The following is a 143,798-nucleotide window of genomic DNA, read 5'->3' as shown; positions in this document are numbered from 1 at the left end:
ACATTGATGAGAGAGAGTCATCGATCAGCTGCCTCTTGCACACCCCCTACAGGGGATGTGCCCGCAACCAAGGTACATGCCCTTGACTGGAATGGAACCAGGGACCCCTTAGTCCACAGGCCGACGCTCTGTCCACTGAGCCAAACCTTTTGGGCTCCAATGTAGTTTTAACAACAAACATTCTTTCCTAAATAAATGGGCAAGAAGGCAAGTATTTAGTAGAGGTGAAGCCTGGTAGACACGGTGCATTATCTGTATAACTACATCTAATTCTCCCAACAATGTCATAAAATAGGAACTGTTTTTTCCTATTCTTTTTAAAAAAGCTTCATTGTTGAAATTATTACATATGTCTTTTTTTTTTTTCTTTCTTCCATTGACTGCTTAGAGCCTGCCTCCACCCCCGGCCTCCACCACCCTATTGTCTGTGCCCATGGGTTATACATATATGTAAACAAGTTCTTTGATTGATCTCTTTCCACCCAGCCATCTACCCACCCACCGACTTTTGTCTTCCTTCTGAGATTCAACAGTCTGTTCTATGCTTTTATGTCTCTAGATCTATTTTGTTCAATAGCTTACTTGATTCCACATATAAGTGAGATCAAGCAATACTTGTCATTCTCTGACTGGCTTATTTCTCTTAGCATAATGCTCTCCAGGTTCCTCTAGGCTGTCTCAAAGGCTAAGAGATCCTTCCTTTTTTTCCCCCAGCTGCATAGTATTCCACGGTGTAAATGTATCCTAACTTTTTTATCCACTATCTACTGATGGTACTGTTTTATAAAGATAGAAACCAAGGCTAAGAAGTCACATGCTTAGAGTAATAGCAATAAAGCTACACACGTGAAACTCTGTTCTGATTCTAATAACACCTCTGTTTTCTTTGGTGCTTGGTGAAGAAGCTTGGTGGTCAGGCCCTTTCCATGATTTCCTAAACATAGCTCCATTGGAACCTAGAGGAGCTTTGGTCAAGAGAGATACTCACAAAACTATAGTGGAGATTGACAAACAGCTTCATGAAGAACAACATGAATCCAACCATAGAACAGATTATACTGGTGATGTTCAAGCCCAAGCTGCCATTCAGCTGAAGAAGACACAGACGGTCAGGGTGTGAGAGAAAAATGATTGTAGTTGAGCTGACAATAGATTAAACATGTGATCCTTAATGTGAATCCCCAGAATCCTAGTTCTGGAGCAAGAGATATACTATGCAAAAAAATTGAAATTGTGGTAAATTAGCTTTGAAAACAGCTGGGATGAAAAAATGTTCAACAGGTATTTTGTGCAGGACTTCTCAGAGCCTATAACTTAGATTCTGGATCTTCCAGAAGTGGACTACTAAATAGAGATTTCCACCCCCACCCCCCAAGTTTATCTAATCATCTTCATAAAGTGTCTCAGGGGACAAATGTCCCCAAGAATAAACTTTGGGGAACACTTGACCCATTTATCCTTCAAGAGATGGGCAGAAAACTTAACCCAAGTGTCTTGGGATACGACAGGCTCTGATGCTCCAAAATTCTGGTAAATGTGCAGAAAGGCATTTAAAAATAGATCTCAGCTGGTTTGGGGCTTGTTCATTCTGGGGCCCAGATAACCTGCTTGTGAGAGAAGCCAAGGTACTTTCTTGGTCTAACGCTTGAGGACCACCAAGCCTTGCTCACGTTGATTCACGTTGATTATTTGGCAGGATTCCTCAGAGAAGCTGCCGTGTGACCCTCCTCTGGCCTCCCTGTAGAAATGTTGGAACTGGGCTTTGTGTGCTGCATGCAGTCAGTGCCTGCTCTGCTGGAGGGGAGCCCTGCACCCCAGGTAGCTTTCTGCTTCCTCTTGTAAGATCTTAGGAAAGTTATTGTCTCCGTCTCTCCACACCCTGATGCCTAAACAAGTTGGTTGTTGTCTTTCTTTTTCCCGAGTCTCCTGAATTCTTTCCCAACTGTGACTCTGTCCAGGTCCATGAGGTCCTGTAAGTGAGCCTGCGTGTCAACGCCCTATGTCTGGCTATAAGTAGGTGCAAGGATGAGGGAGGCATTGTTTGTGGGTTTCTTTCCCCCGTTATATGTCTCTCCTAAAGGTCCACAGTTCAGAGAGCCTGTCTCAGGATTGGACTTACCAGGCTAGAAGATCTCGGTTTCCTGTATGATGCCTCTGAGAGGGATCCTGCAATGATGAACTGGCACAGAAGAGAGGGCGTTTAGAAAGAGATTGGTTCAGGACCGCACCTTCAGGCTTCTTTGTTTCTGGTCACACATATATTCTCTCATACATGCTAGGACACTCGAATAGGATCTCCCACTCAACTGAGGAGAGAGAGGGGAAGAGAAGAGAAAAGAAGTAGGGAAGGAAGAAAGAAAAAAAGGAAGGGAAGAAAGGAGGGAGGGAGGGAGGAAGGGAGAAAGGAAGGAAGGATAGACTATTTTGCACCCCTCATAGGGCAGTGAGATAAACATGTATTTTAGAATCCAGTACACCTGGTTTTAAACTTTAACTTGAAACTCAAGTGATCTTGAGTAAGTTTTTAATTTCTCTAAGTGTATAGCTCTTCTTTAAAAAAAATGGAAAAACTATTTGTCTTCCTAATTGTTATTGAGATAATCAGTCCCTTACATCTAGCATTTGGTATATCTTGCCCATGGTAGATCCTGTACATGGTAGATACTCAACAAAATTACTCCTTTTCTTGCCTTTTATCTTCCCACATGCACATCTTGTTGGCCTCCTTAAAGGGTTCACTCAGGCATGGGAGCTCTTGAGGGAAGAAGGAAAGGGTTCTGTATTTTCACTGCTTTTAGATAGAAGCCCAACATCAGTCCTTACCTGTCTACAATTTGGTGAGTACCTTTTAGTTAATCAGAAAAATGTTGCATCTTTATGATGCCCAAGATCAACTATGAGGGCTACAGGGTAGATTGTGTGCATTTATTTCAACACTGATGATGTGCAGGCATAGTGGTAATGGGATTTCCTGCTGTCAGCGAGAGTCTGAGAGGACATCAGCTATGGTTTAATGGAAGCTTTTCTGAGCCCTACATGAAGTGCTCTTTTAACTTTGCCTTCCTTAACTGCACAATGGTCCATCAAGCATCATCATTATTCCCATTTTATAGAGGGGTGGACTAAGGCTTAGATATTTTGAATAACTCATCTCAGATCATTCGGCAAATAGCTTATCTTGGAATCAAATCCAGGTAGTTGACTCCAGATGTCATGTTCTTAATCCTCATTCGGTACTTACTCCAGCTCAGGGTAGATGCATGTGCCTTGGGATGGAAATGGATGGTCACAATAAAAACTAACTCTATTGTTCCAAATGAACTTTTAAAGAGTTCTTTCTAGGTCAGTGAAAGACCCCGAATAGCCACAGCAATCCTGAGAAAGAAGAGTAAAGTAGGAGGGATCTCAATACCAGACTTCAAGCTGTATTACAAAGCCACTGTTCTCAAGACAGCCTGGTACTGGCACAAGAACAGACATATAGATCAATGGAATAGAATTGAGAACCCAGATATCAACCCAAATCACTATGCTCAATTAATATTTGACAAAGGAGGCACGAATATACAATGGAGTCAAGAAAGTCTCTTCAATAAATGGTGTTGGGAAAATTGGACAAATACATGCAAAAGAATGAAACTAGATCACCAACTTACACCATACACAAAAATAAACTCAAAATGGATACAGGACTTAAACATAAGATGGGAAACCATAAAAATACTAGAGGCATCCACAGGCAGCAAAATCTCAGACATATGCCAAAAGAACTTCTTCACTGATACTTCCCCTAGGGCAATGGAAGCTAAAGAGAAAATAAACAAATGGGACTACATCAAAATAAAAAGCTTTGGCCTGGACCGGTTTGGCTCAATGGATAGAGCGTCGGCTTGGGGACTGAAAGGTCCCAGGTTCGATTCCGGTCAAGGGCATGTACCTTGGTTGCGGGCATATCCCCAGTAGGGGGTGTGCAAGAGGCAGCTGATCGATGACTCTCTCTCATCGATGTTTCTAACTATCTCTCTCCCTTCCTCTCTGTACAAAATCAATAAAATATATTTTTTAAAAAATAAATCCTTTAAAAAAATAAAATAAAAAATAAAAAAAAAATAAAAAGCTTTTTTACAGCAAAAGAAACCATCAACAAAACAACAAGAAAGCCCACTATATGGGAGAACATATTTGCAAATGTTATCACTGATAAAGGTTTAATCTCCAACATCTACAGACAGCTTATACAACTAAATAAAAGGAAGATGAATGATCCAATTTAAAAATGGGCAATGGACCTAAATAGAATATTTTCAAAAGAAGACAGAAGAAAGACTAAAAGGCACATGAAAACATGCTCAAAGTCACTAATTATCCTAGAGATGCAAATCAAAACAACAATGCGGTACCATCTCACACCTGTCAGAATAGCCAACATCAACAAATCAACAAATGACAAGTGTTGGCGAGGTTGCAGAGAAAAAGGAACCCTTGTGCACTGCTGGTGGGAATGCAGACTGGTGCAACCACTGTGGAGAACAGTATGGAGTTTCCTCAAAAACCTGAAAATGGAACTCCCATTTGACCCAGTAATCCCACTCCTAGGAATATATCCCAAGAAACTAGAAACACCAATCAGAAAGGATATATGTACCCCTATGTTCATAGCAGCACAATCTATATTATACAATAGCTAGAATCTGGAAACAGCCTAGGTGCCCGTCAGCAGATGATTGGATCCAAAAACTTTGGTACATCTACACAATGGAATACTATGCTGCCAGAAAAAAGAAGGAATTCTCATCATTTGCAGCAACCTAGATAAAACTAGAGAACATCATGCTGAGTGAAAAAGCAAGTCAATGAAAGAGAAATACCACATCATTTATGGATATTAAAGAACATTATAAACTGATGAACCAAAAGACAGATATAAAGACAGTAAAGCAACAAGCAGACTGTCAAATTACAGCCGAGAAAGTAGGGAGATCTGGGGGAGATAAGAGATCAACCGAAGGACTTGTATACATGCATATAAGTACAACCAATGGACACAAAACGATGGGGAGGGAGGGTATATATGGGAGGGGGGGTAATGTTAAAATATGTACACAGATAATAATTTAATAATAAAAAAAAAAGTACCTAGAAAAAAAGAAAAGAAAACTAACTCTAACCACCTGTGCCTTGTAAAAGGAGTGCCATGTTCCCATAAGTGGAAAATACATATCAATATTACATCCTTATTTTTATACAGACATGATGCAGAAGAACGGAAACAGAAAGCTGGACTTCTAATATCCCTTCTGATCCTTTTGAGGAGACAAGCCTTTGGTTTTAAGGAGGACGTTAATGATCTTTAGGAAATAGATAGTCATGGAGTCAAGAAGGCAACAAAGGCCTTGGCCAGTGTGGCTCAGTTGGTTGAGCATTGTCCCCTACACCAAAATGTTGCTGGGTAGATTCCTCCTCAGAGCCCATGCCCAGGTTAAAGGCTCAATCCCCAATAGGGGTGTGCGGGAGGCAGCCGACTGATGTTTCTCTCACATTAATGTTTCTCTTCCTCTCTCTCTACAATAAAAAATAAATAAATTTTTTAAAAAGAAGGCAACAAAAGGAAAAAGTGCCTTGCAGAACAAAGGGAGAGTGGTGTCATGAGGGCTGATGGGACCTGAGCAGCCTGGTGAAGGGGAGATGGCCAGGAAGGCATTTGAGGTGCCTGAAGGGAATTGAACACTGAAGTGGTATGCGGTAAGAAACTGTTTTGTGGCTGTGGTGTTAGTCTTCTCCATTGACCCCAAACTCCACTGAAATATGTTCTATACACAAGTATCTGTGGTTGGCTGAGCTGCAAATCTGGGTCTATGCAGGACACAGAGAAGAACTCAGCCTCAGAAGATGAGACAAGAGAGGAGGTACGCAGACAACAGTGCCCCCAAAACATGAGCCCTGCCATTTTGCAGATGCTATGTAAGCGTGAAGGTGGCAGATAGTTGTAGGCAATTTTGTTTAATTCTCATGGTGTACCGTGACTTGGGTTCGTGTGCAGGTTACTTTGGAGTTTTAATACTTGTCTTTTTGTTGTTGTTGCTAATCCTTATCCTAGGATATTTTTTCCATTGATTTCTACAAAGAGGAAGCCCGGGGGAGAGACAGAAAGAGAGAGAAACATGGGTTGGTTGCCTCCCGCACGGGCCCCACTTGCAGGTGGGGATGTGTCCTTGACCGGAAATGGACCTGAAACCCTTCAGTTCCAGAGCATCGCTCTAACCATTGAACCACCCAGCTCGGGCTGGAGTTTTACTATTGTTGAGAAAAGTTGTTTTGAATCACAGAAAAGTGTTCAAGTTGAGAAACAGACTACATTATAGCAGGGAGAAAAGGAGATGGGTGGTGAGAGGAGAGGAGAAATTGAGTGTGTGTGTGTGTGTGTGTGTGTGTGTGTGTGTGTGTGCATGTGTGTATGTGTGTGGAAAGGAGGGCGCTAGGAAGAATGTAAAAGAGAAAGGACCTGTGGTTCTTAACCTTTTAAAAAATATATATATATTTTATTGATTTTTTACAGAGAGGAAGGGAGAAGGATAGAGAGTTAGAAACATCAATGAGAGAGAAACATCAATCAGCTGCCTCCTGAACATCCCAACCAAGGTACATGCCCTTGACCGGAATTGAACCTGGGACCCTTCAGTCCACAGGCCAATGCTCTAGCCACTGAACCAAACCAGTTAGGGAGGTCCTTAACCTTTTAAGGAGTTCCAGGTAATCCTGAGAATGTGATAAAAACTATGGGCTTTTCCAGAAAAAAAATATTAATCTGTAGATTCCAGGTTGAGTCCTAGTGTTTAATTTTAATGACTGTTTTGTTGCTGGGCAGCTACTCTTAACTCCTGATGGAAACATTTTTCTTCTGGAGCTCCAGCCCTGAGCTTGCGAAGAGCATGTGAGCGCTTGGCTGATGGAGTAGGAAAAGGTTTCCTGACCTCCGAGTTGGGCTCATTAGGAAAGGTGCCCACTGTGGGATAATGGCGCCTTACAGGGCCGTCACTTGGTGGATGAGCTGAATTTTGTCTCCTGGTAATCCATATTTTGAGGTCCTAACACCCAGGATCTCCAAATGTGAATGTATCTATAGTTGTTTCCAGACACACTATAGTTGGACTTTTTTTCCCCCTTTACAATGGTGTGAAAATAATATGCATTCAGTAGGAACTGTTCTTTGGATCTTGAATTTTGATCTTTTCCTGGGTGAGTTATATGCTGGTGATGCTACACAGAAGTAGCCAGCCTCAGCTCCCTGTCAGCCACACAATCATGAGGGTAAACAATCCATTCTCTACACTGTAGAATTTAATGCACTTTTGATGCAGGATATTTTCAATTTATGATGAGGTTTTGGGAATGTAACACCATCATAAGTTGAGGAGCATTGAATTTGAAGATAGGGCCTTTAAAGAGGTGATTAAGGTTAAATGAGGTCATACAGGTTGGTTCTAACCCAATATAACCGATGTTCTTATAAGAAGAGCTATGAGGACACAGACAGACACAGAGGGAAGGCCATGTGAAGACACAGGGAGGAAGACAGTCATTTACAAGCCAAGGAAAGAGGCCTCAGGAGAAACAACCCTTCCCACACCTTGATCTTGGACTTCCAGCATCCAGAACTACCTATGTATATAAAAAGCTAGTGTCCATGATGACTGTGACGACCAAAGGACTGGTCACCTCTTGGTCCCTACTGCCCGAGCGGGGCAGCGTGAGACTGGAGACTGGCAAGCGGGCTGAAAGGCTGACCTCTTAGTCCCTGCTCCGAGCCCCCAGGCTCTGATGGATCATTAATGGTGAACAGGGGAATTGAGGTGGGTGGCAGGAGGACCGGGCTGGCTGTCAGGCCATTGGAATCACCAGTTCATCCTCAGCTGCTCGGGAGCTCAGGCCTGTGAGAAAGCAGGCACCGGTGACTTCACCTCCATGTGCGTGTGGCAGGCTGGTCACTGATCGAACAAGCTGCCTGCTCAGGGCCACTCACCTGGGTGCCATCACCGCCACTGCTGCTGCTGCTGCTGCTGGGGCTTGAGGCACTGACTGAAGCTGCAGATCACACCAGCGACCTACCCACCCCTGTGTGAGCGGCCCAGAAGGGGCAGCGTTTTCCATCAATGGCCGGCAGCTTATGGAGGTGAAGTCACCAACACCTGCTTTCCTCCAGGCCTGAGCCCCCGAGCAGCTGGGGATGAGCTGCTGACCCCAACGGTCAGACAGCCTGGCAATGGAGGTGGCATTCGGCCTAGGGACTGGCAAACAGTCAGAAGATGACCCTGACCGCAGCAGGCTAGGCCCTAGGGACCCTACCCGCACAACTTTGTGCGCTGGGCGTCTAGTGAGATAGTGAGATAGTAAAAATATGTTGCTTAGCCACCCAGTCTGTGGTATTTGTTCTGGCTGTCCAAGTGGACTAACGTTCTTGGTGAATAAAGCGGGAGCTGGGTTCACAGCCACGTGCTCTATTGCTGGAAAACTTCTGCAGCAAAGTACACAACTTGCCAAGGTGGGCCTCTGAGTGTTGGCACTTTCTGGAACTCACTTGCAGGGCAACTCACATTACTTACCAAGATACCTCCCAAGAAGGGATAGCATCCTAAGAATGACAAACTGATGATGGTCCCCAGAATGCTGCCCAGGACAATGTGTATCAGTCCGATCAGTATCTGCATGGCCTGTCAGGAAAGCCAGAGGTTGAGAACTTTGTTTCTGAGACTGGATTGCACACAGTTCCCACCCTTTGCACTGTTTTGCTTCATTTTTATTTTAAAAATATTTCCTTTTCTTGGTCTAAAAAGTTATATGAATAATATATAAATAAAACTTGCCATAATTTCCCCTGACTCAAAGAACTACAAATGGTAGCAAATTACACACTATGTTTGCTCTTAGCCCACCCACCATTAATTATATAGCTTGTGGATATGTCCATATCATTGTACAAGGAGGTTTCTTTTTAACCTCCACATTTCATTCTTTTTATGTACAATACATTCTTTGTATGTACAATACATTGATTTAACCAGTATTACATTGATGGGTATTTCAGTTATTTCTGTTCTTTTTCTATCATAAGACATGCTTCGATTAAAAAAACAAACAAAAAACAAAAATCAAAAACGCATACATGTCATATTTCTTGTGTGTACAGTCATGGCTGCAAGACAAAGTCTCACAAATGGAATTATTGGCTATTTTCATATGACTTGACATTACTATGAGCAGTATATGGGGGTGGAGTTAGGATTTCAACCTGAGCATCCTGGATCAGAACCCATGGTCATCATTCAACCATGCAAATAAATGGGCATCCCCTTTCCCACACAGGACAGCCATTTTGGGGAACATCAGCGAGAGCTCTTATCTTGTTCCCATTGGAGAAAGATTCCATTCAAACAAACTGGGCTTAGAATCCACCTTCTGTCTAGCTGGACACACTTCTTCCAGAGGCCGCATGGGTCAACATAGATTCTGGCAATAGGACCAATATTCCAATTTATTGATTCTTTGTTGCTTTTCTTTCTCTTTCCTAAAATGCCCAAGATAGATAATACAAGGTCCCACCCAGAAGCCCTTGTGATGCTCTAGAGCTGAGCTTCTTAACAAACCTGAGTTTGGCAAGGGTGTGCCAGCTCTGGGGCCACCTGCAGAATTTGGAGGTTTTGTGTTTCCAAACCACCTCCCACCTCTTGACTCCAGCCACATGGCCAGTGGATGCAGTGTGAAATCTCACTTACCCCTAATACTTTTCCCGCTTTAAAGGATCTCTGGTCAAATTGCGTATATACAGGCGGCTCCAAACCAGGTGGGTTCCCAGAAATTATGTAGACTTGGGGCTGGTTAAGTGGATATTGGGGCACCTGAGACATGTTTCCAGGGATCACAGGATGTCCATTGTGGGGTGCTGCCACAAACACAGTATTGGCCTTAGAGTCTGTTGAAGTCATTGAATTCATGCTGATAAAAAAATAAAAGCAATAAGAGTCATCTCTCACATGTGCACTAAGATTTATATTGAAACGATGAGCATCTCATCCCCCTATGAGTTTATTAGTTCTTTTTTAGAGATATTAGATAGTAGTTAGAGAGCACTTTCAAAGAGCAATCACAAAAAAACAACTGGAAAATACATAAAGATATGGAGGCTAAATAATGTGTTACTAAACAATGAATGGGTTAACAATGAGATCAAGAAAGGAATAAAAAGATACATTGAAAAAAATAATGAAAATGAGAACACAACAACCAAAAATCTATGGGACACAAGGAAAGCAGTCCTAGGAGCAAAATCCATAACATTACAGGCCTACCTCCAGAAACAATGAAAATCTCAAGTAAACAAGCTAACTTTACACTTAAGAAACTGAAAAAGGAACAAGCAAAGCCCAAAGTGAGTAGAAGGACAGAATGGAAATAATAAAAACAAAAGGTGAAATAAATGGACTCATAAAAATAAAAAAAGAGATCAATGAAACCAAGAGCAGGTTCTGTGAAAATATAAAGATCAACAAAACTTTAAGTAGACTCCTCAAGAAAAAAAGAGCAAGGCCCTAGATGGTTTGTCTCAGTGGCAGTGGTTAGAGAATCCACCTGTGGACTGAAAGATCCCGGTTCAATTCCAGTCAAGGGCACATGCCCGGGTTGCAGGCTCAATCCCCAGTAGGGGCCATGCAAGAGGCAGCCGATAAATGATTCTCTCTCATCATTGATGTTTCTATCTTTTTCCCCCTCTTCATTCCTCTCTGAAATTAATAAAAACATACTGAGAGATAGATAGATAGATAGATAGAGAACCCAAATAAATAAAATCAGACATGAAAGAGGAGAACCAACTGACACAAAAGAAATACAAAGAATTGTAAGAACATATTATGAACAACTATATGCCAACAAATTAGACACTCTCCCAGACATGTACACTATTCCAAAATAGAATCAGGAAGAATCAGATAATCTTAGTAGACAGATCACAACCAGTGAAATTGAGGCAGTAATAAAATAAAATAAAAAATTCCAACAAACCAAAGTCCTGAACCTGCTGGGCTTCACAGGTAAATTTTCTCAAACATTCAAAGAAGTTACACCTAGTTTTCTGAAATTATGCCAAAAAATTCAAGAGGAGGTAAGACTCCTAAGCTCATTTTAAGAGCCAGCATTACCTTAATTCCAAGTTCATATAAAGACACTACAAAGCAAGAAAATAATAGGTAAATATCCCTGATGAGCATAGACGTTAAAATCCTCAGTAAAGCATTGGAAAACAGATCCAGCAATACATTAAAAAGATCATACACCATGTTCAAGTGGGATTTATTCCAGGGGTGCAAAGTAAGTACAATATCCACAAAACAGTATGTGTGATATACCACATAAACAACATGATCATATTAGTAAACGCACAAAAAGCATTTGATAAAATCCAGTACCCATTTATGATAAAAACTCTCAGCAAAGTGAGAATAGAGAAAATATATCACAACATAATACAGGCCATCTATGACAAACCCATAGCCAACATCATACTCAGTGGGCAAAAACTAAAAGCGTTTTTCCTCAGATCAGAAACACAGGGATGTCTGCTTTCACCATGTTTATTCAATATAGCACTGGAAGTGCTAGCCATAGTGATCCGAAAAGAAGAAGTAATAAAAGGGCATCCAAATTGGAAAGAAATAAAACTCTCATGATTCCCAGGTGACATGATACTGTACATAGAAAAACCTAATGACTCCACCAAAAAGCTACTAGACTTGAATGAATTTGGAACGTAGCAGGATACAAAATTAACACCCCCAAATCCATGGCATTTTTATATACCAATTAGAGGCCCAGTGGTGCACCAGTGGGGGACCTTGGCCTGGTCTGGGGGATCGGGCCAAAACCAGCTCTCCAACATCCCCTGAGTGGTCCTAGATTGTGCGAGGGTGCAGGCCAGGCCGAGGGTGCACAATTGGGTCCAGGGAAGGACACAGGAGGTTGGTCAGCTGGGGAGGGACCACAGAAGGGTGTCTGGCTTGTCTCACTCCATCCCAATGGACTGGACCCCAGCAGCAAGCTCATCTACTGGTTGGAGTGTTTTCCCCCTGGTGGTCAGTGCATTAATACCGAGTGGTTGAGTGGCCTTGGCTTATCATTAACATATTATGCTTTGATTGGTTAAACAGCCAACCATTTGACTGAACACTGAGCACATTAGGTTTTTATTATATAGGATAATGAACTTTCAGAAAGAGAAACTAAAAAAACAACAAAAACAAACCCAGTTTACCATTGCAACAAAAAATATATTTAGGAATAAACTTAACCAAGGAGATAAAAGATCTGTACACAAAAAACTATAGGATTTTAATAAAAGAGATAGAGGAAGATATAAACAAGTGGAAAAATATACCACTTCACAGGTTGGTAAAATCAACATCATTAAAATGTTCATACTACCCAAAGCAATCTCCAGATTCAATGCAATTCTTATTAAAACACCAACAGCATATTTCACAGACCTAGAATAAACACTGCAAAAATTTAAATGGAACCACAAAAACCCCAAATGAACCACATTAATCTTGAGAAAGAAGAACAAAGTTAGAGGAATTATGATATCAAACCACACTACAAGGCTGAATGAGATTGGTGAAGGGGTTAAGCAAAGAGGAGAAAGAAAGACTCCTGGGCATAGACGCAGTATGGAGACTGCCAGAGGGAAGTCGGGAGGGAGGGAGGTAGTAGAGGGTAAAATGGAGATAAATGATGATGGAAGGAAAGTTGAAGTGCTAACCATACAATATACAGAAGATGTAAAAATGTATCCCTGAAAGTACATAATTTTATTAACCAATGTCACCCCAATTGTATAAAATTTTTAATTAACAAATAAACAAAACAAATATATCCTGAATCCTCACACCAACCCAGTTTAACGTGAGAAAACTAAAGCCTAACGTGATGAGCACTACAGAGGGCGTTTTTGTATCTCTCATCAAGCTTAGCAGGGTATTTAAACATTGCAGAGCTAGAGTCTCCTGGAGAACAGTGAGTCAGATTTTCTCAATTTCTGCGAAAGTACCCTGAGGCTGGGAGTGTGGACATAAAAGTTCCCAGTCACGTAAATATTCATTAAGTGGAGAGATCCTTATCCTCCAAGGAAGCCCATTGCCTGGGCTGAGTATATTTACTGAGGGGCTCATGCTGCTCAATGTTCTAGGTCACTTGTGAATTCTGGTATGGTTTTTAAAATGTCTTTTCTTCTTCTTCTTCTTCTTCTTCTTCTTCTTCTTCTTCCTTTTTTTTTTTTTTTTTTTGATAAAAAGTAAGTTAATTTTACTTTTCTCATTCCACTGTGCATTTCATTTGAATTCAGAACACTTGTTTCATGCAGGGAATTTAGAGAAAAAGAAAGTGAATTGTAGTAATACACCCAGAAGCAGCTTTTAAATAAACTTTAGATAGAGGTAATGACTCATGGAATCCCAGTGAGTCATTTATGCAGTATATCAGAAATAGATTTGATGGTAGAGTACATCCTCAGAAATACTCAAGAAGTTCTCTGCTGATTAGCCATGTTGGTAGGGCTCTCAGTAGTAGAACATTCTTACATGACTTATCACACAGAATTGAGTCTCCCACCTGAGAGAGGGCATTCTTTATATCAGGAGATATTTATAATCTACTAGAGGCCCAAAGCACAAATTTGTGCACCAGTGGGGTCCCTCGGCCTGGCCTGTGGGATCAGGCCAAAACTGGCTTTCCAACATCCCCCTGAGTGGTCCTGAAATGCGAGAGGGCCCAGGCCAGGCCCAGGGACTCCATCTGTGCATGATTGGGACTGAGGAGGGATGAGGGAGGTTGGCCAGCCAGGGAGGGCTCCAGGGCATGTTCTACCTGTGTTGCTCAGTCCTGATCAGCTGGACCCCAGCAGCAAGCTAATGTACCAGTTAGAGCATCTTACCCTGGTGGTCAGTGCATATCATAGTGAATGGTTGAGTGACCTTAGCATATCATTAGCACATTACACTTTGATTGGTTGAATAGATGGCCAGACACTTAGCATATTAAGCTTTTATTATATAGGATTTTCGTTTTCTTCAGACATTACTTGCATTTTCTCCTCAATACCATAAACTGATATACATATATTTACTAAAATACTTTACCCCCTCTATAAGAGTCTAAGATCCTAAACAACAGTGACAATATTCAGTAGTTACTAGAGGCCCAATGTGAGAAATTCGTGCAAGGACCTTGGCCCCGGCCTCCCACCTGCCACAGCCAGGGGCCTCTGCCTCCGCCTCTGCCCACTGCAGCTTCATCTGGACGGAAAGATATCCAGAAGGATGTCTGGTCTAATTAGCATATTACTCTTTTATTAGGTAGAATAACAGCTATCCGATAAGTAACTGAGTATCTAATAAGTAACTTCATATCACATCACTTTCACTGTAGTTTGTTTCTAAGCTGCTCTCACAGGTCTTTATACACATAACCCCTAATTTTCATAACTCTGTGGGGGATTTGATATAGTACTACTCTTGTGTTATAGAAAAGGTAACTGAAGACAAAGAACTCTTGTTTCATGCAGGAACTTTATAGAGAAAATGTTAAAGCGAATTGTAGTAACATACCCGGGAGCAACTAAATTTCCAATTTAGGGTCCTTATGAAGCAGAGAATTTGAACAATTTCTCTGGTCGAAAATCTTCCTGATTTTTCTTAAAGGATAGCACTTTGTACTAGAAATTAGAAACTTAATAGCTTCAAAAAGAATTCATTTATTAGCTCACCTCTGTGTAGGTCAGAAGTCTGACATGTCATGGCCGGGGTCCCTGATCAGGGTCTGACAAGGCAGAGAGCAAAGTGACTAATCAGACTGAATTTTTCTTTCTCTTTTTTTTGGAACAGACTCCCAAAAGCTAGTACAATGAACCCTCCCATGGGCTCTTATCCACATCCAGAGTTACCATAAGTGTAATGTGGCAAGAAAACCTTATCAGCATCCCTGAGCTACAGATAGAAACCCTTAAGTACACTCACTTTGTTCTGCCAGTGGCTGCCTCTCTCGCCTCTCTTCCCCCTGGCTTGTTGTAGGCAACTTGTCTTTCCCTGGAAAGAACAAACACACTGGTTTCAGGTGGTTGGTATGTTTAGAAATATCCAAAGTCCTTCTCCTATGTGCAGCTGCCTAGAACTCAATTTCCCCACCCACATTTACTGCCTGTAATTGACAAGGAACCAATCGACCACAGTTCACTTGGGTCAGTGTTAGCTGTGGAGAAGAAAAGGTTCTGCTTGGTGCCTTGGGAGAAACACACAGGAATTGATCAGGTCTGTTTTGGGGGGAACCAAAATAAGACACCCCCTGTCTTGGTTTTAGAAAGGACTGCCAAGAGTAAGAGAATATGAAACGAAAGACAAATAGATATGGAGGCTGCGTATCTAGTTTAACCCTTCTCACCCATCAAATGCTGTTCATGTCCCTTCTGTGGCATCCCTGTCAGTTCTGAACACTTCCAGGAGTGGGGAACTTGGCGGTACTCAGAGTTCTCTTGCTAGAGAAAGGTAGTACTGAGAATGGATTATCTCTCTTCACCTAGAGAGAACCCAGTATCCCTATAAGATTCAGTCTCTTTACGCTGATCCCACTCATTCTGGGCAAGCATACTTTTGTGCATTCTTGTATTACTTAAGATCCTGGAAGAAAATAGAAGGCAGTGTTAAGCTGTTTAATGGAAGGAAGATTAGTGAAGGACCAATTATAGAAATCTGGGCAGGTTCATGGGGACCAAAAAGTCTGTTGACAAACTTGGGGACCCATAGAAGGAAGTTGTTTTCCTCAGATTTAAGGGACAAGCATGAACCATGTTACTATAGCAGCAAGAGCTGTAGCCAAGGATGTGAGCTGCCTAATAGTGTTACAAGATTCCAGGGTAAGAGGAATAGGGAAACAGAGGAAAGAAAGTTAAAAAAATAAGGCCAAACTGTGTGGGCAATTGGCAGCCAGCTTGTAACTAGCAAGCCATTATCCTCCCCACCCAAGGACACAGAGCAAATGGTATAACATACACACACACACACACACACACTCTCCCTAATGAGAGTGCAGAAAGGGAGGGAGAACGGGAAAAGGAAAAAAAGACCATTTTACTTCCTAAGCAGAGAATCCAGCAGTCTCAAGGCTTGGAAAGATAAAGTTGTCAGTTGTTTTTCGTGAATTCTGGGACGGCCACAAGGTAAAAAGGGGGACCTTGAGATTTAATCTGTACCAAAATAGTCAACAGAGAAATTTTGAAGCCTACAGACAGGAGGGTATAGAACACCTCAGACCCAACTTGCTCTTCAGATTAGCTGAGAGCCCGTCTATACTTCACAAGCCAGGTTGTAGGTTTGCTTGCTTTGCGGTCACTTTTTTTTTTTTTTTCCAATAAAGATGCATGCTTTAATTGCTTTAGTACGTTGGCTTGTCACCGCACAGTCAAGGTCTCTCATATACATTCATTTATATGAGAAGACAAGGATCCAGGTTGGGGACAGTCCTCTCCCACAGACTCAGGGGGCTGTCCCATCTGGTAACTCCTCTCTGGTATGGGTGAGAGGTGCCTATCACAATAGGAGCTGAGGTCTTATCCAGGGGAACTCAGCTACTGCCCAAACTATGGCCAGAAAATGAAAAATGAATCCTGACTTCTTTCTCCTCCTGAAGTCCAATTTCATTGGCTAAATCACCAGAAGAATCAAACAAAGATGTGTAGGTAAGGCTGATGACACAGGGTACAGAGTACAGGGTACACAGCAGGATAGGGAAGGGCAGTGCTGGCTATCTTTTGCCTGCTCTACCTGATCTCCCCTCCATCCTTCTCCATTCTTGTAGTGTTGTCAAAGTCCTTTGACCAAAGGTCACCGCTCATGTTAGCGATCCTCTCCATGTGACTTCCTCCTTCTGAGGTGTGGGGACCCAGCCTTTTCTTTCACCTGCCTGTTCAGGCTGAGAGGATTATGATTTGCTTCTGCTCTTAACAACTTGGGATTTCTCTACACCCTGCCCACATTTCGGAAAAAGTCCTGTATAAAATGCCCCTCCCAATACCCCATTTAAATGTTCCATTGCAGTCTGATCAGTTACTTGACTGCTCTAACAGAAGAAAATGGATCTGGATGGGCAAATGAGGAATTGTTTGCCTCCTTGATTCCCCCATCCTGCCCCAAATGGAGGCAAATATGACATTTATGGCTATTTTTTATTTAAAGGAAAAACTTAGAGGCCTCTTCTTGCAAATTAATACAGGGCTCCTAATAAATACCTGATGACTTGTCCTCCCCTGGAGAAGGCTGGCTCATAGAAAGCTCAGGGCAATGGTGTGAGTATGACTTTTTTCCTGGCTTATGGATACACTTTTCTACTTTGGGGATAAAAAGTGGTGCATATAATCTCCAACTCACCTTATAATTAAATTTTTGTCATTGTTAGAGCAAGTTTCCCCCCCCCCCCCCTTCTGAAAATCCTTGTGAATTGAGAGCTGGCTGTTGGGACTCCATGAAGATGTTAGAATATCAGTAGGGATGACAATCTTTTTTATTTAGAGAACTAGAGGCCTGATGCATGAAATTGATGTAAGAGTAGGCCTTCCTTCCCCAGCTGCCAGCTCTGGCTTCTCTCTGGCACTCAGGACCTGAACTTCATCTGGAAGGATGTCTGGTCTAATTAGCATATTATACTTTTATTATTATTATAGATTATATCTGTAGAACCTGCAAATCAGTACATCTGTCTTATGAAGTGCAGATCGGCTCTTAGCTAATATTAAGAGCCAGTTGGGTGGGGGTTTGAGACATTATATACCCTCCTGTCTATAGGTCACAAAATTCTTCTGATGAATATTTTGGTACAGATTAATTCTCAAGGTCCCTTTTTATTTTGTTGTGGCCTTCCCATAATTCATGAGAAGCACCTGGCAATTTTTTCTTGCCAAGCCTTGAGATTGCTGGCTTTTCTGTCTAGGCAGGGAATTAAAACAAACAAACAGCTGAGACCGGTTTGGCTCAGTGGATAGAGCGTCGGCCTGCGGATTGAAAGGTCCTGGGTTTGATTCCGGTCAAGGGCATGTCTTGGGGGCAAAGGTGTCTATCTCTGTCTGTTGTCTTAACAAACAAAGCATCCCAGTGCTGTAGGCAGGGATATATAAATAAACAGTTACCCCACATATTAGAAACTTACCAGCTGGCTGCTTAGTATGTCCATTACTATAAGGGAGAACAAAATAATCAGAACAGTTTATACTGTAACTAGAGACCCAGTGCATGAAATTCCTGCATGGGTAGGGTCCCTGGCCTGGCCAGTGATCAGGGTTGATTGGGGCCGTCCTTCATTCTGTGCTTCCCGCTGTGGTCAGCACATGTCACAGGGAGCGATCAAACTCCCAGTCTCCCAGTCAAACTCCTGAAGGGATACTTTGCATAACAGCCTTTTATAAATAGTATATAGATTACTAGATACTAAAAAAATAACCAGAACTTCTAGTAAAAGTCAGACACTCACCACAGGAAGCTACTGCAGCAGCCTTTAGAGAAAACATCCCTGCATCTTCTCCTGGTCAGTTGCTCCCAACACATAAAGGTCCCCAGATGTGACTTTCCCCAAAAAACGAATAGACTGAGTATAAATCTGTATATCAGTAGTAGGTGTTCCAACTCCTACTAGGCAAGATGTAAAGGTCTGTTCTACATAGGTTCATCCTGAAAGGCAAAAGTATACCCAAAGTTGAGGAAACCTGTTGTGTGATTAGGTAGGTAAACGTTGGTCCTGACCCAGCCATGGCATCAACTTGTCTCATTTTGCTGCTTTTCTGGGCCTGGAGCTGAAATACAGCTGAGGCCTCGATGTTGCCTTTAGGGAGGAAAGGGTCAAGGTGTTTAAACTGCCTGACCAGCGACAGGAAAGATCCAGAGTCCAGACCACATGACAAGTGATATGCTAAGGCAGGATAGGTTACCTGGGGGTAAGGTTCTTGTTTTCCCAGTTTTGTTACTTGCGAGGCATCTGGAGCTTTCTGTGCTGGTGAGTTTCTGTACCTGGCCCATCTTCATCGTTCTGGGGGTCTCAGGGTTTACATCCCACTCTCCCTCCCCCAAGGACTTTTGGCATTGAATTTTTTTTCAGGGAAGAAACGGTGTCATATATCTTCTATAATTGCTTTCTGCTGAAAAGGAATGTTTACCTTCAGAGCTAAAAATCATTGCTCTCTGTCAGAGGGACCATGAGACCTGGGCACAGAAAGAGGTTGTGATGATGTCAGAATAAGTGAAAGGAGTTAATGGAGAATTCGGTAGTTAGGGTAAGGCAGTGGTTCTCCACCTTTCTAATGCTGCAACCCTTTAATACACTTCCTCATGTTGTGGTGACAACCATAAAATTATTTTTGTTGCTACTTCAAAACTGTAATTTTGCTACTGTTATGAATTGTAATGTAAATATCTGTGTTTTCTGATGATCTTAGGCCCTACAGTAGTAGTTCTCAACTCGTGGGTTAAATTACAATTATGAAGTAGCAACGAAAATAATTTTATGGTTCGCAGTTACCACAACAGAAGAAACTGTATTAAAGGGTCTCAGCGTTAGAAAAGTTGAGAACCACTGGGGTAAGGGATTGAAGAAGGAGAAATGGTGGAGTTAGCTGAAACAAACAAAGGATGTGTTTTGCAGGAAATAGAATGTTTTTTCTTAGAAGTGAAAGAGAATAAGGTTGCAGAAAGGCCAGGAACCAATCAGAGAGCAGCACACATAGACAAAGAGCAGGCTTTTAGCAGCTATAAGGGGAAGAGCAGAATGCTTCCATGGCAACCCATTTGAATCTCCCTCCCAAGGAGCCACCCTATGTTTGCAATAAATTCCTGTCTTGTTTGAACATCTCTGGTCTGCTGCTTCATTCTTTGATTCCTTGAGACAGCACCCAAGGAGAAATTTCTGCTCTCCAGTTCCAGTATCACAAGTAGGACTTATAACCTGGTGGAGACGAACTGTGGAGCAAAAGCTGGAATGACAAAAATAATAATAAATAGTATGGTGGAAGGAAAAAGTTCCTGTTGCTAATTCCAAGTCAAAGGATGAGAGGAAAATGAAACATTAGTTTGGAGGGTTATAGCCAAATATTTAAGGAAACAAATAAACAAAACAAAACAATGACGACAACAACAACAAAACACTTCAAGGATTTAGTTCAGTTTAGCTCCTGTGAAAAATAAACTGAAGAAAATGAACTGAAGTCTAACATTTACAACCGTATATGAAATACAATTGAAATATAATTTTCCCCCTAAAGTCACCCTCATTTTTATTGAAGAGCCAAAATAAGAGCAATTCATTTACTATATTGTCTAGTTACAAGTTGGCCTGATTATTTGCATGAATACAATAAGATTACATGGGTTTTTAAAAACCTGCTTTGCTGGAACATCATGATTAAGTTTTAATTAGCTCTTCAGGGCAAAGTACTGAGCCACCTGGCTGACATGAGGTTTTTCTGCAATTACTGTAGATGTGGGTGAGTTTCTTAAGTTCTTAAGGTCCCCAATGATGTCTTGAGGTTCTCTCCTTGCCAGCTTCCAAGAAAGCAACCTTTGTGCCTTTCCTGTAAAGACTGCCATAAATCATGTGATCAAGCAAAGCATCAGGCTTTTTCTTGCAAGTGGCTTTTGATTGGCTTTGAACAGTTTTGAGAATGGTTTGTGGTAGTGCCCAGAGTTCAGGCACATCCTATTCAGACATGACATTCCACAATTGGAAATTGGTCTCATTGAACTCATGCAAAGAAACGTATTGCCATGACTCATTCATTAAGAACTGTCAGATTCAGAAGGGATCAAGTAAGGAGAAAAATATAAAAGCTTTCATTTTGTTGATGAAGGCATAATTTACCAGATTGTTCTAGGGAAATACAAATAAGCTTCTTTATATCTGGAAGACAGAAAGATTTCCAAATAACTAATCTTTTGTCCTGATTAGTTGCCAGAATTTTATGTTTTTAGTCATTTGTCAAGAGTTCTATAATTTTTCATTTGGCCATCAAAATGAAAGGTGAACATGGCTGTTTAGCATGGTGGTGCACAGGCAGGCTACCAAATAGCCATCTCAGACACTGATTTAAAAAATTAAATTTCTGTAAGGGACGGGGATATCCAAAGGAAGGACTGCACAGTGCCATGCCAAGGGGATGTTGTGTCGATGATGGCAGCACCCAGGCCCTGGAGTTTCATCCTTATATGCAGTCACTGGCAGGAAACTTGTCTTTAGTGGGTTTCAGTGCTAAGGTGAACTTGGAATGCGGACGGAATGTACGTGTGTGGTCAGGTATCTTCAGGACAGTTTCCATTCCTTATATGGTCTGACTCCTGGTGTCCAGCAAGTTTTTCCTGGTCTTTAGTTCTCCTATCTCAGGAAGCTTAAGAATGACCTTTAAGGATTGCATTGCCCTGCATTCCTTACAGAAGCTACTGGTAGGTGATGGAGGGTTCATTTTTTTTTTTTCTCCCCTGGGGGCTTTGTTTTTCTCTCTTATATGCAGCCATATACAGTGCCCCTTAGTGCACATTTCGTGTCTGTGTCTCCTTGTCCACCAAGCACAACCCTTTAGTCTCCACACCAGCACCATTAAACCCTTATCCAATTGATCTGCATTTCATCGGTCACTTGGTATCCATAGCAAGTAAATGTGGGTGGGGAAACTGAGCTGTAGGCAGCTAGTGACAGGCCCTGCCCCTCAGGCTTTGTCTTAGATCTTCATAAAGGTATTGCTCAACTGCACCCAGTGAGATTGCTCTTTTGGGAGCATTGAACTCAGTGTGTTTTTTCTCTCTGGAATAACAGGTCGCCTACAGCAAGCGCTGGAAAAGAGGAGCAAGGGAGACTTAGCCGCTGGAAGAACTAAGTGAATATACCTTATTTTTCGGACTATAAGACGCACTTTTTCCCCCCCAGAAGTGGGGGGGGAAAAGTCCCTGCGTCTTATGGTCCAAATATAGCCTACACATATACTTAAAAAAAAAAGTTTTTTTACTTGCCCGACTCTGTGTGGTCTCTGTGTGCTTGCACAGCTCTAAAATGGTTCTAAATGCTGCTGTTTACTTTACATGGTTGATTACATGTGTTTATGACTGTGATGTTGGGTTTTAATGCACATAAAATATTTTAGAACACTATTTGTTTCAGAATCTTTTTTTCTTCATTTCCCTTCTCTAAAAACTGGTGTGTCTTATGGTCCGGTGCGTCTTATGGTCGGAAAAATACGGTACTTAATCTAATGGTTTCTATGGGTAGCTCAGGGATGCTGGTAAGGTTTTTCTGCCAAATGAGACTTATGATAACTGTGGGATGAGACCATGGCAGGGTTTATTGTACTAGCTTTTGAGGGTCTGCTAAAGTGTACAGGGGAGGAAAGGGGAGGGGAGGGTAGAGGAAGGGAGGGGAGGGGAGGGGAGGGGATGGGAGGGGAGTGGAGGGGAGAGGGGAGGGAAGGGAGGAAGAAAGAAAAATTCAATCTATTTAGAAACTTTTTGGCAGTTTAGGTCCTAGTCGTTATATGGTGGAGCGAGAGAGGAGATGGATAGGAGAGGAGAGGGGAGGGAGAGAGTACGGAAGAGAGGAGAGAGAGGAGAGGTAGGAGGGGTAGGAGGGAGAGTAGATTCGAGGAGAGAGGAGATGGGGCGGGGGGAGGGGAGGGGCGGGGGGAGGAGAGGGGGGAGGGGGAGGGGATAGGGGGAGGGGATGGGAGGGGATGGGAGGGGAGGGGCGTGGGAGGGGCTGGGATTGGAGTGGGATGGAGGGGAGAGGGAGGGGAGGGGGAGATAGGGATTGAGTCATTATCAAACTTTGGTTTTAGCTTGTCGAGTTGAGAGAGAGGAGCGAGAGAGAGAGAGGAGATAGAGAGAGAGTGAGCGAGAGGAGAGAGAGGAGAGAAACGAAAGGAGGATCGAGAGGGAGAAGGAGAGAGAGGAGAGAGGAGAGAGAGATAGAGAGAGGGGGTGTTGGGGGAGAAGCAGAGAGAGAAGGAGGAGAGGAAGAGAGGAGGGAGAGGAGATGAGAGAGAGAGGAGAGGATGAGAAGGAAGAGAGAGAGAGGAGAGGAGAGAGAGGAGGAGAGCGGAGAGAGAGAGAGAGGGAGAGAGGGAAGGAGGAGGGAAGGAGGAAAGGAAAGAAAGAAAGAACGAAAGAAGGAAAGGAAGAAGAAGAACGAAAAGAAAGAGAAGAGAAAAAGAAAGAGAAAGAAAGAAAGAAAGAAAAAGAAAAGAAGAAAGAAGAGAAAGAAAGAGAAAGAAAGAAAAGAAGAAAAGAAAGAAAAAAGAAGAAAAGAAAGAAAGAAAAGAAAGAAGAAGAAAGAAGAAAGAAAGAAAGAAAGAAAGAGAAAAGAAGAAAGAAAGAAAGAAAAGAAAAGAAAAGAAAGAAAAGAACAGAAAGAAAAGAAAAGAAAGAAAGAAAGGAAATTAAATCTTTTTAGAAACTTTGCTTTCAGCCTTCACAGATCCTGATCAGGGACCCCAGCCATTGCAGACTTCTGACCTACACAGACAGGAGCTAATAAATGAATTCTGTTTGAAGCTGTTAAATTTATAACTTCTAATACAATGTGCTTTCCTTTAAGGAAAATCTATGTAAAGACTTTGCAGCCAGAGTGACTGTTCAAAATCTCTGCTTCATAGGACCCTTAATTAGACATAATGAAGCTTCTTTATCTTTAGTTACCTTCTCTATAAAACAAGAGTAGTACTATATTTATTATCTTCCCCCACAGAGTTATTAAAAAAAAAATTAGAGATCATGTGTATAAAGATCTGTGAGAGCAGCTTAGAAACAAATTACAGTGAAAGAGACATGATACCAAGTTACTTACCAAGTTACTCAGGGGTAGCTGTTGTAATTATAACTACTAAATGCTGTCACTGTTGTTTAGGAACTTAGAATAAGGTGACCAGATCGTCCAGATCTTGGCAGGACAGTTCTGATTTCTAACAATTTTTCCCGCGTCCCGCGGTGTTTTAAAAAGTCCCAATTTTTGGAAAGATTGGAAAGATTGGAAAGATTCTTTCCAAAAATCAGGACTTTTTTAAAACGCCACGGGATGCGGGAAAAATGGTTAGAAATCAGGACTGTCCCGCCAACACCTGGACGATCTGGTCACCTTAACTTAGAACCTTATAGAGACATCCATGGGGGTAATGTATTTTAATAAATATATGTATATAGGTTTATGGCCTTGAGGAGAAAGGACAAGTGGTGTCTGAAGAATAGGAAAATAGATTAAAAATCCAACCTGATAAAATGCCTCAAAGAATGGACTCTCTTACATTGGAGATTCACGTCTGCATGGTAAGTCATTTTAGAATATTCTAGAGCTGAGAGCCCTACCAACATGGCCAATCCCCAGAGGTGCTGACTTCTTGAGTATTTCTGAGGATGTCTTCAAATGTATTTGTTACGCTACCTTTATGGAATTCTGTGAGTCATCACCTTTACCTCAGGTTTATTTAGAAGTTGCTTTCCAATATGTTACTCACCTCACTTTAACTTTTCCTCTAAATTTCCTGCATGAAACATAAGAGTGCTAAATCCAGGTGAAATGTAATGTGGAATAAGCAAAATAAATTTAACTTACTTTGTTTCTCTAAAAATATAAAAGAAAGAAAATTTAAAAACAAAACCAGAATTCACAAGTGACCTAGAACACTGAGCAGCAAGAGTTCCCCAGTGGATATACTTAGCCCTGGCAATGGGCTTCCTTGGAGGATAGGATCCCCATTTAACAAATATTTAATGACTGGGAACTAGGGGAATTCGTGCCCACCCTCCCAGCCTCAGTTCCCTTTTATCAGAAATGGAGAGAATTAGTCACTGTTCCTCTGGAGACTCTCCAGCTCTACAATGTTTAGGCACTACTTTGTACAAAGCACCCCGCTAGATATAATAAGAGATACAGCCGAGACCGGTTTGGCTCAGTGGATAAAGCGTCGGCTTGGGGACTGAAGGGTCCCGGGTTCAATTCCGGTCAAGGGCATGTACCTTGGTTGTGGGCACATCCCCAGTAGGGGGTGTACAAGAGGCAGCTGATCGATGACTCTCTCTCATCGATGTTTCTAACTTGCTATCTCTCTCCCTTTCTCTCTGTACAAAATCAATAAAATATATTAAAAAAAAAAAAGAGAGAGAGAGAGATACAAAAGTGAAAAACACAGCCCTGCCCTCCGTAGTTCTTGTCCACTTTGGGCCTCAGTTTTCTCACCTGGAAAACTGGCCACGTGAAAGGATTCAAGATGTATTTGTAAAGCAGTGACTGTGTATGTGCCCTCTAATTGCTATCTAATATCTCTAAAACAATAAACCCATAGGGGATTTAGATGCTCAAATGAATTAATGGAAGCAAAAGTCTTATTTCAATGTAAACATTAAAAATGCATATGTGAGGGGTGATTCTACTGCATTTATATCTTTAATATCATGACTTTAGCAGGCCCCACGGCCAATTCTGTGTTTGTGATGGCACCTCACAACAGGTATCCTGTGATCCTGGGAAGCATGTCTCAGATTCCTGTGACTCCACTTAACCAACCCCAAGTCCAACAAATTCCTGGGAACCCACCTGGTTTGGAGACACGGCCGTCTCTGCAACCTGGCAGGAGATCCTTAAAAGAGGGAAAAAGTTTTGGGGGTAAGTGAGACTTCACACTGTATGCACTGGCCACGTGGCTGGAGTCAGGGGTGGGAGGAGGTTTGGAAACACAGAATCTCCAAATCCAGCAGGTGGGGCTGGAGCTGACCCAGCCTTGCCAAACTCAGCTCTATTAACTCAGCATCACCAGGGCCTCTGGGTGGGACCTTGTATTATCTATCTTGGACATTTTAGGAAAGAGAGAGAAAAGCAACAAAGAAGCAGTAAATTGGAATGTTGGTTCTGTTGTCAGAATTCACGTTGACACATGTGGCCTCTGGAAGAAAGTGAGTTCAGAAGGTGGCTTCCAAACCCAATGTGCTTGAATGGAATCTCTCTCCAATGGGAACAAAATAAGAGCCCATGATGATCCCCCCCCACCCCCCCCCAAAGGCTGTCCTGGATGGGACAGGGGAAAGCCCACTTCATTACATGGGTAAATGAATATATGCATGGATTCTGATTCAGGCTGTCCAGGTTCAAATCCTAGCTTCACCCCAATTTACTGCTCCTAACTAGTGCTCTAAGCTTTCTACAATTTTACCTATATGTTCCCAAAAAGTCTAGTTTAGCACTTCTTAGTTGGGATTCAGGAATCTGTATTTTAACAACTCCCCCAGGTGATTCTCACCATGAGAGAAGTTTGGGAAGCACTGAAGTAAGGTCACCCGACGTCCCGCTTTTGGCGGGACAGTCCCGATTTTTCGGGACTGGTCACCTTGTTACAAATGGAAGGCCAGACCCTCCCCTTGCGAAAGGTGACCGCTCGCCGTGCTGCGGTATCTCCACCCAAGCCCCGCATCTCCCGGTGGCCTGCGGAGTGGGGACCTCTGGTCCCGTGAGGCCTGCGCAGCCACTGGGCCTGCCCCTGCTCCTGCCCCTGGGGGCGACCTAAATGTCTGACAAACACAGCGGGCGCATTTCTAAGGCGATCACTTTGTAGGGCCGCAAAGGAAGCTACAAATGTCCGAGTGGCCCGGACAGAAAAATATCGGGTCTAGTAATAATTAATGTCGTTTTTAAACATTTGTTTAAAATCTTGCTTGGCGTTGACTTGTATTGACCTAACCTTCAAACACGTTGTATCTACAGAACGTGTGAAGTGCAATTAACAAGTTTTGCTTGAAAAAGTTTGTGTTTGGTTTGGTTTTTATTGCAAAACTAGGGCTAAGAAGATGGCGGATGAAGAGCATATTCGGCACTGCATGCTTTACGAGTTCCAATTAGGAAGAAAAGCAAGTGAGGCTGCAAAAAACATCTGTAGTGCTCTTGGTCAAGATGCAGTTAGCGCCAGAAAATGCCAGCATTGGTTTGAGAAATTTCGCGAGGGAAATTTTTCGTTAGATGACAAGAGTGGTCGAGGCCGTGTGTCCAATTTTGATCAAGAAGCTCTTCAAGCTCTTTTGGTGCAAAATCCTCAAATTACCCAACAAGAGCTTGCGGCAACTTTAAATTGTTCACAAAAAACAATTTCCAATCAATTGCGTGCACTTGGCAAAGTCCAAAAGTTTGGAAAATGGGTTCCTCATGAGTTGACCAACAACAACCGTAATCAAAGAGTCACAATTTGCAGTTCGCTCCTCTTTCGTCAAAACCGTTTGCCGTTTTTAGAGCAAATTGTTACCGGAGATGAAAAATGGGTGCTGTATGTTCATTTGAAAAGGCGGCCTCAATGGTTGGACAAAAATGAGGCTCCGCAGCCCACGCCAAAACCTGACATGCATGCGAAAAAAGTGATGTTGTGTGTTTGGTGGAATTTTAAAGGAATTCTTCATTATGAACTTTTACCATCTAACCAAACCATTACAAGTGCAGTGTATAGTGCCCAATTGGAAAGGTTAGCCCAAGCTTTAAGAGAAAAAGAACCCGCGCTGATTAATCGGGAGGGCGTAATTCTTCACCAGGATAACGCACGACCGCATACTGCAAGAATCACTGCTAAAAAACTACGCCAGTTGGAATGGGAAGTTCTCCCTCAACCTGCATATTCTCCTGATATTGCCCCTTCCGATTACCATTTGTTTCGTTCTTTGCAAAACTTTCTTCTTGGAAAAAAATTTAATAATGAAGAATGCCTCAAAAATGCATTGACCGAATTTTTTGCATCAAAATCACAAGAATTTTACAACAGAGGGATTAAAATGCTTCCTGAGCGTTGGGCACAAGTAGTAGAAAACAACGGCAACTATATTGTTGATTAAATTTTGTTGTATTGTTTAAATAAATTCGATTTAAAAAGTATTAGAAAACAACATTAATTATTACTAGACCTAATAGCTTCCCTGCCCCTGAAGGGCTCCCCTAAAGGCCTGGAGAGTTCTGACTGTTCCCAAAAGCTAAGGGGAGATAAAAAACAAACAATGACGGAATCATTTCAACCTCCAGCTCAGCGCTGTCCCCAGTGAGCTGTGTCCCCGCCCGCCGGTCACAGTGCTGCCGTCCAGGGGCGCAGGCTTGTCTGAAATTTCCCCCAAAATGGCCAACACCGGGGCCTTGTATTCTCAACAAAAACGTGAGGTTTCCAAATGAAACACACAAAACCTGAAAAGCACACACCAAGTCCATCACAGCAACGTCACACGCCTGTCCACAGGCACAGGCAGGACCCACCTCACTCACCAGCAGCCCCGAGAGCCCGGGAGTGAGGTTTGGGGGTGAGGGCTTCTCTCCTTCAGGCTCAGGCCCAGGCGGTGGAAGGTTCTGGAAACCCGCGGCCGATGCCATGGTCAGGTCAGGCCAGGCAGCTCCGGCCACGGAGGCCCTCAGCAGCCGGAGCGGGGAGGGGAGCTCGGCAGCCGCCACAGAGGCAGGCTGACCCCTTCCCTGAACCTGGACAAAGTGATCAGGACCCTTTCTAACCAGCCAGCCCTCAGGTACCTCCCCGGAGCGCCTCTATCGCTCCCCAGGGAGGACTTCCGGTTCACCTTTACCCTCCACAGGGCGCTTCCGGTTTCCAGGCCTTCAGATCCCCGTGGGCAGGGAATCCTGGGCAGCTGGGGCAAAATGTAATTGACTATTTTAAAGATACAGGCGCCTGGAAAGCTGTCTCTGGATGTTGGATATTGTTTAAGTAAGCAGTTTACTAGTTTCCATATCCATGCTTGTTTGGTTTTAAATGTTTGGGGCCCTGGATGGGTAGTTCTATTGGTCAGAGCATCCTCCCTGGAGACCAGGGTTGCAAGGTTCCATCCTGGTCAAGGCACACAGAAGATTCAACCAAGGAATCTATAAATAAGTAGAACAGCAAATTGATGTTTTTCTCTCCCTCTCCCTCTCACTTTTATTATATTATACAAAAATAATAAAAATTGTACAATCTGTCGAAAGATTTTTAAAAATCTAATGTGTTACCTGTTTGTTGGGAGCAACACAAACTGTATAGGACAGACTTGTCTACCTAGTTATACTTTTTTTAAAAATGTTGAATCATGTAAATGTGTTATTCATGCAAAAAGGAAATGCTGATTTTTAAGTGAAATAATAAAGAGAAAACTGTAGCTATAATCATACTGATGACCATACTATTCCAACACCTAATATATTTAAGGTCTCCTATAGAAGATAGTTTTGGCTAGGCTACCAAATCTGAAAGTTCCTGTACTCAGAAGTGTAACCAGCCTGGCCTGTTTTGCTCAGTGATTAGAATATCAGCCTGGGACTGAAGAATCTTGGGTTCAATTCTGATCAAAGGGACAATTCTGATTGGTTGCAGGCTCAATCCTCAGTGCCCGTTAAGGAGCATGCAGGATGCAACCAATTGATGCTTCTCTCTCTATCTCTCCCCTTCCCTTCCACTCTCTGGAATTCAATGGGAAGAAAACACCGTTGGTGAGGATTAACAACAAAAGTCTGGCCATATTTCTCAGTAAAAGTCTGTTTGGAACTCTCTTTTGACTCCCTGTCGTTTTCCAGGTCTTTACCCAAATATCACTAAATCCCGGAGACCTTCCCTGACTACCAACATACATACTCTACTTTTCAGATTTCGGTTTATTTTCCATAACACAAGCACCATCTAACATGCTATATTTGTTTGCTGTCTGCATCATAGAACATAAGCTCCATGAAGGCAGAGAAAATTTTTTTTTCACTTTTTCATACCAAATTCTAGCCAATGCCTGGTATTTAAATGCCAAATAAATGAATGGATGGAATGTGACTTTTCAATTTGGTGTATGCTAACTATAACAGTTATACTGTAATAATGACTAATATTAACTGATATCTTATTTGTATCAGACAATGAGCTAAGTGTTTTACATATATTTCTTATTTTAGTCTCAAAACAACTCTATTATTATATACTTTTTGCACACTAGGAAACTAAGATGTAGAGAGGTTGAGTTGAACTTAATAACCTCTGATCCCCTTCTAATTCTAGGCAAATTTCCCAATGATTGGTAAATAAAAAAATATATCTTATTCCTAGAAAACTTATTTGAAATAATTTCTAGACTTTTTTTTTCTAATATGTTCAATACAGATATTTGCAGTTCAATGGAAAGCACCTCAGTTTCAATTGAAAATAAAATAAGAGTTTAGTTCATCATAATAACTTCATCATTAACAAGAACAATAAAATTAAATGGGTCTTTTGACCTCATAAATACACTTTTGAGATAGCATTCCAAGGGGAAAAATCAAAAGGAGACAGAAGGGAAAACAACAATTTGTACAGAGGTCTTTAGAGTAGTGCTATTTATGGTAAAGAAAATTTTTGAAAAATCATCCTGAAGTAGTTGGATATGTGGAAAATGACAAAATATATGAGTCTGAAAAGAAAACCCTATTGAGAAATCTAGAGGGCTCTCCCACTGCAGGGCACTGCAATAGTGCCCTCCTGTGGACATTCCTGGAACAGCACCCTAGTAAGGAATTCTGCCAGTTTGAAAAGAAAACCCAATTGATAGAACTAGAGGGCTCTTCCACTGCAGGGAGATGTTTCAATAGTGCCCTTTTGTGGACATTTGGAGAACAGCACTCTATTTAAAAAAATATTTGTATTATTTTAGAGATAGGGAGAGGGAGAGATAGAAACATCGTTGGGAGTCATTGATCAGCCGCTTCCTGCATGTCTAAGGTGACCAGACATCCCGCTATTTTTTTATTTTTTGTAGAATAACACTATAAGCATGTGCATATTATTTACATTTTTATTTAAGTTTTAAAACAATTCCCAAAATTTGAGATAACCCAGCACAGTGGTCGGCAAACTGCGGGCTCTCGAGCCACATGCGGCTCTTTGGCCCCTTGAGTGTGGCTCTTCCACAAAATGCCATGGCCTGGACGAGTCTTTTTTGACCAAATGGCATTAGAAGAAATTTAAGTTTAAAAATTTGGCTCTCAAAAGAAATTTCAATCGTTGTACTGTTGATATTTGGCTCTGTTGACTAATGTGTTTGCCAACCACTGACCCAGCAAATCCACTATTGCTTTATTGGCTACCACACATCAGAGGCTATTCACAGAACTCATGGGCAGTGGCACGCTCCAGTGAAATACCACTGTGCAGGCAATTCCTGTGTGCTATTTTGTTGGGAGCCATCAGAGTTGGAACAAGCAACTCTGTCTTAAGGAAATAGAATTAAGTTCCTTCTAGCAGAAGTTATGCGGTACACTGAGGGCTTGGCCAGAAGATAAGATTAACCTGCCACTTAGCAACTTCCCCTTCCTGATCCTCCCCCCCCCCCCCCTAGATAGCCCAGCCTTGGAATGTTGCACCTTGGAATGTTACGCAAAGACCCCTCTGCATAGGCAACCCTGCCCCCCTTTGTTTCTGCTGTATAAATACAGCCATTTCAAAGAATAAAGTTGAGGCTTGATCAGAACCTTGTCTTGCCTCCATTCTTCCGCGTTCCTTGTTTGTTTCATTCTCTTAGGTGGTTCCTGCGTGCCCCCGTTGATGCCCCGCGGATTGGGACACTATTTACATCCCTTAGTGCAAAAGGTATGAATGGCTCTTACACACATAGATTCCAGTTGGCTTCCTGGAAGTGTACAGCCCACAAGCGTTAGTAACGTGACAACACGGAGCAGTTCGCTGTAGGATTCACCACCCAGCCCACAACAAACTCAATTGATCACAATAAAGCCAAACCAAACTAATTAAAAACAACAGCAGCCATCGGAAACTGATCTCTCAAGGCCGCTGATGAGGTTCTGGAAGCAGAGCTGTGTGCTTCCCCGACTGCAGCCTTCCCTCTGCCCGAGGCACATGCCGGGAGCCCCATGCCAGGAGGCCCCCCCCCCCCCCCCCCCCCCCCCCCCCTGCGCAGCGTGGGCGCCAGATGTCCTAGCGGCCCCGCACCGCAGTGCTGCAACGCCTAATGCTGGGCCACCTTCAGATGCAGACACCAAACAGCTGGAACCAAATACTCACCCTGCCAACACACCGCCCCCGGCTGACCGAAGACGGTGAGGGCAGTGTGAATGTGCTGTCCTCCATGGGATGGAAAAGTGACTTTGATGCGATCAGCCGTGCGGGGCCCCGGGGTGCTCTGGGCCAGCGAGTACGGCCAATGACAGCCCATTATTAGGTCTTTCAGTGACTTTTCTTTTGCAAGCCAGTTGTTTAATATAGTCATTATCAAAATTAAAGTTATAGACACTTTTAATTAAATAAAATACATGAAACACAAAAGTCTAAATACGTACAACTCATCAATCCCTAATTATTTCACTACATAGTGTGATACACTGGCAGCTTGTAAGAGGGCTTAGCGAGAGAATGGACCTGGGTAATTGGCAAAGGCTAAAATCTAGGCTGCACATACCCCCCACCCTCGACCCTGCCCCCTGCAGGTTGTGAAACATTCAACATTGTTCTGAACCACTGGGCTCCTACAGGCAGTTACTAGAGCTCACAGTTCAGGTTGCAAAGACCTGCCCTTTAGACAACTCCCCAATAACTACTTCCCAGAAGTCTCCACAATACAGGCCATGCCCTAATCCTTCTGAAAAAGCTCTTAGGGGACCCTCTCACGAACATGTGGGCGACAATTTAGGACAGGCTTTCTCACCATCACTTTGCAATCCCACAGCAACCTAGACATATGGACAGGGGAGTATTCTTTCCCTCTTTTTTTTTTTTTTTAAATTAAATTATTATCTTTGTACATATATCACTGCCCCCCCCTACCATACATGTCCTCCTTCCCCAGAGTTTTGTGTCCATTGGATGTACTTATATGCATGTATATAAGTCCTTCGGTGGACCTTTTATCTCCCCCAGATCTCCCTCCTCTCCCCACTGTAATTTGACAGTCTGCTTGTTGCTTTACTGTCTCTGTATCTATCTTTTGGTTCATCAGTTTATAATGTTCTTTAATATCCATAAATGAGTGAGGTCATGTGGTGTTTCTCTTTCATTGATTGGCTTATTTCACTCAGCATGATGTTCTCCAATTCCATCCAGGTTGCTGCAAACGATGAGAATTTCTTCTTTTTTATGGCAGCATAATATTCCATTGTGTAGATGTACCAAAGTTTTTGGATCCAATCATCTGCTGACGGGCACCTAGGCTGTTTCCAGATTCTAGCTATTGTAAATTGTGCTGCTATGAACATAGGGGTACATATATCCTTTCTGATTGGTGTTTCTAGTTTCTTGGGATATATTCCTAGGAGTGGGATTACTGGGTCAAATGGGAGTTCCATTTTCAGGTTTTTGAGGAAGCTCCATACTGTTTTCCACAGTGGTTGCACCAGTCTGCATTCCCACCAGCAGTGCACGAGGGTGCCTTTTTCTCCGCAACCTTGCCAATACTCAGACATCCCACTTTTGGTAGGACAGTCCCGATTTTTAACAATTTGTCCCGCATCCTGCAGCATTTTAAAAAAATCCAAAAGATTTAAAAGAATCTTTCCAAAAATCGGGACTTTTTAAAAACGCTGTGGGACACGGGACAAATTGTTAAAAATCGGGACTGTCCCGCCAAAAGCGAGACATCTTGTCACCTGGTGCATGTCCCCTACTGGGGATTGAGCCCATAACCCAGGCATATGCCCTTGACCGGAATCAAACCCAAGACCCTTCAGTCCACAGGCCAACACTCTATTCTTTGGGCCAAACTGGCTAGGGTGAACAGCATTATACTGATAGACCTTGAGGGCTCTCTCCCTGTAGGGAGATGTTGCAATGGTGTCCTCTGGTGGACATTCTGAGAACAGCATCCTAGTAAGGAATTCTGCCAGTTTGAAAAGAAAACCCAGTTGATAGATCTAGAGAACTCTCCCACTGCAGGGAAGGGTTGCAATAGTGCCCTCTTATGGACATTCTGAGAACAGCACCCTAGAGCAGTGGTTGCCAATGTTTCAAACCTCATGGACCACCAGTGGTCCATGAACCCCGGTTGGCACCACTGACCTAGAGGCTCTTGTCCTGCAGGGAGATGTTACAATGGTGCTCTCTTGTTGACATTCTGAGAACAGCACCCTATTGATAAAGGACTCTCACCTGCAAGGAAGTGTTGCAATATTGCCCTCTGCCAGAGCACAAGTTGAATGGCTAAGACATGAAATTCTGTGTGTTGGCCCTTTAAGAGGGTGCCTGCATTTCCAGCCATCTCTCCCTGACAGAAACCCTGCTGGTTTTCAAAGCCAGATGTTATGTGGGCACCTTTCCCACTTCTGGTGCTCTTTGCTGGGGGGCCAGCTTGGGGATTAGAGCCTAAAGTCGCATGGTAACATCCCACCACTGAGATATCTCTCTGGAAGTCAGCTGCTGTCTGCGGGAGCCTGGCCAGACCTTTTGCACTTCCACCCTTCCTACCAGTCTCTGTGCGGTCTCCACTTTCCATCCTTGGTTATCAGGGTTATCTCCAGCTAGTCTTCAGTTGATTATTCAGGATGGTGGTGTGTGTGTGTGTGTGTGTGTGTGTGTGTGTGTGTGTGTGTGTATTTTAGTTGTAATTCCAGTTTGGTCCTAGGAGCATGTCTGAATAGTATCCATTTATTCTGCCACAATTTTTAATCTCCCCTCTTGTGGACATTCTGAGAATAGCCCCCTAGTAATAGATTAGTCCCAATACTGGCCTCTTGTGATCATTCTGAAACAGCACACTAATAAAAGATTGGGCCCAATAGCACCCCCTTGTGTGAATTCTGAGAACAGCACCCTAGTAATGAATTCAAGGGGTCTGAAAAGAAAACCCAATTGACAGTCCTGGAGGGCTCTCACCCCTGCAGGCAGGTGTTGCAATAGTACCCCGTGGATAATCTGAGTACAGCAGTCTAGTAATGAATTCTGTGAGTCTGAATGGGACAACTCAACTGCCATTCCTTCAAGTAATATATCAAAAATCATGTACTGGGGCCAACTATGACCCAGCACTGGGAAGACGTCAGTGAACAAAACAGACAGAAGTCCCATTTCTCTAGAAACTAAAGATTTTCCTCTCTGGTTGGTCCTGCATTGGCTCAGGTCTTCCATACATAGAACTAGCCTTTCTGTGGCTTGTCAGCCTGCACCCCTCCGTCACTCTCTGCCCTTTATAACCCCTGAATTGGACAACACTCTTGAATGATTTCCCTGGGCCCTGCTCTACTCACCCTCCCCTTTGGGCATATCTGTCTATCCTCAGAGACTTTTAACAGTCTCCCCTCCCATGCTCTACATTTTCTTGCCGAAAGCAGCCTTTTCTCGAACTGGTTCTCCACCCATGAATGCTCTCCTCTAGTCCTTTCCTGGCTTCATGGCGTGCCAGTGTTTGGGAACTTACGTTCCTTTTCCAGTGAGCCATGCTGTCCTTTCTAATGCCCCCTATCTCCCTCATGGCCCAGTGCACGTCTGAGGGGGTCCTACTCATTTCCGTGTTGCACTCCAATTCACACCCTGCACCCAGGTCTTTTCACTGCTCTCCAAGGCTCACCGTGCAGCAGGCTCATTGGTCCTGGTGCCCCCTGTGGCCATGAAGAAAATAGATATGACAAGAGGAGGTGGTCAATAGCATGGAATATGGAAGTAGAGAACATGGATTCAAATCCAGCTTCCACAATTCCTAGTTGTATGGACTTGGGGAAGTTACCTAGCCTTTCTGAGTCCCAGATTTTTCATATTCCTTGTTCTTAAGACACAGACAATGCCACTCTGTGATGTTTGGCTATGAAATGAGATAATGCAAGTCAAAGGGCATTGAGCAGAATAACTTGGTAAATATTGAGGCAGGGTAGTAGGAAGCTAGAATAGAGAAATTCCTTGACAGGTGGGATAAGGGAAACTGAGACTAAATAATTAAAGCCAAACGGTTTCAGTAATTTACAGCCAGCTAATGAGTCACAAGGTTTCATCTTCCTTAGACAAGGACACTTAGGAGCAAACGGTTTACACATTCCAGGACTTTGTGTGTTCACTCACGTTCACCCCACCCCCCTCCTGCCATGAAGAGAGAGGCTGGAACATATCAAATGCGCAGGGCACTTTTATTCAGTGCGTGAATGATTGGGAGGGTGAAGCTGGGGCTGTCTAAGACATTGGATCCACTAATTCATAACCTCACACAGGTAAGTAAATAGATATGCGCACTGGACGTCCCACAAGTTGGTGTCCTAGGGAGGACCTCTTTGCTCAAATCCACCTCAAAGTCCCATCTCCTTTTTAAACAGAGGAACAGCATGATTTACAGGCTGAAGAGAATGAAGTCAAGGGTGCCAACAGTTGGGGGAAACACATTCCTTAGTTTGTCAGGGAAGGAAGGAGCTGAATTTCAGAAGCCTAGAAAGGGGAGGTTCTTCTGTTGGTCCCAGTGAAAGATGCTTCTAGAACTTTTGGCTTATCTGGAGGCCTGGACCACATTGACATGATATGGTGGCGAGTTCACCAGTCCTGGATTGGCGTAGGCGGTTTGGAAGACCACCGGTCCCTGGAAAAGACAGGCACAGGAGGTGCATTAGTGAGAACCGTGTATGTAAAAAGGCCTTTAGACCTTCTGGGCAGGAAGGGGAACCTGCAGGCCCCTTGGGTCCCCACGCTCTTTGGGGGCATGTTTACACCCTGTGAAGAGCCCACAGACTCACTCTGTTCTGTGCCTGGCGGAGTAGTTGGCAGCCAAAATGGGCAGCCGTGCAGGCAATGGAGAACTCCAGGAGGCTAAAGATGAGCAGCACAGCAGTAGTACCTCTTCCAGGGACCTAGAATCAGACGGAACACGGAGGTCACAAGGGCTGTCCTGGGAGTGCGAGGTCTGGCCCAGAACATGGCTCTGCAATGGACCGGGGCTAGGGCTTTGAGGAAGACCTCTCATCTCGTCTCAGCATCATGGAGAAATGATCTCCCCAGGTTTTGTGATGGTCAAGTGTCCTTGCATAAGAATTATTTTAACACTTATGACCCGTGTTCTTCTAAGGGAAACATTGTTTATGGAAACACCGTGGTGACTTGTTTTAGGTACAGGGCACGAGACCTAAGGATGGGGTTTGGAGTGAGAGAGTGAACCAGTGAAACTGTTCTGTGTAGGAAGTGAAGAGAAATTTGGGAGTAAGAACAAGCCACGGAGAGGGAAGGCAAAGATCGGTGGGTGGGTGGGTGGTTGAGTGGGAAGAGATCAATCAAAGAACTTGTTTGCATATATGTATAACATATGTATAACCCATGGGCACAGGGTGGTGGAGTCCAAGGGTGGGGGCAGGCTCTAAGCAGTCAACGGAAAAAAAAGGCATATGTAATACTTTCAACAACGAAGCTTAAAAAAAAGGAAAATACAGTTCCTATGTTATGACATTGTTGGGAGAATTAGATGCTGTTCTCCAGCAATGCTCAGGAAAATAGGGTCTCTCACAGTATCTGGGGAGAGAGTTTGGGTAGAACCCACTTTAATCATAAAAGGACAAGAGATGAGTGACCCCAATAACCATTTGGATTCCAATTACATGAGAAAATAAATGTGAAAGTGAAAGTGCATGGCACATGGTAGGTCCCAAACAAATATTTGTCAATTATGATTTTTAACATGGCCTTGGTGATAGCTGGCTGCTCAGAGAATTCTCTTATGGAAAGACCCCTTTTGTTCACTTTCTGTTTCTTCCCTCCCTATTTAGTAAGCATTTATTAAACATCTGTTTGCTACGAATGGCTAAGAAAGCATCCTGAGAGGCACAATGTAGTGAGAATGGCAGAAATGATGTAGATAATTATAATTCAAATCAGACATGGTTAGACACAAAAATAGTGTCTCAAGGCACTAAGGAGAGAGAGTTCCTCAATGGAAGATGTGGGTTTGGACATATATGTCCAGGCAAGGCCATAGCAGGACGATGATGTCTTAATCAAGGAATCACAGAAGCTTAGGGAGAAGGGCCCTTTGCAAATGAAACTGGTCCTTTTCCAATGTATTTTTAACAACAAACATTCGTTCCTAAATAAATGGGCAAGAAGGCAAGTATTTAGTAGAGGTGAAGCCTGGTGGGTACGGTGCATTATCTGTATAACTGCTTCTAATTCTCCCAACAATGTCATAAAGTAGGAACTGTATTTTCCTTTTCTTTTTTTAAAAAAGCTTCATTGTTGAAAGTATTACATATGCCTTTTTTTTTTTTTTAATTGACTGCTTAGAGCCTGCCCCTAACCCCGGCCTCCACCACCCTTTGTCTGTACCCATGGGTTATACATAGAACTTGTCTATGCAAACAAGTTCTTTGATTGATCTCTTCCCACCCACCAATCCACCAACCTTTGCTTCCTTCTGAGATTCGACAGTCTGTTCTATGCTTCTATGTCTCTAGATCTATTTTGTTCAATAGCTTACTTAGTGCATTAAATTCCACATATGAGTGAGATCAAGCAATACTTGTCTTTCTCTGACTGTATTATTTCGCTTAGCATAGGGGTGTCGAACTCAATCAGAGAAGGGGCCAAAATCTAAAATCCAGCCTAAATCGCGGGCCGAATGGTTTACTGAACAGTCATAAACTGTCATTGTGATGGAAACGCAGCGGTGTGCAGTGATGACAGCGCGGTGCGGGCCACATTGCAAGGCCTGGCGGGACGGATTTGGCCCGCGGGCCTTGTGTTTGACACATGTGGTAGCATAATGCTCTCCAGGTTCCTCCAGGCTGTCTCAAAGGCTAAGAGATCCTTCCTTTTTTTTTTTTTTTTCCAGCTGCATAGTATTCCACGGTGTAAATGTATCCCAACTTTTTTATCCACTATCTACTGATGGTACTGTTTTATAAAGATAGAAACCAAGGCTAAGAAGTCACATGCTTAGAGTAATAGCAATAAAGCTACACACGTGAAACTCTGTTCTGATTCTAATAACACCTCTGTTTTCTTTGGTGCTTGGTGAAGAAGCTTGGTGGTCAGGCCCTTTCCATGATTTCCTAAACATAGCTACGTTGGAACCCAAAGGAGCTTTGGTCAAGAGGGATACTCACCAAACCCCAGGAAATGTAGATGGGATAGTAGTAATCCAGGGGGTTGACAATCAGCTCTGCGATGAACAGCATGATTCCAACCAAAGAACTGATTGCACTGATGATGTTCAAGCCCAAGCTGCCATTCAGCTGAAGAAGATACAGACGGTCAGGGTGTGAGAGAAAAGTGGTTGTAGTTGAGCTGACAATAGATTAAACGTGTGATCCTTAATGTGAATCCCCAGAATCCTAGTTCTGGAGCAAGAGGTGTACTATGCAAAAAAAATTGAAATGGTGGTAAATTAGCTTTGAAAACAGCTGGGATGAAAAAATGTTCAACAGGTATTTTGTGCAGGACTTCTCAGAGCCTATAACTTGGATTCTGGATCTTCCAGAAGTGGACTACTAAATAGAGATTTCCACCCCCACCCCCCAAGTTTATCTAACCATCTTCATATCTTCATAAAGTGTCTCAGGGGACAAATGTCCCCAAGAATAAACTTTGGGGAACACTTGACCCATTTATCCCTCAAGAGATGGGCAGAAAACTTAACCCAAGTGTCTTGGGATATGACAGGCTCTGATGCTCCAAAATTCTGGTAAATGTGCAGAAAGGCATTTAAAAATAGATCTCAGCTGGTTTGGGGCTTGTTCATTCTGGGGCCCAGATAACCTGCTTGTGAGAGAAGCCAAGGTACTTTCTTGGTCTAAAGCTTAAGGACCACCAAGCCTTGCTCACGTTGATTCACGTTGATTATTTGGCAGGATTCCTCAGGGAAGCTGCCATGTGACCCTCCCCTGGCCTCCCTGTAGAAATGCTGGAACTGGGCTCTGTGTGCTGCATGCAGCCAGTGCCTGCTCTGCTGGAGGGGAGGCCTGCACCCCAGGTAGCTTTCTGCCTCCTCTTGTAAGATCTTAGGAAGGTTATTGTCTCTGTCTTTCCGCACCCTGATGCCTAAACAAGTTGGTTGTTGTCCTTCCTTTCCCCGAGTCTCTTGAATTCTTTCTCAATTGTGACTCTGGCCAGGTCCATGAGGTCCTGTAAGTGAGCCTGTGTGTCAACACCCTATGTCTGGCTATAAGTAGGTGCAAGGATGAGGGAGGCATTGTTTGTGGGTTTCTTTCCCCCATTATATGTCTCTCCTAAAGGTCCACAGTTCAGAGAGCCTGTCTCAGGATGGGACTTACCAGGCAAGAATTTCTCGGTTCGTTGTCTGATGCTACTGTGAGGGATCCTGCAATGATGAACTGGCACAGAAGAGAGGGCGTTTAGAAAGAGATTGGTTTAGGACCCCACCTTCAGGCTTCTTTGTTTCTGGTCACACATATATTCTCTCATACATGCTAGGATCCTCGAATAGGATCTCCCACTCAACTGAGGGGAGAGAGAGAGAGAGAGAAGAGAAGTAGGGAAGGAAGGAAAAAAAGAAGAAAGGGAGGAAGGGAGGGAGGGAGGGAGGGAGAAAAGACTGTTTTGCACCCCTCATAGGGCAGTGAGATAAATATGTATTTTAGAATCCAGTGCACCTGGTTTTAAACTTTAACTTGAAACTCAAGTGATCTTGAGTAAGTTATTAATTTCTCTAAGTGTATAGCTCATCTTTAAAAAAATTGGAAAAACTATTTGTCTTCCTAATTGTTATTGAGATAATCAGTCCCTTACATCTAGCATTTGGTATATCTTGCCCATGGTAGATCCTGTACATGGTAGATACTCAATAAAATTGCTCCTTTTCTTGCCTTTTATCTTCCCACATGCACATCTTGTTGGCCTCCTGAAAGGGTTCACTCAGGCATGGGAGCTCTTGAGGGAAGAAGGAAAGGGTTCCGTATTTTCACTGCTTTTAGATAGAAGCCCAACATCAGTCCTTACCTGTCTACAATTTGGTGAGTACCTTTTAGTTAATCAGAAAAATGTTGCATCTTTATGATGCCCAAGATCAACTATGAGGGCTACAGGGTAGATTGTGTGCATTTATTTCAACACTGATGATGTGCAGGCATAGTGGTAATGGGATTCCCTGCTGTCAGCGAGAGTCTGAGAGGACATCAGCTATGGTTTAATGCACATGTGTCAAACACAAGGCCCGCGGGCCAAATCCATCCCGCCAGGCAATGTGGCCCGCACCGCGCTGTCATCACTGCACTCCGCTGCGTTTCCATCACAATGACAGTTTATGACTGTTCAGTAAACCATTCGGCCCGTGATTTAGGCTGGATTTTAGATTTTGGCCCCTTCACTGATTGAGTTCGACACCCCTAGTAATGGAAGCTTTTCTGAGCCCTACATGAAGTGCTCTTTTAACTTTGCCTTCCTTAACTGCACAATGGTCCATCAAGCATCATCATTATTCCCATTTTATAGAAGGGTGGACTGAAGCTTAGAGATTTTGAATAACTCATCTAAGATCATTCAGCAAATAGCTTATCTTGGAATCAAATCCAGGTGGTTGACTCCAGATCTCATGTTCTTAATCCTCATTCTGTACTTACTCCAGCTCAGGGTAGATGCATGTGCCTTGGGATGGAAATGGATGGTCACAATGATAACTAACTCTAGCCACCTGTGCCTTGTAAGAGGAATGCCATGTTCTCATAAGTGGAAAAATACATATCAATATTACGTCCTTATTTTTATACAGACATGATGCAGAAGAACGGAAACAGAAAGCTGGACTTCTAATATCCCTTCTGATCCTTTTGAGGAGACGAGCCTTTGGTTTTGAGGAGGACCTTTATGATCTTTAGGAAATAGATAGTCATGGAGTCAAGAAGGCAACAAAGGCCTTGGCCAGTGTGGCTCAGTTGGTTGAGCATTGTCCCCTACACCAAAATGTTGCTGGGTAGATTCCTCCTCAGAGCCCATGCCCAGATTAAATGCTCAATCCCCAATAGGGGTGTGCGGGAGGCAGCCGACTGATGTTTCTCTCACATTAATGTTTCTCTTCCTCTCTCTCTGCAATAAAAAATAAATAAATTTTTTAAAAAGAAGGCAACAAAAGGGAAAAGTGCCTTGCAGAACAAAGGGAGAGTGGTGTCATGAGGGCTGATGGGACCTGAGCAGCCTGGTGAAGGGGAGATGGCCAGGAAGGCATTTGAGGTGCCTGAAGGGAATTGAACACTGAAGTGGTATGCAGTAAGAAACTGTTTTGTGGCTGTGGTGTTAGTCTTCTCCATTGACCCCAAACTCCACTGAAATATGTTATATACACAAGTATCTGTGGTTGGCTGAGCTGCAAATCTGGGTCTATGCAGGACACAGAGAAGAACTCAGCCTCAGAAGATGAGACAAGAGAGGAGGTATGTGGACAACAGTGCCCCCAAGAACATGAGCCCTGCCATTTTGCAGATGCTATGTGAGCGTGAAGGTGGCAGATAGTTATAGGCACTTTTATTTAATTCTCATGGTGTACCGTGACTTGGGTTCGTGTGCAGGTTACTTTGGAGTTTTAATACTTGTCTTTTTGTTGTTATTGCTAATCCTTATCCTAGGATATTTTTTCCATTGATTTCTACAAAGTGGAAGCCAGGGGGAGAGACAGAAAGAGAGAGAAACATGGATTGGTTGCCTCCCGCACGGGCCCCACTTGCAGGTGGAGGTGTGTCCTTGACCGGAAATGGACCTGAAACCTTTCAGTTCCAGAGTACTGCTCTAACCATTGAATAACCCAGCTCAGGCTGGAGTTTTACTATTGTTGAGAAAAGTTGTTTTGAATCACAGATAAGTGTTCAAGTTGAGAAACAGACTACATTATAGCAGGGAGAAAAGGAGATGGGTGGTGAGAGGGGAGGAGGAGAGATTGAGTGTTTGTGTGTGTGTGTGTGTGTGTGTGTAAAGGAGGGCGCTAGGAAGAATGTAAAAGGACCATAAAGTCAATACATTGGAGAAGAGAAAGGACCTGTGGTTCTTAACCTTTAAAAAAAAAAAAAAAAAAAATATATATATATATATATATATATATATATATATATATATATATAAAATTGATTTTTTACAGAGAGGAAGGGAGAAGGATAGAAGGTTAGAAACATCAATGAGAGAGAAACATCAATCAGCTGCCTCCTGAACATCCCAACCAAGGTACATGCCCTTGACCGGAATTGAACCTGGGACTCTTCAGTCCACAGGCCAATGCTCTAGCCACTGAACCAAACTGGTTAGGGAGGTTCTTAACCTTTTAAGGGGTTCCAGGTAATCCTGAGAATGTGATAAAAAACTATGGGCTTTTCCAGAAGAAAAAAATCTAATGCTACTGCAAAATATTAATCTGTAGATTCCAGGTTGAGTCCTAGTGTTTAATTTTAATGACTGTTTTGTTGCTGGGCAGCCACTCTAAACTCCTGATGGAAACATTTATCTTCTGGAGGTCTAGCCCTGGGCTTGCGTTGAAGAGCGTGTGAGCGCTTGGCTGATGGAGTAGGAAAAGGTTTCCTGACCTCCGAGTTGGGCTCATTAGGAAAAGTGCCCACTGTGGGACAATGACGCCTTACAGGGCCGTCACTTGGTGGATGAGCTGAATTTTGTCTCCTGGTAATCCATCTTTTGAGGTCCTAACACCCAGGACGTCCAAATGTGAATGTATCTATAGTTGTTTCCAGACTCACTATAGTTGGACTTTTTTTCCCCTTTACAATGGTGTGAAAATGATATGCATTCAGTAGAAGCTGTTCTTTGGATCTTGAATTTTGATTTTTTCCTGGGTGAGTTATATGCGCTAAGGTACTCTCTGGTGATGCTACACAGAAGTAGCCAGCCTCAGCTCCCTGTCAGCCACACAATCATGAGGGTAAACAATCCATTCTCTACAGTGTAGAATTTAAGGCACTTTTGATGCAGGATATTTTCAATTTATGATGAGGTTTTGGGAATGTAACCCCATCATAAGTTGAGGAGCATTGAAGATAGGGCCTTTAAAGAGGTGATTATGGTTAAATGAGGTCATACAGGTTGGTTCTAACCCAATATAACCGATGTTCTTATAAGAAGAGCTATGAGGACACAGACAGACACAGAGGGAAGGCCATGTGAAAACACAGGGAGGAAGACAGTCATTTACAAGCCAAGGAAAGAGGCCTCAGGAGAAACAACCCTTCCCACACCTTGATCTTGGACTTCCAGCATCCAGAACGGCCTATGTATATAAAAAGCTAGTGTCCATGATGACTGTCACCACCAAAGGACTGGTCACCTCTTGGTCCCTACTGCCCGAGCGGGGCAGCGTGAGACTGGAGACTGGCAAGCGGGCTGAAAGGCTGACCTCTTAGTCCCTGCTCCGAGCCCCCAGGCTCTGATGGATCATTAATGGTGAACAGGGGAATTGAGGTGGGTGGCAGGATGACCGGGCTGGCTGCCAGGCCATTGGAATCACCAGTTCATCCTCAGCTGCTCGGGAGCTCAGGCCTGTGAGAAAGCAGGCACCGGTGACTTCACCTCCATGTGCGTGTGGCAGGCTGGTCACTGATCGAACAAGCTGCCTGCTCAGGGCCACTCACCTGGGTGCCATCACCGCCACTGCTGCTGCTGCTGCTGCTGGGGCTTGAGGCACTGACTGAAGCTGCAGATCACACCAGCGACCTACCCACCCCGGTGTGAGCGGCCCAGAAGGGGCAGCGTTTTCCATCAATGGCCGGCAGCTTATGGAGGTGAAGTCACCAACACCTGCTTTCCTCCAGGCCTGAGCCCCAGAGCAGCTGGGGATGAGCTGCTGACCCCAACGGTCAGACAGCCTGGCAATGGAGGTGGCATTCGGCCTAGGGACTGGCAAACGATCAGAAGATGACCCTGACCGCAGCAGGCTAGGCCCCAGGGACCCTACCCGCACAACTTTGTGCGCTGGGCATCTAGTGAGATAGTGAGATATTTAAAATATGTTGCTTAGTCACCCAGTCTGTGGTATTTGTTCTGGCTGTCCAAGTGGACTAACGTTCTTGGTGAATAAAGCGGGAGCTGGGTTCACAGCCACGTGCTCTATTGCTGGAAAACTTCTGCAGCAAAGTACACAACTTGCCAAGGTGGGCCTCTGAGTATTGACACTTTCTGGAACTCACTTGCAGGGCAACTCACATTACTTACCCAGATACCTCCCCAGAAGGGATAGCCTCCTATGAATGAGATAGAAGTGTAGCGCCCAGCGATGAGGGTCCCCAGGATGCCGCCCAGGCCAATGTGTATCAGGCCGATCAGTATCTGCAAGGCCTGTCAGGAAAGCCAGAGGTTGAGAAATTTGTTTCTGAAACTGGATCCTGCCCACAGTTCACACCCCTTGCACTGCTTTTGCTTCATTTTTAGTTTTAAAAATATTTTCTTTTCTTGGTCTAAAAAGTTATATGAATAATATATAAATAAAACTTGCCATAATTTCCCCCGACTCAAAGAATTACAAATGGTAGCAAATTACACACTATGTCTGCTCTTAGCCCACCCGCCATTAATTATATAGCTTGTGGGTATGTCCATATCATTGTTAACCTCCACATTTCATTCTTTGTATGTACAATACATTCTTTGTATGTACAATACATTGATTTAACCAGTATTACATTGATGGGTATTTCAGTTATTTTTGTTCTTTTTCTATCACAAGACATGCTTTGATAAAAAAGAAAAAACAAAACAAAACAAATGCATACATGTCATATTTCTTGTGTGTATAGTCATGGCTGCAAGACAAAGTCTCACAAATGGAATTATTGGCTATTTTCATATCACTTGACATTACTATGAGCAGTATATGGGGGTGGAGTTAGGATTTCAACCTGAGCATCCTAGATCAGAACCCATGGTCATCATTCAACCATGCAATGAAATGGGCATCCCCTTTCCTACATAGGACAGCCATTTTGGGGAACATCAGCGAGAGCTCTTATCTTGCTCCCATTGGAAAAAGATTCCATTCAAACAAACTGGGCTTAGGATCCACATTCTGTATAGCTGGACACACTTCTTCCAGAGGCCGCATGGGTCAACATGAATTCTGGCAATAGGACCAATATTCCAATTTATTGATTCTTTGTTGCTTTTCTTTCTCTTTCCTAAAATGCCCAAGATAGATAAAACAAAGTCCCACCCAGAAGCCCTGGTGATGCTCTAGAGCTGAGCTTCTTAATAGACCTGAGTTTGGCAAGGCTGGGCCAGCTCCAGGCCCACCTGCAGAATTTGGAGGTTTTGTGTTTCCAAACCACCTCCCACCCCTTGACTCCAGCCACATGGCCAGTGCATGCAGTGTGAAATCTCACTTACCCCTAATACTTTGCCCTCTTTAAAGGATCTCTGGTCAAATTGCGTATATACAGGCGGCTCCAAACCAGGTGGATTCCCAGAAATTATGTGGACTTGGGGCTGATTGAGTGGATATTGGGGCACCTGAGACATGTTTCCAGGGATCACAGGATGTCTGTTGTGGGGTGCTGCCACAAACACAGTATTGGCCCTGGGGTCTGCTGAAGTCATTGAATTCATGCTGCTAAAAAAATAAAAGCAATAAGAGTCATCTCTCACATGTGCACTAATATTTATATTGAAAAGATGAGCATCTCATTTCCCTATGAGTTTATTAGTTCTTTTTTAGAGATATTAGATAGCAGTTAGAGAGCACTTTCAAAAATCAATCACAAGAAAACAACTGGAAAATACACAAAGATATGAAGGCTAAATAATGTGTTACTAAACAATGAATGGGTTAACAATGAGATCAAGAAAGGAATAAAAAGATACATTGAAAAAAAATGAAAATGAGAACACAAAAATCAAAAATCTATGGGACACAAGGAAAACAGTCCTAGGAGCAAAATCTATAACATTACAGGCCTACTTCAAGAAACAATGAAAATCTCAAGTAAACAAGCTAATTTTACACTTAAGAAACTGAAAAAGGAACAAGCAAAGCCCAAAGTGAGTAGAAGGACAGGATGGAAATAATAAAAACAAGAGGTGAAATAAATGGACTCAGGAAAAAAAATACAAAAGATCAATGAAACCAAGAGCAGGTTCTGTGAAAATATAAAGATCAACAAATCTTTAAGTAGACTCCTCAAGAAAAAAAAGAGCGAGGCCGTAGCTGGTTTGTCTCAGTGGCAGTGGCTAGAGAATCCACCTGTGGACTGAAAGGTTCCGGGTTCAATTCCAGTTAAGGGCACATGCCCGGGTTGCAGGCTCAATCCCCAGTAGGGGCCATGCAAGAGGCAGCCGATAAATGATTCTCTCTCATCATTGATGTTTCTATCTTTTTTTCCCTCTTCCTTCCTCTCTGAAATCAATAAGAACATATTGAGAGAGAGAGAGAGAGAGAGAGAGAGAGAGAGAGAGAGAGAGAGAGAGAGAGAGAGAACCCAAATAAATAAAATCAGACATGAAAGAGGAGAACCAACTAACACAAAAGAAATACAAAGAATTATAAGAACATATTATGAACAACTATATGCCAACAAATTAGACACTCTCCCAGACATGTATAATTTTCAAAAATGGAATCAGGAAGAATCAGATAATCTTAGTAGACAGATCACAACCAGTGAAATTGAGGCAGTAATAAAATAAAATAAAAAATCCCAACAAACCGAAGTCCTGAACCTGCTGGGCTTCGCAGGTGAATTTTCTCAAACATTCAAAGAAGTTACACCTAGTTTTCTTAAATTATGCCAAAAAATTCAAGAGGAAGTAAGACCCCCTAAGCTCATTTTAAGAGCCAGCATTACCTTAATTCCAAGTTCATATAAAGACACTACAAAGCAAGAAAACAATAGGTAAATATCACTGATGAGCATAGATGTTAAAATCTCAGTAAAGCATTGTAAAACAGATCCAGCAATACATTAAAAAGATCATACACCATGTTCAAGTGGGATTTATTCCAGGGGTCAAAGTAAGTACAATATCCACAAATCAATAAATGTGGTATACCACATAAACAACATGATCATATCAGTAAACACACAAAAAGCATTTGATAAAATCCAGTACCCATTTATGATAAAAACTCTCAGCAAAGTGAGAATAGAGAGAACATATCTCAACATAATACAGGCCATCTATGACAAACCCATAGCCAACATCATACTCAGTGAGCAAAAACTAAAAGCGTTTTCCCTCAGATCAGAAACACAGGGATGTCTGCTTTCACCATGTTTATTCAATATAGCACTGGAAGTGCTAGCCACAGTGATCAGAAAAGAAGAAGTAATAAAAGGGCATCCAAATTGGAAAGAAAGAAAACTCTCATGATTCCTAGGTGACATGATACTGTACATAGAAAAACCTAATGACTCCACCAAAAAGCTACTAGACTTAAATGAATTTGGAACGTAGCAGATTACAAAATTAACACCCCCAAATCCATGGCATTTTTATATACCAATTAGAGGCCCAGTGGTGCACCAGTGGGGGACCTTGGCCTGGTCTGCGAGATCGGGCCAAAACCAGCTCTCCAATATCCCCTGAGTGGTCCTAGATTGTGCGAGGGTGCAAGCCAGGCCGAGGGTGCACAATTGGGTCCAGGGAAGGACACAGGAGGTTGGTCAGCTGGGGAGGGACCACAGAAGGGTGTCTGGCTTGTCTCACTCCATCCCAATGGACTGGACCCCAGCAGCTAGCACATCTACTGGTTGGAGTGTTTTCCCCCTGGTGGTCAGTGCATGTAATATCGAGTGGTTGAGTGGCCTTGGCTTATCATTAACATATTATGCTTTGATTGGTTAAACAGCCAACCATTTGACTGAACACTGAGCACATTAGGTTTTTATTATATAGGATAATGAACTTTCAGAAAGAGAAACTAAAAAAACAACAAAAACAAACCCAGTTTACCATTGCAACAAAAAATATATTTAGGAATAAACTTAACCAAGGAGATAAAAGATCTGTACACAAAAAACTATAGGATTTTAATAAATGAGATAGAGGAAGATATAAACAAGTGGAAAAATATACCACTTCACAGATTGGTAGAATCAACATCATTAAAATGTTCATACTACCCAAAGCAATCTCCAGATTCAATGCAATTCTTATTAAAACACCAACAGCATATTTCACAGACCTAGAATAAACACTGCAAAAATTTAAATGGAACCACAAAAACCCCAAATGAACCACATTAATCTTGAGAAAGAAGAACAAAATTAGAGGAATTATGATATCAAACCGCACTACAAGGCTGAATGAGATTGGTGAAGGGGTTAAGCAAAGAGGAGAAAGAAAGACTTCTTGGCATAGACGCAGTATGGAGACTGCCAGAGGGAAGTCGGGAGGGAGGGAGGTAGTAGAGGGTAAAATGGAGATAAATGATGATGGAAGGAAAGTTGAGGTGCTAACCATACAATATACAGAAGATGTAAAAATGTATCCCTGAAACTACATAATGTTATTAACCAATGTCACCCCGATTAATTGTATAAAATTTTTAATTAACAAATAAACAAAACAAATATATCCTGAATCCTCACACCAACCCAGTTTAACGTGAGAAAACTAAAGGCTAACGTGATGAGCACTACAGAGGGCGTTTTTGTATCTCTCATCAAGCTTAGCAGGGTATTTAAACATTGCAGAGCTAGAGTCTCCTGGAGAACAGTGAGTCAGATTTTCTCAATTTCTGCAAAAGTACCCTGAGGCTGGGAGTGTGGACATAAAAGTTCCCAGTCACGTAAATATTCATTAAGTGGAGAGATCCTTATCCTCCAAGGAAGCCCATTGCCTGGGCTGAGTATATTTACTGAGGGGCTCATGCTGCTCAATGTTCTAGGTCACTTGTGAATTCTGGTATGGTTTTTAAAATGTCTTTTCTCCTTCTTCTTCTTCTTCTTCTTCTTCTTCTTCTTCCTTTTTTTTTTTTTTTAGATACAAAGTAAGTTAATTTTACTTTTCTCATTCCACTGTGCATTTCATTTGAATTCAGAACTCTTGTTTCATGCAGGCAATTTAGAGAAAAAGAAAGTGAATTGTACTAATACACCCAGAAGCAGCTTTTAAATAAACTTTAGATAGAGGTAATGACTCATGGAATCCCAGTGAGTCATTTATGCAGCAGATCAGAAATAGATTTGATGGTACAGTACATCCTCAGAAATACTCAAGAAGTTGGAATTTCTGCTGATAAGCCATGTTGGTAGGGCTCTCAGTTGTAGAACATTCTAACATGACTTATCACACAGAATTGAGTATCCGACCTGAGAGAGTGCATTCTTTATATCAGGAGATATTTATAATCTACTAGAGGCCCAAAGCACAAATTTGTGCACCAGTGGGGTCCCTTGGCCTGGCCTGTGGGATCAGGCCAAAACTGGTTTTCCAACATCCCCCTGAGTGGTCCTGGAATGCGAGAGGGCGCAGGCCAGGCTGAGGGACTCCACCTGTGCATGATCCGGACCAAGGAGGGATGAGGGAGGTTGGCCAGCCAGGGAGGGCTCCAGGGCATGTTCTACCTGTGTTGCTCAGTCCTGATCAGCTAGACCCCAGCAGCAAGCTAATGTACCAGTTAGAGCATCTTACCCTGGTGGTCAGTGCATATCATAGTGAATGGTTGAGTGACCTTAGCATATTATTAGCACATTACACTTTGATTGGTTGAATAGATGGCCAGACACTTAGCATATTAAGCTTTTATTATATAGGATTTTCGTTTTCTTCAGACACTACTTGCATTTTCTCCTCAATACCATAAACTGATATACATATATTTACTAAAATACTTTACCCCCTCTATAAGAGTCTAAGATCCTAAACAACAGTGACAATATTCAGTAGTTACTAGAGGCCCAATGTGAGAAATTCGTGCAAGGACCTTGGCCCCGGCCTCCCACCTGCCACAGCCAGGGGCCTCTGCCTCTGCCTCTGTCCACCGCAGCTTCATCTGGACGGAAAGATATTCAGAAGGATGTCTGGTCTAATTAGCATATTACTCTTTTATTAGGTAGAATAAAAGCTATCTGATAAGTAACTGAGTATCTAATAAGTAACTTCATATCACATCACTTTCACTATAGTTTGTTTCTAAGCTGCTCTCACAGGTCTTTATACACATAACCCCTAATTTTCATAACTCTGTGGGGGATTTGATATAGTACTACTCTTTTCTTATATTATAGAAAAGGTAACTAAAGACAAAGAACTCTTGTTTCATGCAGGAACTTTATAGAGAAAAGGTTAAAGCAAATTGTAGTAACATACCTGGAAGCAACTAAATTTCCAATTCTAATGAAGCAGAGAATCTGAACAATTTCTCTGGTCGAAAAGTCTTCCTGATTTTTCCTAAAGAATAACACTTTGTACTAGAAATTAGAAACTAAGTATTGATAGCTTCAAAAAGAATTCATTTATTAGCTCACCTCTTTGTAGGTCAGAAGTCTGACATGTCATGGCTGGGGTCCCTGATCAGGGACAAGACTGAATGCAAAGTAACTAATCAGACTGAATTTCTCTCTCTCTCTCTCTCTCTCTCTCTCTCTCTCTCTCTCTCTCTCTCTCTCTCTCTCTCTCTCTCTCTCTCTCTTTTTTGGAACAGACCCCCCAAAGGTAGTACAAGCTTGAGAGCAAAGTGACTAATCAGACTGAATTTTTCTTTCTCTTTGTTTTGGAACAGACCCCCAAAAGCTAGTACAATGAAACCTGCCATGGGCTCTTATCCACATCCAGAGTTACTGAAAGTGTAATGTGGCAAGAAAACCTTATCAGCATCCCTGAGCTACAGATAGAAACCCTTAAGTTAAGTATACTCACTTTGTTCTGCCAGTGGCTGCCTCTCTCGCCTCTCTTCCCCCTGGCTTGTTGTAGGCAACTTGTCTTTCCCTAGAAAGAACAAACACACTGGTTTCAGGTGGTTGGTATATTTGAAAGATCCAAAGTCCTTCTCCTATGTGCAGCTGACTAGAACTCAATTTCCCCACGCACATTTACTGCCTGTAATTGACAAGGACCCAATCAATCGCAGTTCACTTGGGTCAGTGTTAGCTGTGGAGAAGAAAAGGTTCTGCTTGGTGCCTTGGGAGAAACACACAGGAATTGATCAGGTCTGTTTTGGGGGGAACCAAAATAAGACACCCCCTGTCTTGGTTTTAGAAAGGACTGCCAAGAGTAAGAGAATATGAAACTAAAGACAAATAGATATGGAGGCTGCGTATCTAGTTTAACCCTTCTCACCCATCAAATGCTGTTCACGTCCCTTCTGTGGCATCCCTGTCAGTTCTGAACACTTCCAGGAGTGGGGAACTTGGCGGTGCTCAGAGTTCTCTTGCTAGAGAAAGGTAGTACTGAGAATGGATTATCTCTCTTCACCTAGAGAGAACCCAGTATCCCTATAAGATTTAGTCTCTTTACGCTGATCCCACTCATTCTGGGCAAGCATACTTTTGTGCATTCTTGTATTACTTAAGATCCTGGAAGAAAATAGAAGGCAGTGTTAAGCTGTTTAATCGAAGGAAGATTAGTGAAGGACCAATTATAGAAATCTGGGCAGGTTCATGGGGACCAAAAAGTCTGTTGACAAACTTGGGGACCCATAGAAGGAAGCTGTTCTCCTAAGATTTAAGGGACAAACATGAACCATGTTACTATAGCAGCAAGAGCTGTAGCCAAGGATGTGAGCTGCCTAATAGTGTTACAAGATTCCAGGGTAGGAGGAATAGGGAAACAGAGGCAGGAAAGTTAAAAAAATAAGGCCAAACAGTGAGGGCAATTGGCAGCCAGCTTGTAACTAGCAAGCCATTATCTTCCCCACCCAAAGACACAGAGCAAATGGTATAACACACACAGACACACACACACACACACACACACACACACACACACACACACATAAAACAAACAAAAAAAACCCTCCCTGAGAGAATGCAGAAAGGGAGGGAGAAAGGGGAAAGGAAAAAGAAGCAATTTTACTCCCTAAGCAGAGAATCCTTCATTCTCAAGGCTTGGCAAAATAAAGCTGTCGGGTGCTTCTCGTGAATTCTGGAATGGCCACAACAAGGTAAAAAAGGGGACTTTGAGATTTAATCTGTACCAAAATAGTCAACAGAGAAATTTTGAAGCCTACAGACAGGAGGGTATAGAACACCTCAGACCCAACTTGCTCTTCAGATTAGCTGAGAGCCCGTCTATACTTCACAAGCCAGGTTGTAGGTTTGCTTGCCTTGCGGTCACTTTCTTTTCAATAAAGATGCATGCTTTAATTGCTTTAGTAAGTTTGCTTGTTACCACATAGTCAAGGTCTCTCGTATACATTCATTTATATGAGAAGACAAGAATCCAGGTTGGGGACAGTCCTCTCCCACAGGCTCAGGGGGCTGTCCCATCTGGTTAACACCTCTCTGGTGTAGGTGAGAAGTGCCTATCACAATAGGAGCTGAGGTCTTATACAGGGGAACTCAGCTACTGCCCAAACTATGGCCAGAAAATGAAAAATGAATCCTGACTTCTTTCTCCTCCTGAAGTCCAATTTCATTGGCTAAATCACCAGAAGGATCAAACAAAGATGTGTAGGTAAGGCTGATGACACAGGGTACAGAGTACAGGGTACAGAGCAGGATAGGGAAGGGCAGTGCTGGCTATCTTTTAGATGGTTGGAGGAGATAAAGAGCCTATAATTTATTTTCTTAGTTTCCTCCTTGTAGTGTTGTTAAGGTCCTTTGACCAAAGGTCACTGCTCATGTTAGTGATCCTCTCCATGTGACTTCCTCCTTCTGAGGTGTGGGGACCCAGTCTTTTCACCTGCCTGTTCAAGCTGAGAGGATTATGATTTGCTTCTGCTCTTAACAACTTCGGGATATTATTCCATCACTTGGGATTTCTCTACACCCACATTTCGGAAAAAGTCCTGTATAAAATGCCCCTCCCAATATCCCATTTAAATGTTCCATTGCAGTCTGATCAGTTACTTTACTGCTCTAACAGAAGAAAATGGATCTGGATGGGCAAATGGGGAATTGTTTGCCTCCTTGATTCCCCCATCCTGCCTCAAATGGAGGCAAATATGCCATTTATGGTTATTTTTTATTTAAAGGAAAAACTTAGAGGCCTCTTCTTGCAAATTAACACAGGGCTCCTAATAAATACCTGATGACTTGTCCTCTCCTGGAGAAGGCTGGCTCATAGAAAGCTCAGGGCAATGGTGTGAGTATGACTTTTTTCCTGGTTAATGGATACACTTTTCTACTTTGGGGATAAAAAGTGGTGCATATAATCTCCAACTCACCTTATAATTAAATTTTTATCATTGTTAGAGCAAGTTTTTCCCCTCTTCTGAAAATCCTTGTGAATTGAGAGCTGGTTGTTGGGACTCCATGAAGATGTTAGGATATTAGTAGGGACTGCAATTTTTTTTATTTAGAGAACTAGAGGCATGATGCATGAAGTTCATGCAAGTGTAGGCCTTCCTTCCCTCAGCTGCCAGCACTGGCTTCCCTCTGGCATCCAGGACCCAGGCTTCCCTCCAGCACCTAGGACCTGGGCTTCCCTTACAGCCCCAGCTTCATCTGGAAGGATGTCTGGTCTAATTAGCATATTATTATTATTATTATTATTATTATTATTATAGATTATATCTGTAGAACCTACATATTTTACAGTAAAAGATCATTGAAGGGAACCAAGATGTATAGAGGTAAATCTGTTAATATTCTGGAATTCTCAAATTTGAAAGCCTAGTTTCTTCTGGCCCCCAGATAAATGCAGCCATTACTAATTCTAATTTCTATTTCTAAGCCAGACTTGGGAAGGATGAAGAAGGAAACATTTTCTTCAGAAGGCTTCCTTTGAATTGGATATTTAAACATTGGGTTGATATTCCATCCTTGGAGGGTATCCTACATAATAAACGCCTAATATGCAAATCAACCAAATGGCGGAATGATTGGTTGCTATGACATACACTGACCACCAGGGGGCAGATGCTCAACACAGGAGCTTCCCCCAGCCTACAGGTCCCAGGCCAGCCAAAGCAGGTGCTAGCAGTCCCCTTTCCACCCATCTCCACCCAGTCACCCTGCTGTGCCCTGCAGAGAGAGGTTACTGGTGGGGAGGGGGGGGGGGGGGGGGGGGCAGGTGAGTGGGTGGCGCCAGGCCAGCCAAGGCAGGAGTCAGCAAGGGCCTCCCAATTGCCCCTCCGGTCACCCCACAGATCGGCCCTGATCACCAGCCATGCCTAGGGACCCTACCCGTGCACAAATTTCTTGCACCAGGCCTCTAGTGAAAGAATAAAGTTTGTGAAGTCTCTCAGAGCAGTGAAGCTCCATTTTGATGGGTTTCAAGAAACTCTTTAGCCCTTGTATGCAAATATAATGACAAGGCTTTTCAAAACTCTTAAGAAGATAAAACTCCTTATAATGGTCTGAGCCCAGAGTTTAATGAATAATTTTCATGGCCTTAGCCTATATCAAAGTTTCTAGCAATGTAGCTGCCACCTATTTGGCTTTACTGGAGTCTTCAAGTCCAAAGAGTGAGTCACCATCTATCTATACAATATAAAGAGGTAATGTGCTAATTGGTCCTAATGGTTTTACAGTCCCTACCACTAAGGAGGAGGCTACCTGCCTGTGCTCAGCAGGGCGTTGCTCTGGAGATGGGGTGGAAACAGGGAGGCACCCGGAAAAGACAGGACCAGCCTGAGGAGACTTGAGGGACTAAGGGAGGGGCTTGAAGCAGCCAGAGAAGGCCAGAGGGGCCAGGGGGCTGGGCCAGGCACACTGGAGCTGTGTAGAGAGGTCAGGGAGTCAAAGCAGGGCGGTGGGTGGGGGGGTGGGTGGGGGGGGGCTGCACAATTTTTCACATTGGACTTCTAGTGTAAAATAATAGGAGAAGAGGTAATGACACTTGTAGCACAGACCTATCAGTCTCCATTTGTAACTATCTCATGCAAACAGGTAACAGAAGAGAACTCAGGCACTTTTGACATAAAATCAATTATGAAATTGGAATGAATGTGTGAAATACAAGGAGTTCCTTTACTTTTATTGAATTTTAAAAAACAATAACGAAGGATGCTTTAAAAAATACTTCATATTATTGCCATCTGTGATGCTTAATCTTATGTGTCAATTGAGTGGGCCACAGGGTGCCCAGAAAGCTGGTTAAACATGATAGCTGGGTATTTCCCTGAGGATGTTTTCAGGAATTGGGGAACTGAGTAACGCAGATGGCCCTCCATAATGTGGACGAACCTCATCCAAGCCACTGAAAGCTTTAATAAAACAAAAAGGCAAAGGAAGATTGCATTTGCTCTCTGCCTGACTGCTTGAGCTGGAACGTTGTCCTTCTACCCTCCGCACTATCTGCACGATCAATTCTGTGGCTTTCATGTTTTAAATTATACCAGCAGCTCTCCTATTTCGTAAGTCTCCAGCATGCAGAGACCAGATTGTGAGACTTAACCTCAACAGTCAGGGGAACCAACACCTTATAATAAATCTATCTCTCTCTTTCATATATATATGAAATTTCTATTTCCTTCTGTGTATAAGAGACCACGGTGGTCTCTCTTTTGAATACAAGGGAGGCCTGTGGCTTTCAGGTAGCTGACTATTAAGATATCAGGCCCTCCTGCTTGGGAGCCTGGCTGTTCAGATCAGGACCTGCCCTGCCTTGAACCCTGCCTCATTTCTCCCTGAGGACAGTGCCTTTGCATGATTGTGAACAGATTATCTTACAAACTTAGGCGCCAGGAGAAACCTCTAAATCAGCAGTTCTCAACCTGTGGGTCGTGACCCCTTTGGGAGTTGAACAACCCGTTCATAGGGGTCACTTAAGACCATCGAAAAACAGATATTTACATTAGGATTCATAACAGTAGCAAAATTACAGTTATAAAGTAGCAATGAAAATAATTTTATGTTTGGGGGATCACCACAACATGAGGAACTGTATTTTTTTTTAAAATACATATTTTTTTTATTGATTTTTTTACAGAGAGGAAGGGAGAGAGATAGCCAGAAACATCGATGAGAAACATCTATCAGCTGCCTCCTGCACACCACCTACCGGAGATGTGCCCACAACCAAGGTACATGCCCTTGAACAGAATCAAACCTGGCACCTTTCAGTTGGCAGGCTGATGCTCTATCCATTGAGCCAAACCGGCTTCGGCAAGGAACTGTATTAAAGGTCACAGTTTTAGGAAGGTTGAGAACCACTGCTCTAAATGATCCTGGCCTTGTTCTGTGCACTGATGGCAGCTCTTATGTTGAGCAAGAGTCAGAAAAGCAGAATATACAGTTGTTTCTTTAAATGACACCATTGAGAGCCGGCCACTTCCCCCCGGGGAACTAGTGCACAAAAGGGCAGAATTAACTGCTCTCACCAGAGCTTTGGACGTAAGCCAGGAAAAACAAGTTAACATCTATACTGATTCCAAATATGCCTTCCCAGTTTTGTTTTTTTTTCCACCCAAATTTAAGATTTATTAGATAACTCTATTTTAAAAAAACAACCCATTTTTAATAAAGTAGACACATTGGATAACAAGTACTTCTTGACCTTGGAATCACTTTAAGACATTCTAAATATTCATTTGCAAATAAGAATAAGACAAAAAGATAATAATGAAGAAATTGGAGATCAGTAAGTTAAATTATTAGAAAATAGGTTACACAATCATACAAAGACCTCATCAAAAGGCAGAGAAATCACTCAAGGATTACATTAAGTAATAGGGTTAAAAGAATATGGTCTGAAAAAATTGAGTATCTTCTAATAACCGTAAGTACGTGAGTTTCTAAAATGCCATACATAATATCCATGAAATTATGTTGCATAATGTAATAACACGTTATGCTACCATTAATGCATTATAACTATGTCATTTGTAAGGCTAATTTTTTTGTGTAAAACCACTTAACTACATAAAATTGAAAATAATGATTATTGTAACTACTTTCACTTTTTATCTTTAGAAGTTCAGGATTAAATACTCCATATGCAGTTATTTTATGGTGATGTGTATTTTTATGGAGTGGTCATATAGTGTTCTAATAATTATCTTAAAATTCCCAAATACCTAAATCATAAGATCTTTTCACATATTATCATTATAAGAAGTCAAGGTAAATCACTTAACACATACTTAACATTGCATATAGAGTTGAACATAAAATTTGGATAAAATCTTAAAAGAAAACTACAAATTTTAAGAAAAAGCTAAGTTTTTAAAAAATATAGTGCCATTATAGCTGTCTAACATAGGTAAGCCTACTTCTCTTAGCAGCATCTATTCCTTTAAAATACTGATATTCATAGATAGTTTACATTTTATTTTATAAAAATATTTTACGTTTAGGGGAATGATCTTTACCCAGATAGGTTTTGTTGTGAGTCTTTAAAAATGGTAGTGGTGTCAAAAATTATAAACTTTTAGTTATAACTTTCAGTTATAAAGTACATAAGTATCAGGATATAATATATAGCATGGTGACTATCCTTAACACTGCTATTTGGTATATTTACAAGTTGTTAAGAGAGCATATACTAAGCTATCATCACAAGAAAAAAAAACTATTTTTTGTATGCATATTTAGATAATGGATGTTAACTAACTTATTGTGTTAATCTTTTCACAATATACATATATTACTCAAGTAGTTATGCTGTGTACCTTAAACAGCACTTTATGTCAATTACCGTATTTTTCGGACCATAAGACGCACTTTTTTTCCCTCAGAAGTGGGGGGAAAAAGTCCCTGAGTCTTATGGTCCAAATATAGCCTACACATATACTTTAAAAAAAAAAGTTTTTTTACTTGCCCGGCTCAGTGTGGTCTCTGTGTGCTTGCCCGGCTCTAAAATGGTTCTAAATGCTGCTGTTTACTTTACAGGGTTGATTACATGTGTTTATGACTGTGATGTTGGGTTTTAATGCACATAAAATATTTTAGGACACTTTGTTTCAGAATCTTTTTTTCTTCATTTCCCTTCTCTAAAAACTGGTGCGTCTTATGGTCCGGAGTGTTTTATGGTCCGAATAATACGGTATATCTCAACTAGAGGCCCGATGCATGAAATTCATGCAAGAGTAGGATTTCCTTCCCTCTGGCACCTGGGACCCGGGCCTCCCTCCATATGCCTTCCCAGTTTTACATGCCCATACAGCCATCTGGAAGGAGAGGAGTTACTTAATTGCTAATGGGTCCCCAATGAAGTATCATAAGGAAATTGACTGCCTCCTATTGACCACTTTTCAGTCTGCAGAGGTCGTAGTCATACATTGCACGGGGCATCAAAAAGGAACAGGTGCCGAAACCAGTTTGGCTCAGTGGTAGAGCGTTGGCCTGCGGACTGAAAGGTCCCAGGTTCGATTCTGATCAAGGGCATGTACATTGATTGGGGGCACATCCATGGTAGGGGGTGTGCAAGAGGCAGCTGGTTGATGTTTCTTTCTCATCGATGTTTCTAGCTCTCTATCCCTCTCTCCTCCTCTCTGTAGAAAATCAATAAAATATATTTAAAAAAAGAAAAAAGAAAAAAAGGAACAGGAGAAATAACAGAGGGAAGTCATGAAGCAGCTATTGCAGCCAAGGGTGCCACCTGAGAGCCTTGGAAAACTATAGAAGCCCCTCTAGTTTGGGAGACTCCCTGTGGGATATTAAGCCCTATTACACACAGAAGGAAAAGGAATGGGCTGACTCCTGAGCACATACTGTACTCCCCTTCCCATTGGATGGATATGGATAGAGGGGGATAAGCTCCTCCTTCCGAAAGCCAATCAGTGGAAAGTTACACCAAGCATTTCTTCTAGGGGATGAAAAGACTTACCAAATAATTCATCAATTATTTACAGGAAAGGGTCCCCCGAAGACTGCCCAACAAGCAGTCAAATCTTCTGAGGTCTGCCAAAGGAACAATCCTAGCAACCAGGAATTAGTATTACTTGGTCTTCAAGGAACCGGAGGTTACCCAGGGGAAAGCTGGCAGATAAGCTTTATCCACACGCCTAAAGATAAAGGGTTTCTATGACTCTTCCTGTGGGTAGTCACCTTCACTAACTGGGTAGAGGGCCTTCCCTTGTAAGACTGAGAAGGCACAAGAGGTAGTCAGAACTGTAACTTCATAAATTATTCCTTGCTGTGGATTACTGCATTCTCTCCATAGGGATAAAGGCCCTTCATGTGGGGCCCAGGTTACTCAAGTGGTCTCAAAGGCCAGAAGAAAGTAGGCTTTCAAATTTGAGAACATTGATAGATTTACCTCTATACATCTTGGTTCCCTTAAATGTTCTTTTCTTAGAAAATAATGCAGGTCCTGAAGAAATAGTGCTTTGAATAAAAAAGATTGCATCCTAGCATCTTCTTGAATTCCCCACACCCAGCTCACAATTTACAAGGACTTTCACACGCGGGAAAAGAACTTGATCTAATGGAATACATTAATGATAAGGTGAGTTGGAGAGTACATGCACTGCTTTTTATCCATAGAGAAAGTAGAAAATATATAACCATTCAATGGGGGGGAAAAGTCATATTCACACCATTGCCCTGAGCTTTCTATGAGCCGTGCCTTCTCCAGGGGAGACAAGTTGTCATGTATTTATTGGGAGCCCTGTGTTTATATGCATAAGTATGTTACAGGCATCTCTCACAGACACCAGAGAAGTGTTATCAGACAGGCCCTAGAGGGAGTGAGCTACACCCACTTCTATTCTTGTCATGCCAAAATGGATGGAGGAATTTGCCAAATCAAGTACTCATTTGGTTTGTTTCAATTTTCTGCCCCTGAGCACTGGTCTAATGTGTCTTTCTAATTTTTGTTATACTGCCACCCCCTAAACCCTGGTGGCAAAACAGAAAAAGAAATCCCCGAAGGAACTGAATTCACTGTGACCAGTTGGAAGGAATCAAGGACAACCACGCAGGCAAGAGTTAACGGTTAGCAATCCAATTCAGTCATGGCACCAAATGTCACAGGTAGTCCAGAGACCCCAGAAAAGGTGTCATCAGCACCTTTTCCCCTAAATCAGAGGAAGAGGGCTGTTCCCACCTTCTTTGCTTCTTCTTTAAATGAATGCAAATGAGAGACCCTGATTGTGTTGTGACAAAACCAAGCTGGAGTGGCTCAGTGGTTGAGCATTGACTCATTAATCAGGAAGTCACAGTTCAATTCCTAGTGAGGGCACATATCGAGGTTTCAGGCTCAATCCCCAAGGGGTTGTGCAGGACGCAGATGATCAATGATTCTCTCTCATCATTGATGTTGCTCTCTCTCTCTCGCTCTCGCTCTCTCTCTCTCTCTCTCCCTCTCCCTTCCTCTCAGAAACCAATAAAAATATGTATTTAAAAAACAATAATAAATTCTTATTTGAAAAATTAAAGCATGCACATTTATTAAAGAAGCAAGGCAAGCAAATCAGTACATCTGGTTTATGAAGTGCAGATCGGCTCTTAGCTAATATTAAGAGCCAGTTGGATGGGGGTTTGAGACATTATATACCCTCCGGTCTATAGGTCACAAAATTCTTCTGATGAATATTTTGGTATAGATTAATTCTCAAGGTCCCTTTTTACTTTGTTGTGGCCTTTCCATAATTCACGAGAAGCACCTGGCAATTTTATCTTGCCAAGCCTTGAAGTTGCTGGCTTTTCTGCCTAGGGAATTAAAACAAACAAACAACCGAGACAGGTTTGGCTCAGTGGATAGAGCGTCGGCCTGCGGACTGAAAGGTCCTGGGTTCGATTCCGGTCAAGGGCACGTACCTTGGTTGCGGGTACATCCCCAGTTGGGGCTGTGCAAGAGGTAGCGGATCGATGATTCTCTCTCATCAATGTTTTTAATTCTCTATCCCTCTCTTTTCCTCTCTGTAAAAAGCCAATAAAATATATTTAAAAACAAACAAAGAAACAAACAAAAACTTTCCTTTTTTCCTTTCCCATTCCCCAAAACGGCTGATTAGTGGCTGAGGAAAGTTTCTGTCTTTTCTCCCCCTTTTCCTCTGTTCTCCAGTTGGAAAGTCATTTAACCATTTGTTCTCAAGCATGCCTGGTTTGGGGAGATAATGGTTTATTATTTACAAGCTGGCTGCAAATTGCTCACACCTTTTGAATTTTTTTTAACTTTCTTGGAATTTTCCTAGCTTTCCTTTGCCCTTCACTGGCCCCCAAGCTCTTCCTTTAAATAAAAAAATAGCCATAGATGTCATGTTTGTCTCTATCTGAGGCGGGGGAGAGGGGGTGTGGGGAAGACCAAGGAGGAAAAAATAAGTCTCCGCTTGCCCATCCAGATCTATTTTCTGCTGTTAAACAGTTAGATAACAGGTAAGACTACGATGGAACATTCAAATAGGATAATTGGAGCAGCTTTCATACAGGAGTTTCCTCTAAAATGTGGGCAGGGTGTAGAGAAATCCCAAGTGATAGAACAATACTGTAGCAGGGAATAAAAACTTAGTACTACTCTGATGAACCATGAAACTGAATTAGAATGAAATGTACTAAAAAGCAAACAAAGGAACTCACATACTGACAGTTTCTTATAAGCAGATTGCAGTTGCAGTCAGTTCATAGTCTGACCAAGGAACAACCCTGACCGCAAGAATTTGGGCAAGTGACCAGCAAAATCGCTGTCAGAAATGTTGCCTGAATGTCCTGTTACCAGACACAAGCAGTAATGGACATACTAAGCAGCCAGCTAGTAAGTTTCTAATATGTGGGGTAACGGTTTATTTATATATCCCTGCCAACAGGGATATATATAGTATGTCACAGGGAGCGATCAAACTTCCAGTCTCCCATCTTTCATTGCTGCAGAGGGAGCAATGAAACGGAAAGGTGAACATGGCTGATTAGCATGGTGGTGTGCAGGCAGGCCAAATAGCCATTTCAGACAGTGATTAAAAATATTACATTTATTTGAGGGAATGGGATGGGGGATGAGATATCCAGGGGGAAGGGCTGCACGGCACTGTGCAAGGGGGCATCGGGTCAATGAGGACAGCATGCAGGAGCTGGAATTTCATCCTGATATGCAGTCACTGGCAGGAAACTCTTCAGTGGTTTTTGGGGCTGAGGTAGCTCGGAATGTGGATGGAATGTAAGTGTGTGATCAGATATCTTCAGGACAGTTTCAATTCTGGTGTCCAGCAAGGTTTCCCTGATTTTTTGTTCTGTGGTGAGAAACTTACAAATAGCCATTAAGGATTGTATTGCAGTACAGTCCTACATTACCCTCCTCTTTCTGTTTGTTAATAATTATTCTTAACTAGTGGCCTGGTGTACAGATTCGTGCACATTGAAAGGGATTTAATTAGAAGGTGGGTGGGGGGAGGGGAAGCTGGGCAAGAGACAGACCAGACAAGCCTTGAAGTCAACCTCTCGTGGTCTCTCCCCAGCCAGCTGCATTTGGGGCAGTGCTGCAGCTTGAAGGGCACCTGGGAAGTGAGCGGGGTCCTTCTGGCAGGTGGGGCCCCTTGGCTTGACCTGTTGGGATTGGAGTGAAACTTGGCTCTCTGACATCCCCCCAAGGGGTCCCAGAGTGTAAGAGTTGTCACTGGGCAGCTCTTGAGTTGAGCATCTACCCCTCGTGGTTAGTGCACTTTATACCTACTGGCTGGTCCCTTAGCCTTTTATATATATATATAGATGGTGGCAAAGGTGTCTATCTCTGTCTGTTGTCTTAATGAACAAAGCATCCCAGTGCTGTTGGCAGGGATTATAAATAAACAGTTACCCCACATATTAGAAACTTACTAGCTGGCTGCTTAGTATGTCCATTACTATAAGGGAGAACAAAATAATCAGAACAGTTTATATTGTAACTAGAGACCCAGTGCAGGAAATTCCTGCATGGGTAGGGTCCCTGGCCTGGCCAGTGATCAGGGTTGATTGGGGCCGTCCTTCATTCTGTGCTTCCCGCTGTGGTCAGCACATGTCACAGGGAGCAATCAAACTCCCAGTCTCCCAGTCAAACTCCTGAAGGGATACTTTGCATAACAGCCTTTTATAAATAGTATATAGATTACTAGATATTAAAAAAATAACCAGAACATCTAGTAAAAGTCAGACATTCACCACAGGAAGCTACTGCAGCAGCCTTTAGAGAAAACATCCCGGCATCTTCTCCTGGTCAGTGGGTCCCAACACATAAAGGTCCCCAGATGTGACTTTCCCCCAAAAACGAATAGACTGAGTATAAATCTGTATATCAGTAGTAGGTGTTCCAACTCCTACTAGGCAAGATGTAAAGGTCTGTTCTACATAGGTTCATCCTGAAAGGCAAAAGTATACCCAAAGTTGAGGAAACCTGTTGTGTGATTAGGTAGGTAAACGTTGGTCCTGACCCAGCCATGGCATCAACTTGTCTCATTTTGCTGCTTTTCTGGGCCTGGAGCTGAAATACAGCTGAGGCCTAGATGTTGCCTTTAGGGAGGAAAGGGTCAAGGTGTTTAAACTGCCTGACCAGCGACAGGAAAGATCCAGAGTCCAGACCACATGACAAGTGATATGCTAAGACAGGAAAGGTTACTTGGGGGTGAGGTTCTTGTTTTCCCAGTTTTGTTACTTGCGAGGCATCTAGAGCTTTCTGTGCTGGTGAGTTTCTGTACCTGGCCCATCTTCATCGTTCTGGGGGTCTCAGGGTTTACATCCCACTCTCCATCCCCCAAGGAATTTTGGCAATGAATTTTTTTTTCAGGGAAGAAGTGGTGCCATATCTCTTCTATAACTGCTTTCTGCTGAAAAGGAATGTTTCCCTTCAGAGCTACATATCGTTGCTCTCTGTCAGAGGGACCATGAGACCTGGGCACAGAAAGAGGTTGTGATGATGTCAGAATAAGTGAAAGGAGTTAATGGAGAATTCGGTAGTTAGGGTAAGGCAGTGGTTCTCAACCTTTCTAACGCCGCAACCCTTTAATACAGTTCCTCATGTTGTGGTGACAACCATAAAATTATTTTTGTTGCTACTTCAAAACTGTAATTTTGCTACTGTTATGAATTGTAATATAAATATCTGTGTTTTCTGATGGTCTTAGGCCCTACAGTAGTGGTTCTCAGCTTGTGGGTTAAATTAGAGTTATGAAGTAGCAACGAAAATAATTTTATGGTTGGCGGTCACCACAACATAAGGAACTGTATTAAAGGGTCTCAGCATTAGAAAGGTTGAGAACACTGGGGTAAGGGATTGAAGGAGAAATGGTGGAGTTAGCTGAAACAAACAAAGGATGTGTTTTGCAGGAAATCGGATGTTTTTTTCTTAGAGTGAAAGAGAACAAGGTTGCAGAAAGGCCAGGAACCAATCAGAGAGCAGCACAGATAGACAAAGAGCAGGCTTTTGCAGCTATAAGGGGAAGAGCAGAATGCTTTTATGGCAACCCCTTTGAATCTCCCTCCCAAGGAGCCACCCTATGTTTGCAATAAATTCCTGTCTTGTTTGAACATCTCTGGTCTGCTGCTTCATTCTTTGATTCCTTGAGACAGTACCCAAGGAGAAATTTCTGCTCTCCAATTCCAGTATCACAAGTAGGACTTATAACCTGGTGGAGATGAACTGTGGAGCAAAAGCTGGAATGACAATAATAATAATAAATAGTATGGTGGAAGGAAAAAGTTCCTGTTGCTAATTCCAAGTCAAAGGATGAGAGGAAAATGAAACATTAGTTTGGAGGGTTATAGCCAAATATTTAAGGAAACAAATAAAGTAAACAAAACAATGACAACAACAACAACAACAAAACACTTCGAGGATTTAGTTCAGTTTAGCTCCTGTGAAAAATAAACTGAAGAAAATGAACTGGAGTCTAACATTTATAACCATATATATGGAGCCTATTGAAATATAATTTTCCCCCTAATGTCACCCTCATTTTTATTGAAGAGCCAAAATAAGAGCAATTAATTTACTATATTGTCTAGTTACAAGTTGGCCTGATTATTTGCATGAATACAATAAGATTACATGGGCTTTTAAAAACCTGCTTTGCTGCAACATCATGATTAAGTTTTAATTAGCTCTTCAGGGCAAAGTACTGAGCCACCTGGCTGACATGAGGTTTTTCTGCAATTACTGTAGATGTGGGAGAGTTTCTTAAGTTCTTGAGGTCCTCAATGATGTCTTGAGGTTCTCTCCTTGCCAGCTTCCAAGAAAGCAACCTTTGTGCCTTTCCTGTAAAGACTGCCATGAACCATGTGATCAAGCAAAGCATCAGGCTTTTTCTTGCAAGTGGCTTTTGATTGGCTTTGAACAGTTTTGAGAATGGTTTGTGGTAGTGCCCAGAGTTCAGGCACATCCTATTCAGACATGACATTCCACAATTGGAAACTGGTCTCATTGAACTCATGCAAAGAAACATATTGCCATGACTCATTCATTAAGAACTGCCAGATTCAGGAAGGATCAAGTAAGGAGAAAAATATAAAAGCTTTCATTTTGTTGATGAAGGCATAATTTACCAGATTGTTCTAGGGAAATACAAATAAGCTTCTTTATATCTGGAAGACAGAAAGATTTCCAAATAACTAATCTTTTGTCCTGATTAGTTGCCAGAATTTTATGTTTTTAGTCATTTGTCAAGAGTTCTATAATTTTTCATTTGGCCATCAAAATGAAAGGTGAACATGGCTGTTTAGCATGGTGGTGCACAGGCAGGCTACCAAATAGCCATCTCAGACACTGATTTAAAAAATTAAATTTCTGTAAGGGACGGGGATATCCAAAGGAAGGACTGCACAGTGCCATGCCAAGGGGATGTTGTGTCGATAATGGCAGCACCCAGGCCCTGGAGTTTCATCCTTATATGCAGTCACTGGCAGGAAACTTGTCTTCAGTGGGTTTCGGTGCTAAGGTGAACTTGGAATGCGGATGGAATGTACGTGTTTGGTCAGGTATCTTCAGGACAGTTTCCATTCCTTATATGGTCTGACTCCTGGTGTCCAGCAAGTTTTTCCTGGTCTTTAGTTCTCCTATCTCAGGAAGCTTAAGAATGACCTTTAAGGATTGCATTGCCCTGCATTCCTTACAGAAGCTACTGGTACGTGATGGAGGGTTCATTTTTTTCTCCCCTGGGGGCTTTGTTTTTCTCTCTTACATGCAGCCATATACAGTGCCCAAGAGTGCCCATTTCGTGTCTGTGTCTCCCTGTCCACCACGCACAACCCTTTAGTCTCCACACCAACACCATTAAACACTTATCCAATTGATCTGCATTTCATCGGTCACTTGCTATCCATAGCAAGTAAATGTGGGTGGGGAAACTGAGCTGTAGGCAGCTAGTGACACGCCCTGCCCCTCGGGCTTTGTCTTAGATCTTCATAAAGGTATTGCTCAACTGCACCCAGTGAGATTGCTCTTTTGGGAGCATTGAACTCAGTGTGTTTTTTCTCTGGTCGCCTACAGCAAGCGCTGGGAAAGAGGAGCAAGGGAGACTTAGCCGCTGGAAGAACTAGGTGAGTATACTTAATCTAATGGTTTCTACGGGTAGCTCAGGGATGCTGGTAAGGTTTTTTTGCCAAATGAGACTTATGATAACTGTGGGATGAGACCATGGTAGGGTTTATTGTACTAGCTTTTGAGGGTCTGCTAAAAAAAAAAAAAAAAAAAAAAAAAAAAAAAAAAAATCAATCTATTTAGAAACTTTGCTTTCAGTCTTGACAAACCCTGAAAAAAAGAAAGAAAAAAAGGAAGGAAGGAAGGAAGGAAGGAAGGAAGGAAGGAAGGAAGGAAGGAAGGAAGGAAGGAAGGAAGGAAGAAAGAAAGAAAGAAAGAAAGAAAGAAAGAAAGAAAGAAAGGAAATTCAATCTTTTTAGAAACTTTGCTTTCAGCCTTGACAGACCCTGATTAGGGACTCCAGACATTCCAGACTTCTGACCTACACAGACAGGAGCTAATAAATGAATTCTGTTTGAAGCTGTTAAATTTATAACTTCTAATACAATGTGTTTTCCTTTAAGGAAAATCTATGTAAAGACTTTGCAGCCAGAGAGACTGTTCAAAATCTCTGCTTCACAGGACCCTTAATTAGAAATAATGAAGCTTCTTTATTTTTAGTTACCTTCTCTATAAAACAAGAGTAGTACTATATTTATTATCTCCCCCCACAGAGTTATAAAAAAAAAATAGAGATCATGTGTATAAAGATTTTTGAGAGCAGCTTAGAAACAAATTACAGTGAAAGAGACATGATACCAAGTTACTTACTAAGTTACTCAGGGGTAGCTGTTGTAATTATAACTAATAAATGCTGTCACTGTTGTTTAGGAACTTAGAATAAGGTGACCAGATAGTCCAGGTGTTGGCGGGACAGTCCTGATTTCTAACAATTTTTCCCGTTTCCCGCGGCGTTTTAAAAAAGTCCCAATTTTTGGAAAGTTTGGAAATATTGGAAAGATTCTTTCCAAAAATCGGGACTTTTTTAAAACCCCGCGGGACGCTGGAAAATTTGTTAGAAATCAGGACTGTCCTGCCAACACCTGGACGATCTGGTCACCTTAACTTAGAACCTTATAGAGAGACATCCATGGGGGTAATGTATTTTAATAAATATATGTTTATCGGTTTATGGCCTTGAGGAGAAAGGACAAGTAGTGTCTGAAGAATAGGAAAATAGATTAAAAATCCAACCTGATAAAATGCCTCAAATAATGGACTTTCTCAGATGGGAGATTCACATCTGCATGATAAGTCATTTTAGAATATTCTAGAGCTGAGAGCGCTACCAACATGGCCAATCCCCAGAAGTGCTGAGTTCTTGAGTATTTCTGAGGATGTCTTCAAATGTATTTGTTACGCTACCTTTATGGAATTCTGTGAGTCATCACCTTTACCTCAGGTTTATTTAGAAGTTACTTCCCAATATGTTACTCACCTCACTTTAACTTTTCCCCTAAATTTCCTGCATGAAACATAAGAGTGCTAAATCCAGGTGAAATGTAATGTGGAATAAGCAAAATAAATTTAACTTACTTTGTGTCTCTAAAAATGTAAAAGAAAGAAAATTTAAAAACAAAACCAGAATTCACAAGTGACCTAGAACACTGAGCAGCAAGAGTTCCCCAGTGGATATACTTAGCCCTGGCAATGGGCTTCCTTGGAGGATAGGATTCCCATTTAACAAATATTTAATGACTGGGAACTAGGGGAATTCGTGCCCACCCTCCCAGCCTCAGTTCCGAAAAAATGGAGAGAATTAGTCACTGTTCCTCTGGAGACTCTCCAGCTCTGCATTGTTTAGGTACCACTTTGTACAAAGCACCCCACTAGATATAATGAGAGATACAGCCCTGCCCTCCTTAGTTCTTGTCCACTTTGGGTCTCAGTTTTCTCACCTGGAAAACTGGCCAAGTGAAAGGACTCAAGATGTATTTGTAAAGCAGTGACTGTGTATGTGCCCTCTAATTGCTATCTAATATCTCTAAAACAATAAACCCATAGGGGATTTAGATGCTCAAATGAGTTAATGGAAGCAAAAGTCTTATTTCAATGTAAACATTAAAAATGCATATGTGAGGAGTGATTCTACTGCATTTATATCTTTTTAATATCATGACTTTAGCAGGCCCCACAGCCAATTCTGTGTTTGTGATGGCAACTCACAACAGGTATACTGTGATCCTGGGAAGCATGTCTCAGATTCCTGTGACTCCACTTAACCAACCCCAAGTCCAACAAATTCCTGGGAACTCACCTGGTTTGGAGACACGGCCGTCTCTGCAACCTGGCAGGAGATCCTTAAAAGAGGGAAAAGTTTTGGGGGTAAGTGAGATTTCTCACTGCGTGCACTGGCCACATGGCTGGAGTCAGGGGTGGGAGGAGGTTTGGAAACACAGAATCTCCAAATCCAGCAGGTGGGGCTGGAGCTGACCCAGCCTTGCCAAACTCAGCTCTATTAACTCAGCATCACCAGGGCCTCTGGGTGGGACCTTGTATTATCTATCTTGGACATTTTAGGAGAGAGAGAGAAAAGCAACAAAGAAGCAGTAAATTGGAATGTTGGTCCTGTTGTCAGAATTCACATTGACACATGTGGCCTCTGGAAGAAAGTGAGTTCAGAAGGAGGCTTCCAAACCCAATGTGCTTGAATGGAATCTCTCTCCAATGGGAACAAAATAAGAGCCCATGATGATCCGCCCCCCCCCCCCCCCCCCAAAGGCTGTCCTGGATGGGACAGGGGAAAGCCCACTTCATTACATGGGTAAATGAATATATGCATGGATTCTGATTCAGGCTGTCCAGGTTCAAATCCTAGCTTCACCCCTATTTACTGCTCATATCAATGTCAATCAATACAACCTGAATGAAAGGCTTTCTGTATCTGCCAACTTTTAAAATACATAGTAATTCCATTTCTGAGACTTGTCTTATAGATATATCTGTACACATAAGAAATATGACATGTATGAGGTTATTTATTGCAACGTGGTTTGTGATGGTGAAACTGGCTCAAATGACCCTCAGGTTCTTTTACTTGCTGCTGTGAGGCCAAATACAGGACACCGTTGCTGATGGAAGGAAAGTGATTTATTTAGGTACTGACTACCTGAAAAGATGGCAGGCTCATGTCTTAGCAACCATCTTAATGTCTCAGAGAGGCAAAAGGTTTTTATAGAGGGATCGTGGAGAGAAGTGTAGTAAGGAATGCTGATGACATTAGTTTTTTTTTTAAGCTCTCATGTGGGTTTGATGCTCTCTTTAATGTCTGTCAGCATCTGCTTTTTTTTTCTCTCTGGGTTTTATCTCTGGCCAGCCATCAGCATCTATTATATATATATATGGTAGAAACCAGTGAACAGGAGAGTTGGAACTGCTTCTGCCTATAACATGCTTAAATATAAAATTATTAATATTTTAGACTGCAAGTTTTATTAGTATATCTTACTTTCAATCTTTATTAATTGGTCAATTAGACATGAGTTTTTTTGTGTGTGTTTTTTTTAAATATCCTATATCCTATACCCTGCTATAATAGGAAAAGAATGGGGATAACCAAAATATTTATCAACATAATACTGGTTAAATCAATGTATTATCCAGCCTTAGAGACAAAGGTCTCAGTTTTTGTCTCTCCTGACAGGCCATCCAGATCCTGAGTGGCCTGATACATATTAGCCTGGGCATCATCATGGGGACCATCATGCGTGGGCCCTACACCGCTTTCTCATTCTACGGAGGCTATCCCTTCTGGGGAGGCATCATGGTAAGTAACATAAGTCACTAACTAGTTTAGGCTAGTGATTGTGTGGCTGACAGGGAGCTGAGGCTGGCTGCTTCTGTCCAGCATCACCACATATAACTCACCCAGGAAAATATCAAACTTCAAATCCAAAGAACAGTTTCTACTGAATGCATATAATTTTCACACCATTGTAAAATAAAAAATCACAAGGCAAACTATAGTGAGTCTGAAAATGTCTATACAGTTTTTTGGAGGTCCTAGGTGTTTAGACTTCAAAAGATGGATTATGAGGAGGCAAAATTCAGTTCATATACCAAGTGACAGCCCTGTAAAGTACCATTGCCTCAAAGCAGGCAGATTCCTAATTAGCCCACCTCAGAGGTTAAGAAACCTTTTCCTAGCTCATCAGCCCAGCGCTCAAGCGTTGTTGGACTCAGGCTCAGAACTGGTGCTCCAGGAGAAAAACGCTTCCACCAGGAGTTAAGATTGGCTGCTCAGCTACAGAACAGACATTAAGCATTAGGAACTCAACCCAGAGTCCCCTGATGGGCTCAGAGTCCACCTTGTAGCAAAATATTTGGTATATTAGATGTTTGGGGTTTTTTTCTGGAAAAGTCCACAGTTTTTATCACATTTTCAGAGTGATCTAGAACCTCTAGAAAGGTTAAGAACCAGAGGTCCTTTCTCTTTCCAATGTATTGCCTTTATGATTGTTTTCTACTCTTCTTAGTGTCTTCCCACTACTAAAGGCACGTACTCACATACACTCCAATCCCTCTCCCACAAACCATGTCCTTCTCTAAATGCCAAAACACAGTTTTTCTCTCTAATCACTTATCTGTGACCCAAGGCAACTTTTCTCATAAATAGCAAAACTACAGAGTAATCTGGACATCAGCCAAGTCACCATACACTGAGCTTTAAATAAAAATAGCCTAGAGTCATCCACCACCCTCATATACACACAGCATCTGCAAATGACAGGGCTTAGATTCTTGGGGGCATTTTTGTCCGAGTACCTGCTCTTTCTTGTTCCCATTCTTGTCTCATCTTCTGAGGCTGAGGTCTTCTCTTTCTGTTCAGCATAGACCCAGACTTGGAATTCAGTCAACCATAGACACCTGTGTGTATAAACAGACTTCTGTGGAGTTTGGGGGAAATGGAGAAGACTAACACCCCAATCACAAAACAGTTCCTATTGAGTGTTAGATTCTCTTAAGTCATCTCAAAGGCCTTGCTGGCCATCTCCCCTTCCACCAGGCTGCTCAAGTCCCATCACCCTTATGACACCACCCTCCCTTTTTTCTACAGGACACTTTTGCTCCTTGTTGCCTTCTTGACTCCAGGACTATCTATTTCCTAAAGGTCATATGGTCCTCCTCCAAACCAAAGGCCCTCTCCTTAGGCATCTCAAAAGGACCAGCAGGGACATCAGAAGTCCAGCCTTCTGTTTCTTTCCTTCCCCTTCAAGTCTGTATAAAAAGAAGGACATAATGGTTCACATTTATTTTTTCATTTATAGGAAATATGGCATTTCTCTTAGAAGGTACAGGTGGCTAGAGTAAGTTTTCATTGTGAATATCAATTTCCATTCCCCGAAGTAGAATGAGTTTAGGATGAGGGTTACGAACATGAGTTCTGGGGTCAACTACCTGGATTTGACTCCCAGATATACCATTAGCTGGATGGTCTTGGGTGTGTTATTCAAAATCTCTAAGCCTCAGTCCACCCCTCTAAAAAATAGGAATAATAATGGTGCTTGATGGGCCATCATGGAGTTAAGTAAGGCAAAGTTAAAAGTAGTTCAGGTAGGACGTAGCAAAGCTTCTATTAAATCATAGCTGATGCGCTCTCTAACCTTCACTGACAGCAGAGAATTCCATCAGCCACTATGTCTGCAGAACATCAGTGTTGAAATAAACCCAAACATTCAACCCTGTAGCCCTCATATTTGAGGGCTAAGATGCATCATTCTTTGGAGTAACTAAAAGATACACTGGGCTGATATTTCAGCAGTGAAAGTGTGTGAACTCCTTCCTCCTTCTCTCCAGAGCCCCTGTGCCTGAGTGAATTGTTTTGGGAGGTCAACAAGATGTGCCTGTGTGGAAAAAAAAAAAGGCAAGAAAAGAAGTAATTGTATTGAGTATCTACCATGAATAGGATCTACCATGAATAGGCAAGATATACCAAATGCTAAAAGCAAGGGACAAATTATCTCATGATAATAACACTTAGGAAGACATACAGTTTTCCTCATTTTTTTGAAGAGGAAATATACACTGAGAAAAATTAGTAATTTACATAAGATCACATGAGTTTCAAGTTAGAGTTTAAAAACTGGTATACAGGATTATATATTTATTCCTAGTCACTGCCCTGTCATGTGGTACAAAATAGCCCTTCTTTCCTTCCTTCCTTCCTTCCTTCCTCCCTCCTTCCTTCTTCCTTCCTTTCTTCCTTTCTTCCTTTCTTCCTTCCTTCTTTCCTTCCTTCCCTCCCTCCCTCCCTCCCTCCCTCCCTCCCTCCCTCCCTCCCTCCCTCCCTCCCTCCTTCCTTCCTTCCTTCCTTCCTTCCTTCCTTCCTTCCTTCCTTCCTTCCTTCCTTCCTTAATTTACTTATTTTCCCTAAATTGAGTATGAGATCACAGCAGAGGATCCTAGCATGTGTGAGAGAATATGTGTGTGAAGGTGGGGCCCTGACCACTGACCTTTTTCTAAACTCCCTCTCTTTTGTGCCAGTTCATCATTACAGGATCACTCTCAGTGGAATCAGAGAAGCTACCAAGATTTCCTTGCCTGGTGAGTCATATTCTGAGACAGGCTCTCTGAAATGTGAACCCTTAGGAGAGACACACAATGGGGGAAAGAAGCTTACACACAGTGCCTCCTTCATCCTTGCACATATACCTACTTATAACCACATACAGGGCACTGACATGCATGTTCACTCATACTCACTTATAAGACCATGTGAACCTGGACAGTCACAAATGGAAAAAGAGTCCAAGAAGATTCTGTGGAAGATTCGGTAGCTTCAGGGTATGGAGAGACAGAGAGAATAACTTTCCTAAAACGATCTTACAAGAGGAGCAAAAAAAAAAAAAAAAAAAAAAAAAAAAAAAAAAAAAAAAAAATTACCAGGGGCACAGGGCTCTCCTCCAGCAGAGCAGGCACTGACTGCCTGCAGCACACAGAGCCCAGTGCCAGAAATTTCTACAGGGAAGCCAGAGGAAGCTCAAGCAGCAGCTTCCCAAAGGAATCCTTTCAAACAAATTCTGTGAATTAACATGGGAAAAGCTTGCTGGCCCCAAGTATTGGACCAAGAGAGTACCATTGTTTCCTCAGGATGGCCCGGTCCCACACCAGATGAGGTCTATTTAAAAACTCCACAGGGAAGACCAATTCTGGGCATGCCTTTCTGCACATGGACCAGAATCATGGAGCATTAGAGTTGGTCACATCCCAAAACATTGGTTGAGTCTTCTAGCCATGTCCTGTGGGATGAATCCAATGATTCCTAAACATTCTTGGGGATACTTGTTCCATGAGATACTTTATGGAGATGGTTAAATAACTTGGGAGGGATCTCTATTTAATAGTCTCCTCTCCAGGGGATCCATATTCCTTATTAAAGGCTCTGAGAAGTCCTGCACAAAAGACCTAACTTTGTGTAACCCAAGTGTTTTCAAAGTTAATTTATCCCCAAGCCTACTGTATTTTGCACAAGACATCTCTTTATTTGCCTGGCATCTAGGGTTCCAGAAATTCAAATTATGAAGCACTTGTTGAATCTCTGTTCATATCAGCTACAATTGTTTTTCTCTCTCATACTGACCTTCTCTGTACCTTCTTCAGCTGAAAATTAGCCTGGGCTTGAATATTGCCAGTGCAATCTGTTCTATGGTTGGAATCCTGCTCCTCATCACAGATATGGTTATCAGCTCCCTAAATAAGTACAAGGACCCCTACCATTACAGTGTGGTAAGTATCCCTCTTGACCAATTCTCCTGTGGATTCCAATGTAGCTATCTTTAGGAAATCATTGGAAAAGGCCTGACTCCACCAGGCTTCTTTACTAAGCACCAAAGAAAACAAAGCTCTCTAAATCAGAACAGAGTTTCAAGTCCCTTACCTGTATCTTTATGGCTATTACTCTAAGCAAGTGACTTTTCTTAATCCTATTTCCATCTTTATAAAACAATACCTACCTTTTGACATTGTTTGGAGAATTAAATGCAGTTATACAGCAGATACCCACAAATCTGCTCATGTTCCTGCCCATTACTATGGAGAAAAGGGTCAGCAAAGGTGTTTTAAAAAAAGGATATAGTGTGAACATTTAAGGTTTTTCAGGCCATCTGGTCTCTGTTGCAAGTTCTCAATCCAGTGTGAAAGCAGCCATAGAAATGAATAGGCAAATGAGCCACCAATACTATAGACCCATTCTGTTAAATAGAAATCTAAAGTAAGCTACATGTGTGATTTTACCTTTTCTAGTCTCTGTATTAAAGAGTGAAAAAAACTGAAATTAATTTCCACAATACATTTATTTAACCCCATAAATACAAAACATCATTTGAAAGTATACCCAGTATAAGAAAGTTATTAATTCAAAATTTTGCATTTTAGGTGCCACATTTTAGAAATCCTGTGTGTAATTTGAATTTACAACACATCTCAAGTTCTCAGGGGACACTTGGCTAACATCTAAAAATTCAGCTATAGATGAGTCCATGTCAAATCAATGTCTTCCTCTACATAGCAGCCCTACCCTCTCTGCTCACTCAAGTTATCACTCCATGTGCTTCTCCCCTCTCCCTGGCCCCACCTCTCTTCTACATCACTACCTGCCATTTGCTACAGCTTTTCCATCGACATCTGAACACACTTCTGTCTCTCATCTTTGATAACTAGCCTTCTCTTGTTTATTTTAGCTACCACTCCATTTCTCTGGCTCTCTTTGCAGAAAATTCCTTAAATGAATTGTCTGCCTCACTGTCTCCAATTCTCTCCTCTCATAATCTCTCTTAACCCATGCTAGCCATACTTTTAGCCTCAGTTCTCAAAAAAACTCCTCTACTTAAGCGTCCAATCATTCCTTCTCTTTGGTGGACTTCCCGTTGGCTTCCAGGCTCTGCAGCTGTTATTTCTGCACCCACACTGGTTGCTCTCTTCTCTTTCTTTCCCCCAGACCTCACATTATATCACCTCTGTGTTCCTCTTGGTTCTAGGCCTTTGGAGTATCTACTTCTGCTGTGATGTTCATCTTTAGCCTCCTGGAATGCTGCATTGCCTGTGTGTCTGCCCACTTTGGCTGCAAACTCATCTGTTATTCACGTAACAAAGTAAGTGTGTAGAATCCTCAGTGGGTGGAAAGATGCTCTAAAGAGTGTGAAGCCTAGAGAGGTTTTCAAGCTTCCCCTTCTTTCCCAGGCACATAGGGAATCCCAGAATCAAGGCCTTTGTGCAATTGTGGTTCTGACTAATGTACCTCCATGTACCTGTCTTTTTCAGGGCACTGTGGTCTTTCAAACAGTCTATGTGACACACCCAGTGGCCGATCCTGAACCAGTGACATACCCAGTGGCCGATCTTGAACCAGTGGTCGATCTTGAACCAGTGAACTCTTCACCATCTTATTCCAGTGAAGACTAGATTCCAAATAAGCCAATGGTTCTAGAAGCATCTTCCACTGGAACTAAAAGAAGAATTCCCCTTTCTGGTCTTCTGAAACTCAGCTTATCCCTTCTCTTACTAAGGAAAATTTCTTTCTAACTCTTGGCACCCTGTACTTCATTCGCTTCAGTTTAGTTAATCATGCTGTTTTTCCATTTAAAAGGAAACTTTAAAGTGTATTTGAGCAAAGAGGTCCTCCCTAAGACATCCACCTGTGGGATGTCTAGTGCATATATTCATGTGTTTTCCTGTGTGAGCTTATGAGCTAATGAAACAAATGTCTAGACAACCCAAGCTTCATTCTCCCAATCATTCACTCATTGAATAAAAGTACTCTGAGCATTTGTTACGTTCAAAACTCAATTAATGGCAGGATGAGGGTAAATATGGTGAATTTGTAAAGTCCTTGACTTCAAGGAACTTCTGCCTCACAAGAGAAGAACATGCAAGCAGTTTTCTTTAACATAAGGCAGAATGAGGGAATAGTACAGAGAGATCAGAGAGGGAAATGATTTATTCTGACAGTGACGGGTGAAGCAGAGAACAAGCCTGGTTGAGGAAGCAGTATTTGTTGGGGCATTAAAAGAGAATGTGTGGTTTCTATGCTGTTTTTTAGTGTAATAATATGTGCTGCGCCAGCACAACCAAAGGTTCAGAGAGCCTGAGGAAGGGCTGGTGAAGGATGAAGAAAAGACAAAGAGAATAAGCTGGGTTTAGGTGGATCTTATCTGTGTGACTGAGACCACAGAACAGATCCAGACTGCAAGCTGATGCTTTAATTATAGTCAGAGGTAAACAAGGTAATTTACAATGTTCTTGAAAGTTTCATTTGTTTTGGCAGTACTTGTTGCACCTCCCGCAGCCCATTAGCTACCCAGGAAAGATTTAGGGAGCAGTCACAAGATCAAGCTTAATTATGCTAAGGGGGCTGTGCCCTCTAAGCTGGGACTTGTTTGTGGCTTTCCAGCAGATCAGTCCGATGCTTAACCCTATAACTGCTTCCTACAATAATATACCATTATTTTGAGAAGACCTTAAGAGAGAATCATCCACTGAAATTACTAGCTTTTTATATGCTATTGCCATTGATGCAATAGTACTCAAGAACAAGCATTATCTTAAGATATCTTCCAAAGTTATGAGGCAATTATATCTTTATTTAACAAAGGATCAAACTCATTCATAGAAGTTATATACATAACTTCAAGATATCTGCTTTTTCAATTTAAATATAGTTACCCATGATGGCCAATTGGCTCCCTAAAGGTTACATGCCCACAGATTATAGAAATAATTTGTAAATCCCAGGTGCCATCAAGTTTTCCTTTGCTACACAGTCTGACAATCACTCTTATTATTATTATTAAGTACAGACATGTTTTAACTCTTGTAAATATTTTTAGGCTCTGACTTTACCTAAGAAGTTTCTTCTCAATGGCTCGATGTTCAAAGTTCTGTCTCTTTTTGGACTTTGCCTTCTCTGATCGAGGAGCCTTTGGATACCATCAGCCAGTCAAGAACAACTGAGATTTCAAGGCATACAGTGTGTTTTCTAGAACTTAGTGGATCTTAAGAAATGACAGACAACAAAAAAATGTCAGTCGGAGCATATACTATTCTAATTTAGCCCAGTCCTCCACCTATCTGTTTTGTGAGCTGAGTCCAATGTTAGTACACTGAGCTCCCCACCATGGGATGACTTGTTTGGACCAGTTTTGGAAGGCTGGATGGTCAGAGTGAGTCTGGCCCTCTCTCCTTTCTCGTCTTTGTTGTTGCCTCTTACTGCCCCATCGGATTTGACATCTTCTCACTTCACAGATCTCCAGTCCTCCAAATTGATCCTACACTCTCTTCTCAGAGCCTCCTTCCTGACTTATTTGACCTGTGGGTTAACATAAACACTCTGAGTTTCACCTCCTACATGTGCATCATCTCAGAGAAGGCATCTTCTAACACACCTGGTGCTTCTCCAGAGATGGATACCTTTCACCTTCCCTGCTGAAATCACCGCGGGGCTAGTTTGAAAAGAGTCTCTCTCTCTCTCTCTCTCTCTCTCTCTCTCTCTCTCTCTCTCTCTCTCTCTCTTTTATCATACTACCTACTTTATTAGTTCTGTGTGCTAGGCCCATCAGCCAAGAGGGTTCCTTCTCCAACTTGGAGTGATAGCTCACTGCCTCCAGCAGGTAATAAAATTACATACTTGCCCTGCACTGTCCCACAAGCCATCTGTCTGCACACCTTCATTCACTCCCATTTTCTTCAGATCAATGACAAATAAAGCTGGAAGAGACCTTGGAGACCTATTGATCAATGAAAATGCAGTTTCCATCGATGGAGGGCAGAAATTTCCCAGGGTTATCAAGCCATTTTTATGACCATTTCATTTTGCAGTACATTCTGATACCTCATTGCTTTTTGAAGGTGATAGTATCCAAGATTATATTAAGAACATCACGTGAACATATGTCTCAACCTATAGTGGGATCTCTCTTGGTGCATACATTTTTCTGGAATATTTTTCAATTTCTCTTCCTATGTCATAACAAAGGGAATTGATATTATATTTGCCTTGGTTAATTATAAAAATACTAATTTTCTCTACTTTCACATTCTGTACTTTGCCTTGATTGTGATTACACAGATTAATATTTTATTATTATTTCTCCTATATTAGACTAATAAGTCTACTCCTTTATAACTTAATTTGTTATTTGTTACTTGCTAGTGTCCTGGTGCACAGATTCACACACATAGAAAGGAAATTAATTAGAAGAAATATTTCTCTCTTCACCCTTTCTCTATGATAGAAGTGTCAACCAAATTCACGGTCAACAATGACAGATCGAAACACACGCATGCAATTGGCACCAGTGAGAGCTTTATATGTATTGCGCATGTGTGAGTCAACTTAACCTTTTATATATATAGAACAAACTTACATAATTAGACTTGCTTTCTGATTTAGCTAAACTTTTTCCAGCCTAGTAAAGCACCCCAACTTCTCTTTCAGGCAATTGTCAGCAACATAGCAGTAAATATTAACATGAAGCATATTATTATTGAAGATCACAAAGGGAGAACAAAGGGTAAACTATTTAACTGTATCAGTATTTGACTATATTCTGCTCAGTGAGGAAACCTGAAATCATTTATTGGGACCCCTGTGTTAACTTGCATGATTAGAATTCCAAGTTCTTCCTTTAAATAAAAATAGCCATAGATGTCATGTTGGCCTCCATTTGGGGCAGGGTGGGTGTGGGGACCCTGTCTAGAATGTGTTGGATGTTCAAGGCCACTCTGAGCATGGGACTCCTAATAAGTTGCTATAAGCAGGTGCAAGAAGCAAGGACACACTTTCTTACTGTATGTATACTGCAAAAGGGTGCCCTTCTATAACCCAAAAACAGTGAGGTCACTATTTGGAAAGAAGCCTCTTTTGTCTAAGTTAGTATTAAAGTATGTTACTGACCAGCAGGTAGCAGGCTCAGAGGTGGCTACTTAGTTAGGCTGTAGCTCTAAGGGTGGTTCCTGTATAGCTCTTATGTTGAGGCTACTGTTACTTTGTAGGAAAGATGTATTGTTACCTAGCTGGTGTAAGGCTGCTGAGGACTGTACTTTGAAGAACTGCTTTGTCTAATAGCTCATGTTTCAGCAATGGCTACTTGGGCTACATTAAAGATTCTCTTATATACCCACAATTTCTCAGGGCTTCTCCGTCAAATACCCGGCATCCAAGAAGGTCCATTCCCTGGCAGAGGGGCTCAGACCTGTTGTTGGGTTAGACCAAGGAGGCAAACAAGTCCCCACTTGCCCATCCAGATCCATTTTCTGCTGTTAGAGCAGTAACTGGTTATGTTATCAGAGAATTGCACAGGTGAAATTTTTCCATTGCTAGTGGGATTCTTACGATATCCTGAGAAAAAGAAATTCCTAAGACTCACATGGGAGAATGAGATATGGTAAAAAGGTTTATTCAAGGTTACAAAGTCCCATTTCTCTTAAAGCAGTCCTGAAAAATGTGCAGCTGGGGCTTCAGCAGAGCTAGAAGCAAAGCCAGTGCCCAAAGTTTCCATTCCATTGAAGGAGTTGAGTTGAGACTAGCATCAGTATAGTCACAGTGCATCTGTCCATTGTATGGAGTCCACAGGGCTGTGAGTCACATGGGTGCATGCAGGGGGAGCACGCCCCCCTGTTACAGGGGAGCCAGGAACACAAGAGGGCCAAGAGAGAAAAGTCCTTTGATCAGAGCTTATCTAGCTCAAATTCCACCCTTGTGGTGGCCATGTCTATTCTGGCCAATGCTCTGAACCCAGGTGTCCTTTACCTCATTTAGACCTTTCTGGGCATACATCTATTATCTAGTCTCTTCCCCCAGTGGTGTGCGGGCAACAGACCTGGAGAGTGTTAAGTGGCAGATTCCTCCTGGCAGAGCTGTACAAATGGCATGCCTGTATTATCTGGCCTTCTTTTTGCCACTTTTCTGTTAATAAATAAGTAAATACAAAATAACTGGGTTAATTATAATGGTACCAGTAAGACTGCAAAATAGGATAATCTGAGGGACATTTAATTCAGGATTTCCCTCCAAAATGTGGGTTCTGAATCCAAAATAAGAGTTCTGAATTCAAGTGAAATGCACAGTGGAATAAGCAACATAAAGTTAGCTTACTTTGTGTCTCTAAAAAAGAAATGTGGGCAGGTTGTACAAAAATCCCAATATTGTAACAGAAAATTAAAAAAAAATTATACTATTCTAACTATTAAACAGAATTAGAATAAAATGTACTAAAAGTGATAAAGGAATTCACATACAGTGTCCCTATACTAGTAAGCTAATTGTAGTTCCTCCCTCGCTGACCGTAAGAATTTTGGCAAATGTCCAGCAGAAATCTGCTTTCTGGGAAGCCAACAGTGAAACTTCAGGTGAAGCAATGAAACTACATGATGAAGGGTTTCTGTTTCTCCTCTGATGCATTTGTTTTTCTGTCCTCCCAGCTCAAGCAACCCTTTCTTTTCTGCACAGATACCATTAAACACTGGGGTAGCTGTTACAATTGAACTGCATTTAATTGGTTCCTTGTCAATTATAGGAAGTATATGTGGGTGGGGAAGCTGAGCTCCTGGCAGCTGGTAACCTGCCCTGCCCCTAGGAGAAGGACTTTGTTTTGAATCTTTCTAAATAGATTTTGTAACTGAACCTGGTGGGTTTGTTCTTTCCGGAAAAACAAGTTGCACACAACAAGCCCTGGGGAAGAGAAGCAAAGGAGACTTAGCCACTGGCAGAACAAAGTGAGTATACTTAATTTAAGGGTTTTTATGAGTAGCTCAGGCATTCTGATAAGGTTTTCCTGCCAAATGATAACTGTGGGTGTGAGGATAGCAGGGTTTATTGTACTAGCTTTTGAGGGTGCCCTCAACAAAAAACAAAAACAAAAAAAAGGAAAAGGTTAGGACTCTGCTTTCAGCCTTATCATACCCTGATCAGGGACCCCAGCCATGCCAGACTTCTGACCTTCACAGACTTGAGCTAATAAATGAATTCTGTTTGAAGCTGCAAAATTTATAATTCCTAATACAAAGTACTTTCCTTTAAGAAAAATCATGAAGACTTTGCAGCCAGAGATTGTTCAAAATCTGTCATTGGATCCTAAATTGGAAATATGAAACTTTTTTTCTCTTTAGTTACCATCTCTATAAAACAAGAGTAGTAATATATTACCTCTCCCCCCCACACACGGAGTTATAAAAATTATAGATCATGTGTATAAAGATCTGTGAGAGCAGCTTAGAAATAAGCCATAGGAAAGTGTCATAATATTATACCAAGTTACTTACCAGATACTCAGAGGTAGCTATTAAAATTATAACTAGTAAATATTGTTACTGTTGTTACAATAAGAACCTTATAGAAGGGATATCTATGACAGTAAAATATTTAAATATATATATGTATATATCAGTTTATGGCATTGAGGAGAAAATGCAAGTAGTGTCTGAAGAATAGGAAAATAGATTAAAAATCCACCCAAAGGTAAAATGCCCCAAAGAATTCACTCTTTCAGATGGGAGATTCAGGTCTGCTTGGTAAGTTATTTTATAATTCTATTTTATTCTAGCGCTGAGAGCCCTAGTAACATGGCCAATCATCAGAGGTGAGTATTTCTGAAGATGTACCGTACCATTTTATTTTCAAATGTATTTGTTATGCTGTTACAGAGTTCCCGAACAATCAAACAATGCAGGAGGAGAGTTTGGAGAGACTCACTTTATTCATCGTGCGATGGGCTTAGAGAAAATGAATTTAAATTCTAAGCAAGGCTACAAGCAGAACTTCTCTTTTTATTAAAGAGACAGCCATATGTGCACTTAGTGGTTATCTCGATGCTGGCCTCGAAAACAATACAGTTCTATCCAAATAAAAAATGCACCTGGCATGGCATTGGAATTATGGGCATATCTGGTCTCTGGCCTACAAGGTCATTCAGCTAAGTTTATCTTCATCATTATTCAAACAGGCTAACACAGACTAGAAAGCAAACATTTTTAAAAACAGCAGAAAATTCCAAACAGCCGTTTTTACAAAATAGGGGTTTTCCTTCTCAATGTTACGTTTATGGAATTCTGTGAGCCATTTATCTTTACCTAAGGTTTATTTAAAAGTTACTTCCTGATATGTTATTACAATTCACTTTAACTTTTTCTCGAAATTTCCTGCATGAAACATAAGAGTTCTGTATCCAAATGAAATGCACAGTGGAAGAAACAAAATAAATTTAACTTACTTTGTATTTCTTTAAAAAAAAAAAAAAGAAATTTTAAAAATGAAATTTTAAGAACCCTAAGCAGCATGAGCCCCCCAGTGGGTATATTCAGCCCTGACATTGGGCTTCCTTGGAGGATAAGGATCTCCATTTAACAAATATTTATATGACTGGGAACTAGGGGAATTCGTGGCCACACTCTCAGCTTTAGTTTCCTTTTTTCAAAAATTGAAAGAATTAGAGTCAAAGTTCTCCTGGACACTCTCCAGCTCTGCAATGTTGAAATACCACTTTGTGCAAAATGTCCTGCTGAACACAATGAGAGCTACAAAAGTGAAATGACACAGCTCTGCTCTCCATAGTTCTCAGCCACGTTGGGCCTCGGTTTTCTCACCTGGAAAACTGGCAAGGTGTGAGGAACCAAAGAGATGTATTTGTAATGCACTGACTGCATTTGTGCTCTCTAACTGCTGCCTACTATCTCAAACAATAAACTCATAGGGGATTTAGATGCTCAAATGAGTTCATGAAAAGCAAAAGTTATTTCCAATGTAAATATTAGTGCACATGTGTGGGATGACTCTACTGCATTTAAACCTTAACAGCATGGATCTGATGACTTCAGCAGGCCCCACGGCCAATTCTGTGTTTGTGATGGCACCCCACAACGGGCATCCTGTGATCCCCGAAAGCATGTCTCAGGTGCCCCTGTATCCACTCACCCAGCCCCAAGTCCACCAAATTTCTGGGAACCCACCTGGTTTAGAGCCGCCTGTGTCTATGCAACCAGCCCAGAGATCCTTTAAAGAAGCCAAAGTTTTAGGGGTAAGTGAAGTTTCACGCTGGGAGCACTGGCCACATGGCTGGAGTCAGGGGTGGGAGGAGGTTTGGAAACACAGAATCTCCAAATCCAGCAGGTGGGGCTGGAGCTGACCCAGCCTTGCCAAACTCAGCTCTATTAACTCTGAGTATCACCAGGGCCTCTGGGTGGGACCTGGTATTATCTATCTTGGGCATTTTAGGAAAGAGAAAGAAAAGCAACAAAGAAGCAGTAAATTGGAATGTTGGTCCTATTGTCAGAATTCACGTTGACACATGTGGCCTCAGGAAGAAGTGGGTCCATCGAGAGGGAAGGTGGCTACTAAACCCAATGTGCTTGAATGGAATCTATCTCCAATGTGAATAAGATATGGGCTTGGGATGATTTCCCCCTCAAAAGGCTGTCCTGGGTGGGACCGGGGAAAGCCCATCTCATTGTTAGGGTGACAGAAGACACTCATGGATTATTTTTGTTATTGTAGTTGTCAGTCCTTACCTGAGGATATTTTTCCATTGATCTTTTAGAGAGAGGGAGAAAAAGACAGAGAGAAACATGGGTGTAAGAGAAACACATTGATTGGTTGCCTCCTGAATGCACCCACATCTGGGCCTGGGCTAAGGAGGAGCTTGCAACTGAGGTATTGGCTCTTGACCAGAAATGAACCCAAGACCCTTAAGTCCGCAGGCCCATGCTCTATCCACTGAACCAAACCAGCTAGGGCAAGACATACATGAATTCCGATTTAGGCTGTCTGGGTTCGAATCCTAACTCTCCCCCCATCCCAATACTGCTCATAGTAATGTCAATTGATACAACCTGTATGGAGGGCTTTCTATATCTGCCAAATTTTAAAATACACAGTAATTCCATTTCTGACACTTGTCCTGTAGACATGCCTATTCACATAAGTAATATGACATGTATAAGTTTATTTATTGCAGCATGTTTTATGATAGTGAAACTGGCCCAAATGACCCTCGGGTTCTTTTTTTTTTTTTTAATATATATATTTTTTATTTTTTTACAGAGAAGAAAGAAGAGGGATAGAGAGTTAGAAATATCAATGAGAGAGAAACATTAATCAGCTGCCTCCTGCACACCCCCTACTGGGATGTGCCCGCAACCAAGGGACATGCCCTTTGACCAGAATCAAACCCGGGACCTCTCATTCCTCAGGCTCTATCCACTGAGCTAATCCTGTTTTGGCAACCCTCAGGTTCTTTTACCTGCTGCTGTGAAGCCAAATACACAACACCATTGCTAATGGAAGGAAAGTGATTTTATTTAGGTGCTGACTACCTGAGAAGATGGCAGGCTCATGCCTTAAAAACCATCATAATGTCTCAGGGTAGGCAAAAGGCTTTTATAGAGGGATCATAGAAAGAAGGGTATTAAGGAATGCTGATGACATTAGTTTTACATTTAAGCTCTCACATGGATTTGATGCTTTCTTTCATGTCTGTCAGCAGACATATCTGATATGTTTTCTCTCTGTGGATTGTATTTCTGGCATCAGGATGTTATAGGCCTATCCAGCCATTGGCATCAATACACATATATGATAGAGACCAGTGAAAAGAGGAACTGGAACCGCTTCTACCTGTAACATGCTTAAATATGAAATTATTAATATTTTAAACTGTAAGTTTTATTAGTATTTTCCTACTTTTAAAAAATATATATTTTATTGATTTTTCACAGAGAGGAAGAGAGAGGGATAGAGAGTTAGAAACATCGATGAGAGAGAATCATCGATCTGCTGCCTTTTGCACACCCTCCACCGGGGATGTGCCCACAACCTTTCAGACCGCAGGCCGATGCTCTATCCACTGAGCCAAACTGGTCCTGGCTATACTCTTACTTTTAATCTTTAATTAGTTAGTCAATTAGGTGTGAAGTTTTTTGTTTTGTTTTTATAACCCTACAATAGTTAAAGAATGGGAACAACCAAATATTCAGCAATATAATACTGGTTATATCAATATATTTCTAAAGAATGAAATGTGATAGAGCTATGAAAAGGTCACTCTTTGTCCTGTACAATGTGGCTCAGTTGGTTGACCACCATGCCATGTACTCAGTGGTAGCCAAACAATTCTTTTCCCAGTCAGGGCACATGCCTCATGGCAGACTCCATCTCCAGTAGGAGGCAACTGATCAATGTTTCTTTCGCATCAGTTGTTCTCTCTTCCTTCTCCCTTCCTCTCTCTCTCTCTCTCAAATCAATGATAACTTATTTTTTTTAATACAAAATGTTTTCTAAATAAAAATAAAACTCCTTAGCCCTTTATGTAATTACTAGTGGCCTGTTGCACAAAATTCATCACTGGGGCGGGTGCCCCTTAGTCCAGCCTCCACCCTCTCCAATCTGGGACCCCTCAGGGAATGTCCAACTGCCGGTTTAGGCCTGATCCTGATGAGGCCTAAACCGGCAGTTGGACATCCCTCTCACAGTCCAGGACTGCTGGCTCATAACCACTCATCTGTCTGCCTGCCTGATTGCCCCTAAATGCTTCTGTCTCCCAGCCTAATCACCCTCTAACCGCTCCCCTGATGGCCTGATTGATGCCTCACTGTTCCCCTGCTGGCCCGATCACCCCCAATTGCCCTCCCCTGCCATGACCTGCCTCCTCCTTTGGGACCTGCCTCCTCTGTATAAGGCGGCAGAGATGCCAAGACCAACCTCTTTCATGCTGCGGGAAACCACTGGACTCCCAGGCCTCACTATACAGAGCAGCTGCCGGGCCCTGCCTCAGCTGTGTGCACGGCCATCTTGTGGTGGCCATCTTTGTGGCAGCCATCTTGTGGCAATGTTGAGTGTGAGTGCCACATAACCCTAACCGTCCCCCCCCTCCTATCATCTCTTTGTGCCATTCTCTCTCAAGATCAATTTTAAAAAGACCCTCAGGTGAAGATTTAAAAATAGAGATACATAAATTTGATGAGGGAGAGAAGACACAATTCATTCCAAAACAATATTCCAAAGAAATAAAAGATGAGCACAAAGACTTATCTACAAAATGATATTCATTGCAATATTGCTTATAATATGGAAACATCATACCTGCCCAATATCGCTATTTGAATTCTTCCACAAACGATCCACATAATGGGATGTGGGCAACCTTATTAAGCATATATTTAAAGAATACCTAATACCATGGGGATGTTTTCATAATGAAATATGAAGTTAAATATGCAGAGCTCTTTTGTATAATCAGTGTATTTATTTGAAAAAATAATGGAAGGTTACACACCAAAATATAAGTGGTTGTTTTCTTTGGGGGGGGTGGGGGATTATGGGAAGTATTATTTCATGAGTACATTTTAAATATGACTTTATTGATCAAGAGAACAAAATATTTATTAAAATAAAAAGGAGGCCCAAGGGTGCAGGGATTAAGATCCGGCCTTAGAGACAAAGGTCTCAGTTTTTGGCTCCCCTGACAGGCCATCCAGATCCTGATTGGCCTGATACACATTGGCCTCGGCAGTATCATAGGCATGATCGTTTCCTGGTACTACTACTACACCGTTGTCTCATTCTATGGAGGCTATCCCTTCTGGGGAGGCATCTTGATAAGTAACATAATTTGCCCTGCAAGTGAGTTCCAGAAAGTGCCAATATACTCATGCTCACCTTGGCAAGTTGTGTACTTTGCTGCAGAAATTTTTTTAGCCAAGAGAGCATGTTGGCTGTGAAACGAGCTCAGGCCTTGTTTACCAGGAATATTAGCCCTCTTGGGCAGCCAGAACAAATACCACAGACTGGGTGAATAAACAACAGACATTTATTATCTCATCAAAATTTGTGCACTCGAGGGGGAGGGGTGGTTCCTCATCCCAGCCTGCACCCCCTTACAGACTGGGAGCCCTCAGGGGATGTCCAATTGCTGGCTTAGGCCCACTCCCAATGGGAAGCAAGCCTAAGCCAGCAGTCAGACATCTTGAGCGCTCTGGAGAAGGTGGGAGAGGCTCCTGCCACCACTGTTGCTCTCTCCAGCCATGAGCCCTCCTTCTGGCTGAGCAGTGCTCCTGGTGGGAACATCATGGAGCAGCTCCTGTATTGAGTGTTTACCCCCACCCGTCATTCTGCTGTTGGGCCAAAACCAGCTCTCTGAAATCCCCCGAGGGGTCCCAGATTATGAGAGGGTACAGGCCAGGCCAAGGGTCCCCACTAGTGTACCATCAGGGGTAGGGAGAGATGTAGGAGGTTGGCTATCTTGCGGGGGGAGGGAGACTGGAGGGCTCCAGGGTGTGTCTGGCCCATTTTGCTTAGTCCCGATTGGCTGGACCCCAACAGCAAGCTAACCTACCTGTCGAGCATTTGCACCTTGGTGGTCATTGTACATCATAGCGAGTGCTGAGCGGGCTTAGCATATTATTAATATATTGACCAGAGATGACACAACACTTAGTATATTAGGCTTATATTATATAGGATAGTTCTGGATGCTGGAAATTCAAGATCAAGGTGTGGGCAGGGTTGTTTCTCCTGAGCCCTCTCTCCTTGGCTTGTAGATGGTTGTCTTCCTCCCTGTGTCTTCACATGATCTTCCTCTGTGTGTGTCTCTTTCCTCATAGCTCTTCTTATTAGAACACCACTTATATTTTATTAGGGCACATCCACATGACCTCATTTAACCTCAACCACCTTATTAAAGGCCCTATCTTCAAATATAAATGCTCTTCAACTTATGATGGGGTTACATCCCCAAAACACCATCATAAATTGAAAATATCCTGAGTAAAAAATGCATTAAGTACTACACTATGGAGAATGGGTTGTTTAGGCTAGTGATTGTGTGGCTGACAGGGAGCTGAGGCTGGCTGCTTCTGTCCAGCATCACCAGAGAGTATGTTGCTATATATCACTCACTCAGGAAAAGGTCAAAATCCAAAATCCAAAAAATAGTTTTTACTGAATATGTATAGCTTTCATACCATTGAAAAGTAAAAAAAAAAAATCGTAGTTCCAACTATAGTGCGTCTGGAAATATCTATACAGTCACATTTGGAGGACCTGGGAGTTTAGACTTCAAAAGATGGATTATAAAGAGATAAACTTCAGCTCATAATACCAAGTCCCAGCCCTATAAGGCACTATCACCTCAGTTAGGTCACCTTTTCTAATTAGCCCACCTTAGAGGTTAGGAAAACTTTTCCCAGTTCATCACCCCAGTGCTCAAGTGCTGTTGGACAAAGGCCCACAACTGGAGCTCCAGGAGAAAACATTTTCACTAATTGAGTGTCTACCCAGCCACAGAACAGTCATTAAGCACTGGGAACTCAACCTTGAGTCCTCTGATGGGCTCAGAGTTCACCTTGTTACAAAATATTTGGCACATAAATGTTTTTGTTTTTGTTTTTATGGAAAAGCCCATAATATTTATCACATTTTCAGGGTGATCTAGAACCCCTTAAAAGGTTAAGAACCACAGATCCTTTCTCTTCTACAATATGTTGCCTTTATGATTCTTTTCTATTCTCCTTAGTGACTTCCCTCCTCCACAGGCACACACATGCAGTCTAATCTCTCTCCCATCAACCATGTCCACTATAACACAATTTTTCTTTCAAATCACATATCTGTGACAAATAAAAAAAAACTCCAGAGTAGCCTAGACATCAGCAAAGTCACCATATACCATGAGATTGAAATAAAATAGTCTATAGTCATCCACCACCCTCATATACACAGACAGCATCTGCAAATGTCAGGACTTAGATTCTTGGAAGAATTTTTGTCTGAGCACCTGCTCTCTCTTGTTCCCATTTGTGTATCATCTTCTGAGGCTGAGGTCTTCTCTCTCAGTTCAGCACAGACCCAGACTTGTAACTCAGCCAATCACAGACACCTGTGTGTATAAACAGACTTCTGTGGAGTTTGGGGAAATGGAGAAGACTAACACCACAATCACAAAACAGTTCCTATTGAGTGTTAGATTCTCTTAAGTAATCTCATAGGCCTTGCTGGCCATCTCCCCTTCCACCAGGCTGCTCAGGTCCCATCAGCCCTCATGACTTCACCCTCCCTTTTTCCTGCAGGGCCCTTTGGCTCTGTGTTGCCTTCTTGGCCCCAGGAATCCAGATCTCATGTTCTATTTCCTAAAGGTCATATGGTCCTCCTCCAAACCAAAGGACCCCTTAAACCCCTTTAAAGGGACCAGCAAGGACACCAGAAGTCCAGCCTTCTGTTTCCTTCCTTTCCTACAAAGTCTGTAGAAAACCTAAAATTGAGACTCATTTTTTTACTTATATGAAAAATGGCATTCCTCTTACAAGGCACAGGAGGCTAAAGTAAGTTTTCATTGTGAATGTCCATTTCCATTCCAAGGTGTAGGCAATCTACTCTGAGGTGGAATGAGTTCAGGATGAGGGTTAAGAACATGAGATCTGGAGTCAATTACCCAGATTTGATTCCCAGATATGCTATTTGCTGGATGGTCTTGGGTATGTCTTTTAAAATTTCTAAGCCTCAGTCCACACCTCCTTAAACTGGGAATAATACAGGTGCTTGATAGGCCATCATGGAGTTAAGTAACGCAAAGTTAAAAGCATTTCATGTAGGGTTGAGCAAAGCTTCCATTAAACCATAGCTGATGCCCTTTCAGACTCTTACTGACAGCAGGGAATCCCATCAGCCACTATGCCTGCAGAACATAAGTGTTGAAATAGATGCACACAATCTAGTATCCGGTTGCCTGCACAGTTGATCACTGCAGAGATTTAACAGTCTTCTGAGTAACTAAAAAGTACCAATTGTAGACAGGAAAGGACTAATACTGGGCTTTTATCTCAAAGCAGTGAAAATATGGGAACCTCTTCCTTCCCTCCAGAGCCCCTATGTTTGAGTGAATTGCTTTGGGAGGCCAACAACAAGTGCATGTGAAAAAAATAAAAGACAAGAAAAGAAGTTATTTCATTGAATATCTACTATGTACAGGATCTACCATGGGCAAGATATACCAAATGCAAGACGTAAGGGACAAATTATCTCATGATAATAACACTTAGGAAGACATATAGTTTTCCCCATTTTTAAGAGGAAATATACACTTAGAAAAATTAGTAACTCACACAAGATCACATGAGTTTCAATTTAGAGTTTAAAACCAGGTGTACTGGATCCTAAAATACATATTTATCCATGGTCACTGCCCTGTCGTGTGGTACAAAATTGCCCTTCCTTCCTCCCTCCTTTTTTTCCCTTCCCTTCCTTCCCTTCCTTTCCTTCCCTCCCTTCCCTCCCTTCCCTTCCCTTCCCTTCCCTTCCCTTCCCTTCCCTTCCCTTCCCTTCCCTTCCCTTCCCTTCCCCTTCCCTTCCCTTCCCTTCCCTTCCCTTCCCTTCCCTTCCCTTCCCTTCCCTTCCCTTCCCTCCCTTCCCTCCCCTCCCCTCCCCTCCCCTCCCCTCCCCTCCCCTCCCCTCCCCTCCCCTCCCCTTCACTTCCCTTTTTCTCTTTTCTCTTCTTTACCTTTCCCTCCCTGTCTCCTTCCTTCCTTTTCTTTTCTTCCCCCCCTCTCTTGATTGAGTAGGAGGTCCCAGCAGAGGATGCTAGCATGTATGAGATAACATGTGTGTGATCAGAAGCATGGAAGCCTGAAAGTGGGGCTCTGACTTCTGGCCTTTCTTTTTTTACAACATATTTTTATTGATTTCAGAGAGGAAAGAAAAGGGAGAGGGAGAGATAGAAACATCAATGATGAGAGAGAATCATTGATTGGCCGCCTCCTGCATGCCTCCCACTGTGAATCGAACCCATTACCCAGGCCTGTGCCCTTGACTGAAATAAAACCTGGGACCCTTTAGTCCACAGGCTGATACTTTATCCACTGAGTTAAACCAGCTAGGGATCTCTGGCCTCTTTCTAAACTCCCTCTCTTCTGTGCCACTTCATCATTTCAGGATCCCTCTCAGAGGTATCAGAATAGCTACCAAGATCTTCTTCCCTGGTAAGTCACATTCTGAGACACGCTCTCCCAATTATGAACCCCTAGAAGATACACACAACAAGGGAAAGAAGCTCACACACAATGCCTCCCTCATCTTTGCACCTACTTACAACCAGACACAGGGCACTGACATGCATGCTCACTCATGCTCACAAGACCACATAAACTGGCCAGAATCACAAATGGGAAAAAGTCCAGAAGATTCGGTGGGAAGAAGGGTAGATCAGGGTGTGGAGAAACTGAGACAATAAGTTTCCTAAGAGGATCTTACAAAAAGAGGCAAAAAATTACCATGAGTACCAGGCTGCCCTCCAGCAGAGCAGGCACTGACTGCCTGCAGCACACAGAGCCCAGTGCCAGACATTTCTACATAGAAGCCAGGGGAGGCTCAAGAGCAGCATCCCAAAGGTATCCTTTCAAACAAGTTCTGTGAATTAACACAGGAAGGATTGGTGGCCCCAAATATTGGACCAAGAAAGTGCCTTTGTTTCCTCAGGATGGCCCGGTCCCACACCAGGTGAGATCTATTTAAAAACTCCGTATGGACCAGAATCATGGTGCATCAGAGCCTGTCACATCCCAGAACATGTGGGCTGAGTCTCCTGCCCATTTCCTGTGGGATAAATGAGTCCAGTGATTCCTAAACATTATTTTTGGGGATACTTATCCCATGAGATACTTTATGAAGATGTTACTTTATTTAGATACTTTATTTAGATAATTTGGGAGAGATCTTTATTTAGTAGTCTCCTCTCCAGGGGATCCATATTCCTTGTTAAAGGCTCTGAATAGTCCTACATAAAACGGGTGTTTTCAAAGTTAATTTACTACCAAACCTACTATATTTTTCACAAGACATCTCTTGCCTCACATCTAGGGTTCCAGGAATACACATTATGAAGCACTTGTTGAGTCTCTGCTCATCTCAGCTACAACTGTTTTCCTCTCTCATATTGACCCTGTCTCTGTCTCTTCTCCAGCTGAGAAGTAGCATGGGCTTGAGTATTGCCAGTGCAATCTGCTCTTTGGTCGGAATCATGCTCCTCCTCACAGATACGGTTATTAACAACCTGGATAGTGTATTCAGCTCCTATCCCTGCAGTGGTATGTTAAGTATCTCTCTTGACCAATGCTCCTCTGACTTCCAACGTAGCTATCTTTAGGAAATCATTGGAAAGGGCCTGGCCCCACCAAGCTTCTTCACCAAGCACCAAAGGAAACAGAGATGCTCTCAGAATAGTTTCAAGTCCCTGACCTGTAGATTTATTGCTGCTACTCCAAGCATGCGACTTTTCTTAGTCTTAGTTCCTATCTTTATAAAGAAGTACCTACCTTTTGACATTGTTGGGATAATTAAATGCATTTTTAGAGATAATGCGCTGGTACCTACCAACCTGTACATTTACCCACATGTTTACCTTCCTGACCATTTTACAATAATAGATAAAGGGGTCACCAAAGGTGTTCAGAAGAGGACAGAAAGTGAACATTTAAGGTTTTGCAGGCCATCTGGTCTCTGTTGCAAGTATTCAATCCAGTGTGAAAGCAGCCATAGAAATGAACAGGTGAGTGAGCCATCCCTTGCTATAGACCAATTCTGTCAAATAAAAATCTAATGTAAACCACATGTGTGATTTTACCTTTTCTAGTCTCTGTATTAAAGAGTAAAAAAACCTGAAATTAATTTTGACAATACATTTTTTAACCCCATAAATACAAAACATCATTTGAAAGTATACCCAGTATAAGAAAGTTATTAGGTGCCACATCTTAGAAATCCTGTGTGTAATTTGCATTTACAACACATCTCAAGTTCTCAGGGGACACTTGGCTAACATCTGAAAATTCAGCTATAGATGAGTCCCATGTCAACTCAATGTCTTCCTCTACATAGCAGCCCTGCCCTCTCTGCTCACTCAAGTTATCACTCCATGTGTTTCTCCCCTCCCTGGCCCCACCTCTCTTCTACATCACTACCTGCCATTTGCCACAGCTTTTCCATCAACATCTGAACACAATTCTGTCTCTCATCTTTGATAACACACTAGCCTTCTCTTGGTTATTTCAGCTACCACTTCATTTCACTGGATTTCTCTGCAGAAAATTCCTTAAATGAATTGTCTGCCTCACTGTCTCCAATTCTCTCCTCTCATAATCTCTCTTAACCTATGCTAGCCATACTTTTAGCCTTAGTTCTCCAAAAAACTCCTCTACTCAAGCACCCAATCAATCCTTCTCTTTGGTGGACTTCCCATTGGCTTTCAGGCCCTGCAGCTGTTGTTTCTGCACCCACACTGGTTGCTCTCTTCTCTGTCCCTTTTGCTGGTTCTTGTCTTTCCCACAACTTCTCATACTCAGTCCTCCATCTTCCTCTGTTTCTCTCTATATTCTGTGTTAGCAATCTCATACAATCTGGTGACTTGAAACACTTTCTCTATGGCAATGACTCCAAATGCCTAGATTCCGGCAAAACATCTCTCACAAACTCCTGCCTAGTATCCAGTTGTCCACTCTCCATCTTATATTTGAATATTAGCATCTCCAAATCTCATCTCCAGATTTTATTTGCCAAACCTTGCTATTTCCAGGGTAATTGCAACTGCATCCTTCCAGTCACTTACGACAAACTCTGGTGAAATCATTGATTGTCTCACTCTGTCTTCTGCATCTCTAAGCCAACTCCTCAAAGAATCCTGCTGATGTCAACTTTAAAATGCATTCAGAATCCAGCCATTTTGACCAGTTTCTCAGTCACCACACTGGCTGGAGCCACTACTACCTGACTTCTAATCTCAGTTCTGCCAATGTCTGATCTTGGAAAGAAATCTCTTCCATCCTGTGCACCCACACACCTTTGGCTTCGGTCCAGGAGGAGGAGGGTTGGACTTCAACAGAGCTTACCAAAAGATGAGCCAAGGGATAGGTTGCTTCAAGGTCTCAACAAGCATGAATTAATACTCACCAAGTAATAACTATTTAAACTGCTTGAGGAGTCCTTCTCCCTCATGGAAGGCTGTTTTTATTTTTCAGTTACAGTTGACAAACAATACCATATTAGTTTCAGGTATATGGTGTGATGATTAGATACGTAAAACTTATGAGAGAACTACTTTCCCTATACTGTACTTTAATTTATCTTTCTGTGATTGTTTTTCAACTTCCTATTTGTATTTTGTAATACCCTTCACATTTTCCACCCATCCTCCCAACCCTCCTCCCATTAGAAAGATTTATTTATAAAAGAATGTTGTTGTTAAAAACATTTGAGAAGGACCAGCATCATTTGTAAAGGCTACTTCTCCCTAAGCTTCTGTGATTCCATGTCTAAGACATCATCATACTACTGTTTCCCTTGCCTGGACAGATGTCCAAACCCACATCACTGAATCTTCTACTGGGAATGAAACTTTCTCTCCTCAATGCCCTGAGACTATTATTGGCTCTTTTATAGTTCTTACCATGTCTGATTTAAATTATAACTATCCACATTTGTATCTGCCTTTCTCACTAGATTGTGCCTCTCAGGATGCTTTCTTAGCCTTTCGTAGCAAACGGATGTTAAACAAATGGGAATCAAGAGGGAAGAGAAGGAAAGTGCTAAGGAGAGGTCTCTCCAGGAGAGAGGATTCGCTGAGCAGCCAGCTATCACCAAAGCCATTTTAAAAGTTATGATTGACCAACATTTGTTTGATACTATATTTTCATATTTATTCTGTCCTGTAATTGGAATACAAATGGTTATTAGAATCATTCATCTCTTAGTCCTTTTATGACTGAAGTGATTCTACCCAAACTCTTTCCCCAGATACAGTGGTCCCATTTTTCTGAGCATTGTTGAGAACAGCCAGGGAAAGGCTTAGATGTCTCCTGATGGCTCATGTGAAATCAACTACTGCTGAATTAGTTCCATTTGGGGATCTTTTTACTGACTGTTTTCTTAAGTTAAAGACAGTCTCAATTATTTCTCTCTACAAAATGCCACAATCACAAGCCAGGAAGGTTGTTTCAGTAGCTGACTTTCTCTAAAGGTTCGGAAAGGTAGTGAAGGTAACTACTGATGCCTGGAGGTTAGATATTCCTGCTTTATAATGTCTTAATTTCTCACAAGATGCTTTTTCTGTAGGCTCTACCATCTGTTCATGTTGTTCAGTCCCATATTTCTCCTATATCCATCTTCCTTTGCTCTCTCTGAGGACTTTCCATACTCCAAAATTTCTCTTCGTTTCCTACACAGAACAGTCTCACTATCTCACTCCAGACCCCATCCTTAGGTTTTGTACTCTGTACCCAAAATAAGTCATCAAGGTGTTTCCCTAAACAATGACTATTCCTTTCCTTAGAAGAGCACCGGTTGTAAGTCTTAAAATAATTATTTTACAAATACACTTGACCCTCACAAACCTGGAGAGGCTGAGATGAGGTGAGAGGTCTTCCTCAAAGCCCTAGCCACGGTCCATTGCAGAGTCATGCTTTGAGCCAGACCTTACATTCTCTGGGCAACACTCATCACCTCTGTGTTCCTCTTGGTTCTAGGCCTTTGGAGTAGCTACTTCTGCCATGATGTTCATCTTTAGCCTCCTGGAATTCTTCATTGCCTGCACGTCTGCCCACTTTGGCTGCAAACTGGTCCGCTATTCACACAACAACGTGAGTTTGTAGGACCCTTAGTAGGTGGAAAGATGCCCTAAAGAGTGTGGACCCTAAAAAGGTTGTTATGCTTTTGTTTCCTGTCCAGGAACATGGGAAGTCCAGGAATGTCTAAAGGCCTTTGTGCAATTGTGGTTCTGACTAACCCACCTCCATGTACCTGTCTTTTTCAGGGCACTGTGGTCTTTCAAACCATCTATGTGACAAAACCAGTGGCCTGTCCTGAACCAGTGAACTCACCAACATCTTATTCTAGTGATGTCCAGGACTACAAATAAGCCAAAGGTTCTAGAAGCATCTTCCACTGGAACTAAAAAAAGAACCCCCCCCTTCTGAAGCTCAACTTTTTCCTTCCCTGACAAACTAAGGAATGTGTCTCTCCAACTGTCGGCACCCTGTAATTCGTTCACTTCAGCTTGGTTTGTGATGCTGTTCCTCCATTTAAAAGGAGACAGGACTTTAAAGTGGATTTGAGCAAAGAGGTCCTCCCTAGGACATCTCTGTGGGATGTCTAGTGCACACATTCATGTGTTTACTTGTGTGAGCTTACATGTTAGTGAAACAAATGTCTAGACAACCCAAGCTTCATTCTCCCAATCATTCACTCATCAAATAAAAGTGCACTGAGCATTTGATATGTTCAAAACTCTATTAATGGTAGGATGAGGGTGAACATGCAAAATCCTTGACTTCAAGGAACTTCTGCCTCACAAGAGAAGAAGAACATGCAAGCAGTTTTCTATAACACACTGTAGGATTTAGGGGTGTGTAGAGAGAGATCAGAGATGAAAATGATTTATTCTGGCAGTAATGGTGAGGTAGAGAACAAGTGTGTTTGAAGAAGCAGCATTTGTTGGGGTATCAAAGAGAGAGTTGCTTTTGGGGTGTTTTAAAAAAATATTGTTGAAAGAATTATATATGTTCCTCTTTTTCTCACATTAACCTCCTCCAGCCCACCTCTGTCCCCCACCCCAGGTTCTCACCACCCCATTGTCTGTGTCCAAGGGTTATGCATATATGCATTCAAGGTCAGGATTGATCTCGTCCTACCTACCCTCCCCTGCCTTCCCTCTAAGGTTCAACATACTTCTATGACTCTAGGTCTACTTTTTTCATCAGTTTATTTGGATCATTAGATTTCACATATGAGTGAGATCAGGTGATACTTATGTTTCTGTGACTGGCTTACTTTGCTTAGTTTAGTACTCTCCAGGTCTATCCACACTGTTGTAAGTGATAAGAGTTCTTTCTTTTTTATTGTAGCATAGTATTCCATTGTGTAAATTACCTGTTGGGAGGTACTTACTCCTTAATCCTGCTTGCTGTGCCAATTGTTGGAGTAAGTTCTTCCTTGATTCTGCTCAACTATGCTAAGAGTGGGGTCTCAGTTCCTCTGCCAGGAACTGGACCTTGATAGATGTTAGGTATTAGAGAAGACAATATGAGCAATCACAGGCATATTAGAAATCTTCATTGTAGCCAAAACTGGTTTGGCTCAGTGGATAGAGCGTAGGCCTTCGGACTGAAAGGTCCCAGGTCCAAGGGCATGTACCTTGGTTGCGGGCGCATCCCCAGTAGGGGGTGTGCAAGAGGCCGCTGATTGATGACTCTCTCTCATTGATGTTTCTAACTCTCTATCCCTCTCTCTTACTCTCTGTAAAAAATCAATAAAATATATTTTAAAAAGAGAAGTCTTTACTGTAGACTAAATAGTCATTGCTAGCAAGACAGTCCACAAAGTAGTTCTTGCTAAAACAATATTAAACACAAAGCAGCCCTTGCTAATAGAGTAGTAAACACAGGAGCCATTACTAACAAAGTAGCCTGACCAAGTAGCTGCACAAGGCAGCCCTTGTAGACAAGTAGTCTCCATACATAAAAGTACAATAGCTTAGTAACATGGGAGCTATCACACAAGTCTGACAAGGCAACCTCTCACTGTCCGGTCAGTAACATACTTGTATACTAACTTAGACAAAAGTGGCTTCTTGCCAAATAGTGACCTCAGTGCTTGAGCTATTGACAGGCATGCCTGTAAAGTGTACACAGTAAGATTGCTGTGTCCTTACACAGATTGGCTTTGAGCATCCTGATTAGGGTTCCCTTGCTCAGATTGGTCTTAAATATCCAGCGTACTCTAAATAGGGTTCCCACAGCACCACGATTCTGAAAGTGTGGTTTCTAAGTTGTGTTTAGTGTAATAAACTACAATTTTGAGACCTTTGAAGAGAGTTCATCCTCTAAAATTATTAGGCTTTTTATATGCTGCTGTTATTGATGCAATAGTACTCGAGAACAAATATTGTCTTAAGATATCTTCCAAAGTGATGTGGCAATTATATCTTTTATTTACCAAAGGATAGGAACTCATTCAAAGAGAAATAGCTGAATCTATAACTTCTAGATTTGTACACATTCAATTTAAATATTGTTATTCACGATGGCAAATTGGCTCCCTAAAGGTTATGTGCCATCAGATTATAGGAATAATCTCTAAATTCCAGGCTCTCCCTCCAGCAGGAGGAGAGAGGGACCCCCCAGAAGGGGCAGAAGGCTCTCCCTCCCTCGAGAGGAGAGAGGGACCCCCCAGAAGGGGCAGGAGGCTCTCCCTCCTTTCGGGGACCTTAGCCAGAGACAGAAGCCACAAGGATTTATTGAAATCGGGGAGACTGGTCTCAGGAGGTAAGGCGCCCAGGTTGAGATCTCAAAAGGGTAAGAGTCCTTGGAGGGCTGGATGCAGCTTAACCTCCAGGCTCTGGCCAGAGGACACGACGGTGTCCTTGGCCCGGGAGGACACTATGGTGTGTGTCCTCGGCCCCAGGTGTCTAGACTGGTTGTCGTGTTTTGTCATGTTGGTGTCAGGCATATTTGTTTTGTGTTTTGTGTTTTGGTCTCTGTCAAAATGGGCCAAGGTCTGTCAATATCTCGGTGTTCCCCTCTACAGTGTTTTTTGGAAAAATTTCAGGACTTCAAGAAACGGGTGGACGACTATGGCTCTGATGTTAATGCTTTTGATTTAACCACTCTTTTTCCCAGGTCAATGCCGGTCTGTAGGATAACTTTCCCCTCACAGTTCCTAGAGTATTGATCTTGTTTCCTTTGTCCAACATGAGTGCCATTTCTGTTTTGCTGAAACACTGTAATAGTACTTGTTTACTGAAAGGGTATAAGTACAGACGTTTGTTTGATATTTTGTTTGTCTGCTTGGGTATAATTATTTGTTCATATAAGTATGAAAATCTGTTAAAAAAGAAAAAGAAAGAAGCCTTTCATTTGTTTAAAGCTGAGTGTTCTGACGGCTAGCAAACCGCCCTGAATGGCCACTGAGATTCCTTTTTCCCAGGGGTGCTTTGCTTTCTGTCAGAGAGGAATTGGCCCACCTAACAAGATTTATATGTTTATTAATTTAAAGGTATGAAATTATAACAATTGTGGCACAAAAATTTAAAAGCAGAGACCAAATTCTAAAGTTAACTATTTACAACAAGGAAGCTTGAGCTGGCAAAGTTGCCAAGTCTGCCCAGCAAGCTCAAAAAACAAAACAAAAACAAAACAAAAACTAAATGAATCTTATTTCTGCCACCACCCAGTCTTGATCAGTGGTGGAGAAACTGTTCGTTTGAATTGATCAATTTAAGTTTGATATAATTAATGATTACGGTACATTATAAAATCTTTAGAAGAAAAGGAAAATATTTTGATGGCAACTTAGTCCTTGTGTGTGTGTGTCAACTCTTAAGTTATAGTTTTAAAATCAGTAATATCAATGGAGACACACGCAGAGGAGCTTTTCAGAAAGTTCAGAGAGTCTGATTACAGTGTGGGGGTCACCAGTTCCCCTACAGCACCTTTGCTAGCAGGAGGCAAGCATTTTTTCCCAGTGAGAACAGAGTGGACTGCCAGATAAAAACGCCTCTGGGTGGGAGCACCTCCTTCGCCACCTGGGACAGCATGCTCCCTGCCTCCACCCATCTGGTGTCCATCCCCCTCCAGGGGTTGTTTAGAGTAGCTAGTGGAAGCAATGAGCAGTGGCGAGGAGAGAAATTCCTTTGTGATCCCCTGCACCCCAATGAAACCCCAAACCCCCCGGGTGATTGCTTGGACACTTTTCACCGTGTTCTGTGAGGGAGCTTAAAGGCACAGTTAGAAATTCTCCCATTCCCCTTTTCAGGCCTATCAGAATCTGAGATCTGTATCTGTAGGGAAAATGTGGCATTTTAAATTTCAAGCGGCTGGAGCCTGGGAACAGGGTGCTGGGCCTACTCCCTCTTCCCTCTGCCTTTTCTAAATATTTTAAAATAATAGGAGATTTAAGGCATTGTTATGCATTTTTTACGGACATAGAAAGAAGGTTTAAAGGCTAATATAAAATAGTAAAGGTTTTTGTGAAGGTAGTACATGTGATGAGAAAGAAACAACAGAAGTGGAGCTAGAGAGACAGAGAGGGAGAGAGAAAAAAAACACAAACAAAAACGAAACGGAAACTTAAGAAAGAGACTCTGGGAGTCCGAGAGGAAAGAATTTAGACAAAAACAGAAACAAAGATTGGGAGAGAAAGTGATATGGGTGCATGAGTATAAGTATATGTATGAGGGAGGGAGAGAGACATGAGTAAGAGACAGGAAGGGACAGAGATTGGAGAGGGAGAGAGACAGAAGGTGAGGCCGGAAGAGACAGAGACGGTCTGAAAGAAAGGGAGACTTAGACTCCAAGGGTTTTTTAATTTAGAGGAAGAAGACCGACAGGACCGGGGCTCCTTTCAATTAAGCCCCCAAGGGTAACCTTACAAGTAGAGGGCAAACCTATTAGTTTCCTGGTGGATACTGGGGCAGTCTATTCAGTCTTGACAGAGCCGATGGGACCTCTAAGAAGGTATCAGTCCAAGAAGCCACCAGACAAACTGCATATTTTCCTTGGACATCATAAAGGACTGTGGACCTAGGAAGGAACACGTACTGGGGGGACGCAGCCACTGAACTGGACCAAAGTGGAACAATGGGCTTTTGAGGAGCTATAGGCAGTAACCCTGATTGCTCAGTAGAAGCACAACCTTTTCTTGTCCACACAGATACCAGTATACACTTACCCAATTGGACAGCATTTGATTGGTTCCTTGTCAATTATAGGAAGTGTATGTGGGTGAGGAAGCTCAGCTCCTGGCAGCACGTAACCTGCCCTGCCCCTAGGAGAAGGACTTTGTTTTGAATCTTTCTAAATATACTTTGTAACTGAACCTGGTGCATTTGTTCTTTCTCGGAAAACAAGTTGCCTACAGCAAGCCCTGGGGAAGGGAGGCAAGGAGACTTAGCCACTGACAAAACAAAGTGAGTATGACTCAATCTAAGGGTTTCTATGGGCAGCTCAGGCATGCTGATAAGGTTTTCCTGCCAAATGATAACTGTGGGTGTGAGGATGAGCCCAGGGCAGGGTTTATTGTACTAGCTTTTGAGGGTGCCCTCCAAAAAAAGAGAAAGGAAAAGAATTTAGTCAGGTTAGGCACTCTGCTTTCAGCCTTATCATACCCTGATCAGGGACCCCTAGCCATGCCAGACTTCTGACCTTCACAGACAGGAGCTAATAAATGAATTCTGTTTGAAGCTGAAAATTTTGTAATTCCCAATACAAAGTGCTCTCCTTTAAGAAAAATCATGAAGACTTTGCAGCCAGAGAGATTGTTCAAAATCTGTGTCATTGGATCCTAAGTTGGAAATAATGAAACTTCTTTATCTTTAGTTACCATATCTATAAAACAAGAGTAGTACTATATATCTCCCTTACAGAGTTATTATGAAATCAGAGACCATGTGTATAAAGATCTGTGAGAGCAGCTTAAAAACAAATTACAGTGAAAGTGACATGACACCAAGTTACTTATCAGATACTCAGGGGTAGCTGCTATAACTAGTAAATATTATCACTGTTGTTTAGGAACTTAGAACCTTATAGAAGGGACATGCATGGTGGTATTTAGGTAAATATATGTATATCAGTTTATGGCATTGAGGAGAAAATGCAATTTAGTGTCTGAAGAATAAGAAAATAGATTATAAATCCCATCTCATAAAATGAATGTACTCTCTCAGGTGGGAGACACAGGTCTGCATGGTAAGTAATTTTAGAATGTTCTAGCTGAGAGCCCTACCAACATGGCCAATCAGCAGAGGTACCGAATTCTTGAGTATTTCTGTCATCAAATGTATTCGTTATGCTACTTTTATGGAATTCTGTGAGTCATCACCTTTACCTAAGGTAATAACATGCTTCCTGATATGTTATTACAATTCACTTTAACTTTCTCTCTAAATTTTCTGCATAAAATATGAGCATTCTGAATTAAATGAATACATAGTAGAATAAGCAAAATAAATTTAACTTACTTTGTGTCTCTTAGAAAGGAAGGAAGGAAGGGAGGAAAGAGAGAGAGAGAGAGAGAGAGAGAGAGAGAGAGAGAGAGAGAGAGAGAGAGAGAGAGAGAGAAAGAAAAATAAATTTTAAAAATGAAACTAGAGCCAAAGACCGGTTTGGCTCAGTGGATAGAGCATAGGCCTGTGGACTGAAAGGTCCTAGGTTTGATTCCGGTCAAGGGCATGTACCTTTGTTGCTGGCACATTCCCAGTGGGGGCTGTGCAGGAGGCAGCTGATCAATGTTTCTAACTATTGTTCTCCCTTCCTCTCTGTAAAAAAAAAACACAATAAAATATATTTTTTTAAAATGAAACCAGAATTTACAAATGACCTAGAACCGTGGTCGGCAAATTGGGGCTCACGAGCCACATGCAGCTCTTTGGCCCCTTGAGCATGGTTCTTCCATAAAATACCACGGCCTGGGCAAGTCTATTTTGAAGAAATGGCATTAGAAGAAGTTTAAGTTTAAAATATTTGGCTCTCAAAAGAAATTTCAATTGTTGTACTGTTGATATTTGGCTCTGTTTACTAATGAGTTTGCCGACCACTGACCTAGAACATTGAGCAATATGAAACTCCCAGTGAATATAATCAGTTCTGGCAATGGGCTTTTTTTAAGTATTAAGATCTTTATTTAATGAATATTTACATGACTGGGAATTCATTTCCCTGCTCCCAGCCTCAGTTTTTTTTTTAGAAATTGAGCTAATTAGACACACTGTTCTCCAGGAGACTCTAGCTCTGCAATGTTGAAATACCACTATGTGCAAAGCACCTGCTAAGCACAATGAGGGATACTAAAGTGAAAATAGCACAGCCCTGCCTTCTGAAGTTCTTAGCCACTTTGGGCCTCCGTTTTCTCACCTAGAAAACTGTCCAGGTGAGAGGAATCAAGGAGATGTGTTTGTAAAGCACTGGCTGCATATGTGTCTTTTAACTGCTATCAATAACCTCATAGGGGGTTTAAATGCTCAAATGAGTTAATGAAAACAGAAGTCCTTTTCCAATGTATAATAAACATTAGTGCACACGTAAGGGACTACTCTACTGCATTTATACCTTAACAGCATGAATCTGATGACTTCAGCAGGCCCCACGGCCAATTCTGTGTTTGTGATGGCACCCCACAACAGGCATCCTGTGATTCCCGAAAGCATGTCTCAGGTGCCCCTGTATCCACTCATCCAGCCCCAAGTCCACCAAATTTCTGGGAACCCACCTGGTTTGGAGCCGCCTGTGTCTATGCAACCAGCCCAGAGATCCTTTAAAGAAGCCAAAGTTTTAGGGGTAAGTGAGATTTCACACTCTGTGCACTGGCCACATGGCTGGAGTCAGGGGTGGGAGGAGGTTTGGAAACACAGAATCTCCAAATCCAGCAGGTGGGGCTGGAGCTGACCCAGCCTTGCCAAACTCAGCTCTATTAACTCAGCATCACCATGGCCTCTGGGTGCGACCTTGTATTATCTATCTTGGGCATTTCAGGAAAGAGAAAGAAAAGCAACAAAGAAGCAGTAAATTGGAATGCTGCTTCTGTTGCCAGAATCCATGTTGACCCATGTGTTCTCTGGTAGAAGGTGGGTCCTGTGAACCTGAAGGTGGATTCAATGAGCTGGGTGGGACAGGGGAAAGCCCATTTCATTGCTTGGGTGAATGGATTCTTTTTGTTGTTGTTGTTGTTAATCCTCACCTGAGGCTATTTCTCCATTGATCTTTTAGAGAGAGAAAAAGGCAGAGAGAAACATTGATGTGAGAGAAACATATTGATTGGCTGCCTCCTGAATGCACCCAGACCAGGACGTGGGCCTGGGCTCCATATTTATGAGGAGCATGCAACTGAGGTATGTGCCCTTGACCAGAATTCAATCCGGGTCCCTTTGGTCTTTAGGCCAATGCTCTACCCACTGACCATACTAGCTAGGGTAATACAGGCATTAATTCTGATTCAGGCTGCCTGGGTTCAAATTCTAGCTTCACCTCCATAGTAATGTCAGTGGATACAACCTGTATGGAGGGCTTTCTGTATCTTCCAAAATTTAAAATACATAATTCCATTTCTGAGACTTGTCCTGCAAACATGCCTGTTCACATAAGATATATGACATGTATGAGGTTATTTATTACAGCGTGGTTTGTGATAGTGAAAATGGTCCAAATGATTCAGTTTCTTTTGTTTGTTGCTATGAAGCCAAACACAGGACACCGTTGTTGATGGAAGGAAAGTGATTTATTTAGGTGGTGACTACCTGAGAAGGCGGCAGGCTCATGCCTTAACAACCATCTAAATGTCTCAGGATAGACAAAAGGCTTTTCCAGAGCACATGTATCAAACACAAGGCCCGCGAAAATCCGTCCCGCCAGGCCTTGCAATGTGGCCCGCACCGCGCTGTCATCACTGCACTCCGCTGCGTTTCCATCACAATGACAGTTTATGACTGTTCAGTAAACCATTCTGCCCACGATTTAGGCTGGATTTTAGATTTTGGCCCCTTCTCTGATTGAGTTCGACACCCCTATTCTAGAGGGATTGTGGAAAGAAGGGTATTAAGGCATTTTGATGACATTAGTTGCACATTTCAGCTATCTTGTGGATTCGATGACTTTTTTCATGTCTGTCAGCAACTGGTGTTTTGTGGGTTTTTTTGCTCTCTCTGTGGGTTTTATTTCTGGCATCAGGATGTTACAGGCCTGGTGAGCCATCGCCATCTACTACAGATTTATGGTAGAGGCCAGTGAAAAGGGAAACTGAAACTGCTTCTGCCTGTAACATGCTTAAATATGAAATTATTAATATTTTAGACTGTAAGTTTTATTAGTATATTCTTACTTTTAATCCTCTATTAATCAATTAGATGTGAGATTTTTTTATACCCTATATCCTGTTACAATAGGAAAAGAATGGAAACAACCATAGAATTCATCAATATAATTCCAGTGAAACCTATATATATCTAAAGAATGAAATGTGATGGAGCTATACAAAGAAGGCTCTTTGCCCTGGTTGGTGTGGCTCAGTTGTTTTACCATCATACCATGTATTCAGAGGTTGCTAGCTCTATTCCCAGTCAGGGCACATGCCCAGTGGCAGACGTCATCTCCAGTAGGAATTGTACAGAAGGCACACTTCAATGTTTCTTTCTCATCAATGTTTTTTTCTTCTCTCTCCCTCTTACTTCTTCTCTCTCTCTCAAATCAATAACAACATATTTTTAAATACAAAATATGTTTTTTAGATAAAAATAAAACTCCTTGGCTTCTTGTGTAATTATACGTTATATCATTATTGAGAAAAATTATTGGGGGCAGACATTTCATATAATTTGCTACCATTTGTGAAAATTTAATGAAATAATATATTTGTGTTCTCTGTCATGTTTGTGCTATGTCCACATATACAAATACACACGTATATGTGTGTGTGTGTGTGTGTGTTTGTGTGTATATATATTTGTATATTTGGGCTAGAATACATATGTTCCATAAAGCTGTCATAAAGTACTACTAGTGGGGTGGCTTAAAACACAAGGAATTTACTGTCTCAGTTCATAAGTTTGTACTAAAGGTATCCATAGGGCCATGCTCCCTCTGAAGGCTCTAGGGGTAGATCTGTTCCAGGCCAGTCTCCTAGCTTCTGGTAGGTCCTTGGCTTGTGGCAGCAAAACTCCCATCTTAGCATTCTCCTGGTTGCACATGTTTCTCTTCACATGGCATTCCTTTGAAAAAATAACAGTCATATAGGGGACACCTATTCCAGTATACCTCATATTACCTAACTACATTTACAGCATATTAACAGCAACCATATTTCAAAATGGGATCCCATTCTGAGGCACTGGAGGTTGAACTTCAAAATATTAATTTGAGCCCTGGTTAGAGTTGCTCAGTTGTTAGAATGTCAACCTGTGCACCAAAGGGTCATAAGTTTGATTACTAGTCAAGGGCACGTATCTAGGTTGCAGGTCCAATACCCACTCCTAGTCCTATCATGTGTGAGAGGCCACCAATTGATGTGTTTCTTGCACATCAGTATTTTGGTCTCTCTCTCTCTCTGCCACACTCTCTCTCTGCCACTCTCTCTCCCACAGTCCCTCCCTTCTGCTCTCTTTAAAAATCAATGCAAAAAATATCCTCATGTAAATATTAACAAATATATATATATTTATACCAGTGCCCTGGTGCATGGATTCATGCACATTGAAAGGAAATTAATTAGAAGGTGTCTGGTGGGGTGGCACTGGGCGAGATGGGCCAGACATGCCCTGGAGCAAACCTCCAGGGATTCCTTCCTGGCCAGCCACACCTGGGGCCGTGCAGTTGCTCAAAGGGAGTGAGCAGGGTCCCTCCAGCAGATGGGGTCCCTCTGCCTGGCTTGTGGGGATTGGGCCAAAACCATATCTCCAAGGGGTTCTGTATTGCCAGAGGGCAGTTCTCAAGTGATACACCCCCAGAATTGGGCTCCCTCCTCTATGGTTCCAGGGTGCATCACGGGAGAACTGTAGCTGCCAAGTCATAAAGTGTTAAGGGTCTTCCCCCTTTGTTTTTTTGTTTGTTTGTTTTGTGTTTTGTTTTGTTTTAAAAATATATTTTATTGATTTTTTACAGAGGAAGAGAGAGGGATAGAGAGTTAGAAACATCAATGAGAATTATCAATCAGCTGCCTCTTGCACACAGCCTACTGGGGATGTGCCCTCAACCAAGGTACATGCCCTTGATGGGAATTGAACCCGGACCTTTCAGTCCACAGGCTGACGCTCTATCCACTGAGCCAAACCAGTTTCAGCAAGGGTCTTCCCCCTTTGTGGATCAGTGCAGGTGATAGCTACCAGTTGGACAGTCAAACAGTTGCTTAGCCATATATTAATTTGATGAGGGAGAGAAGACCCAATCAAATCCAAAACAATATTTCAAAGAAATAAAAGATGAGCACAAAGAGTTATCTCTAAAATGATGTTCATTGCAATGTTGTTTATAACACGGAAACATATTATACCTGCCCAATATATCTGGGCAATCCTTAAAAAAACATATATTCAGAGAATACATAATACCATGGGAAGGTATTAATAATGAAATATTAAGTTAAATATGCAGTCATTTTGTATTATCAGTGTATAAGGTTATACACCAAAATATAAGTGGTTACTTTCTTTGAGATCTGGCCTGAGAAACAAAGGTCTCAGCTCTGGCTTTCCTGACAGGCCATCCAGATTTTGATCGGCCTGATACACATTGGCCTGGGCATCATCCTAGGGACGCTCCTGCCTGGGACCTTCGTATCTGTCTCATTCTATGGAGGCTATCCCTTCTGGGGAGGCATCTTGGTAAGTAATGTCAGTTGCCCTGCAAGTGAGTTTCAGAAAGTGCCAACATACTCAGTTCCACCTCGGCAAGTGGTGTATTTTGCTGCAGAAAATTTCCAGCCAATAGAGTACATGGGCTTCTTTCTAATTAGCCCACCTCAACAGAGCATGTGGGCTGTGAAACCAGCTCAGGCCTCATTCACAAAAATATTAGCCCTCTTGGGAAGCCACGGACAGGGTGGCAAAACAACAGATATTTATTAATTCATAGTTCTGGATGCTGGAAGTCCAAGATCAAGGTGTGGGCAGGGTTTTTTTCTCCCAAGGCCTTTCTCCTTGATGGGTAGATGACTGTCTTCTTCCTTGTGTTTTCACCTGGTTTACCCTTTGTGTGTGTCTGTATCCTCATATCTCTTCTTATAAGTACACCGATTATAATATTGGATTAGGGCCCGCCCATATGACCTCATTTAACTTTAATCCCTTTTTTAAAGGCCCTATTTTCAAATATAGATGCTCTTCAGCTTATGATGGAATTATATTTCAATAACCCATCATATATTGAAAATATCCCGAGTCTGCCCTAGCTGGTTTGGTTCAGTGGATAGAGTTTCGGCCTGCTGACTTAAAGGTCTCAGATTCAATTCTGGTCAAGGACATGTTGCCTGGGTTGAGGGCTCGATCCCCAAGGTGGGGCATGCAGGAAGCAGCCAATCAATGATTCTCTCTCATCACTGGTGTTTCTATCTCTCTCTCCCTCTCCCTTTCTTTCTATAATTAGTAAAAATATATTTTAAGAAAAGTGCATTAAATACTTCACTACAGAGAATGGGTGGTTTATCCTCATGTTTGCATGGCTGACAGGGAGCTCAGGCTGGCTGCTTCTGTCCAGCATTACCAGAGAGTACCTTACCAATGTTGCTCACCTGGGAAAGACAAAAGTTCAAAAACCAAAGTACAGTTTCTACTGAAGGCATATGGCTTTCACACAATTGTAAAGTCAAAAAAATCAGAAGTCCAGCTATAGTGAATCTGGAATAAAACTATACAGTCACATTTGGAGGTCCTGGGGGTTTGGACTTCAAAAGATGAATTATGAAGAGATAAAATCCAGGTAATAACAAGTGACAGCCTGCAAGGTGCCATTGCCCCTGAGTGGGCAGCTTTCTAATTAGCCTGCCTCAGAGGTAAAGAAACCTTTTCATAGTTCTTTAGCCCAGTGCCCACACGTTGTTCAAATCAGGCCCACAGCTGGAGCTCCAGGAGAAAAACATTTCCACCAGGGGTTAAGAGTGGCTGCCCAGGCACAGAACAGTCATGAAGCAGTAGGGACTTAATCATTCTGGAGATCCCTAATGGGCCCAGATTCCACCATTTTGCAAAATATTTGGTATATTACATGTTTTTGTGTTTGTTTGTTTGTTTTTTTCTGGAAAAGCCCACCATTTTTATCACATTCTCAGGGTGACCTAGAACCCTATAAAAGGTTAAGAACAACAGATCTGTTCTCTTCTCAAATGAATTGCCTTTATGATCCTTTTCCATTTTCCTTAGTGTCTTCCCTCCTATACACACACACACACACACTCCAATCCCTTTCTCACCAACCATCTCCTTTTCTCCTTGCTATAACAGTTTTTCTCTCAATTCACATATCTATAACCCAACGCAACTTTTCTCACAAATAGAAAAACTCCAGAGTAACCTGGACATCAACCAAGTCACCATATACAATGCAATTTAAACAAATAGCCTAGAGTTGTTCCCCAACCTCATACACACAGCATCTGCAAAATGGCAGGGCTTAGATTCTGGGGAGCATTTTTGTCTGAGCACCTGCTCTCTCTTGTTCCCATTTGAGTCTCATCCTCTGAGGCCTAAATCCTCTCTCGGTTCTGCACAGACCCAGACTTGGAACTCAGCCAACCACAGACACCTGTGTGTATAACAGATTTCTGTGAAGTTTGGGGAAATGGAGAAAACACAGTCACAAAACAGTTCCTATTGAGTGTTAGATTCTCCTAAGACATCTCAAAGTCCTTGCTGGCCATCTAACCTTCCACCAGGCTGCTCAGGTCCCATCAGTCCTCATGACTTCATCCTCCCTTTTTACTACAGGGCACTTTTGCTCTTTGTTGCCTTCTTAACTTCAGGACTATCTATTTCCTAAAGGTCATATGATCCTCCTCCAAACCAAAGGCCCTCTCCTTAGGCACCTCAAAGGGACCAGCAGGGACACCAGAAGTCCAGCCTACTGTTTCCTTCCTTACTCATCAAATCTGTAGAAATATTATAGAAGGACAGGAGATTGGGACTAATTTTCTCACTTAAAAGAAAAATGTCATTCCTCTTAGAAGGCACAGGTGGCTAGAGTAAGTTTTCATCAGCTGCTAAGATATTTGCTGCTAGTATTAGTGGAGAGAAATGGTATGCCCATGCATAAGGTGCATAAAGGAAATGAATGCAATACAATTATGGTAATCAGTCATTAGCAAACATTCTAGTTTGCTATTAATAATTATGTATAATAAAATATAAAAATTAAGTTACAAAAATTTTATTAAAATGGTTCTTACATACCATTATATTGTCTGGGCCACAAAAGTATTCATTGTGCTGAAACCGGTTTGGCTCAGTGGATAGAGCATCTGCCTGAGGACTGAAAGGTCCCAAGTTCGATTCCGGTCAAGGGCATGTACCTTGGTTGTGGGTACATCCCCAGTTGGGGCTGTGCAAGAGGCAGCTGATCAATGATTCTCTCTCATCAATGTTTCAAACTCTCTATCCCTCTCTCTTCCTCTCTGTAAAAAGTCAATAAAATATATATATTTAAAAAAAGTATTCATTGTGAGCCTCATGCGGCCCATGGGCTGTGAGTTTGACATGCTTGATGTATAGGATCTATTCTGTACAGGATCTAAATGTTAGATGCAAGCAACAAATTATCTCATGATAATAACACTTAAGAAGATACATAGTTTTTCCCATTTTTTGAAGAGGAACTATACACTTAGAGAAATTAATAGCTTACCCAAGATCACATGAGTTTCAAGTTAGAGTTTAAAAACTGGTATACTGGATTCTAAAATATATATTTATCCCAATTCACTGCCCTGTCTAGTGGTACAAAATAGCCCTTTCTCCCTTCTTTCCTTTCTTTTTCCCTTCCTTCCTTCCTTCCTTCCTTCCTTCCTTCCTTCCTTCCTTCCTTCCTTCCTTCCTTCCTTCCCTCCTTTATTAATTAATTAGTTTATTTTTCCCAAGTTGAGTAAGAGATCCCAGCAGAGGATCCTAGCATGTGAGTGAGAATACGTATGTGACCAGAAGCATGGACACCTGAAGGTAGGGCCCTGACCTCTGACCTCTTTATAAACTCCCTCCCTTCTGTGCTAGTTCATCATTTCAGGATCCCTGTCAGTGGCATCAGAAGAGCTACCAAGATCTTCTTGTCTGGTAAGTCACATCTTGAGACAGGCTCTCTGAATCGTGGACTCTTAGGAGAGACACACAACAAGGGAAAGAAGGTCACACACAATGCCTCCTTCATCCTTGCACCTACTTATAACCAGACACAGGGCACTGAATGCATGTTCACTCGTACTCACTTAACAAGACCACATGAACCTGAACAGAGTCACAAATGGGAAAGAGTCCAGAAGATTCGGTGGAAGGAAGGGCAGCTTCAGGGTGTGGAAAGACAGATAATAACTTTAACTAAGAGGACCTTATAAGAGGAGGCAAAAAACTACCTAAGGTGCATGGCTTCCCTACAGCAGAGCACACACTGATTGCCTGCAGCACACAGAGCCCAGTGCCAGACATTTCTACAGGGAAGCCAGGGGAGGCTCAGGCAAAGGAATCTTTCCAAACAAGTTCTGTGAATTAACATGGGCAAGGCTTTGTGGTCCCCAAGCACAGGACCAAGAAAGTACCTTTGTTTCTCTCACACTCAGGTTATCTGGGGCATGGGGCCCCAAACTGAACCAGTCCCACACCAGATAAGATCTATTTTAAAATCCCTACAGGGCATGGTTCTCTGCACAAAGACCAATTCTTGGCATGGCTCTCTGCACAAAGACCAGAATCATGGAGCATCAGAACCTGTCACATACTAGAACACTCGGGCTGAATCTTTGGGCCATTTCCTATGAGATAAACGAATCAGGTGTTTCCTAAACATTATTCACGAGATACTTATCCTACGAGATACTTTGTGAAGATGGTTAGATAAACTTGGGAGCGATTTCTATTTAGTAGGCTCCTCTCTAGGGGATCCATAATCCTTGTTAAAAACTGAAAAATCCTGCACAAAAGACCTATTTAACTTTGTTCAACCCAGATGTTTTCAAAGTTAATTTACCACCAGACCTATCTTGCACAGGATATCTCCTTACTTGCCTCAAATCTAGGGTTCCATGAGTTCATGTTATGAAGCACTTGTTTTCCTCTCTCATACTGTCCCTCTGTGTCTTCTTCAGCTGAAAGACAGCATGGGCCTGAGTATCACCAGTGCAGTCTGCTCTGTGGTTGGAATCCTGCTCCTCATCACAGATATGGTTATCAACTCCCTATTTATCCACAATAGCTCCAATGGTATGGTAAGTATCCCTATAGACCACATGTGTCAAACACAAGGCCCGCGGGCCAAATCCGTCCCACCAGGCCTTGCAATGTGGCCCGCACCGCGCTGTCATCACTGCACTCTGCTGCGTTTCCATCACAATGACAGTTTATGACTGTTCAGTAAACCATTCAGCCCGCGATTTAGGCTGGATTTTAGATTTTGGTCCCTTCTCTGATTCAGTTCGACACCCCTACTATAGACCAATGCTCCTCTGAGCTTCACCTGAGCTATCTTTAGGAAATCATTGGGAAAGGACTGACCCTACCAAGCTTCATCACCAAACACCAAAGAAAACAGAGGTGTTCTCAGAATCAGAACAGAGTTTCAGGTCCCGTACCTATAGCTCTATTGCTGTTACTCTAAGCATGTGACTTTCCTTAGTATCACTTTGCATGCTTATAAAACTACCTACCTTTTGATATTGTTCAGAAAATTAGATGAAGTTATACAGATAATACACTGGTATCCACCAACCTGTACATTTACTCACATGCTCACCTTCCTGCCCATCTTCATTGTCAAAGAGGTCTGCCTAGGTGTTCAGAAGAAGACGAGAGTGAACATTTAGGTTTTGCAGGCCATCTGGTATCTGTTACAAGTACTCAACCAAGTGTGAAAGCAGCCATAGAAATGCATAGATGAATGAGCCATCCCATGCTATAGACCAGTGCTATAAAGTAGAAATGTAATGTAATCCTGGTATGCACCTTAAGTTTTTCTAGTCTCTATTAGAAAGTGAAACAATAGCAGGTGAAGTTAATCTTAATAATACATTTATTTGACCCAATAAATCCAAAATGTCACTTCATTATGTAATATGTATTAAAAACTATCAATTCAATATTTTGCATTTTGACGGCCACATCTTTGAAATCAGTGTGCATTTTACACTTACAACACATCTCAAATCCTAGGGATCCACTTGGTTACCTGATGGGAAATTGAAGCTATAGATGAGTCTTCATGTAAAACCAATGTCTCCTCTGCACAGCAGCCCTGTACTCTCTGCCCAAGGTTATTACTCCATGTGTTTCTCTCTTCTCCCTGATCCCCACCTCCCTTCTACATCACTGTGGGCTATTTGCTACAGCTTTTCTATCAGCCTCTGAATATACTTTTGTTTATTTCATCTTAAAAAAAACAAAACAAACTTCTTTCAGTTATTTTAGCTACCACTCCATTTCTCTGGCCCTCTCTGTAGAAAAGTCCTTAAAACAATTGTCTACCTCACAGTTTCCAATTCTCTTCTCTCATAATCTCATAAATCCACTAGAAGCATACTTTCAGCCTCACTTCTCCAAAAGCCTCCTCTGCTCAAAGTCCTCAATCATTCCTCCTCTTTGGTGGACTCCCAGTGGCTCCCAGGCCCTGCTGCTGGTGTTCCTCACCCACACTAGTTGCTCTCTTCTCTGTCCCTTTTGCTGGTTCTTATTCCCCTTCCCCCCACCCTCCAATCCCAATTTCTTATTCCTCAGTCCTCAATCTTCTTCTGTTTCTCTCTCTACTCCCTGCCTTGGCAGTGTCATGACTTGAAACACTTTCTCTATGACCATGACTCCAAATGCATAACTTCCTGCAAAACATCTCTCACAAACTTCAGTCTCTTGTATTCAGTTGTCCACTCACCATCTTAAAATGAACCTACCCAAATCTCATCTTCAGATTTTACTTCCCAAACCTTCTCACAGGTTGCCTTTTCCAGGTTGATGGCAACTGCATCCATGCATTTGCTCAGGACAAGAACCCAGTGAAATCATGTTTCCTGCACCTCCCAGGAAACTCCTCAGGGAATCCTGCTGGTTTCACCTTTGAGCATCCAGAACCCAGTCATTTTCACCAGTTTCTCAATCACCACACTGACTGGAGCCACCACCACCTGACTTCTAATCTCAGTTCTGCCAGTGTCTGATAGGAACTTTTCCGTTCTGGCCACCCACACACTTCCCGGCTTCAGTCCAGAAGAAAGAGGGCTAGACTTTGACATAGTTTAGCAAAAGAAGAGCCAAGGGAGGGGGTGCTCCAAGGTCTCAATAAGCTTGAATTATTTCTCATCAAACAATAACTATTTAACCTGCTTGAGAAACCCTTCTTCCTCATCAAAGGGTGTTTTTTATTTTACTTTTCAGTTACAGTTGACATACAATACTATATTACTTTCAGATGTTCAGCATAAGGATATACGGGTAACTATATACTCTATACTGTACTTTAATTTACTTTCCTGTGACTATTTTTATAATTCCCTATTTGTACTTATTAATAACCTTCACGTTTTTCATCTATCCTCCAGCCTCCTTCCTGTTATTACAAAGCTTTCTTTATAAAACAATGATTTTGTTAAAAAACAGATTTGAAAAGGACCAGCATTATTTGTAGAGGCTCCTTCTCCCCATGCTTCTGTGATTCCTTGACTAAGGCATCACCATACTGCAGTTCCCTTTGCCTAGACACCAACCCCACATTATGGGATCTTATATTGAGAATGAATATGTGTCCCCTTGTGCCCCCAAGCACTATTTTTGGCTCTTTTATAGCTCTTACCAAGTCTTATTTAAATTATGACTTTCTCCATCTGTATCTGCCTCCCTCACTAGACTTTGCTTCTTGGGATGCTTTCTTAGCCATTCGGAGCAATCAGATGTTTAATAAGTGCTTGATAAATTGAGAGGGAAGAGAAGGAAAGTGCTAAGGAGGAGTCTCTCCATGAGAGAGGATTCTCTAAGCAGCCAGCTATCACCAAAGCCATTTTAAAAAATCATAATTGATCAACATTTGCTTGATACCTGCCATGCACTTTCACTTTCATATTTATTCTCTCCTGTAATTGGAATCCAAATGGTTTTGAGATCACTCATCTCTTGTCCTTTCATGATTAAGGTAGATTCTACCTAAACTCTCTCCCTAGATACAGTGGGAAATCCCATTTTTCCTGAGCATTGTTGTAGAACAGAAAGGGAAGGGCTTAGATGACTCCGGGTACTCATGTGAAATCGACTACTGCTGAATTAGTTCTATTTAAGGATCCTTTTACTGACCATTTTTCTTAAGTTAAAGACAGTTCCAATTGTTTCTCTCCACAAAATGCCACGGTCACAAGCCAGGAAATTTGTTTCAGTAGCTGACTTTCTCTAAAGGTTTGGAGAGGTGGTGGAGGTAACCATTGGAGGTTAGACATTCCAGCTTTGTAATGTCTTATTTTCTCATAAGATGCCTTTCTTTACAGACTCCACCTTCCCTTCATGTTTCTCAGTCCCATCTTTCTCCTCTATTCATCTTCCTTTGCTCTTTCTGAGGACTATCCATTCTCCCAAATTTCTCTTTGCTTCCTACACAGAACAGTTTCACTCATTCACTTTCTCACTCCAAACCCCATCCTTAGGTTTCGTGCCCTGTGCCAGAAACAAGTCATCAAGGTGTTTCCCTAAACAATGACTATTCTTTTCCCTAGAACACAGGTAACAGTGTTAAAATAATTAATTTACAAACACACTTGACCCTCACAAAACCTGGTGAAATATTTTCTCCACAAGGCTGAGACCAGGTTGGAGGACTTCTTCAAAGCCCTAGCCAAGGTCCATTGCAGAGCCATGCTTTGAGCCAGACCTCACGCTCCCAGAACACCACTCATGACCTCCATGATCCTTTTGGTTCCAGGTCTCTGGAATAGCTATTTCTGCCATGCTGTTCATCTTTAGTCTCCTGGAGTTCTGCATTGCCTGCACATCTGCTCACTTTGGCTGCAAACTGGTCCGCGATTCATACAACAACGTGAGTGTGTAGGATCCTCAGTGGGTGGAAAGATGCCCCAAAGAGTATGAGGAATAATAATGTCATCTGGCTTTCCCTTCCCATGCAGGTGCACAGGGAATCTCAGAATGTGTAAAGGCCTTTGGGCATACATACTTTGCATTAACACACCTCCTTTGCCTGTCTTTTTCAGGACGCTGTGGTCTTCCAAACCGTCTATGTGACAAACCTATTGGCCAATCCAGAACCAATGAACTCCCCACCATCTTATTCCAGTGACATCCAGGACTACAAATAAGCCAAAGGTTCCAGAAGCATGGTTCTCTGGAACCAAAATAGAACTCCCTCTGGGCTTCTGAAACTCAGCTTCTTCCTTCTCTGACAAACTAAAGAATATGTCCTGTCCAACTGTCGGCACCCTGTACTTCATTCACCTTAGCTTGGTTAATCATGCTGTTTCTCCATTTAAAAGGAATAAAAGGAGACAGGACTTTAAAGTGAATTTGAGTAAAGAGGTCCTTCCTAGGATATCCACCTGTGGGACATCCAGTGCACTGATGAGCTTATGAGCTAATGAAACAAATGTCTAGACAATCCAAGCTTCATTCTCCCAATCATTCACTCACGGACTAAAAATGCACTGAGTATTTTATATGTTCAAAACTATTTATGGCAGAAAGAGGGTAAACATGGAACATGCAATTCCTTGACTTCAAGCAACTTCTGCCTCACAAGAGAAGAACATGCAAGCAATTTTCTTTAAAGTAAGGCAGAATATGGGGATAGTGCAGAGAGATCAGAGAGGGAAATAATTTATTCTAACAGTGATGGGGAAGCAGAGGACAAGTCTAGTTAAGGAAGCAGCATTTGTTGGAAAATTAAAGGAGGTAGTGTGGTTTTTATATTGTTGTTTTTTAGTCCAATAGCAAACCACAATTTTGAGAGGACCTTTGGAGAGAGTCATCCACTAAAATTATTAGTTTTTTTTTATATGCTGTTACCTCCAATGCAATATTACTCAAGAATAAACATTGTCTTAAAATATCTTCCAAAGTTATGAGGCTACTGTATCTTTATTAAATAAAGGATAGTGACTCATTTAAAGAGAAATGGTTATGTATTCTAAATTTGCACACTTTCATTTACATATTGTTATCCATGATGGCCAATTGGCTCCCTAAATGTTATGTGCCAGCAAATTATAGAAATAATCTTTCAATTCTAGGTGCCATCAAATTTTCCTTTGCTACACATCCAGACAATGACTTATTTTTTATTACTAGATATGGAATATGATTTTACTTAAAAAGTATTTTAGTCTCTGATTTTACCAAATAAGTTTCCTCTCAATAGCTTTCTGTTCATAGCTCTGTCTTTTTCTGCACCTACATCTTTTCTGACTAGAGAGCCTTTGGCTGCCCATCATCTAGGAAGGAATGGCTGATATTCTAAGGCCTCCAGTGCGTTTTCTAGAACTTAGCAGCCTTAGGGAATGACAGTCAGCAAAAAATGACAGATTGAGCAAGTAATAAGCTGGTTTAGACCAGCTCTCCACCTATCTGTTTTGTAAGCTGAGCCCAAGGTTAGTACACTGCACTCCCCATAAGGGGCTGGCTTATTTGAACCATCCTTAGAAGGCTGGATTATCAGAGTATGTCTGGCACTCTCTTCTTCTAAGGTTGCCTCTCACTGCCCCATCCAATTTGACATCTTCTCCCTCCACTGATCTCCAATCTTCCATGTTGATCTTACACTCTCTTCTCAGAGCCTCCTTCCTGACTTATTTGAACTCTGAGTTAACATAGACACTCCAGATGTGTCTTACCTCCTACAAGTGCATCATTTCAGAGAAGACATCTTCTAACACACCTGGTGCTTCTCCAAAGAGGGATACCTCCCACCTGAGCTGCTGAAATCACCATGGGGTTAGTTAGAAAAGGGTCCCTTTCTTATCTTACTACCTACTCTGTTAGTTCAGTGTACTAGGCCCTCATCCCCAAGGGCCCCTTCATCAACTTGGGGTGATAGCTCACAGCCTCCATCCAGTAGACAATAAAACTGTTCTGCATCATCCCACAAGTCATTTCTCTGCACATCTCCCTTCTCTTTAAAACAATGACAAATAAAAGCTGGAAGAGACCTTGGAGTTCTATGGATACAAATGCTGAGTTAGAGAGGGCAGAAATATTCCCAGCTCAAGCCAGCTAGGAGCACAGGCAAGACCAAAACTCCAGAAAGCCAGTCTAGGGCTCCTTGAAGAAGTAGAGACATGTGGTGGGAAAAGCAATGTGGTTAAGGTCAGAAGACAGGTTTTTTTTCTTTTCACCTTAACACTACTCTCAACCTTATTTTCTCCAATACCTTCATTCCCCATTCCAAGGACAATGTCATCAATACCCCCTTGCCCGGCCCCATGTTGCCAAGCTCATTGGTTCTATTTCTTTTCTTTCTTTCTTGGCCTCTAAGGATTTAACCCTTCAATACACTCTTGATTTAATTTTGTTCCAGTGTCTCCACATGTCTTCCTAATTCTTCTAAAATGGCTCTTCTTTTGCCTCTTGTGCCTCAAGCTTTGCTCCCCAGGATGGCATGTCCCTTGGTCCTCTTCTTATTTTATGTACTCATTTCTAGGGGCTTGAGATTCAAACCTCAAGATTATGAGATTCAAATGTGCTAATCAGTGCACAAAAGTATTGCAAAGTATACCATTATCCAACTAGGCCTTGGTTTCCAGGATCCATCATCAACTAATTGGGATTTCTTATGAAAGAGGTTGTTCTATTTCCTTTCTCATATGCTGTCACTCTTATTCACTGTAGTATTGAAAGTCCTAGCCAAAGCAATCAAATAAGAAGAAAAAAAAGGCATTTAAATTGGATAGGAAGGAGTAAAACTGCCCTTACTTGAGACAACATAATACTCTATGTAGAGAACCCTAAAGAATCCAATAAAAAACTACTAGAACTGATAAATATATTAAGTAAAGTAACAGGATATAAAATAAATATACAAAAATCTGTTGAATTTTTATACACCACTAGTGAACTGACAGAAAGGGAAACGAAGAAAACATTCCCATTCATAATTGATTAAAAAAGAATAAAAACCTAGGAATAAATTTAACCAAGGATGTGAAAGTCCTCTACTCAGAAAATTATAAGATACTGAAGAAAAAAAAATTGAAGAAGATCCAAATAAGTGGAAACAAATATCGTGTTTATGGATTGAAAGAATTAACATCATTAAAATATCCATACTACCCAAATCAACCTAAAAATTCAATGCAATTCCTATAAAGACACCAATGTCTCACTGTGCTAGAAGCTGGAAGTTCTAAATGAAGGTACTGGTGGGGTCATGGTCCCTCTAAAACCTGTAGGAGAAGGAGCCTTCCTTTTGACTTCCTAGCTTCTGAAGATTTGCCTGCAATTTTTGAAATTTCTTGGCTAGTAGTTGTATCACTCCAGTCCTCCATCTTCATGTGATGTTTTTCTTACATGTCTCTACTCCATATTTCCACTGTATATGTCCTCTTATGTATCTAAATTTCCCCTTTATTAGAACAGCAGTCACATTAGAATAAGGCCCACCCTCTTGACCTAATTTTACCCTATAAAGACTTCATGTCCAAATAGGTCATATTCTGAGTTACTAGGGAATAGGACTCTAATATATTGTTTTTAGGGGACCCAATTCTACCCATAACAGTACTCCTCAGAAAGCTCTCAAGTGATTTTTTGGACTTAGAATGTTGAGTATATCTTCTGTTTTCAAAGGTGGACTCTGGTCACCAATTCTTAGAAAATAGGAAACAGTACATCTAGCCTGATATAGCATTATCCAACAGATATAATGACAAGAGTTAATAGGGGATAAATAATAATAATTTATTTAGGGATTATCATTAGCTAAGTGCTGTTCTAAGTCCTTTAAATGAAATATTGTCATTTAATCCTTGAATCTACTCTGTGGGCTAAGGACTATTACTTCTGTTTTGTAGGTGAAATAAAAGCACAGAGAGATAAATAATATTGCTATTGCTACATTGGCATTATGACTGCTTTCAAAATAAGAGTATTTATTTCTTTTAGATGGACCCCCTTCACTAGGACAATCTCCTCTTGAAAAAAAGTGGGCAGTCAACTTGACCATCCAGCATTCTTCCAACTGACTGTATTTATCCATGTCAACTCAGAATAGCTTTTAAATAAAAGAGTCAGCGTGTGTTCAAATTGCACTCTTTATTGAATAAAAAGGTATACCAGAAAGGACTTCATTAGAATGCATTTCTTATGAGGTTGCTTGAAAAAAATTACAATTCTTCATTAATTCACAATTATCTTTTGTTCTTGAATGGAGTCACACCAGTTCTTTATAAATTATGAAGTGATGGAGATTTGGCATTCCGACAGTGAGAAACCTGAAGTAAGGTTAAGTGATAGAAAATTGATCATTACTAAACTCTAAAATAAGAGCCTTGACCTGAGCTTTTGAGTCAAAACAAGATAAAGGAAGAACAACAAACAAACAACCATGTAAATTTAGAATGTGACCAGTTGAAATCATACTGAAAAGATAGCACCTACTTACTCTGTCTGTCCTGGGGGAGTCAAAGGCCCATCAGATCTATGGCCCATCAGAAATCAAAGATTTTGATAGATTACAATAACCATATTAAACTAAAATATTACTCTACATAAAATGATTTTACCTTTAGCTGGACTCTAGTGAGTCCAAGATTCCTCTTGGCTTTTCTAACTTCATGTTCTAGGTTAGAAGGAGCAATATCTGAACAACCACTGGATTGGAGAGCTACCTGGCTCACACATAAGATTTTGGGGCATCATTGTAGAAGGCATTTTAATGGAAACAGTATCATTTTCTTCTCCTGAGTAAAACTCTTATGTTTTTTTCTTTTTGTGTTTTGTTTTGAAGTTCATAGTTGAGCATTAGCATAGACACACATACACACACAAAAAAAACACACACAACACCCTGAATGTGCATAGACATTTTGAAGAATTTTATAATCAAGTGAAATACAGATCAGTATTTAAACCTAAGCTCAATAATTATTGAGCAATATAAGGATTAGAAATAAAGGATATGCAGTTTATGCAGCTAATTTTAATGAAACTAAGATCTTTATTATCTAGCAACATTGAGTGAGAATCTAATATATAAAACATCAATAAACTTCTTAAATATCTTTCAAATTTATCTTCTCTTTATTCTCTGTTGTTCAAATTTTAGGTACTCAGCACTTGGCTGTCATGTGGCCTATTGGCCTTATTTTTCTCCAATTCTATCTCTATTCTGCTAAATCATGGGGACACTATGATTGACTCTTTCAAAACTTCTCTACTCCCCATTTATCTAAATCCTCATGGCAGCCCCATCCCCTTTGCCATTATTCAGTTCAGGGATGGGCTAGTGTGAGGCAACTGGGCCAATGTGAGGTAAAGAAAGGCTTTCTTTTGGCTTCTGAGAAAGAGAAGCTAGTTTCTCCTGATGGATTTGAACCAAGATGTATGCTAGCCATCTTATGATCTCCAAGTAAGACAGCCTTATGATAAAGCTAAAAATAGCAGAGGAAGATAGAAAGAATAATATCAGTGACCATCTGAATCAGTTGAGCCAGAAGTACCCCCTGCTTATAGACTTGCTGTTATAAGAGATGACACATTTTCTGATTAGGTAATTTGCTATAGAAAATATTCTAATGGAAACAACTACATAACCATAAAGTCTTATTAAGAAACATTACTTTAAAAACATTTCAACAGCATTCCTGGCACTTTCAGACTAAATTAAAAATTATTTAGTAAGGTGATTGAGCCCTAGTAGAATTTGGCCTCAATTTGCTTCTCCAGCTTTATTTTCTATAACCCTCCTCCACATATTATTTTATAGGAATTCCACCAAACATAATATTCTTCTGGCTCCAGGCAGAGATTCAGGTTGACTTATCAATATGCACTTTTTTTTGGGGGGGGGAGGATTAATAATTTTAAAAGACTTTAAACAAACTGCTTAGGTAAAGAGATAAGATTATCAGCCATTATAATCACAATCCTCTATAGTCTTAGGGTTCATTCTTGGTGGTTCATTTATGGATTTGGACAAAAGTGTAATGACATATATCTATTATTACAGTATCATAAAGAGTAGTTTCAGTGCCCTAAATTTTTTCTGTGCTCTACCTCTTCATATACCCATCCTCTGGGCAACTACTGATTGTTTTACTCCAGAAAAAGTCAAAGTCTTCATAGTTTTGTCTTTTCCAGATATCATGTAGCCAGAATTATACTATATGTATCCTTTTACAATTGGTTTATTTCACTTAGTAATAGGTATTTAAGGTTTCCCTTGTCTTTTTATGGCCTGATAGCTGATTTATTTTTAGTACTGAATAATAGTCCACCGTCTGGATGGAGCACAATTTGTTTATCCATTCACCTACTGAAAGACATCATTGTTTTAAAAGGTATATTTTACTACTATTTTTACAGAGAGGAAGGGAGAGTTAGAAACATCAATCAGCTGTCTCCTGTACTCCCACTACTGGGGATGTGCCTGAAACCAAGGTACATGTCCTTGGCCAGAATAGAACCTGAGATTTGTCAGTCCTCAGCCAACACTCTATCCACTGAATCAAACTGGTTAGGGCCTGAAAGACCCTTGCTTCCAAGTTTTTGGCAGTTATGAATGAGCTGTTATAAACATCTGTATGCAGAGTTTTGTGTAAACATGATTTTTCATTTCCTTTGCGTATATACCAAGGAGCACAATTATGAGATTGTATGTTAAGACTATGGTTAGTTTTGTAAGAAACCCACCAAATTGTCTTCCAAGGTGGTTGTACCATCTTCATTCCCACCAATGGTGAATGAGAGTGTTGGTTGTTCCATATCCTCTCCAGTTTTTGGTGTTGTCAGTGTTCCAGATTTTGACCTTTTTAATACATGAATGACAGTCGTTTTAATTTTTAAAGATTGATTTGGCCATTTTTGTGTCCTTTCCATTTTTGTATAAATACTAGGATAAGCTTATAAAAACATTAGCTGAGATTTTGGTTGAGATTGGCCTGAATTGTAGGTTACTGGGGCATATTATCAACTAGACTTTAAGTCTTCTGATCCATAAACATGGTATATTTTTTCTATTTGTTTAAGTCTCCTTTAAAAATTTCTCTCAATAATGTCTCCTAGTTTGTAATGGACAAAACCATGTTGGAAAATACTGCTTCTTTAGTTCTTTTAGCACATTTATAATAGTTGATTTAAAGTCATTTTTTCTTAGTAAGTCCAATATCTAGACTTCCTCATATACAAATTGTATTGATTGCTTTTCCCCTTTATTTAGGCCATCATTTTCTGTTTCTTTGCATATTTCATAATTTCTTTTGTTAAAAACTACATATTTAAAAATAATATAATGTGGCAATGTTGAAAATCAGATCCTCTCAGGGATTGTTTTTTGTTGTTGTTTTATCATACTGTGTAGTGGCTTTCCTGAATTAATTGTATAAAATCTTCACATTTGTCATTTGTGGGCATTGATGTCTCTGCTGTGTTAGCTTAGTTGTTATTACATAACTAGACATAAATTTCCTTAACTGCCTTGAAGCAGCTTCCCAGTCTTTGCTGAGAAGCTGTGTGTGTGTGGTTAATCTTTAAAGCTCTGGAAGACAGTTTGCACCTCTGCCTTAGCCATCACTTCCTGCTTCCAAATAGCCTCAGGTCCGCCAGAGGTGGCAGATTAGGGCATTCTCGGGTTTTTATTGGGCATGCAAACATCCTTGCATATGCACATCACCTTTTTATTTCTAAGTATTGTCATAGTTTCAAAGTTCCTTATGGACAGCCAGGAAAAAAGTTGTTCACAGTGACTGAGCTCTGAGTGTGGTCAAATTACGAAGGAATTTCCAGGGAACTACCACACAAATCAATATCAATTCTCTTGGAATAAGTTGTGTTGTTTTTGGGGGGGGGGGGGGGGCACAACTCCACTTTCATCCCCTTCCCAACCCTCTTGGGATTGTTAGGTTGGTATTTTTCACAGGTACTGTTGATTCATTTAAAGGGGCAAGGGGAATGGGAGTAGGGAAAATTACAACACAAAAAAGCTCACTGTTCTAAGAATCAGCCATTCTTTTTTTTTTCAAGTGCTCCTTGGATTGTTGCAAGTCTTTGATTAATTTCCAGGATCTTGAAAAAGTTGATTTTGACAACTTTTGCCAGTGTCCTTATTTACTTTATAAGGAAATGGATTTGTTAGAGATTCTATTCTTCTATTCCAGAAGTACTCTCCTAATGGTCCTCCAAACTTTTATTTTCTGATGGCATTTGAAGATCTCAAATTTTGGAAACCAACAATCCATAAATAAATTTGAATTAGCATTCATTGTCCCCATATTACTGGTATGATCTGTGAAATGCCTCAGTCTATACATTTTCTCTATTAATCTCCTGGAAGATGTAAATCTAAAAGACATAATTCTCTCTCATAGTTTTGCCTAGGTCAGTGGTCAGCAAACTCATTAGTCAACAGAGCCAAGTATCAACAGTACAGCAACTGAAATTTCTTTTGAGAGCCAAATTTTTTAAACTTAAACTTCTTCTAATGCCACTTCTTTAAAATATACTTGCCCAGGCCATGGTACTTTATGGAAGAGCCATAATCAAGGGGCCAAAGAGCCTCATGTGTCTCGAGAGCTGCAGTTTGCCGACCACTAATCTAGGTTGTTTGACTTCAGTTTTACACAGTATCGAGCAAGAAGCATTTCCATAAATTTTCAAGTAATAACTTAGTTTAGAAGTAATACGTCTGTTTCCCAATTCTAGCTAAACACTAGTTCCCCAGAGGGTTCTTAACAGAAACTGAAAGCCAGAGGCAAAATTACTCACTCTCTTCATCACATTCTGTATGTTGCAATGCTTTCATAATCCAGTGGATAAGTAAGCCTGCAATGATCATTTCAGAGATGGTGCTGAATAGTAAAAATTGTAAAAGCATACTTCCAGCCATCTGAATAAAAAAGGAAAGAAATATTCTTCATATTAATTAACAATTTAAAAATTATACAAGAACCACATTTATTGAATATTTACATATGTACCACCTATTACGTTAAGCACTTTAATTCAGGCAACGCCTTGCAAATTTGATACTTTTATTCCTGTTACACATGACAAGACTGAAAAGTACAGAAATAACCTATTATACCTCGAACTATTGGATGTCTTCAGGATCTGTTACTGATTTTTTTTTGCTGCTCTCTCTTTTGCTTGCAGAAAGGTGATTGCAGGTTCTATTTTCTTTTAACTTATGCATTACAAACATTATTATACTTAGTGGATGGAACCATTCTCTCTCTCTTTCCACATTTCTACCATGGTCCAACATTAAGGTGATCAGACGTCCTGCTTTGGGCGGGACAGTCCCGATTTTTAACAATTTGTCTGTTGTCCTGCTGTGTTTTAAAAAATTTTAGAATCGGGACTTTTTTTAAAACGCCGCGGGACGCTGGGACAAATTGTTAAAAATCGGGACTGTCCTGCCAAAAGTGGGATGTCTGGTCACCTTACCCAACGTAGGAGTTTCTGCTCTCTTAGAAAAGAATGGCTTTGGTGCTTCCCAGAGCCCTTCACTACAGATCCCCAGGTTAGACACAGGGATTATCTAATTGGTGATTTTGAGAGAAGGAACACAGCTCCTCTGGATTCTCTTTTTTTCCAGAATGCTTTGTATTTATGACCCCAAGTTCTCCTTAACATCTGATAACTGTCTGGTCCTAGCATAAGGAGACCGATGGTGGCTCTGTTACTAGGTGGATGAGATTAATTCATGAGAGGAGGTACCAGCAAGCTCATTTAGCCAAAGTTTTTAGACTTATTCTCCAATGACAATAATCAACAATGAAGCATATGGTTTTATCTACATCTGCTTGATTTTCGTGTTTTATCTCAGTTGGTTCCGAACGTGAGAGAAGACTGGATGGCTTATTTATTGGCCTCCTATACTAGTTTTCTAAGGCTGCTATAATAAAAATGTCACAACGGGTGACTTAACACAACTGAAATTTACTGTATCAGAGTTCCGGAGGGTAAAAGTAAAAAAAAACCTTTATAGCTTTCAGCTCCTGTTAGTTATGGCATGTAGAAGCAAGAACTCCAATCTCTGACTCTATGTTTACATGGCAATCTTCCTTCTGTGTCTGTGTCCAAATTTCCCTCTTCTTATAAAAACACCAGTTATGTAGGATTAATGGCCCACCATACCCAGTATGACCTAATTTTAACTAATTACATCTGCAAAGATCCCATTTCCAAATAATGACACCTTTTTGAGGCACTGTGGATTAGGACATCAATATATCTTTTTGGAGGATGCAAACTGAGTTTTAAATATCTCTATGGCAAATATCTATAGCAAATACAGTTTCTTCTTATATTTTATGCCAAAGGTGGTTTATAAGTTTGGTTGCTTTTTCCATATCTTGCTCACTACAACATACATCATTCATCATAGTTTTTTTTTCATTTATATCTGATTATTTTTATCCAGTTATTCTTAAACTTGGTACTTACGTATGACCAAACATAGTCATTAGTTTTTGACTGGTAACTTAAACATGCAACAGTTAATATAGCTGTGCCAATTGCAGCAACGCAGAAACTTATGATGTTCATCATAATGGCACCAACAAACTGTAATTGATATAAAAAGAAAAAAATGATCATGAACAACATAAACATTATTTTTTCTTTTTAAAATCCTCACCAGCGGATATTTTTTCATTGATTTTTAGGTAGAAGAGAGGAAGGGAGGGAGGAAGAGAAACATCAAAGTGAGAGAAACACATCTGTGAGAGAGACACATCAATTGATTGCCTACTGCATGTACCTGCACCCCAACAGAGGCTGGGGGATGGAACCTGCAACACAGGTACATGCTCTTGATAGGGATTGGAACCTGTTACCATTTGGTGTTCAGGCTGACATTCTAACCACTGAGAAACATCAGTCAGGGCAGTATAAACAGATTTTGGTGAATCAATCAGTCTGTTGTGGTGAATAGAACATTCAAGTGGAAATTTTTTATTTGATTTTCTAGAATCTTTCTGTGGTTGATATCGGGATGCTGCCTGAACTCAATAGGATAAAAACATTTTTTTACATAAAGTATTTGTTTATTTATTTGCTGGGCTAGCATGATTTACTGACTGAGCTCAAAATATGAACCATGAGGTCATAGCTCCATTGTTGATCAGGGTACATCCCGGGTAGCGAGCTCCATCCCCATTGTGGGGCATGCAGAAGGCAGTCAATCAATGATTTTTTCCCCCCTCATCATTGGTGTTTCTATCTCCTTCTCCTTTCCTCTCTGAAATAAATAAAAATATATTTTAAAGCATTTATTTAACAAATAATTGTATAGTGTCTACAACATGTTAAGCTTTGTGCAAGGAATTCAGTCCAGCATCCCACTCAGAATCCTGCAATCTAACATGGGAGGAAAAAAAATGGCAAATTTAATTCAATAGCATTTAATAAATATCATATGGATAAGCTTCAAATCTAGGATTTATGTTATCCTTTATCCAATAATGTCACTTTACTACTTAATACTTTTCCAGAAGACAGCATCCAAAGCCTTGAATGGCAACGAGTACTGAGGGCCTTGCATACGTTGCACAGGGAGGCTGTGCCTCTTTGAGAAGGGGCAGCATGTATTTTGTATGTATGTGTGGGGGGGATAGTTACATTTTAATTATTTTTTTTGTAATGGGAAGAAGGATGTGATTTGATAGTGGTCAACCAAAGGAAAGGACTTATGTGAACATGTTCATTTTTGTTTGTCCAGCAGGTAGCCTCCTTTATGCTTTGGGAGTTCTCCTCACTGGTTTCGTTTTTATAACAGAAGTTTATCAAGCTTCAATTATAAATACAGAGAAAGGAAGTCCTCCCTTCTCTTGAATCACCAAGAACAAGGGCTAGGCCATGGTCAGTAAAAGAGGTCAATTCTCCTTCTACAGATTGTGAATCTTGAGCAAATACTTTAAATAAGGTGAAATTTAGTCCTAGAAGAGACAGCTGTGATGCTATGCAATGGGGCAGTGGGAGCTTTGGGTAGTAGAGGGAAGGTAGTAAATTTTTACCTAGGTGGTAAAAGATTTCCCCAGGATAACATGAAAATAAATAGGTATGTTTTCCAGGAAAAAAAAAACTGGTGAACTCAAATTTTTACCCAGATAAGGGGCCACCTAATGTTTATTATAGTTTAAAAATCTTTTTTAATTTAGGGCAAAAAAAAACATACACTTTACATTTATTTTCTGCTTAATTTGAAAACAGGCACATTCATAAAATATAAGTGGCACTGTACTCTGAACACAAACCAAAAAACTTTCAACTAAAATAATCTTCTCTTCTTCCTATTCTAAATGTTAGAATGTCCTAGAGTTTAGTTTTTGTTTCTTTTCTTCTTTTCTATTCCCCTTCCATTGAAGATCTTGACAAGTTTCATTGCTTTAAATAGCACCTTCATGTCTAAGATTCCTAATTCAGTCCAATTTACTCAAATCAAAAGCTTTATTTTAATCTCTGACTCCTCTTTTTTTCACAACCTGCACCCATTAGGAAGCCCTTGTTGGCATTACTTTCAAATATACTGTATACAGAAACTAAGCATTTATCACTCCCTCCACTGCATTTGAAACTAAGCATTTATCACTCCCTCCACCCTGGTCTAAACCATCATCTTTTACCTACCTGACTATAGTGGCCCTGTAACTGACCTGCCTGCTCTTAACCTTGCCCTCCTTAATATTATCAGAGAATTTCAGTCAGAATGGTCCTATTAAAACACTTCATCATATCACTCCTCAAAATATTCTCCTACTTCCCTTAGGGCAAAAGCTGGTCTAAAAGCTCACACATGATCTGGTTCCCATAGCTCATGGACTTCATGCCCTACTGTTGTTCTCTGAGCTATTCTGCTATGGCCACACTGACCTTCTTGCCAGAACATGCCAGACATGTTCTCACCTTAGGGCGTTTTAAATGGTTGATTCCTTTACTTGGACTGCTTTTCCCTCTGATATCTGCAGGGCTATCTTTCTCCCTCAAGCTCTGTTCCATAAGACAGACCGTCAAACCTTAGGGAGGGCAAAGGAAGGTGGGAGGAGGGGTTAAGAGATCAACCAAAGGCCGAAACCGGTTTGGCTCAGTGGATAGAGCATTGGCCTGCAGATTGAAGGGTGCTGGGTTTGATTCTGGTCAAGGGCATATACCTTGGTTGTGAGCACATCCCCAGTGAGGGATGTGCAGGAGGCAGCTGATGGATGTTTCTAACTCTCTATCCCTCTCCCTTCCTCTCTGTAAAAAATCAACAAAATATATTTTTTTTAAAGAGATCAACCAAAGGACTTGTATGTATGCATATAAGCATAACCATTGGACACAGACAGTAGTGAGGTGAGGGCTTGTGCTGGGGGTTGGAGTGGGTGGGGAGTAGAATGGGGGGGAAATGAGACATATGTAATACTTTCAACAATAAAGAATTAAAAAAAGAGATGGATTTGGGTAATTTTAATTCAACACATAGCCCACTGATGGCAGCCCCCCTTTCTTTTCTTTTTTCCCTGTGGAAGCTATCACCTTCTGACACACTTCCTTATTGTTATCTTTACTTGTCTTAACACCCCTATTAGAATATATGCTCCACAGTGGCAATACATCTTTGTTTGCTAACTGATGTATCCTATGTACCCAGAACATGCATCAGACTCAATACATGTTTTTTAAATGAAATTATTGGAATTTAGCTACATTAGGTACAAAATATACTAGGGTACCTAAATATAACGGAGTATTATGCTGCCACTAGAATTATTTTTCTAAATCATTTTTCGTGAGTTGGTAAATAATTATAATTGCTTTCACTTTGTCGACTTGAGCCACATTGGTTTGAAAAATTTCTGGACAAGCATCCTTGGTGCAGATGAGTCTCTGTGTTTCTGTGAGGAAGGATGTCAAGTGTTTCTAGAGAAGAAAATAGAATGGCTCTGTATGAAATAAGAAGAGGAGTTTATTTTTTCTTCTTGAGATAATATGAGAAAAGGGAAAAGGAGAGCAGAAAATAGAGTGATGTTGGAGGTTGTGGACAGAATTACAAGTGGAGCAAAATCATGGCCAGAACTTGGAAATTATTTTCTCCTACCATTCCTCAAGTATAAGACCAAGCACTTTTTGTTAAGGAGCCAAGCTTATTCACACCTGTTTTCTTGGAAGTTGTGAAGCAAAATTGGGACAGTATGTGCAAATACAGAAACCAAAATATGAGAATGTTGGTTCCAGAAATTGGCAAAATCACAATGGGGCTTCATGACCTTAAAGATCAACTGTATTTATATCTCTGGGGGGAAAGCAACACCAGGTAGCAGCTGGGTTACATATACCCCATGTTTGTAAATATGTTGGAGAAACAAGTTTAGGAAAAGGCCTAGAATAGAAAATGATGTCAACAGTGGCTGCCTGGGTGATGGTAAAAGTGGAAGAAAAAAAAAAGGTATATATAAACCGAATGCCCGTACTTATAGCCAGCAAGTGGCTGCTGAGTAAAATAGCTTTTGTGTCTCTTTGATCACATCCTTTTGAAAAAAATAAAAACATGGCGGACCTTTTGCTGGATTATGAAACAAAATTTCTCCTTTTACCAGTTCCTAAAAGCACCTTGTTTCTCTCAGTAGGTTTTGCTAAGTAGAACTCACTGTGAACCAGGGAGGATTCTTTGTGCTTGTTTACTCATTTAATCATCCCAACAACCCTTTAGGCAAGTATTATTATTAATCACTTTTTTTTTTCAGATGAGAAGAGTGAAGCACAGAGTAAAGTAATTTGCCCATGTTCACACAGCCAGAGGTAGGGGAATCAGAATGTGAATCCAGGCAATCTACCTCCAAAGCTGTGATCCTAACCACAAGGGGAGAAGTTCTAAAAGAGGAATTGACTGTCCTTTGTTGGATGTATTTTAATGATATGTGACTTGTATTTTAATGATATTCTTTAGACCTGGGTGCTGAAGGCAATTCTCTTTTCAAATATTATTTTGTCTTATCCCCTTCCCCAGCTAAACACTGATATTCTAGGATTACCCTACTGAATTCCCTTTCCATTACTTTGATTCCAGGACAGAATTTTTTGCGGCTATATATACCCTTTAAAAAAGCTTAAAATGATTTATTCCATCAAAACCCTCACACCTGAGAAATAGAAATAAAACCTATTTCTCACACTGTGGCCTCAATACCCATTCACAAAGAATACACTGGAGTGCATCCTTATAAAAATTAAATGATCTTTTTTAACCAACCACAACATTTATAAAATTCCACCTCTCCCCCCCACCAAAAAAAAGAGCATAGAAGCAATAATTTCTTCTGCTCAGCTTGTGTGTAGTAATCTTTATCTTTGGCATTGCTCCAAACAGTCCACCATACCAAACGTCGTGTAGGGTGCCTCTGTGCTTGCACGGTTGTAGATCCTGAGTTGATGAACTGTGGATAGAAACAGGCATTTGTAAACATCCATTCCTGTTGATGGTCCCCCAAACAAGTACTTTTCCTAGGGCCAGTGGTGTTCTTGAAATCTGAAGGATCAGTGAATTCTCTGAAGAAAATGGTTTTAATGATTTCAGTTCTCTGGCGACTGGTAGGTTCTCTAAGAAATGGAGTCACCATTCCTTTGATATGGAGATGAAAAGGTTAAAGTCGCCATTCCTTAATGAAAGCTTTGGTGGTAGGACTTAGGGATTTCACAGTGATTTTATGAGAAACATGCTATAGGTACTTCACATGTTTTGATTATTATTTGTTAAGCTCCTGGTCTAAAATTAGGCCCTAAATTATTAGAAAGTAATCCTTAGAGGCTAGTAGGGTGGCTCTTACTTGCAAAACCTTTCCCCCCATGCTTTTGTAGAAAAAGAAATTCATCAATAGAAAACAGTTTCAGAAAGCATGTGATCTGCAGTGACAGGCTGACTTCCACAAACATCATGTTCTAAGTGCTATCACCAGTTGAAAGGATTGTTGTTTTTGGTATGTCGATAATATAAATGTTTTCCCCAGATCTCATATCTTCAATTTGCCTACAGCACTAATGAAAGATGACTCATCTGAAGAGCACAGAGTATCTTTTGGTCCAGGAAAATAAGATCCTGTCGTGGAAGCAGAATTGCTGAGTCACTGTGTAAAAGTTACTAACATTTTCTGCCGAAACCGGTTTGGCTCAGTGGATAGAGCATTGGCCTGCGGACTAAAAGGTCCCGGGTTCAATTCCAGTCAAGGGCATGTACCTTGGTTGTGGGCCCATCCCCAGTAGGGGGTGTGCAAGAGGCAGCTGATCTATGATTCTCATCGATGTTTCTAACTCTCTATCACTCTCTCTTCCTCTCTGTAAAAAATCAATAATATATATAAAGTTACTAACATTTTCTAAGTCTTGGTTTCCTCATTTGTAAAATGGGGATCAATAATAGCTACCTCTTACACACTCTCACCCCCTCCTATTGTAAAGATTGATTCCATAGCACAATGAGCTCCTTAGAGTCAGAGATTGGGTCTTCAGCCTTTGCTTGGTCTCTTGAGTAATGCACTTAATACATTAGGGGGGGGGGGGGGGAGAATTGAAATCAAGAACACCATGGTTTACTCACAAATGGTACTGTCCAAAATGTGTAAATGAGGATAACAGGTACGGGGACATAACCGGTTACTGATATTTTCTCCTCTTGGATAAACAAATGAAAACAGAGAAACCACAGGGCACAGTGAATCAGGGCAATAATTATCTGTGCAGCCTGTGTATGAGAAGGGAGAACCATCATTATCACATAAGTCAAGTCTATATCAGACCATGAAAAGGTCACGGGGATGTCCAGTTTACCAAGGTATTTCTGAAGCAGTAATGCAAGAATTACATGTCAGGGAGGAACCAAGTAGCTGCAAAGGGTCTCCACATTTACTTACACAATGAGTATTTGTTTTTGTTTTATAATAACCTTTGGAGATAATTAATATTTAATTTTCTAGTTGGTTCTAGTTAAGAAAAAAGCAGAAGCCTATTTAAGTGTTTGTCTCAGGGGGACACATGACTAAAAAAAATGAGCTGCTGGATATGGGGATCTGGACACCCCTCCCCCCTTTCCTGCAGTTGTTTCTATGAGGCCAACTCCCATTGGTGACTCAGTTCTTATTTCCTCCACCAAAGCAAACTAGGTGCTTTTCACCTTGCCTTCCTTTTCTCTCCCTCTCTTGTCTGGCACTTGGATTTTGGTTCTTTTTTGCTATGCCCATTTCCACACCCTGTGCTGACTTTTGTATCCACGGTCTAGATCACAGTTCTAAGTTTTATTCAAAAGAAACATCAAGGAAGGCTCTCTAATAACCTCTGGCTTTCTATAACTCTCATGTGAAGTTTTCTCAGGGGCTAGGCATGGAGCTGGGTCTCATACTCCAGGTAGAGAGGAGCCATATAAACACACCAGTGATAAGGGTGCCAGCAACCACTGAAGCTGGCATAGAAGGTCCTTCTTTTGTTCTAGCCAGGCCTCCACATTATGGAGGGCAATCTGCCTTAGTCATAGTTCAGTGATTTAAATGTTAATCTCATCTAAAAACTCCTTCCCAAAAACACCCAAAAGAATGTAACCAAATTTACCTTGTGACCTAGGTAAGTTGATATATAAAATTAACCATGACAGAAAGTCAAGAAGTGACTTTTGGGTAATGATACACCTCTCCCTTGAAGATTACCCTGATCTTAAAGCAGCACAAAACCATGTATTTATTGGTGACTTATGTCTCAATCTGTCACATGGGAGATGGCAATTTGAAATGGGTTTGAATGGACTTGCCTGCTTACTGCCATGCTCTTCAATTTCAGATTCTTTTTGGGCCATAAATACACTAACTTATTCTGAATTCAGTGAAGGACCCAGGGAGGTTTAGTAGGAGATACTAACAGAAGATCCTTAAACCATTCATCCTCTCTTAGGTAGTAAGATCTTACTGGATAGATCAGTGGGTAGCCAGGGACAGGCCTATACCTTTTCACACACATTGACATCACCACTCTCCAGACCAGATAAGAAAATAAAAAGCAAGTAATTCAGACCTAAAACACCATGATAATAGAAACCACTAGTCCCCTGCCCCTGCTATATATGAAGCCTTGCTACATTAAGGTATGCCCTCCATTCTGGCAGTGGTGATAATCATAAGCTTGAAATGTTCAGAATTTTTCTAGTACAAGCTTTAATCTTTCTGGCTTAGATAAAAATATGAGCCAAGGTTCAACACCTAGTTGTGGCTAATGCAAAAGGAGATAGCATTCTAAGGTTGAGGAAAAGTGAAAGGAGGAACACTGATGCTGAATATTATCTCCTTGAGCTAAATAATGGGAGAATTTGTTGAGAGCACAATGTTACCACTGACCACAGAGCTCCTGTGTATACAGCCACTCCTGATCTTGGGCCCATTGCCTGACAAATTTATGATCTATAAACTTGTTTCAAATGGTTTACAAGCAAAGGCAGAAAATGGACCTCCCATGCATAAGCAATCTCAGAGTGTATTTTCTAGAATCTTAGGTAGGTTGTGATGATGCTGAACTATTTAGTTATGGTTTGTGGATTTATAATTCATGTCCAATTTGCTCTAGCCCGACTGGCATCACTTCAGAACACTTTCATCAGCTTTCCTTCCTATGAGTTTATTGTAGATGTGGTCTCTTTCCTTTTATATTGGGAAGATGCAACAGTCAGCATTTATTAACCCCAGGCAGTACTTAGTCCTTACCCCCATTGCTCTGCCATCCTCTCTTAAGTAGTATATTCTTGGCATTTTAATTAGGAAGTTATGCATAAAATATGGAGAATGAATGGACTCCTTTTCTGTAGAGAAATATAGAGAAAAACAATACTAATTATTTTTGAGATAAGGCACTTAATATTACAGCCTCTGCTACATAGCTATTAACTTCTTGTCAAAATCCAAGAGCTACTTCTCAGATTTTATGCTTCCATCGTGGTCATTAAATGAAACCAAGTAGATAAATTTTGATGTAGGTGCCTCACTTCTATTATTTTCTCTTTTTCTAAGAATTAACCTGCTTCCCTAAATCCTCAGGGACATCCATGTTTGAGTTCCTGGTTGCCTTGTGTGATGTTCATAAGAATGTCTCTCAATCTAGTAATAGTTGATTAGAGAAGGCATGGGTATCTGACTAACTGAACCAATCATATCTCCCATTGTATTTAGCTCTAAGACAATACAGTCCCAATCTGGGCTTGTCTCTTGAACAAGAAGTACTAGCCTTGCCACATTCCAGCTTTTGGAAAGAAGAGCAGAGAAACACCCAGAGTAAAGAGGAGGACGGAGAGTAATCCCTAAAAATTCTGATGGTTCCCATTTCCCTGATTCTAGTTGCTTTTTTAAGCCTGTCTATGAGACACACTGCATCTTTAAAATAAATTCCCCTTTAGTGTGTGTGTGTGTGTGTGTGTGTGTGTGTGTGTATATATATATATATATATATATTTTTTTTTTTTTTTTAATTCTCACTGGAGGATATATTTTACCATTGATTTCTAGAGAGAGTGGAAGGAAGAGAGGAGAGAGAGAGAGAAAAAAAGAAAGAGAGAGAGAGAGCAACTGAGGTACTTGCCCTTGACTGGAAATCAAACCTGTGACCCTTTGATCTGTAGGCTGATGCTCTAACCACAAAGCAAAACTGGCCAGGACTGGATTTGGCCGTCTAACATGCTTTGACTAATACAATGTGAGAACATGACACATATCACATCTGAACCAAAACCTTATGAGGTATTTTAAGTTTTTATCAATTTTCTTGCTCATTCCCCTCTGTTGTAAGAATATCACTTCCTAGGATATTGCTATATTTTAGTGTGAATTGCACACATGGAGTAGACCAAAGTTTGCCATTAAAAAGAAGAAAATCTTGCCATTTGTGACATGAATGAAACTGGAGGAGCATTATGATAAATAAAATAAACTAGAGAGAAAAAGGCAAATACTATATGGTATTACTTACATGTGGAACATTTATTTTTAAAGTCAAACTCATAGAAACCATGTAAAATGGTGGTTGCCAGGGGCTGTGTGAATAGGGGAAATGCAAAAATGTTCGTCTATAGTTACAACTTTTAGTTATAAGATGAATATGTTTTTAGATCAATGTATAGCATGGTGAGTATAGTTAATAAAATTGTATTATATACTTGAAATTTGCTAAGAAAGTAGATCTTAAGTGTTCTTTTAAAAATATATATATTTTATTGATTTTTCACAGAGAGGAAGAGAGAGGGATAGAGAGTTAGAAACATCAATGAGAGAGAATCATCGATCAGCTGCCTCTTGTACACCCCCTCCTGGGGATGTGCCCACAACCAAGGTACATGCCCTTGACTGGAATCAAATCTGGGACCCTTCAGCCAGCAGGCGGACACTCTATCCACTGAGCCAAACCGGTTTTGGCAATGGCCTGTTTTCTAATTCCATCATATTAGGACCAGAAGTTCAAAATGTCCACCACTCCTGACCGGACTTGCCATGTGGCTCTGATGTTAAGGCAGGCTTTGGTACCTTTTGGAACACTAAATGCCAATCATTTCTCTCAACTCAAAGACTGAGAAACACCAATTTTGAACACAACTCCAGCTTCACCCATAGAAGTGAAAACTGGTCATTGCTCTTGCGTGTTTTGACAGAGCAAAGGTGGTTTATTGTTTGAAAGAGGGTGTTTGACTAGTTCAACTCTATGTCAACTAACAGCTCAGTATCTTGATCTTAACTGTGAAAAGAAATGTGTTGAATCAGTGAACTTGAAAATGTCTTCAGATTAAACATTCTTGGAGGCAAAGAAGCAATTTCAAGAATTCTCAAAGAAGTGATTTTCCAGTTTGCTAACATGTCCAATCACAAAACATTTACAATATGAATAAAATTGTCCTGTGCTGCCTTTTGATTTTGGTGAATAGTATTTGTGCTTACTGACTTCAGTCTAATAGTCCAGCTTGACTGGGATCACTCTCATGCTTGTTTTTGTTGTTGTTGTTGTTGTTATTTTTTAAAATATATTTTTATTATTTTATTTTTTTATTATTTTATTTTATTTTTAACAAGAGAAAAACCATTTTATTATATACTTTGCATGGGAGTTTTACAAAAAAAATTGGGCTTAAGGAGTGGTCAGATGATTGAGGCTTATATAACACCTTAAATTAAACAAAAGAAAGGGGGTTCAGGGTTTCTGGGCTGGGTCAGGTAGGGGCAAAGGTAGGGAGGAAATATATGGCAAATATGAATTGTCCTGTTATACACATAATAGCCTTTCAGATGATAACTTGTATCCATCCAGATTAAGTGTTCTTAGAATATCATTTCTTGATTGCAGTAATCATTACACAAAGTGAACCTATATAAAATCATTATATTGTATACTTTAAATATAATTATATTCATCAATTAATTTTCAATAATGCTGAAAAAAAGTTTATTTATATATATATATATTTTACTGATTTTAGAGAGGAAAGAAGAGGAAGAGATAGAAATATCAATGATGAGAGAGAATCATTGATTGGCTCCCTCCTGTCTACTGTCTACTGGGGATCAAGCCCACAATCCAGGCATGTATCCTTGACTAGAATCAAACCCAGGACCTTCGAGTCCACAGGCCAATACTCTATCCACTGAGCAAAATAGGCCAGGGCAAATTTTACATTTTTATAAAGGCCAGTATATCTCTTTTTTTTGTTGTTGCTTGTGATTTTGGTGTTATATTTAAGAAACCTATGTCTAATTCAAGATCATGAAGATTTATACCTATGTTTTCTTTTAAGTATTTCATATTTTTAACTCTTCATTTTAAGGTCTTTTTGATCAAATGGTACAGTATGGGCTGAAATAAGTTCTCTTCATATGAATATCCAGTTTTCCCAGCACTATTTTTTGCCCCATTAAACGGGCTTGTCATTCATCTAAAATCAAATGACCATAGACTTTTTTTGGACTCTCAATTCCTTTCTATTGATTTATATGTCTTTCTTTATGCTAATACTACACTATCTTGATAACTTTGTAATAGGTTTTAAAATGGGCAAATATGAGTCCTTTACTTTGTATCTTGTTTTGGTTAATCAGCCTCCTTTGCATCCATATGCATGTTAGGATGATTTTGTCAAGTTCTGTAAGAAAAACCAGTTGGGATTTTGATAGAGATTACATTTAATCTGTAGATTAATCTGGGAATATTGCATCTTAACCATATTAAATGTTTCAGTCTGTTGGACACAGGAAATGTTTTAATTTATGCTAGTCTTCTTTTCTTCAATAATTTTTTAAGTGTACAAGTCTTGCACCTCTTCTGTTAAATAAATTTATTCCTAAGTATTTTATTCTTTTGGTTGTTATTATAATGTAATTATTTTCTTTATGTTGTTTTTGGATTGTTTAATGTCAATGTATATCAGTACAAGTAATTATTGTGCATTGATCTCATATCTGGAGAACTTTTGAACTTATTTATTGTGTGTGTGTGTGTGTGTGTGTGTGTGTGTGTGTGTGTGTATGTGAATTCTTTAGGGTTTTCTCTATATAAGATCATATATAATAGTATGCTACTTGGGATAGCTTTGCTTCTTAATGTGTAAATGCATTATTGAAATGCCAGTAAATGTTAAATATAAGTGAAGTGAGTGGACATCTTGTCTTGTTCCTGATCTTAGAAAGAAAACTTTCAGTCACTCACCATTAAGTATAATATTAGTTGTGGTTTGCCTACATATCATTTATCAGGTTGAGGAAGTCCCTTGCTATTCCTGGTTTATTGATTATTTTTATCATTTAAGGCATATTAGATTTTCACACATGTATTTTCTGCATCAATTTAAGTGATCATGTGTTTTTCCCCTTTACTCTCTAACTATGGTATATTACAAGGGCTGGTTTTCATATATCCAGCCACCTTTGCATTAGTGGGATTAATCTTGTTTGGTCATGGTATATAATCCTTTTAATGCATTCTTAGATTTGGTTTGATATCTCAGCACTGAGATAGTTCTGAGTTAGGTGAGACAAAGGTAGGTCTGTTGAGCAGATCCTTCAGTAACCACCAGGCAGGTAAAACAAATAGCCAAACTTTTTAAAGGATAGATTTGTTCTGCTTCCTATGGCACTTGTATAATAGGAATGTAAACTATTTTCAAGGCCATTGGTAAGCTGGGGAGTGGAGAATGGGGCTAAGGTAAGCTAAAATTCTAAAAAAGGTGCTTAGTAAGATTCAGTTGTGTTTTCTTGGTTAACAATTCCCTTCTTATAAGTTTCCACTATTTTCCAGAGTTGGGAGACAGTTGATTCTGACAGTTTTTGTCAGTTTATTCATTGCTTGGTGTTCCCTTCTCTGTCATTTTCAATGATGTCACATCTATCCATGTCTTTTTAAATTAGTCTCACTGCCATAAAATTCATATCCATAAATGAGCATTGTGGGTTCCCATATGCTTACTGTATTTCAACTTTCCTTTAATTTCTATAAGCTTTCTTTTTCTGAGCTGGGCTTTTGCCTTATTTCCAATGTAAACTGCTATTTTTCAGTGGAATTAAAATGGTGTCTAGAAACCTGATAGATATGTCATTAAACTTGGATATGCTCACTGCTTCCTTCCAACCTCCTCCCCTTTACCCTTCTTTCTCAAAGCAAACCTAGCTTGACCACTCAACCAACCTACCAACCAACCAAAATATACAGAAGCCAAAAATGAAATCTGTGACTATATTCAGGAGTAGGCGAAGAGGTGCAGAGCTAGAAATGAGCAAAAAAGCTAAGAGATCAGCAGCTGAGTTGATATGGGATTCATTCTTTTGTTTGAATTATTACACAAGTCTGTAGTTTGATCTTCTTTCCCCCAATATTTCATTATTCCTTTTCTTGTCCCTTTATCCCATTTCCTGTACTTCAGTCACAGCAATCTTTCAAATCTGATGATATGACTTAGGAGATTCTCCACTGTCTTCAAATAGTCTCTAAATATACAATAGCCTTTCATAATGTGCCCCTTGGTTTCTTTTGCAGCCCAGTTTCTCAAACCATACTCCAGCCATTTCTGATTAGTTTCAGTTCCACCAATGGGCCATATGTTGTTGGTTGTTTTTTGTTTTGTTTTGTTTTTGTATGTTTGTATTATATTTTTTTATTGTAGACTTTAAACACTATGTATAGCATTTCATGGTATTTTAGGTGATAGGTTTGACTATATGGATTCATGATATTCATTAAATTAATATTAAAGAAAGGAAAATTAAAAAAGAGTTTGGTATGTAGTAGTGAGCAATACATGTAGCCCTGGTTGTATTATTATTAGTACTGTCCTAAAGAGCAAGTTGAAACTCCAGGTAACTTTTCATTAAATTTGATGGTATGTCTGGGATCAACTGACTTAATCTAAGCTATGGTGAATTTATAAAATTCTCTGTAGGGACCCAGGAGACACACCTCAATGTGATAAACGGTGATCATATGAAATAGCTAAAATCCAGACTCAAGAAGATCTCATGGAGATCTGAAGCATTAGGATGAAAAGAGGAAACAACCAGTGGTCTCAAACAAGAACCCAAATTGGATGTATACTGAAAACTGCAAGTCTTGGTTTATAATGTTACTCACAGGTCAACTCTTCAGCACCTTTACTTAATAGAAGATTCTCTCAGGCAATGCTTATTAGCCACCTAGCCTTCTGAATGGTGCTGAAACACAGGATGAACACGGATCTTCTCAACTCAACTATTATCAGTAAAGATACCATTATCAGTAAAACATTCTGAGAGATAGGGGAACCCAGGATGATGAAGTCCCACGGTGCCAGGGCCTAGCAACCTTCGATCTCAAGGTAACGGATCTGAGTTCTAGAGGCAATCCCTCCTAGGCTCCCTACCCTCAAGTCATGTCCTGAGCACAGGGCCAGAGGGGCGTGATCCTGCAGGTGGCATGGTCAGTTCAGGGCTGCCAGGCCAGAGGAGCGGGTCGGATCTACTTCCTCGGTTGTGCTCCTCATCCTGCCTCATGAGATAACAACGCTGCAGTTGTGGTCTAGACTCTAGAGCGCAGCTGTGTGGGACATTGCACGTGGAGACCCACGTAGACACATGCGCAAGGTAAAACCTCCGTGGCGCCGCGCAGCACCACGCAGCTCCACTGAGCCTGCACGTTCACAGGATATGGCTTACAGTAGTGGGCAGACAGAGATACCAACCTTCCCTTGGCTGTGTCAGCATCTTACTCTGACCTTAGACCTGAACACTTCCGGGGGGAAGAGGCTGTGCTTGACTCTTCCTTCTGGCTAATAATTCTGCAGAGACAACTCTTTGAAGAGATGTCATCATGGAAATTCTCTACCACCAAGAATCATCTACATGCTGTGGTGGACACAACTGGGAAGAATAATTAATTTCTGTTGTCCTCAGTTACTCAGCAGAGTGGAGATAATACCTGCTCAGGTACCTAGAAGGCTCATGCTATATAGAACTTTGAAGACCAAAGCTATTATATAATCTACCACTATAATTATTATTTTATTTTAATGAAATAAAAGCCATGAGTCAAATATTTAGAATCCTTCTAGATCGTGATTTTCAGGAGAGCAGAAACTTTGTCTGACTTCTTTACCTATGTGTCTGCCCTCCTCACCCTCATTCATCTCTAATACCCACTAACACCTGACAGTCAACTATTACTTGTATACCACCGTTTCTGACACATAGTATGAATGAACCGAATGAATGAATGAATGAATGAACCAAACCATATAGCCCATTTTTTGGTCTTGCCTGATTGCTGAAAGATGTTTCTTTACTTTCTCTTTCTTCATTTGGACAGAATCTGGTGGTGTTTTCTAAATGTATCTTATCCAGATAGATCTGCTTTTTCCTCTTTTACGTAAAGAAGGTGTAAAGTGCTCTGTGGTGACAGTGGTGGTGGTGGTAGCCTCTGGGGTTTTCATGAGTAAAATGATTCTGTAACTCAAGACAACCAGATCTAAACTGATAAAACTTCATACTCAATATGACCCATATAGAAAATATAAATGAGAGTCATCCATTTTAATTTTTATTTACAGAATAGGGAGAAGCAAACTTTTGGACAAACTTTTCTAAATTGTGTTTCTAGAAAGCCACTTGGAAAAAATGATGATGTTCTTCCTTCATCATTAAACTTTTTCATTCTTGACTGAGGTCATGATGGTTCTGTTCTCCAATATGTAAGAAAAGGACCTTTTATACCATGAAACTAAGCAAAGTGGAGTGTTAGTAAACTTACCATTAATTTCCCTACTAAGTGACTTTCCAAATGTTTCCCCATTAAATATTTATCCTGACAAAGTAGAGTGATTTGGAGACACAGTATGTTGAGAATTAGGGAAAAGACACAATCATTTTAAAAGAAACATTGCTCAGCATATTCTCTTTCAGCTTATTCTTGAAAAAGGATATTAATTCTTACTAGAACTCCAAAAGTCTCTAAACCTGTTCTTGAGTCATCTCATCTCTGGGCAGATAAGTCATCTCTAAAAAGCTGCCAAGAGAGGACTGTCTATGTCAGATCCCAGGATTTTTGGTGGTCATTTTGGAAAGGACATTAATGGGAATGTTGTCATACTGAGTTCC

At 41.3% G+C, this 143,798-nt stretch overlaps 5 protein-coding genes and 1 long non-coding RNA gene across 8 annotated transcripts in view; 3 read left to right on the top strand and 3 right to left on the bottom strand.

The window, feature by feature from the left end:
- LOC118713152 (membrane-spanning 4-domains subfamily A member 8-like) overlaps window positions 1-15,227 on the bottom strand; it is a 16,826-nt gene extending 1,599 nt beyond the window's left edge. The window contains exons 1-4 of the mRNA XM_036427533.2: window positions 15,060-15,227; window positions 9,771-9,990; window positions 8,601-8,708; window positions 2,120-2,179 (exon numbers count right to left, since the gene is read on the bottom strand). Of these exons, the coding sequence (XP_036283426.1) occupies window positions 2,120-2,179; window positions 8,601-8,708; window positions 9,771-9,989 (387 nt within the window). The 5' untranslated portion in view covers window position 9,990; window positions 15,060-15,227. The remainder of the gene's footprint in view (window positions 1-2,119; window positions 2,180-8,600; window positions 8,709-9,770; window positions 9,991-15,059) is intronic.
- Window positions 15,228-37,068: 21,841 nt separating this feature from the next.
- Window positions 37,069-63,062, top strand: LOC123651857. The gene is made up of 3 exons (XR_006740828.1): window positions 37,069-37,079; window positions 39,322-39,327; window positions 62,967-63,062. It is a non-coding gene; the product is annotated as an uncharacterized LOC123651857 (long non-coding RNA).
- LOC118712912 (membrane-spanning 4-domains subfamily A member 8) lies at window positions 38,807-51,897 on the bottom strand. 2 transcript variants are annotated; one of them, XM_036427167.1, is made up of 5 exons: window positions 51,773-51,897; window positions 46,301-46,523; window positions 45,134-45,256; window positions 40,249-40,308; window positions 38,807-39,210 (listed from the first exon to the last, which is right to left on the bottom strand). In XM_036427167.1, exons 2-5 carry the CDS (start codon window positions 46,517-46,519, stop codon window positions 39,028-39,030), a joined length of 585 nt encoding a protein of 194 aa, XP_036283060.1. In that variant the 5' UTR covers window positions 46,520-46,523; window positions 51,773-51,897; the 3' UTR covers window positions 38,807-39,027. The 2 variants fall into 2 exon arrangements, with proteins under 2 accessions (XP_036283060.1, XP_036283062.1); XM_036427169.1 differs by having other exon boundaries at window positions 46,301-46,520; window positions 51,773-51,893.
- A 1,467-nt stretch (window positions 63,063-64,529) lies between the features above and the next one.
- LOC118712911 (membrane-spanning 4-domains subfamily A member 8-like) lies at window positions 64,530-118,105 on the top strand. 2 transcript variants are annotated; one of them, XM_045577639.1, is made up of 9 exons: window positions 64,530-64,544; window positions 67,334-67,367; window positions 82,053-82,087; window positions 90,807-90,810; window positions 104,452-104,671; window positions 108,580-108,702; window positions 112,075-112,134; window positions 116,960-117,073; window positions 117,246-118,105. In XM_045577639.1, the coding sequence occupies exons 5-9, from the start codon at window positions 104,453-104,455 to the stop codon at window positions 117,348-117,350; spliced, it is 621 nt and encodes a 206-aa protein (XP_045433595.1). In that variant the 5' UTR covers window positions 64,530-64,544; window positions 67,334-67,367; window positions 82,053-82,087; window positions 90,807-90,810; window position 104,452; the 3' UTR covers window positions 117,351-118,105. The 2 variants fall into 2 exon arrangements, with proteins under 2 accessions (XP_045433595.1, XP_045433594.1); XM_045577638.1 differs by lacking the exons at window positions 64,530-64,544; window positions 67,334-67,367; window positions 90,807-90,810; window positions 104,452-104,671; window positions 108,580-108,702 and adding exons at window positions 84,162-84,384; window positions 87,830-87,958; window positions 113,160-113,279 and having other exon boundaries at window positions 82,014-82,087.
- LOC118713151 (membrane-spanning 4-domains subfamily A member 8) lies at window positions 69,494-76,777 on the top strand. Its single transcript, XM_036427532.1, has 6 exons — window positions 69,494-69,703; window positions 71,022-71,144; window positions 73,862-73,921; window positions 74,978-75,103; window positions 76,354-76,467; window positions 76,637-76,777. Exons 1-6 carry the CDS (start codon window positions 69,494-69,496, stop codon window positions 76,775-76,777), a joined length of 774 nt encoding a protein of 257 aa, XP_036283425.1.
- Window positions 118,106-121,431: 3,326 nt separating the features above from the next.
- Window positions 121,432-140,622, bottom strand: LOC118713150 (membrane-spanning 4-domains subfamily A member 18-like). Its single transcript, XM_036427531.1, has 7 exons — window positions 140,592-140,622; window positions 135,915-136,009; window positions 133,772-133,915; window positions 132,558-132,614; window positions 127,645-127,764; window positions 125,962-126,082; window positions 121,432-121,472 (listed from the first exon to the last, which is right to left on the bottom strand). Exons 1-7 carry the CDS (start codon window positions 140,620-140,622, stop codon window positions 121,432-121,434), a joined length of 609 nt encoding a protein of 202 aa, XP_036283424.1.
- Between the last annotated feature and the right edge of the window lie 3,176 nt (window positions 140,623-143,798).

This window comes from Pipistrellus kuhlii, unplaced genomic scaffold (assembly GCF_014108245.1).
Source record: "Pipistrellus kuhlii isolate mPipKuh1 unplaced genomic scaffold, mPipKuh1.p scaffold_m20_p_9, whole genome shotgun sequence".
In the NCBI taxonomy this organism is placed as follows: Eukaryota; Metazoa; Chordata; class Mammalia; order Chiroptera; family Vespertilionidae; genus Pipistrellus; species Pipistrellus kuhlii.
Note: the sequence above shows the minus strand (reverse complement) of the source record. Positions and strands in the feature narration are given on the sequence as shown.

What these genes read in the sequence shown, in the direction of transcription:
- LOC118712912 (XM_036427167.1), bottom strand. Translation starts at nt 46,519, where the DNA reads ATGAATTCAATGACTTCAGCAGACCCCAGGGCCAATACTGTGTTTGTG. An exon ending in CCTTCTGGGGAGGTATCTGG is followed by an intron (nt 40,309 to 45,133) that starts GTAAGTAATGTG and finishes CTTCTGTGCCAG; the next exon opens with TTCATCATTGCAGGATCCCT. An exon ending in AACCGAGAAATTCTTGCCTG is followed by an intron (nt 39,211 to 40,248) that starts GTAAGTCCCATC and finishes TATCTTCTTCAG; the next exon opens with CTGAATGGCAGCTTGGGCTT.
- LOC118713151 (XM_036427532.1), top strand. Translation starts at nt 69,494, where the DNA reads ATGACTTTAGCAGGCCCCACAGCCAATTCTGTGTTTGTGATGGCAACT. An exon ending in TACCAAGATTTCCTTGCCTG is followed by an intron (nt 73,922 to 74,977) that starts GTGAGTCATATT and finishes TACCTTCTTCAG; the next exon opens with CTGAAAATTAGCCTGGGCTT. An exon ending in ACCCCTACCATTACAGTGTG is followed by an intron (nt 75,104 to 76,353) that starts GTAAGTATCCCT and finishes TCTTGGTTCTAG; the next exon opens with GCCTTTGGAGTATCTACTTC.
- LOC118712911 (XM_045577638.1), top strand. Translation starts at nt 84,166, where the DNA reads ATGGATCTGATGACTTCAGCAGGCCCCACGGCCAATTCTGTGTTTGTG. An exon ending in TACCAAGATCTTCTTGTCTG is followed by an intron (nt 112,135 to 113,159) that starts GTAAGTCACATC and finishes TGTCTTCTTCAG; the next exon opens with CTGAAAGACAGCATGGGCCT. An exon ending in TCCGCGATTCATACAACAAC is followed by an intron (nt 117,074 to 117,245) that starts GTGAGTGTGTAG and finishes TGTCTTTTTCAG; the next exon opens with GACGCTGTGGTCTTCCAAAC.
- LOC118713150 (XM_036427531.1), bottom strand. Translation starts at nt 140,622, where the DNA reads ATGCTCATTTATGGATATGAATTTTATGGCA. An exon ending in GGCACCCTACACGACGTTTG is followed by an intron (nt 127,765 to 132,557) that starts GTATGGTGGACT and finishes TATCAATTACAG; the next exon opens with TTTGTTGGTGCCATTATGAT. An exon ending in TACAGAATGTGATGAAGAGA is followed by an intron (nt 121,473 to 125,961) that starts GTGAGTAATTTT and finishes ACCTTACTTCAG; the next exon opens with GTTTCTCACTGTCGGAATGC.